At 56.3% G+C, this 133,543-nt stretch overlaps 5 protein-coding genes across 8 annotated transcripts; 4 read left to right on the top strand and 1 right to left on the bottom strand.

The window, feature by feature from the left end:
* The first annotated feature begins 32,123 nt into the window (after positions 1-32,123).
* On the top strand, positions 32,124-67,937 carry POGZ (pogo transposable element derived with ZNF domain). 3 transcript variants are annotated; one of them, XM_054179209.1, is made up of 18 exons: positions 32,124-32,377; positions 44,206-44,330; positions 49,194-49,369; positions 50,756-50,864; positions 51,988-52,281; positions 53,644-53,733; positions 54,570-54,679; positions 55,605-55,939; positions 56,890-57,044; positions 57,968-58,068; positions 58,873-59,019; positions 59,232-59,366; positions 61,027-61,199; positions 62,449-62,589; positions 63,710-63,769; positions 64,461-64,573; positions 65,987-66,011; positions 66,149-67,937. In XM_054179209.1, the coding sequence occupies exons 2-18, from the start codon at positions 44,207-44,209 to the stop codon at positions 67,773-67,775; spliced, it is 3,915 nt and encodes a 1,304-aa protein (XP_054035184.1). In that variant the 5' UTR covers positions 32,124-32,377; position 44,206; the 3' UTR covers positions 67,776-67,937. The 3 variants fall into 3 exon arrangements, with proteins under 3 accessions (XP_054035184.1, XP_054035182.1, XP_054035181.1); XM_054179207.1 differs by lacking the exons at positions 32,124-32,377; positions 44,206-44,330; positions 49,194-49,369 and having other exon boundaries at positions 50,759-50,864; positions 51,988-52,167; XM_054179206.1 differs by lacking the exons at positions 32,124-32,377; positions 44,206-44,330; positions 49,194-49,369 and having other exon boundaries at positions 50,759-50,864; positions 59,235-59,366.
* Positions 67,938-70,210: 2,273 nt separating this feature from the next.
* Positions 70,211-74,018, bottom strand: PSMB4 (proteasome 20S subunit beta 4). The gene is made up of 7 exons (XM_054179215.1): positions 73,859-74,018; positions 73,261-73,467; positions 71,999-72,145; positions 71,788-71,869; positions 71,574-71,690; positions 70,648-70,736; positions 70,211-70,340 (listed from the first exon to the last, which is right to left on the bottom strand). Exons 1-7 carry the CDS (start codon positions 73,978-73,980, stop codon positions 70,328-70,330), a joined length of 777 nt encoding a protein of 258 aa, XP_054035190.1. The 5' UTR covers positions 73,981-74,018; the 3' UTR covers positions 70,211-70,327.
* A 4,273-nt stretch (positions 74,019-78,291) lies between these two features.
* CGN (cingulin) lies at positions 78,292-92,768 on the top strand. The gene is made up of 21 exons (XM_054179205.1): positions 78,292-78,392; positions 79,934-80,910; positions 81,045-81,145; positions 81,398-81,467; positions 81,713-81,808; positions 82,062-82,186; positions 82,437-82,578; positions 82,666-82,878; positions 83,662-83,810; positions 84,611-84,752; positions 84,841-85,041; positions 85,255-85,461; positions 86,421-86,678; positions 87,299-87,469; positions 87,729-87,890; positions 88,169-88,258; positions 89,151-89,234; positions 90,595-90,713; positions 90,794-90,902; positions 91,162-91,325; positions 92,348-92,768. Exons 2-21 carry the CDS (start codon positions 79,945-79,947, stop codon positions 92,490-92,492), a joined length of 3,714 nt encoding a protein of 1,237 aa, XP_054035180.1. The 5' UTR covers positions 78,292-78,392; positions 79,934-79,944; the 3' UTR covers positions 92,493-92,768.
* A 2,012-nt stretch (positions 92,769-94,780) lies between these two features.
* On the top strand, positions 94,781-114,241 carry TUFT1 (tuftelin 1). Of its 2 annotated transcripts, XM_054179213.1 has the most exons (13): positions 94,781-94,856; positions 101,094-101,168; positions 101,397-101,501; positions 101,910-101,996; positions 104,349-104,429; positions 105,381-105,452; positions 105,979-106,095; positions 108,214-108,342; positions 109,473-109,567; positions 110,551-110,656; positions 111,112-111,195; positions 113,068-113,168; positions 113,922-114,241. In XM_054179213.1, exons 1-13 carry the CDS (start codon positions 94,797-94,799, stop codon positions 113,974-113,976), a joined length of 1,167 nt encoding a protein of 388 aa, XP_054035188.1. In that variant the 5' UTR covers positions 94,781-94,796; the 3' UTR covers positions 113,977-114,241. The 2 variants fall into 2 exon arrangements, with proteins under 2 accessions (XP_054035188.1, XP_054035189.1); XM_054179214.1 differs by lacking the exon at positions 101,094-101,168 and having other exon boundaries at positions 94,794-94,856.
* Positions 114,242-116,146: 1,905 nt separating this feature from the next.
* Positions 116,147-131,702, top strand: SNX27 (sorting nexin 27). The gene is made up of 12 exons (XM_054179227.1): positions 116,147-116,493; positions 121,507-121,738; positions 123,091-123,283; positions 124,004-124,068; positions 125,244-125,348; positions 126,125-126,203; positions 127,208-127,371; positions 128,188-128,277; positions 129,263-129,412; positions 129,776-129,904; positions 130,076-130,135; positions 131,533-131,702. Exons 1-12 carry the CDS (start codon positions 116,189-116,191, stop codon positions 131,578-131,580), a joined length of 1,620 nt encoding a protein of 539 aa, XP_054035202.1. The 5' UTR covers positions 116,147-116,188; the 3' UTR covers positions 131,581-131,702.
* The last annotated feature ends 1,841 nt before the right edge of the window (positions 131,703-133,543 follow it).

The raw sequence follows: 133,543 nt of genomic DNA, 5'->3' as shown, positions 1-133,543 counted from the left end.
AGGCTTCCAGCTCCTCTTGTTTGTTAACCAAGCTTCGTGCATTACTGTACATGCACTTCAGCCAGGCTGCCGGTTTCACCTCTGGCTCTAGCTTATCACCCCCAGACTCCTGCCTGGGGGGACTGGTTTCAGCCCCTTCCCCCTTCGAATCTAGTTTAAAGCCCTATCTATGAGACCTGTCAATTGCCTTCCTAGATGTTCTTCTCCCACTCTACTCTTCCATAATGAGGCCACATCTAGAGTACTGTGTCCAGTTCTGGGTTCCTCAGTTCAGGAGAGACAAGGAACTGTTGGAGAAAATCCATCAGAGACTACAAAGATGATGAGGAGACTGCAGCACCTCTGTAAAGAGGAAAGGCTGAAAGACCTGGGGCTCTTTAGCCTGGAAAAGAGAAGACTAAAAGGGGATATTATCAATGCTCATCAATGTATGAAGGGTGGGGATCAAGAGGATGGGCTCAATCTCTTTTCCCTCAAGTCCAGTTATAAGACAAAGGTCAATGGGCACAAACTGGAACCCAGGAGGTTCTAGCTGAACATAATGATTTTTCTTGTGAAGATGACAGAGCACTGGCTGCCCAGAGAGGCTGTGGAGTCTTAGTGCCATGATTTAATTGATTAGATGGTGTAGGTGATAGGTTGGACCCGACGTTCTCGAAGGTCTTTTCCAACGTGGCTGGTTCTGTGATTCTGTCTGCTTCTCTGGAGAGATTCCAAACCCACCTGGACACAATCCTGGGCAACTCGCTCTGGGTGACCCTGCTTCAGAAGAGGGGTTGGTCAGACTAGATGATCTCCAGGGGTCTCTTCCAACTGCCACCATTCTGTGGTTCTGTGATTCTGTGATCAAGACTGTGCTTACATCGCTTGCTCTGATACCCAAAACAGCATTAAACTCCTACTCTGACTCTCAGTTTGAGATCAATGACATGTCAAGCTGCCTGTTAGCCAGGGCAGACAAATAAAGTTATTGTGATACCTCCACCAATACAAAACCTCAATGTCCTTACCAGCCTGTATTCCCAGGCAGGCTCCAAAGCTGTCTGAAAGAAGCTGGAAGATGATGATACCCTAAAGAACAAATATCATGTTTGTCCAACACTACCCAAGGTGCAATAGATGAAGGAGGAACCCTGCAACCACATAATATTGGCACAGGCTCTCTGCCAATGATCTTGGGCTGGGAAAGCTCCAGAGCAGGCTGTTACAGCCACTCTCCAGCCCTGACCCTGTCAGGGATATCACAACCGATACCAGCAGGGTTGGACTCTGCACTTGCCCCCTCCCTGAGCAGCCAGGGAGTTGGACCTAAACCACCCCAATTCCTGACCTCCAGGAGCAGGCAGCACAGCAGGAGCAGAATGTAGGATGACAAGTCACCAAACATCATATGGACTTCCACTGCTTGTTTTATTCCTGCTTTAATGAAAGCCAGACTTGTCCGGATAAATCAGCTATCGTGTTCCCTTGCTTTGTCTGCTTCGAGTGGTCTGCTTGAGGCTTTCAGCAGTAACTCATGAACTGAGGAATCTCTTTCATTGCTCCATTGATCACAGATCCACAGCCATTCTCAAGAACTATCTGTCTCATTTTCCTACAATACTCCAGGGCGGGTCACTGGCCATGAGAGCACTACAGGCACTGATTTTTGGATGAGATGAACTCACCCATGAGATAAACTCTTTAATTGTATTAAGCAATGGGGAGGCTGCACCTCGAGTACTGGGTTCAGTTTTGGGCCCCTCGCTACAAGGACATTGAGGTGCTGGAGCATGTCCAAAGGACAATGAAGCTGGTGGAGGGTCTAGAGCACAAGACTTTTGAGAAGGAGCTGAGGGAAGTAGGATTTAGCCTGGAGAAAAGAAGACTGAGGGGAGACTTTCTCGCTTTCTACAACTCCCTGAAAGGAGGTTGTAGTGAGGTGGGTGTTGGTCTCTTCTCCCAAGGAACAAGTGATAGGACAAGGGGAAACAACCACAAGTTGCACCAGAGAAGGTTTAGGTTGGACATTAGGAAAAACTTCCCTGAAAGAGTTGTCAAGCCCTGGAACAGACTGCCCAGGGAAGTTGTGGAGTCACCATACCTGGAGATGTTTGGAGGAGATGTTTGGAAGAGATGTGGATGTGGCACACTGGGGCATAGTTTAGTGGTAGGCTTGGCAATGTAGGCTAAATGGGTTGCCTTGATTATCCTAAAGGTCCCTCTTCCAGCCCAAACAATTCTTTGGTTCTGTGATTCTGTGAACTGTGTCCTAGAGATGCCATTTATCCACAGGCTAAAGATAGCCCAGGGTGGAAGTGTTCATCTTTAGTCAGATGCCTGGCTGGACACTAGCACTGGAGGGTAACATACCTCATTATGCACTCAACACCATGAGGCTGTGAACTTGAGGAAGTCTTGAAAATACTGTAAGAAAGGCAGTTTGGAGAGTGGAGGAATTGCTGACATCTCCCTTGAATCTTATTCTTCCTGGCTGTTTTGGACAGAAGGCTGGTTTGGGGCAGGGAAAGGAGAGCGGAGCATGAGTGGGACTCCTGAACTGAGCACTCCATTAACAGATGAAAACAAATCTATGAGATTTATTGGAATTCCTCATCAGGTAATGCTTTAGGAGAAGTTAGAGGATTAATGAGGTGTTGAGATTTTCTTCTTGTTCTTCCTTTAGCTTTTTTTCTGACTTGGGCAGGCCTCCTGTTTATTATTCCTAACTTGCATTCCTCTCCAGATCCAGTGTTCAAAAGACCCCCCCTTCCACTTCTCCTCCCTGCTCCCCCTCATTCGGGAGTGTGTGTAAATATTTACAAACCTTTCAAAGCCTCTCCCCAAGCCGAAGTCTGCAGCCACACTCAGCCTGTTTGCCTAACGCTGAACCAGGGAGGTGGCCGAGGCCCCATGCCTGGAAGTATTCGAGACCAGGCTGGACGAGGCTCTAGCCTGCCTGACCCAGTGTGAGGAGTCCCTGCCCATGGCAGTGTGGTTGGAACTAAATGATCCTTGTGGATTGGTTGATGGGTTGGACGCGATGATCTTGAAGGTCTCTTCCAACCTGGTTTATTCTATGTATTCCTATGTATTCTATGTCTCTTCCAACCCTGACTCATTCTACGAGTCTACGATTCTACATATTTTGTAGCTAATTATTTGTTTGTTTTTAATGTGAGCTATTGTCAAATTTTTGAATTAATTTTCTGGTTTTGTTTGGTGTTTTTTTTTAATATATTTTAAAATCTATTTTTAATAAACCTGATTAATTTTGTTTTGATTTCATTATGTATAGTATTTTTGTTTTCTAAGTTTAATTTGAATATGTCTTTTCCACTATTTTTACATAGTTTTCATTATTTTGCTCAATTTTCAGCTTCTTTTTATTCCAATTTATTTTTTGTAAATTATTTTTATCTGTTGTCTGTTTAATTCTAATCTGGTTCATTTTATTTTCTATTGTATTTTTAATGTATTTCTTTTATCATGTATTATTTTTTCTTGTTATTTGTCATTTGTAGTTACCATTTTGTTTTTTGCTTTTCATTATTCTTATAGCTAATTTTGTATTTATTTTTTATTATTTGTATAGTTAATTTTGTAATTTTTAATTTTTTTTATTTTTTGTATTTTGCTTGTTTTATTATTTTTATATCATTTTGATGTATTTTTGTTTTTTTCCTTTGTATTTCATTTTTCATCTATACTGTTTAATTATTCTTTGTTAATTTGTGTTGTTAATTGTAACCTAATTTTGACATATTCATTTTTTATTCTATTTTTTTTTCTTTTTTTTTTAACTCTAATCCAACTTTTATACAGTTTTTCTAATTTTTGTTATTTTATATTTTACTCTAATTTTTGTTGTTGTTGTTATTCTTTAAATATTTATTATTTCTAATTATTTTGTGTTTTGTATTTTAGGCTAAATTTTTGTTGTTCTTTAAATTTTATTTCTTGTTTACTTTATTATTGTTTGTATTTTGTTGTTGTGATTTTTAATCTGTATTCTAATTTGTTATTCTAATCAATTTTTATTTTTTAATTTTTTAATGTATTTTTTTAATCTAGTATTTGATCTTTTATTTTGCTTGATCTTATATTCTTTATTGTAATTATTTGTTATTTTGCATGTTTAGTTCATTTAACCTATTTTCTATTTTAATTTGTATTGTTGCCTTTTATTATATTTTGTAACCTTCTGCTTTTCTATTAATACTTTTTATTATTATTGTGCATTTTAACTGCCTTGATGTCTTCTTTTTATAGAGTTTTTGTTTTAATCTAATAGTCTTGATAATCCTTATTTTATTTATTTATTGCTAACAATTCTTATGTTTTTGTTAACAGCTATTTTTGTCAGTAATCCTTATGATTTTTTCATTTGTCATATTTTGGTTTTAATATTTTTTACTTTTATTGTTGCTCTTCTTGTTTATTATTCTGTTATTTAGTACTCTATTCTTTTTTGGTATTTAGTACTCTATTCTGTTTTCAGTACTCTATTTTTTATATCCAGAGTTTTTGGACTTTTGTTATATTTTGGTTTGTTTAAACTTTTCCTTTGCACTTGTCACCTTTTTGTTTACCATTTTAAAATTTCTTGTTCTTTGCACTTGTTACCTTTTTTGTTCACCATTTTTTTGTATTTTTTGTATTTTTTATAGCCTATGTCTAAGAAGGAAATCTAAAGACGTTACATTAGCTAAAGAATACCTTAGAGAATGAATACCTATTCACTACAAACCTTAACATTATTACAATATTACATGGAGCTCCTTTGAAATGCCTAGGCACACAACTAAGAAGATTCGAACCAAAAGAAAATCTTACAAGGTGAACTCATCACTAAGTCCTTACACCTTAGTACAATTACCATGTATTAACTACCTATAAGTACCAAATGCGTACCATTCATTATGCTTACCAGGAAAAATTAGCAAAACTCTAAATAACAAATGTCTTGAGGACATTGCAATCAGAAATGAAGAAATGAAGAAATTAGTACTGGAACTTTAAATCAGAGCAGAGCTGTTGTCGACAAGAGTCGTACCAGAAAATTGTCCTTTGTCCAGGGGTGGAGGTAGGGGTGGGGGTGGCTAGCAAGGTGTACCCTAGTTACTATTGTTTTTCTGTATTAGGGTCTTAACGACTTGCAGCCTATTTTGTCTGAGCAAACATTGTCCCACCCAAACTGAATTATCTGTTTTCCATTTTCATTTGCTGACCAGTAGCTGCTCCAGAAAAGGAAGAAAAATAAATTTGTACTCTGATTTAAGTCAGAGGCTGACTTAAGGCATGTCAGCCCATTAGAGCAACTGGAAGGGTTAACACAGATGGTCTTACAGTGACTGATTTGCAGTTGTTAAAGCTAATTGCTCTAGATCTTTGCTAACCCAGGTCGTGTGGATACCTTTTAATCCCATAACTTCAGCATTTGCCATAAGCAATGGCTAGTGACCATTCCATTTATGACAGGACATAATGATAATATTGTTTCCAGTATCCACAATCATTGAAATTTGTATAATTTGTCCACAAGGGTGTCTGACAGATACAATCTGTTCCGGTTTTCCCTTCTGGGTTTTTAGGGCCAATGAGACATCAGGCATATCGGTGGAACCCGAGCCTTCTTTGCTCTAGGAATCCTGTTAGAAGTTTTAGGCACTCGGGACTCAAATGATATTAGCTGAACAATTTCTGTCCCAACAAGAGTGCTGCCAGGAGAGGTAATGGTATAGAGCATAATTTTCATAGCCCAGTCATAATCAGAATGTATTGAACCAGGAATTGTAAGGATGCCCTGTCTAGAGGTAGACAACCTGCCAGGTAACAGAGCACAGGGTCTGTGACCCAAAGGACCGTATGAATTGAACTTGACAACGCTTTGTGGAATCAAAAGTGGTATGCGGGTGTTGGTAGTTCCGCTAGACGCTGTCAGAGGATGGCTGCGAGGGGGAGGTGCGGTCCAAGCATCCTGGTTTGGGGTCATCGCGGGGTATCTTCGCGCTGCGGGAGCAATCTCCCTATCTATGACAATCTAGAGTAAAATGATTAGATCTGTGACAGTGGACACTTTCGAGACTGTCCAGCAGTCAGGCAATTTTGATTTAAAGTACCTAAGTTTCCAGAAACACGTTGATTTCCACTCAGGTTGTTTCCCTTCTGCAGTGGTCGTGCTGGTGGTTTCAGGGCTGCTTCTATGGCCGTGGTGAGATACATTGCTGTTTGTCGGTGTTTCCTTCGTTGCTGCGTCCTTCGTTGTTATCCAGCAATCACGAGACAGTAGCACCTGTTGATACAATGCTGAAAACCTGTTCAGTTTTTTCACTGGCATTGTCAGATGCCGAAATATCCAGCATTTTTGCCTTCATATCATGAGTCAGATCTGAGTGACTTATGTAAGGTATCAACAAAGGAACCAAATGGCCATTAGACCCTGCTGAGCAGTGAAAAGCACAAGGGTCAGAGTTATTGTCCTGAATTCTTGACCACTCTTTTTTGATCGCTAAGTCCTGACTTTATTACAAAGCCTTATCAGGAAGCTGCAGTTGCTGATATGGTCTAACAAAAGGGCTTGCCCCATCGAGGTAGGTAGCAGTGACACCTTGTAAAAGGTCTGCTGGCTGCCGGGGCGTGGCTTCCCAGGCATTTGCAAGTGAATTGCCACTTAATTGAGAAGTTGCAAGGCATAGTGGTGTTTGTGACCCACTTGCGTGCTGACATGAGTTGGAAGTCAGAGGGCACTGTCTTAGGATGTAGCTTTTGTGCAATCAGGATATCATCCATAGACTTACAGGTGAGAAAGTCACAATAAGGCTATCTGAATGAGAGCGAAGGCCAAACCAGAGAATTCTGGCATGCCTGGGGCCATGCATTGGTACCGGTGGGTGGAGTCTGCCTTAATCGATGACTCAGTAGGCTCTGTCGAGACCTCCGGATGTAAGTGAATTGTAAAGAAAACAATCCTTCAGATGAATAATAATCAGGTCCCAATTCGAGGGGACTGGGAGTTGTGGGGCCAGGTTGCAAGGCACCCATCTCCTCTATGATCGAGTCGATCGGTCTCAGAGCATGTAATAAACACCATTCGCTAACAGAAGTGACAAAAGGGGTTAACAAATGTGTTGAAAACAGCTGATTGATTACAGCAGTTGTGTATCCTGACTGTAACCCATAGGGAGCTATGGCTTGTCTAGCTTCCATTAGCATTTGTCAGTTCAGAGAGTGTTAGATTCGTTGTTGACCACAGGAAACGCATATACAGACTGTGACTACGTTTCCCATAATACCTTTCCACCAATGCAATGGGACAGTTCCCGTCCCTCCCCCCTCCCCCCCGATGGTCCCATCGGGAGTCGATTGGAACCGCCGTCGAAGTGCGATACTTCGTTGAGAATGCCTGGAATGTAGGAGGCGGGGGGGGGGTGTAGCGCGGCTGAAACCGCTGGGGGGAAGGGACCGCTGGCACGGGCCATTCCTGCCAGGGCCACCGGAGCAGGCGCTGGTGTCGGTGGGAACCAGTCTGGGTCGCGTCGGTCGGTGCCGCCTTGTTCGGAGTGTCCGGTGGTGGCGGGGGCCGCGGGGGCTTGCAGGAGTCATCGCCAAGAGGACTGCCGGGCCGGGGAGAGGGTAGGCCCTGCCGGGCCGGGCCCCGCCGGGCCAGGGGCCGCAAGGCCGGGCGCCGCCGGAATGGGCGCCGCCGCTGCTGGTAGGAGCCACCGCAGGGGTGGCCGGGGCGGCCGGGGCGGCCAGGGAGAATGGTGCAGTCACGAGCCTGCAAGCGCTGCTTTTTTTTTTCCTTTTAAGAGGAGTTGTAAACTCAACAGTATCCGGCCTCCCAGTACTGGTCCTCCCATCGGTAGTGGCATCAGAGGAAGATGCTGATGAAGGGGATCGAAAATGCTGAATCACAAGCTTCGCTGCCTTTTCACGGCTTTCTCTGTGCTCGGGGCGGCAGCGGTGGCGGCTAATAAAGACGGTGTGCTCGCCAAGATGGCGGGCGTGGCGTGCCGTGCGATTTCTGCTGCGGAGCGACCTCCATTTTGACTTCGTGCGCCTTCTCAGCTTGATCAGGATTCGCTTCTGCCGCTATTGACGTGGCAGGAGCAGATTTCTCCGCACAAAAGAAACGGTAATAGGAGAGCCGCGATTCGTGTAGAGGAAGGAGCGGGCGATTGAAATGGTGCGGATGCTGGCAGACAGTATGCAGGGAGAGAGGAGGGGGCGGAGGGCAGGGGATGCCTTCCGAATCTCCCGTGTCCGTCTCGGTTAGAAATGAATGCCGCAGCCGAGTCAAAGTAAACTGCTCTGCTGTTATCGAGTGCAATGTACGTGACAGTCCGTCACACGGGGCTAGTGCGAAGAGCTTCTGTTTAAGTATTTAAGCACCTCATCCCACAGCTGGGCTGCAATCTCGTCCCGCGCTTCGGAAGTAAAAGCGCAGTTGCCGCGGGGTTGATTCCGGGCGCAGGCTAATAGCCCGTTTAAGATCCCAGAATTGCCAGGAATGTCTCTCACAGAGAGAATAAGTTGGAGGGCGTTTTTGCACAGCCTCTTCTGTTTCGCGGCGTGCTTGCCCTTGCCCCCCCCGGCCGCTCGCCGGATCCAAGGCGAGATTCACTTCCTTTGTGAGCGCGGGGCAGTGCTGTGTGCGGCCGGCTCTCCGTAATCACTCGGACGTTCCTCTTTATGCTGAGTCGTGCAGCATCGTCAGGGCCGAGGACCCCAATCCACGTTGGGCGCCAGATATAGCCAGATATGGCGACGACGGAGGTTCTTGGAATCAATACGGCTGACCAATATGATCGGGTATTGATCCTTTATTGTTCCAGTATTGCAGGCCTATGGCTCAGGCCTATGGTGAAAGCATGGAAGGAGAGGAGACAGGACAGGCAGGAAAAGAAAGAAGAAGTGCGTAGCAAGGAAACTGCTACAATTTATAGAACCTTGGTGTGCCTTGTTGGCATGGACTCATTGGTCCTCTATGAGTGACCACACATCAACATTATTATTGGTCCAACTATGGATGACACGCGAGGTTTGTTGATGCAGGTGCATGTCCTGTTGTCCCGAGATAACTCACTATGTTTCTAGCTACCAGCGTCTTGTTTTAGTTACAGTGCTGCAGGCACAGCACTGTTTTGGCATACTGGTAGCTGGCTCTGCACTTCTGCTGAGCATGGCCTACCACCATGTCAGGCTCTTAGGCCTGAACTGCCAGATTGCTCACACCACTCATAACTGGTGTTCCCACATATCTGTGAGGCTAATAAAACCCTGGAAGGGGTTGTTCAGGGAAACTGTTGTTAAGACCAGAGTACACAAACAACCTCAGTAACAGCCTTGGTGGTCTCAGTTCAGTCTTGCTCCCAAAAAGATCCAGCTCCATGGAAAATCATTCTCAGTGCTGTTATTCACAGAACCACAAAATGTTAGGGGTTGGAAGGGACCTTGAAAAAGCATTGAGTCCAACCCCCCTGCTGGAGCAGGATCACCTAGAGTAGGTCACTCCTGTGCTGTCTTGATGTTTGGGAGAGCTGGCTGCAAGCTTTGTCTCCTGAATTCACTATTCACTGCAATTTTCACTGTGTGAACTCACGATAAATATATTGGAATCGTGGAACAGAATCATAGAATTGTTTTGATTGGAAGAGACCTTTGAGATCATCAAGCCCAGCTGTTATCCCAACACGGACAAGTCCACCACTAAACCACGTCCCTCAGCACCACAGCTACACAACTTTTAAATAGCTTCAGGAATGGTGACTCCACCACCTCCTCATGAAGCCTGTTCCAGGGCTTGACAACCCTCTCAGGGAAAAAAAGTCTTCCATAACAGCCAACATCAGACTCCCCTGGAACAACTGAGGCCAAATATTATTCACAAATCTGTTCAGGAAACTTTGTGGTCAAATCCACATCTCTCAAAGGGTAAAGGATTCAAATTTCCCAGGGAATGAACTGAGGGGAAAAACCCCCAAAAAACTAAACCAACAAAAACCCACAGGTGGCCCAGCTGCCAAAATGGGCACCAGCTACAAGCACGTTGCTGTGGGCAAGTAAGAGCGGTATTGCAGGTTGGAGGAACAGGAAGGTACTGAGAGTGTTGGGGCTGTTCAGTCTGGAGAAGAGAAGGCTCCAAGGAGACCTTATTGTGGCCTTTCATTATCTGAAGGGGGCTACAAGAAAGCTGGGGAGGGGCTTTTTAGGGTGTCAGGGAGTGATAGGACTAGGGGGAAATGGAACAAAACTAGAAATGGATAGATTCAGATTTGGTATCAGGAAGACGTTTTTCCCCATGAGGGTGGGGAGACACTGGAAGAAGTTGGCCAGGGAGGTGGTGGAAGCCTCATCCCTGGAGGTTTTTAAGGCCAGGCTGGATGTGGCTCTGAGCAACCTGATGTAGTGTGAGGTGTCCCTGGCCATGGCAGGGGGGTTGGAACTGGATGATCCTTATTATTTGCTATCTGCATCAGGAACAGTGTGGCCAGCAGGAGCAGGGAGGTCATTCTGCCCCTGTACACTGCACTGGTTAGGCCACACCTTGAGTCCTGTGTCCAGTTCTGGGCCCCTCAGTTTAGGAAGGATGTCGAGTTGCTGGAATGTGTCCAGAGAAGGGCAATGAAGTTGGTGAGGGGTTTGGAACACAAGCCCAATGAGGAGAGACTGAGGGAGCTGGGGTTGCTCAGCCTGGAGGAGACTCAAGGGTGACCTTATTGCTCTCTACAACTACCTGAAGGGAGGTTGCAGACAGGCGGAGGTTGGTCTCTTCTCCCAGGCAACCAGCACCAGAACAAGAGGACACAGTCTCAGGCTGCACCAGGGGAGGTTTAGGCTGGAGGTTAGGAAGAGGTTCTACACAGAGAGAGTGATTGCCCATTGGAATGGGCTGCCTGGGGAGGTGGTGGAGTCACCATCATTGGAGGTGTTCAGGAGGAGACTTGATGGGGCGCTTGGTGCCATGGTTTAGTTGATTAGGTGGTGTTGGATGATAGGTTGGACACAATGATCTTGAAGGTCTCTTCCAACCTGGTCTATTCTATCTCTATTCTATTCTATTCTATTCGTAATTCATCATTTGTTGGATCCCATGAGAAAAAAAAAAAAAAGGTGAATAAAAAGGGTGTTACAAATTATAATGGTTCCAAAAATTGCTGCATCATCTTACACTTCATAACCTACTCAATGCCAAAGCTTTTTGTGCCCCCACTGTTGTGATCATGAAGATGCCAGAGAGGTAACCACCAACCACTAACTCTTTGCAGTCACCACATAGAAGCAGATTCAGCTAACTTTGTGCATGTTCCTATCAAGGAAAGCACAGCAGTCCAAGCACAGCAGAGCAGTCTAAGCCACCTTGGGAGACACTTAAGACTGATTTAATAGTGCAGAAAAGGTTGTAGAGACCTTATTACCCTCTACAACTACCTGAAGGGAGGTTGCAGACAGGCGGAGGTTGGTCTCTTCTCCCAGGCAACCAGCACCAGAACAAGAGGACACAGTCTCAGGCTGCACCAGGGGAGGTTTAGGCTGGAGATTTGGAAGAGGTTCTACACAGAGAGAGTGATTGCCCATTGGAATGGGCTGCCTGGGGAGGTGGTGGAGTCACCATCATTGGAGGTGTTCAGGAGGAGACTTGATGGGGTGCTTGGTGCCATGGTTTAGTTGATTAGGTGGTGTTGGATGATAGGTTGGAGGCGATGATCTTGAAGGTCTCTTCCAACCTGGTCTTTTCTATTTCTACTTCTATTTCTACTTCTATTTCTATTTCTATTTCTATTTCTATTTCTATTTCTATTTCTATTTCTATTTCTATTTCTATTTCTATTTCTATTTCTATATTATTATTTTGTAAATAAAAAGCTGAAGGTGACCCAGAAATGGGCACTCACAGCCTAGAAGCCAACCATGTCTTGGGCTTCATCCCCAACAGCCTGGACAGCAGGTGGAAGGAGGGGATTTTGACTCTTTTTTTCCACTCTGCTGACACTCCAGCTGCAGTGCTGGGTCCAGCTCTGGAGTCCTCAGCACAGGAGAGACATGGACCTGCTGGTCCAGAGGAGGCCATAGCAATGGTGGGAGGGATGGAACCCCTCTGCTGTGAGGCCAGGCTGAGAGTTGGGATTGTTCATCCTGGAGAAGAGAAGGCTCCAGGGAGACCTTTCAGGCCCCTTTCAGAACTCAAAAGAAAGATGGGGACAATCCTCTTAGCAGAGCCTGTTGTGACAGGAGAAGGGGTGATGGAGAGATTGAGACTAAATAGAAAGAAGAAGTATTTAACACTGAGGGTGGTGAGACCCTGTTCCAGTTTGCCCAGGGAGGTGGTAGATGCTCCATCCATGGAAACATTCCAGATCAGGTTGTCTGGAGCTCTGAACAACCTGATGTAGTTGAAGGTGTCCCTGTTGACTGCAGGGAGGTTGGACTAGATGGCTTAAAGCTCTCTTCCACCCCAAACCATCTGTGAGTCTATGAATACATGGAAAAGGAGCAACCATCACAGAGTGGCCACATCCATTGCCAAACTGAGGCAGCTAAGGAGTGGTGAGTGACCAGCCCAGCTCATCTGCAGGGCAGCATTGCAGCCCAGTTTCTGCAGCACAAGTGAGCTCCTTCTCCCCGTCTTCAGCAGGGAGGGAGCAGCATTCGCTTGGCTCCAAAGCTGCTCTGGGAAAGATCAGTAATAAACAGCTCAGTTATCTCTGAAGGCTTCAGGGGCTGGAGGCTTTGGCATGCATGGCAGAATTCCCTGTTCCTTGGATTCCTTAAGGGACCTTCAACAGCCTTTGAAATATGATACATTTGCATCCTACTGGTAAAGAAGGTTAATACTTTTGCTGCTTTTCTCACAAAAGTGATCCCAATTTTATAATCTGCTACTATTTATCATTGAGTGGGAGCTGATCATCAACTTTTCAAGCAGGAGAAATTTAACTACCTTATTAAAAGATGATCTATAGGGTGCTTTAGTCCAAGAAAGCTCTGAAATGGGAACACAGACCTTTTTTTTCTGTCCCCAGTGGTTAATTTATTGTAATGAAAGTTATACAAGTCATTTCTCCACAGAGCAGCTTCTCCAGATTTGCGCCCCCCCCACCCCCACCCCACCCCCCACTTTTTCTTGGCTCTGAAAGTGTGGATGGTGGCAGTTTATCCCATGAAGTTTGGCTGGAATGGATGAGGGCTATGTTTGCAGCAGCCTTGGCACAGTGGTTGCAAAACTCAGTTCCTTAGTCAGATTTTGAGCACTTCAAAGAGGCTTCACATCTCAGGTTCAGCTGCCTGACTTTGAAACCTGGATACACCCCAAGTGCTTGGAAGCCTGCAGATTTCCAAGCCATTCCTAACTCCAACAAACTGTGAAAGGCCAAGATGTCTTAGAAAACATTTCAGGTTTGTTCCAAATAAAGCTTTGAAATCCTTTCAGCAATGAGCACTGAAAAGGCCTCCCATTCTATGACTCTGTTACCTGAGGAGGTCCCTCCCAGCCCCTCCCATTCTTGGACTCTGTGACCTCAGCAGGTCCCTTCCAGCCCCTCCCTTTCTGTGTCTCTGTGACCTCAGCAGGTCCCTTCCAGCCCCTCCCTTTCTGTGTCTCTGTGACCTCAGCAGGTCCCTTCCAGCCCCTCCCTTTCCATGGCTCTGTGACCTCAGGAGGTGGAACAGTGGTCGCTCAGACAAGAGAGGCTGCAAATTGTTAAGACCCTACGGCAGAAACAATTGCAATTAGGGCACACCTTGCTAGCCAGCCTCTCCTCCCTGCCCCCTTCCCTGTTCTGCTATGACTCTGGGCTGCCAAAGCTCTGTTCTGATTTAAAGCAACAGGGCTAATTTCATCATTTCTGATTGTCATGGCTTTCAGAGAGTTGCTATTTAGAGCATATATAATGAATGGTAAGCATTTGGTGTTTGCAGGTGCTTGGTAGATAGTCACTGCAGTGAGGTATAGCTGCTTAGTGGTGAGGGCACACTGTAAGATTTGCTTTTGCTTCCAACCTTCTTAGCTGTGGCATTTCAAAGCCATTTCAACCTCACTGCTGATTCAGCACTGAAACTGCCTTAGTTACAGTCTCACAGTATCACTAAGGTTGGAAGAGACCCCAAGGATCATCAAGTCCAACCTGTCTCCACAGACCTCACGACTAGACCATGGCACCAAGTGCCACATCCAATCTCCTCTTGAGCACCTCCAGGGATAGGGACTCCACCACCTCCCTGGGCAGCACATCCCAATGACGAACGACTCGCTCGGTGAAGAACCTCACCTCGAGTCTAAACCTCCCCTGGCACAGCTTGAGACTGTGTCCCCTTGTTCTGGTGCTGGTTGCCTGGGAGAAGAGACCAACCCCTTCCGGTCTACAGCCACCTTTCAGGTAGTTGTAGAGGGCAATGAGGTCACCCCTGAGCCTCCTCTTCTCCAGGCTAAAAATTCATTTCATTCATGGCATTTCAAGGCAGCTCCATGAAATATAGTTGAGGTTTGTAGGAAGTAGGCATTCATTTTTAAAAGCATTCCTTAGCTAATGTCTTTCTATTTCCTTCTCAGCCATTGCCTAGACAACAATACAAATACAAAAAAATAGTCAAAGAGAAAACAAGTACAAAAAAAATGTAAAAAGTACAAATATATATAACAAAAGCAAACCAAAATATTGCCACCCAGATACAAAAATACAATAAACAGCAAACAACAAACTACTGACAAGAAATAATGATAGAGAACTAATTTAAAACACAGAAAAATTTTCAATAAAAGCAATGTAACAAGAGCATGACAAAAAACCCAACAACAATAAAAAATAATAGCAAAGACAAGTCATAAGGATTACTAACACAAAATAGCTATTCACAAAAAGCATAAGGATCATTACCAACCAACAAATAAGGATTATCAAGACTACTAGATTAAAACAAACAAAAAATGTATAAAAAACAAAATTCAAGAAAATTATAAAGAAAAATAATTAAAAAGAATTAACACAAAAGGTTAAAATAAAAAACAAAAAATAAAAATAAAAAGAGAAACTAGATTAAACAAAAATGAAATAAAAGAATTAAAATAAAAGCTAGAAGGTCAAAAGATAAAAGATTAAAAGCTAGATTAAAAAATAAATTTTAAAAAATTAAAATTTAAAAAAATGAAAATAAAAAATAAAATGAATATTAAAAATTACAATAATAGAAGAAAAATGATAAAATGTAACCAAAAAAGTTTAAAACCAAATGAATTTTAAAAATGAGGAATGAATGAGGAAGAGAGATGGATGGAGGCCTACCCATCCTGGGTTCTGATGCTGAACCCACTCCCAAGTCCAGCTCCCAAGTCCCTTCTCTTACCCAGCTTCCTCTTGGCATCCTCAAAGGCTTGCTCAGAGCTGAGCCGGGCATCGGCTTGGGGAATTCGAAGGGGAAGGACTGGGTGCCATCGGCTTGGGGGGTGCTGAGCTCCACCTTGTAGGGGGAAGGCCATGCTGAAGGACAGGGAATGCTTCTGGGGCTGGTTACCTGGGACAAGACACCAACACCCACCTGGTTAAAATCTCCCTTCGGGTAGTTCTAGACAGCAATAAGGCTCTCCTCTGAGCCTGCTCTTCTCTAGGCTAAGAAACCCCAGCTCCCGCAGCCTCTCCTCAAGGGCCTATGCTCTGAAGCCCTCACCAGCTTTCTTGCCCTTCTCTGGACAGGGTGACTTCATGATCTCAGAGGTCTCTTCCAACCCTGTTAGCTCTACTCTAGTCTAGCCTAAACCATTCTTATCTCTTCTAGTATATTCTAGTTGGCGTGCGTTCAAGCAATGTACGATCACGGGGCATATTCTGCCCCATTAGATGCCCCAATTAACCCAGTGCGACTCAAAATTCTAATCCGTGGTCTGCCGCTGGGTCTAAAAAATGTATGTGATGCCAAAAAGGAGGAAACTGAACGAGTAATCGAAAGGAATAATGCCTCTGCTAATTCCCCGGAACACCACTTAACTTGGGAAGAGCTTCTAATGGCATTATCCCACAAGGGCCGAGACCTGGGCTGTTCTGACCATACGCTCACGGCCAAAACTCCCAGCGACATACGCCATGCTGGCTTCAAAAGCAACCACGCGGCGACACCGCGGGGGAAGAAGCAGGAAGTGCGCCACACTAAGGCATCCCCTACTGCAACTTCTGCGAGTTCACGCAGCAGCACGGAGTCAGATCGCAGTCACTCGGGAAGTCCCAGAGGGAGAAATTCCCACCGCCGGAGAGATAAACAGCGTACTTCTAAGAGATCCTTCTCACCCAGAGAGAAATGACATCGACTAGCACAGTCTCCGAATGTACCTGAGTTTGTGATAGCGCCATTATCAACGGGACAGTTAAGAGGAATAGTGTTGGCCCTACAAAATAAATCCGGCAGCTGGAAAGAGGACAACTACCGAAGTGATCACCGTGGCAAGGGAAAGGATGGAGCTGGAAGCAGCAATCCTAAAACTGTTTCCCCCAGCAAGGATGCTAACCCCTTCATACCTTGCCGTCAGAGCCCTGATAAAAAGCCAAAAAACTAGACACAGCGGTGACTGGTCCAGGCCTCACTCATCGCTTTGTTAACACTTGTCAATGGTCTGAGGATCCAGAGCCTTTCATTTTGATTCCCACTGGACCTGATCGAACTGCTGTAAAATTCCTTATTGACACTGGGGCGCAGATCAGTGTTTTGAATGTGCAACAAGCCAAACGCTTGAGGATCTTACCATCCCGCAAGAAGATAAAGATACAGGGTGTTACAGGAATGCCTCATACATGCCATTTAGCCAAAACAAGGTTGTGGCTTCCTGGCGACAAGCGGAGTACCCTGGTAGAAGTTGCCCTGAGTCCGTACCCAGAGAACATCCTTGGATTTGATGTTTTAGCTGTCAAACAGTGGCATCTCCCTAACGGTACCCTGTGGTGCTTTGGCTCCTATGGAGTAGGAGCAAAAGGGACCAAAGCTGCTCGGGTAGGCACTCTCCAAATTGCTCCACCCTTACCCAAATCGAGCATCACATGTGTTGCACAATATTCCCTACCAGCAGCAGCCAGACAAGGTATCACTGAGGTGATTGCAGACCTGGAAAAGAGACAAATCATCACCAGGACACACTCACCCTATAACTCACCAGTGTGGCCAGTGCGTAAACCTGACGGACAATGGAGACTCACCATTGACTACAGAAGACTCAATAGCAACACACCTCCTCTCACTGCTGCAGTCCCAAGCCTGACATCCATCGTGACAGCAATCCAAGCTGCATCACATACTTGGATGGCTTCACTGGACATTAAGGACATGTACTTTATGATCCCTCTATGTGAGGAAGACAAACCACAGTTCGCTTTCACATGGCAAGGTTCCCAATTCACCTTCAATCGTCTTCCCCAGGGGTACAAGCACTCAGGAACTATTGCACACAATTCCCTAGCAGCACTGTTAGACACCATTAAAGTCCCAAAAGATGTAAGTGTGTACCAGTACATAGATGACATCTTTGTCGGGGGAAAAAGGTAAGGTGGGTTCAGTAGGTGCAGTGATCTGGGACATTTTAACCAAAAATGGGTTACAAGTTCCATGAGACAAATGTCAAGGCATGTCAAATTGCATGTTCCAAATGATTTGCCTTCTGGAATGAGTGAAAATGAGCTTTTGAATTCTGGCCTACCTCTTTCCTGTGCTGAGATACATGCTGGACACAGTACTGAAGGTGTGGCCTAACCAATGCAGAGTACAGGGGCACAATGACCTCCCTGCTCCTGCTGGCCACACTATTCCTAATGCAGGCCAGGATGCCATTGGCCTTCTTGGCCACCTGGCCACATTGCTGGCTCATCTTTAGGCAGCTGTCAATCAGCACCCCATTTTAGAGTACAGCTGGACAGAGGATGCAATACAACACACCCAGCACATCTTTCTCTGCAGTAACAAGCACCAACCTCTCAGCCATACTCAAGATATTTACACAAGTTGCTCTAAAATGTGCTCTAAAATGGGGGTGTCAGGGTGTCAGGGGAGGGTCCTGGGGGGTCCTGAAGTGGATCATAGCTTGCCTAAAAGGACGAGCTGGGAACTGGGCAGGAGGCGGGGCATGGATTGGTGGTGCTGTTGGGTGGGATTGGGGGGTCCACGCAGTGTCAATAGGGTTTGAGGGTGTACAGAAGGGTCCTTACAATTTCTTAGGGGTTCGTATGGGGGTGTCAGGGTTTTGGGGGTGTCTCTAGGGGGGTCTGAATGAGATCGTAGTGGAATAAAAAGGACCAGCTGGGAACTGGGCTGGGGGGGGGGTGCAAAATTTTGGGGGGCACTGTGGGGTGATTTGAGGGTCCATGCAGGGTGAAAAGGGTTTGAGGGTGTGCATAAGGGTCCTTACAATTCCGTAGGGGTTTGTATGGGGGTGTCTGGGTTTTGGGGACATTCCTGGGGGGTCCTGAAGTGGATCAGAGCTGGCCTAAAAGAACGAGCTGGGAACTGGGCTGGGATGGGTTGCATAGATTTGGGGGCTCTGGGGGACTGTGGGGGGTCCAGGCAGGCTCTAAAGGGATTAGGGTGTGAAGAAAGGTCCCTACAATTCTGTAGGGGTTTGTATGGGGGTGTCAGGATTTTGGGGGGATTCTGTGGAGGCCTGAAACTGACTGAAGCGAGGAAAAAAGAATAGGCTGAGAAATGGGCGGGGGGCTGGGTATGGCCTTGGGGGCCTCTGGGGTGTGATTTGGGGGTCCACTCAGTGCCAACAGGGTTTGAGGGTGTGCAGAAGGGTCTCTAGCATTTTAGAGGACTTTGTATGGGGGTGTCAGGGTTTTGGGGGGTATCTCATAGCAGATTAAAAGAGATGGGATTGGAATGGGGCTGGGGTGGGGCATGAATTTGGGGGCATCTGGGGGGGTTCTTGGCGGGTTCTTGCAGGGTCACAGGGCTTTGAAGGCATGCAGAAGGGCCCTTACAATTCCTTAGGGGTTTGTATGTGGGTGTCAGGCTTTTTCAGGGGGTGGTGGGGGGTGCTGAAGTGGATCATAGCTGGCCTGAAAGGATGAGGTGGGAACTGGGCAGGAGGGGGATGGGCATAGATCTGGGGGGCTTCGGGGGCTCTGGGGGGGGTTCAGGCAGAGTCAAAAGGGTTTGAGAGTGTCCAGAAGGGTCCTTACAATTCCTTCGGGGTTTGTCTGGGGGTGTCAGGGTTTTGGGGGGAGCCTGGGGGGGCCTGAATGTGATCATAGTGGATTAAAAGAGACGGGATTGGAATTGGGCTGGGGTAGGTGTGCACGAATTTGGGGGGTTCTGGGAGGCTGTGGGGGGTCCTGGCAGGTTTAAATGGGTTTGAAGTTGTCAGGAAGGGTCCCTATGATTTCAGAAAGGGTCATATGGGGGTGTCAGGGTTTTGGGGGAGGTATGGGGAGGCCTGAATGTGATGGTGGCGGGGTAAACAGGATGGGCTGGGAACTGGGCTATGTGGGGGGTGGAAGATTTGGGGGGCTCTGGGTGGGGATTGTTGGATCTAGGCAGAGTCAAAAGGGTTTGAGGGGGTCTGGAAGTGTCCTTAGTAGTCCGTAGGGGTTCATCTGGGGGTGTCAGGGTTTTGGGGGGAGTCTGCGGGGGCCTGAATCAGACTGAAGCGAGGAAAAAAGAATAGGCTGGGAACTGGCCTGGCGGGGGCGTGATGAATTTGGGGGCATCTGGGGTGCGCTGGGGAGGTCTAGGCAGGGTGAAAATGGTTTGAGAGTGTGCAGAAGGGTCCTTCGTATTCCCTAGGGGTTCGTATGGGGGTGTCAGGGTTTTGGAGGGGCTACTGCGGGGGCCCTGAAACAGATTGAAGCGAGGAAAAAATAATAGGCTGGGAACTGGGCTGGGGGGGGCAGGGATGGCTTGGGGGGGCTTTGGGGTGCGATGTGGGGGTCCAGGTACAGTCAAAAGGGTTTGAGGGTGTCCGGAAGCGGCTCTACCATTTTGGAGGGCTTCGTATGGGGGTGTCAGGGTTTTGGGGGGGCAAGGGGGAGGTCATAGAAGCGGATCATAGTGTGCCAAAAGGGATGAGCTGGGAACTGGGTATGAGGGGGGGTCATGGATTTGGGGGGCTCTGGGGGCTGACTGGGGGTTGCAGGAAGGCTAAAAAAGGGTTTGACAGTGTGCAGAAGGGTCCTTAGAATTCCTTAGGGGTTCGTATGGGGGTGTCAGGGTTTGGGGAGGGCTCTGGGGGGGTCCTGAAGTGGATCATAGCTGGCCTGAAAGGATGAGCTGGGAACTGGGCAGGAGGTGGGGGCATGGATTTGAGACAGAAGTGTCAAGCAGTCATCCAAGCAGGAAAAGCAAATAACTACCAGACTGTAATCTTAATTCTAATGTGGTTTGCTTGATCAAATCTTAATCCAGTTCCTACTGAAGTCAAAGAGTCTTCCTAGATGGTGAGGAGTTAGGTAGCCAATAAAGATTGCTGCTTACTATCAGTCTGCAATCTCGTTGCATTTAATACTTTTATCTGAAATAAATTATAATCAATGACAATGGTTTTATCTGTGCCTAAAAATACGGGAGTACACCCTCAGACCCTTTTTAGCCTGCCTGGAACCCCCAGTAACCCCTCAGAGCCCCCCAAATCCATGCCCTCCCCTCCTACCCAGTTCCCAGGTTGTCCTTTTAGGCCAGCTTTGATCCATTTCAGGATCCCCCAGGACCGCCCCCCCCCCACCCCCCAAAACCCCATACAAAGCCCTCTGAAATGGTAGAGCCCCTTCTGCACACCCTCAAACCCTTTTGGCCCTGAGTTGCCACCCAGATCACACCCCAGAGCCCCCAAAATCCATGCCACTCCCTCCTACCCAGTACCCTGCTCGTCCCTTTTGGCACACTACGATTCACATCATGACCCCCATGGCCCCCCCCAAAACCCCTGACACCCCCATATGAACCCCTAAGGAATGGTAAGGACCCTTCTGGACACCCTCGAACCCTTTTTAGCCTGCGTGGAACCCCCAGAGCCCCCCAGAGCCCCTCAAATCCATGCCACGCCCCCCCCCCCCCCAGTTCCAACCTCATCCCAGTTGGCACACTATGATCCAAATTAGTCCTCCCCATCACCCCCCCCAAAACCCTGACACCCCCATATGAACCCTACAGAATACTAAGGATCCTTCTGCACACCCTCAAAACCTTTTGATGCTTCCAGGACCCCCCCAGGAGAAGGGGGAAGGGGCTGAAACCAGTCCCCCCAAGCAGGAGTCTGGGGGCGATGAGCTAGAGCCAGAGGTGAAACCAGCCCAGCTGCAGTGCATGTACACTAATGCACGAAGCATGGGCAACAAACAAGAGGAGCTGGAAGCCTTGTTGCAGCAGGAAAGTTATGACGTAGTTGCCATCACAGAGACGTGGTGGGACGACTCACATGACTGGAGTGCTGCAATTGATGGCTACAGGTTCTTCAGGAGAGACAGGCAAGGAAGAAGGGGTGGAGGGGTGGCCCTGTACATCAGGGAGGCACTAGATGCCATTGAGCTGGAGATCAGGGATCATCAGGTTGAGTGCCTCTGGGTGAGAATTAGAGGGAAGGCTAACAGGGCTGACATCCTGGTTGGAGTCTGTTATAGACCACCCAACCCGGAAGAAGATGTTGATGAAGCATTCTATAGGCAGCTTAAGGCTGTCTCAAGGTCTCCTGACCTTGTTCTCATGGGCGACTTCAACCTGCCTGACATCTGATGGGATCTCAACACAGCAGAGAGGAGACAGCCTAGGAGGTTCTTAGAGTGCATGGAGGACAGCAGGTGCTGTGTGAGCCTACCAGAGGTAAGGTTATGCTTGACCTCCTCTTCACCAATAGGAAAGGGCTGGTGTTGGGACGAAATCCCACGGCGAGGCATGGCGAGGGAAGGACTCGCACAATCAATATGATTGATAGGCGAGCTTCAACTTTATTGCTCAAAAGCACGGCTTATCACAGTATCACAGTATAATTAAGGTTGGAAGAGACCCCAAGGATCATTGAGTCCAACCTGTCTCCACAGACCTCACGACTAGACCACGGCACCAAGTGCCACATCCAATCTCCCCTTGAACACCTCCAGGGACGGCGACTCCACCACCTCCCTGGGCAAATTATGTAGGAATAAAATTAGAGAGGCAAAGGCCCAGTTGGAACTAAAGCTGGCCATCTCTGTTAAAGACAATAAAAAGCATTTTTACAAATATATCAACGCTAAAAAGAAGGGCAAGAAGAACCTCCACTCCTTACTGGACCTGGAGGGGAACACGGTGACCGAAGACAAGGAAAAGGCTGAGGTCCTGAGCACCTTCTTTGCCTCGATGTTTAACAGCAAGGTAGGAGTCCAGGATGAGTGGCCTCCTGAGCTGGGTAATAGGGTTGGGGAGCGGTGTGATGCCCTGGAAATCCATGAGGAATTAGTTCAGGACCTGCTGAGCCACTTGGACACTCACAAGTCCATGGGACCGGATGGGATCCATCCCAGGGTGCTGAGAGAGCTGGCAGATGAGCTGCCAAGCTGCTCTCCATCATTTTCCTCCAGTCCTGGCTCACTGGAGAGGTCCCAGATGACTGGAAACTGGCCACAAGAAGGGACGGATGGAGAAACCCGGAAACTCCAGGCCAGTCAGCCTGACCTCAGTGCCAGGGAAAGTGATGGAACAGATTATCCTGGCGGCAATAACTGCGCACCTGAAGGATGGCCAAGGGCTCAGGTCCAGCCAACATGGATTTAGGAAGGGCAGGTCCTGCCTCTCCAACCTGATCTCCTTCTATGATCAGGTGACCCGTCTGGTGGATGTGGGGAGGCCTGTGGATGTAGTCTATCTGGACTTCAGCAAGGCCTTTGACACCGTCCCCCACAGTAAACTGCTGGCTAAGCTGTCAGCTCGTGGCTTGGACAGCAGCACTCTGTGCTGGGTTAGGAACTGGCTGGAGGGCCAAGCCCAGAGAGTGGTGGTGAATGGTGCCACAGCCAGCTGGCAGCCAGGCACCAGTGGAGTCCCCCAGGGATCAGTGCTGGGCCCCATCCTCTTTAACATCTTCATTGATGAGGGATGAGGGGGTTGAGTCAGTCATCAGCAAGTTTGCAGATGACACCAAGTTGGGAACAGATGTTAGTCAGTTAGAGGGTAGAAAGGCTCTGCAGAGGGACCTTGACCGACTGGACAGATGGGCAGAGTCCAATGGGATGGCATTTAATAAGTCCAAGTGCCAGGTGCTGCACTTTGGCCACGGCAACCCCATGCAGAGCTACAGGCTGGGGTCAGAGTGGCTGAGAGCTGCCAAACAGAGAGGGACCTGGGGGTGCTGATTGACACCCGCCTAAACATGAGCCAGCAGTGTGCCCAGGTGGCCAAGAGGGCCAATGGCATCCTGGCCTGTATTAGGAATAGTGTGGCCAGCAGGAGCAGGGAGGTCATTGTGCCCTGTACTCTGCAGTGGTTAGGCCACACCTTGAGTACTGTGTCCAGTTCTGGGCCCCTCAGTTTAAGAAGGACATCGAGACACTTGAACGTGTCCCAAGAAGGGCAACAAGGCTGGGGAGAGGCCTTGAGCACAGCCCTGTGAGGAGAGGCTGAGGGAGCTGGGGTTGTTTAGCCTGGAAAAGAGGAGGCTCAGGGCTGACCTCATTGCCCTCTACAACTACCTGAAAGGTGGTTGTAGCCAGGAGGGGGTTGGTCTCTTCTCCCAGGCAACCAGCACCAGAGCAAGGGGACACAGTCTCAAGCTGCATCAGGGGAGGTTTAGACTCGAAGTGAGGAGAAAGTTCTTCACTGAGAGAGTCGTTTGTCATTGGAATGTACTGCCCAGGGAGGTGGTGGAGTCACCGTCCCTGGAGGTGTTCAAGAGGAGATTGGATGTGGCACTTGCACTTGGTGCCATGGTCTAGTCGTGAGGTCTGTGGAGACAGGTTGGACTCAATGATCCTTGGGGTCTCTTCCAACCTTAGTTTGATACTGTGATACTGTGATGATTGAATTTTCAGTATTCAGCCAAGCTAAGAGGGGCAGCAAGAAGACCTCCACTCTGGACTGCCAGAGGGCAGACTTCAGGTTACTCAAGGAACTAACTCAGAAGGTTCCTTGGGAAACAGCCCTTAAAAACAAAGGGGTCCAGGAGAGCTGAGCCTGCTTCAAGGAAGAACTCTTGAAGGCTCAGAACAGGCTGTGCCAATGTGCTGGAGATGAGCCTTGGGGCAGACAGCCTGGATGGGCAATGAACTTCTAAAAGATCTAAGGGAAAAAAAGAGGGTGTATCATCTTTGGAAGAAAGGTGAGGCAATCCACGGAATGTTTAAGGATGTTGCTAGGTCCTGTAGGAAGAAAATTAGGGAAGCAAAAGCGCATTTAGAGCTTAGCCTGGCCTCTGCTGTGAAGGACAACAAAAAATCCTTCTATAAATATATTAATAGCAAAAGGAAGAGCAAGGACAACCTCCACTGCTTGGTGGACACGGAGGGGAACGTTGTAACAAAAGATGAGGAAAAGGCAGAGGTACTTAACACCTTCTTTGCCTCAATTTTTACTAGCAGGACAGAATGTCTTCCAGACTGCTGGCCTGCAGAGCTGGCAGAAGGAGCCAGGAAGTTGCATAGTTTCCCTGTGTTCCAGGAGGTCTCCTCAGCCGCTTGGATCCACACAAGTCCATGGGACCAGACGGGATCCATCCCAGGGTGCTGAGAGAGCTGGCAGATGAGCTGCCAAGCCACTCTCCATCATTTTTCAGCAGTCCTGGCTCACTGGAGAGCTCCCAGAAGACTGGAAACTGGCCAACGTGGTGCCCATCCACAAGAAGGGCCAGTTGGATGAGCCAGGGAATTATAGGCCTGTCAGCCTGACCTCCTGCCTGACCAACCTGATCTCCTTCTATGATCAGGTGACCCACCTGGTGGATGTGGGGCAGGCTGTGGATGTAGTCTGCCTGGACTTCAGCAAGGCCTTTGACACTGTCCCCCACAGCAAACTCCTGGCCAAGCTGTCAGCCCATGGCTTGGATGGGAGCACACTGCGATGGGTTAGGAACTGGCTGGAGGCTGAGCCCAGAGAGTGGTGCTGAATGGTGCCACATCCAGCTGGCAGCCAGGCACCAGTGGTGTGCCCCAGGGATCAGTACTGGGCCCTGTGCTCTTTGAAATCTTTATTGATGATCTGGACGAGGACATTGAGTCCATCAGCAGTAAATCTGCAGATGACACCAAGCTGGGGGCAGGAGTTGATCTGCTGGAGGGTGGAGAGGCTCTGCAGAGGGACCTGGACAGGCTGGGCAGATGGGCAGAGGCCAAGGGCAGGAGACTGAACACATCCAAGTGCCAGGGGCAGCACATTGGCCACAACAACCCCATGCAGAGCTACAGGCTGGGGTCAGAGTGGCTGGAGAGCAGTCAGGCTGAGAGGGACCTGGGGGTGCTGGTCGACGGTAGACTGAACATGAGCCTGCAGTGTGCCCAGGCAGCTAAGAGGGCCAATGGCATCCTGGCCTGCATCAGGAACAGTGTGGCCAGCAGGAGCAGGGAGGTCATTCTGCCCCTGTACACTGCACTGGTTAGGCCGCACCTCGAGTACTGTGTCCAGTTCTGGGCCCCTCAGTTTAGGAAGGAGGTTGACTTGCTGGAACGAGTCCAGAGAAGAGCAACAAAGTTGGTGAGGGGTTTGGAACACAAGCCCTACGAGGAGAGGCTGAGGGAGCTGGGGTTGCTTAGCCTGGAGAAGAGGAGACTCAGGGGTGACCTTATTACTCTCTACAACTACCTGAAGGGAGGTTGTAGACAGACGGATGTTGGTCTCTTCTCCCAGGCAAGCAGTACCAGAACAAGAGGACACAGTCTCAGGCTGCGCCAGGGGAGATTCAGGCTGGATGTTAGAAAAAAGTTCTATACAGAAAGAGTGATTGCCCATTGGAATGGGCTGCCTGGGGAGGTGGTGGAGTCGCCATCACTGGAGGTTTTTAGGAGAAGACTTGATGGGGTACTTGGTGCCATGGGTTAGTTGCTTGGGCGGTGTTGGATTGGTTGATGGGTTGGACGCGATGATCTTGAAGGTCTCTTCCAACCTGGTTTATTCTATGTATTCTATGTATTCTATGTCCAGTTCTGGGCCCCTCGGTTTAGGAAGGAGGTTGACTTGCTGGAACAAGTCCAGAGAAGGGCAACAAAGTTGGTGAGGGGCTTGGAACACAGCCCTGTGAGGAGAGGCTGAGGGAGCTGGGGTTGCTTAGCCTGGAGAAGAGGAGACTCAGGGGTGACCTTATTGCTCTCTACAACTACCTGAAGGGAGGTTGTAGACAGACAGATGTTGGCCTCTTCTCCCAGGCAGCCAGCACCAGAACAAGAGGACACAATCTCAGGCTGCACCAGGGGAGGTTTAGGCTGGAGGTTAGGAAGAAGTTCTATACAGAGAGAGTGATTGCACATTGGAATGGGCTGCCAGGGGAGGTGGTGGAGTCGCCATCATTGGAGGTGTTCAGGAGGAGGCTTGATGGGGTGCTTGGTGCCATGGGTTAGTTGATTAGGTGGTATTGGATTGGTTGATAGGTTGGACGCGATGATCTTGAAGGTCTCTTCCAACCTGGTTTATTCTATTCTATTCTAATCACCCCCCAGAGCACCTCAAATCCATCACACACCCCCAGCCCACTTCCAAGCCCATCCCTTTTACCCTGCTACAATCCCATTCACAACCTCCCATCGCCCCCCCAAAACCCTGACACCCCCATACAAACTCCTAGGGAATTGGAAAGATCCTTCTGAACACCCTCAAATGCTTTTGACCCTGGCTGGACCCCCCCATTGCACCCCAGAGCCCACCAAATCTATGACACCCCCCCAGCCCAGCTCCCAGCCTATTCTTTTTTCCTCACTTCAATCCGTTTCAGTCCCCTCCAGTAGCCCCCCCCCAAGACCCTGACACCCCCATATGAACCCCTAAGGAATGATAAGGACCCTTCTGCACACCCTAAATTCCTTTTTAGCCTGCCTGGACCCCCACAGAGCCCTCCAGAGCCCCCCAAATCCATGCCACCCCCTCCTGCCCAGTTCCCAGCTTGTCCCTTTTGGCACACTACAATTCCATTCACGACCCCCCTTCCCCCTCAAAAAACCCTGACACCCCCATACGAACCCCCACAGAATTGGAAGGACCCTTCTGCACACTCCCAAACCCTTTTGACCCGGCCTGGACCCCCAAATCATCCCCCAGAGCCCTCCAAATCTTTGCCACCCCCCCAGCCCAGTTCCCAGCTCGTCCTTTTTACCCTGTAACGATCCCATTCAGGCCCCCCAGAGATCCCCCAAAACCTTGACACCCCCAAAGCCCTCCCAAATGGTAGAGCCCCCTCTGCACACCCTCAAACCCTTTTGACCCAGAATGGAACCCCAAATCACACCCCAGAGCCCCCCAAATCCATACCTTCCTCTCCTGCCCAGTTCCCACCTCGTCCCTCTGGGCACACTATGATCCCAATTACTCCTCCCCATCGTCCCCCCCAAAACCCTGACACCCCCAGACAAACCCTGAAGGAATTGTAAGGACCCTTCCAGACACCCTCAAACCCTTCTGACCCTGCCTGGACCTCCCCATGGCACCCCAGAGCCCCCCAAATTCATGCCCCCCCACCACCAGCCCAGTTTCAATCCCATCTCTTTTAATCCGCTACCATCACATTCAGGCCCCCCCAGGCTCCCCCCAAAACCCTGACACCCCCATAAGAATCCCTCCAAAATCATAAGGACCTTTCTGCACTCCCTCAAACCCTTTTTAGCCTGCCTGGATCCCCCAAATCATCCCCCAGAGCCCCCCAAATCATTGCCACCCCCCCCAACTCAGTTCCCAGCTTGTCTTTTTTACCCTGCAACGATCCCACTCAGGCCCCCCCAGAGACCCCCCCCAAAACCCTGACACCCCCAAAGCCCTCCCAAATGGTAGAGCCCCTTCCAGATACCCTCAAACCCTTTTGACCCTGCCTAGACCCCATAATCCCCCACAGAGCCCCCAAATCCATGACACACACCCACCCCCCCCCCCCCAGGCAAGTTCCCAGCCTGTTCTTTTTTCCTCGCTTTTGTCCCATTCAGGTCTCCCCAGAGCCCCCCCAAAACCCTGACACCCCCACACAAACCCCCTCAGAATTGGAAGGACCCTTCTGCACACCCTCAAACCATTTTCACCCTGCCTGTACCCCAGCAAAGCTCCCCAGAGTCCCCCAAATCCATGCCCACCCCCCCAATCCAGTTCCCGGCTCCTCCATTTTCGCACACTACAATCCCATTTAGTCGTCCCCAGAGCCCCCCCAAAACCCTGACACCCCCACACAAACCCCCTCAGAATTGGAAGGACCCTTCAGCACACCCTCAAACCCTTCTGACCCTGAGTGGATCCCCTTCTCTGGTGTGAGGTTGCGGCCTGAACTTTCTGGAGAGCTTCTGGACACACCCACATTTGGTTGTTTTTAAGGTAACTTTATCAGGTTTACAGCAATTGGACAAGCCTGGGGAGCCCAAACCTGTACCTCATGGAATGGGTTGGGTTGGAAGAGATCTCAAAGCTCAGCCAGTTCCAACCCCCTGACATGGGCAGGGACCCCTCCCACCAGCCCAGGCTGCTCAAGGTCTCATCCAGCCTGGCCTTGAACACTGCCAGGGAGGGGGCAGCCACAACCTCCCTGGGCACCCTGTGCCAGAGTCTCCTCATGCTTAAGAATATCTTCCTCATCTCCAGTCTCCATCTCCCCCCTCCCAGCTGAAAGCCCTTCCCTTCCCCTCCACTCCACTCCTAGCTCTACAACCCCTTCTCAGAAGGGCTGGTAGCAACCAAATGCCAACAACCAGATGTTGGGAAGGCAAACCTCAGCTGGGACTTGACAAGACAAAGACAGTGATTAAAAGAGAGACGTTTTTATAGCCACAACAGCTTCCTGCAGAGCAGCATCTTGATCCTGGGCCAAATCTCAGTGTCCTGGAGGCCTCCAGTGCTATTTTTAGCAAGGCCTCCCCCTGGGGAGCTTTCCTCGGCAGCAGCCTCACAGTAACAAGCTCACGTGCTGCTGATCATCTCTGTCACCCTTCAGGACTTGTGTCAGCAGACATCAGGACAAATTTGCTGGGGTTTAGTGGTTTTGTGTTTTTGTTCTGGGGTTTTTCTTAAGGTCAGAACAAAGAAAACGCCTGCAGGAGCTGATGAGATAGACCAGGAGGAGCTTCAGTGTCCTCTCAAATGTTGGTGTCCTCCAAAAGGAAATGTTTAAGATTGCTTTACCTAAACATGACCCTGTGACCCCAACCAGCATTCAGAGAGGAGTTTGTAGTGAGCATGGAATGACAGAATTGGTTGAGAAGGAGGCCTCCAACCAGCAACCCAACACCACCATGGCCACCAAACCATGGCCCCATGTGCCATTGCCACAGGTTTCTTCAACACCTCCAGGGATGGGAATTCTACCACCTCCCTGGGCAGCCTCTGCCACTCCCTGACCACTCTTGCAGGACATGAATTGTTCCTTATGGACAACCTGAACCTCCCCAGGGGCAACTCGAGGTCATCTCTTGTCCTATGCCTACCACACCCCCACTTGGCTCCAGCCTCCTCTCAGGGAGCTGAAGAAAGCAATGAGGTCCCCCTCAGCCTCTTCTCCAGACCAGCTCCCTCAGCCGCTCTTCCCCAGCCCTCTTCTCCAGACCCTTCCCCAGATTTGTTGCCCTCCTCTGGCCCTGCTCAAGCCCTCAAAGTCCTTTTGGCAGTGAGGAGCCCAACACTGACCCCAGGATTCCAGCTGTGGCCTCCCCAGCCCAGGGGCACAATCCCTGCCCTGCTCCTGCTGGCCACACTGTGGCTGCTCCAGGCCAGGCTGCTGGTGGTCATCTTGGCCACCTGGGCACCCCCTGGCTCATCTCCAGCTGTTCTCATCTCCACCCCCAGGTCTTTTCCCATCAGATAGTTTCCAGACATTGCTCCAGCCAGAAGCCTCCATGGGATGGTTGTGACCCAAGGGCAGCACCCAGCCCTTGGCCTTGTTAAACCTCATCCCATAGACTTCAGTCATGGATCCAGCCTGGCAGAACCCCCTGCAGCAGCTCCACATCCCACCCAGCTTGGTGTCATCTGCAAACTGCCTGAGGGTGCCCCAGTGCCCATGGTAAGGGAGTTACAAATGGATGATCTTCAAGGTCCCTTCCAATCCAACCCATTCTATGAATCTATGAATTGTCCAGCTCCAACCTGGCATGGGCAGGGACACCTCCTACCAGCCCAGGTTGCTCAAGGCCTCATCCAGCCTGGCCTTTATTCTCCCTCCAGGGAGAGGGAAGCCACAACCTCCCTGGGCAACCTGTTCCAGAGTCTCCTCACCCTCACTCTCAGGAATTTCTTCCTCATGTCCAGGCTGTCTCCCCTCTCCCAGCTCAAAGCCATTGTCCCTCAGCCTGGCACTCCTAGCCCTTGTCAAAAGCCCTCCCCAGCTCTCCTGGAGCCTTCTCTTCAGGTACTGGAAGGCTGCTCTAAGGTCTCCCTAGAGCCTTCTCTTCTCCAGCTGAACAGCCCAAACTTCCTCAGGCTGTCCCCAAAAGGGAGGTTCTCCAGCCTCTGATTATCTTGGTGGCCTACTCTGGACCCCCTCCAGCAGCTCCAGGTCCTTCTGTTGCTGAAGGCCCCAGAACTAGATGCAGTGCTGCAGGCAGGGTCTGAGCAGAGAAGAGAAGAGCAGAGGGAAAAATCCCCTCCCTCATCCTGCTGGTCACACTTTGATTGTTGAAATCCCTCAAGTTGCATCCAGGCTCAAGTGTCCCCTCAAAGCCCTCACACTTTAGGAGACACCTCCTAATCTGGCCATGTCCACTGACCTCTGTCCTGGCTGCCAGGAAACCTCCAGGGATACTGGGAGGGGGAATTTTAGAGCAGTTTTAATTCTTCACCTCTCTCCCTTTGGAGCCATCCCTGAGGGGTGAAACCTGTAGCAGCTTTTAAGATGAGCCTCACAGAAGGGACATAAACCAGAGAGATAAGGAATCAAAAACGCTTCTAAAAGTATTTGGACCTCCAAAGTATCTTTCCTCACTGAAATCATCTTCTGATTGAGACATAACCAGCAAGATGCATTTGAGCATCCCTGGCTCTCAGACTCGTTGTTTCATGGCTGACGGGATTCAGGTTCTAACCACAGCAGCTTTCTCTTCACCTTCCCCCAAAACTGAAGGCTACAGGGCAAAGGCTGCAGGCTTGACTCTTGTCAACATTGCTAACCCCCTAAACTACCTCGCACTGAAGACACCAAGACCCAATGACAACAACGAGGTTAATTATCACACCACCTATAGATGGTAGCATTGAGCCCTCACCACGCTGCCAACCTATGGTGCCTGGGGAGTGCAAGATGCAATCAACGCTGCCAAAAATGGCAAATGCCCAAGATACAACTAAAGCCAAATGGAACACAGGCTGGAGGTGGGTGATTTTTGGCTGGCAACGCTCGGGCCAGCCACCTCCTCTCTTGGCCACGGTGAGGAAGGCTCCATTCCCCTCCAGCAGCCATAAAGGCAGCTGTGACAGCCCTGAGAAGAGATGGCACAACCTTGCCTGGAGGTCTGCTGCACCCCCAGACCCCACCTGAGGTGATGGCGCCCGGGCCTGCAGGCGCTGGCAGGGCCTCCAAGCAGCGCTAGGCCCCGAGCAGGCCACGCCACAGGTCCCCCCCACCCCTTCCAAGCTCCCACCGCTTCCCCTAGAGGCTGAGAGCAGCCCAGAGGCCCCGCATCTCCTCCGGGGGGTGCGCAACCACCGCTGGACAGGCGAGGATCCGCGGAGCTGCCACCGACCGAGCCCCGGAGCCGTTTGTATCGGGGCCGAACTCGGGCAGCGCCTGGGCCACGGCAGCGCCGGCCTGCGGGTGACGTCACCGCGCCACGCACCTATCACCGCGCTTCCCTGCGGCCCAGGAGGAAATGACGTCACCGTATTCCTCCGCCGGCCCCAGGTCGCGTTTGTGTGTGTGTGTGTGTGTGTGTGTGTGTGTGTGTGTATATGTATGTGCGGTGTGCCTGCGCCGGCGGGCGCCGAGAGTGTATCAGCGCGCCGGGCGCGCTCTTTTTCCTCCCCTCTCTGCTGTGAGGGGGACGTCGAGGGGAGGGAGGGAAAAGGGGGGTGGGAGGGGGGGGGGGAAGGAGAAGAAGCGGGGGGGGGGTGAAAAAAAGACACACGGCAAGCACGGAGCCGCCCCCCGTGAGAACGTGCGGAGAGCTCGCAGAAACAGAGACCATTCCTCCTCCTCCTCCTCCTCACAGCATCACTCTCGGGGGTCCCGGGGGGGCTCATGCCACCTGCCCTTCTCCTCCCCTGCCTGTCGCCTCGCCCGGAGAGCGGCGGAGCGTGAGGGCCCCTTTAAGGACGAGCAGCCGCGGCTGAGGCAGCGGGAGAAGCGGCGGCGGTGAGGAAGGTGAGGCGCTGCGAACCCGTTATGTGGGGATGGGGATCGGGATTGAGGGGGGGTAGGGGAAACCAGCGGTGGGATGTGGGGGAGTCTCCGCCGTGTGCGGGTGGCGGTAGGTGACCGCTGGAACCGGTTCGAACCGCCGGGGTCTAGGGGAGAAGAAGAAGAAAAGAGGAGGAGGGGAGGTGGTGGTTGTGGAAAGGGGGGTGGGAGGGTGGCCAGGCCGGAGCGCTCCGTACACAAAGCGGTGGCGGCGGCGACGGCGGGGGGAACAGGAGGAGGAGGAGGAGGAGGAGGAGGGAGAGAGTGAGAAGGAGGGAGGGCTCGGGGCTGCCGAGGCGGGGGCCGGGGAGGAGCCGCGGCGGCGGGTCCCGCTGGGCGGCCGAATGCTGGCCCCGCTGCGCTGCGAGGGGAGCGGAGGGATCCGCGGCCACCGTCTGTGTGTGTGGGGAGGGGACGGTAGAGGGGGTGGTGAAGCGGCACCGGCGGCTCCCTGCGCTTCTCGCCACCTCCCCCCCATCTCGCTCTGTAGAACCCCCCCGCCGCCGCCATCATCCCCGGGGAGGGGGCGGCCGCAGCCTCGCCGTCTCTACCTCCCCCTCCTCAATCTAGCCGTGGCTGGTGCTGGGTGGGCGGCCATGTTGGGCTCGGGGATTATTTTTCTCTCCCTTTCTTAGCCGCCACAATGCAGCGCGGGCTGCGTTCTGCTGGGCTGTGCCGTGGGAGCAGCCTCGCTGCCGCTGGTTAACGCAGGGGGGGGATCTCGACCCAGCCTTTCGGAGGGATGCGACACACCACACACCCTTCCCCCCCCCATAGCCCGTGGTTCCCCCACCGCCTCCATTGCCTTGCCTGCGGCCGAGGGGAACCGGGCTCGGCAGCCTCCCCCCACTCTGCTCAGGGGCTGGGGGCTGCTGCCTGCTTCTCCCTTCCGTGGCATCCCCTGTGACAGGAGCGGCCGCACCGCCAGCTCCCAGCGCAGGGCTCTTTCCCGGCACCTCGGAGCAGAGGCGTAGAGAAGGACATCCTTGGATCCATCCGGGCCCACAGACCCCGGCCCGGTGCCTACCCTGGCCCCTCACAGAGACAGGACATAATCTGGGGTGCCTTTGGCAGTCCCTTCACACGGACAGGACATCATCTGGGACCCCTTGGTTGGTCTCCTGTCCCATCAGTGGGTTAGGAGCTGGCTTTGAGAGCTTTTCCTAGCCTAGGAGTACTGAAAGCCTCCCTGCAGAGTACCCTCAAGGCTGATTTTTCTGCCTGCAGATCTTAAACTGGAGATGTTTGCTGTCCCCAAGATGTAGCTGTCACTGGGACACCAGATGGGACAGGAGCTGGGGTTAGAGGATTTGGGGGGAGGATCTGTTGCTTTATTTTAGGCACTATTTTACATCGTCCTCACCCTGCTGCTCTCTGCTGCCTCAGAGCCTCAGCTTGCTGCAGTTGTCCATTTTTGTCTTGCAGGCTTCCAGCAGGCACATCCCACACTGGGGTAGTGTCCCCAAGGCTACCCCATGGGGCTGTCTGCCCTGGGATCCTTGCTCTCTGTTGCTGCTTTAGGCTCTGTCTGGCTGTGGGAGTCTTGGTGGGGGTTTGGTATTGTGGATGTTCAGAGAAGCAGAGAATGCTGGGGTTGAAAGGGACCTCCAGAGATCATCCAGTCCAACCCACCCCCCAGCCAAAGCAGAACCACCCAGTGCAGGTCACACAAGAGCACATCCAGGTGGGTTTTGGTCTCCAGACAAGGAGACTCCATAACCTCTCTGGGCAGCCTGCTCCAGGCCTCCAGCACCCTCACACCAAACACCTTTCTCCTCCTGCTCAGCTGGAACCTCCCAAGTTCCAGTTTGTGTCCCTTGCTCCTTGTCTCATGTTGGGGGCTGTGTCAGAGAACCTCCATCTGTCTGTCTTGATGTCAGTGGACCAGAGCTTGCATCAGGTTAGAAGGGACCCTCAGGTCAACTTGTCCAACCAGGACACTTCGGACTAGATCACAGAATCACAGTATGGCTCAGGTTGGAAGCACCTCAGAGATCCAACCCCCTGCCATGGGCAGGGACACCTCCCACCAGCCCAGGTGGCTCAAGGCCTCATCCAGCCTGGCCTGGAACACCTCCAGGGAGGAGGCAGCCCTGCTCAACCTGTTCCAGAGTTTCCCTATCCTGGTACCGAAGAACTTCTTCCTCAGCTCCAGTCTAACCCTGCTCTGCTTCAGCTCCAAACCATTCATCCTTGTCCTGTCTCCAGACCCCCTGATGAAAAGTCCTTCTGCAGCCTTCCTGCAGGATCCCTTCAGGTACTGGCAGGCAACTCTAAAGGCCCCCTGGAGTCTTCTCTTCTCCGGGCTGAACACCCCCAGCTCCCTCAGCCTGTCCTTCCTCACAGCAGAGGTCTTCCAGCCCTTGGATCATCTTCGTGGCATCTGGCCTCACTCCACCAGCTCCGTGTCCTCCTCCTGCTGGGGACACCAGAACTGGCCATTAAGATCAGACTACCCAGGGCCACATCAAGTCTAATTTTGCCCATCTGCAGGGTTAGAGTCCCAGCCACGTCCCTGGGCCTCCTGTCCCAGTATCCCACTATTCATACTGGCGCGAGCTGAGCTCCCTGTGCTGCTTCCTCACTGAAGACCCTGAGGCAGAACCTGAGCTCCAGACAAACTCTTGGCCTCTGGAAGCTTCAAGGTAGTCCAGAATCTGCCCAAAAAGTCAAGCTGGAGTAGTTTGTTTTCATCACTCAGACTTCTGAGGGAGATAAGAATCACTCTACTTAAGTGTTTAATGATAACATTTTAATTAGGGAGCCTCACACACATCAAAGCCTTGAAGAAAACAGCCAGGACTTTGGCTGGTGGTGGCCCTCCCAGAAAACCTTGGAAAAGTGCCTTTGGAAGGGCTTTCAAGGCAACCAAATCAAGGCAACCGCATCAGTCAGCACCCAGGAGGATTTCCCTTGGCCTGCAGGATGGAGCTGCTCTCCTCCTGCCTTCCACCTCCCTGCTGCTCCTGGAGGTGGTGGTGATGAAGACATCACCCAGCATTGGATGACTTCCTTGCTGTGATGCTGGGTATGAAAAACTGTTAAGAAGCCTTCCCCTGCCTCAGGGCAGTTCTGCATCCTGGAGGGAGTAAGGACACTGCAACAGGAGCCTGCAACAAGGTTCCATCTCTGGAGATACTCAAGGCTCTGGGCAACTTGATCTAGTTGAGTCCCTGCTAACTGCAGGGGGCTTGGACTGGATCTGGATGACCTTTGGAGGTCCCTTCCAACCCACACCATTCTATGATTGCAGCATGTCCCTGCATCAGAAACCTTTGTGGTGGGAATCATTGGCATGGAGTGGAACCTCCTTGGGTTTCAGTGATGTCCAGGATAGGACAAGGGGCCATGGGTGCAGGCTGGAGCAGAGGAGGTTCCACAGGAGCATGAGGGATAGCTTCTTCACTGTGAGGGTGCTGGAGGCCTGAAGCAGGCTGCCCAGAGAGGTTGTGGAGTCTCCTTGTGTGGAGAGCTTCCAGCCTCCCCTGGCCATTGTGCTGGTGGGCAAGCTGCTTGGGGTGCCCTGCTGGAGCAAGGAAGTTGCAGGAGATGATCTCCAGAGGTCACTTCCCACCCTACTATTCTGTGGTTCTGGGCTCTCACAGAGTTTGGTTTCTTGCTGTTCAGGCATGGGAAGAAAGGGAGAAAACAAGAAAACAGCTCTGAGGAGGCTGTGTGGTCCCTGGAGGGGACATGGTGGAGGGAAGTGGCCATGCAGGGGAGCAGCTTGGGCAGGAGTTGGTTGCTCCATTAACCTCTGTCCTGAGGGGTGCACTGGACATCAGCAATATATTCTTGGGGAGACACTGGAACAGGTTGCCCAGGGAGACTGTGGCTGCCTCCTCCTTGGAGGTGTTCCAGGCTGAACTGGATGAGGGCTTGAGCAGCCTGGGATGGTGGGAGGTGTCCCTGCCCATGGCAGGGGGTTGGAGTTGCATGATCTTGAAGGTCCCTTCCAACCCAACCCATTCCAGGATTCTATGTCCTCAGCTTTCATTCTGTCCTTCAGCACTGATGGTCAGCATGGCCATGAGGGCTTCACAGGAGATCCATGGGACCTGCTGACACCTGGGTGGGTCCTCAGTGCACTTTCACTTGGGTTCTTGGGTTGGGAAATCAGGTGAAGATGCGAATTGTTTTTGGAAGATGTGAATAAAGCTTTAACTTGGGCTTTGTGAAGGCTTGGTGGCATCTCTCAGGCTTAGGGAGCCTGCATTCACAGTGACCTGACTGTCCTGTGGTGCCCACACTGTAGATGTTACTTTCATCTGGAGGCCTCCAGAGAAAGGAGCTCAGGTCTACATTGGGAGTGAGAGGTAGGAATGGAGGGTCCTGGGTCCTCTGCTCTAAGAGCTCCCCACACTTGACCCAAGCAAGGCTGAGGATTTCCTCCTGCACTACTTCTGCCATGGCAGGGGGGTTGGAACTGGTCCCTTCCACCCAAACCATCCTACAAACCTATGTAAGGAGCAGGTTGCCCAGGGAGGTGGTGGAGTCACATCCCTGGAGATGTTCAAAGCCCAAGTTGATGTGGCACATTGGAGCATGATCTGGTGATTCTGGAGGTGGGCTAGGTGACCTCAGAGGCAGGCTGGATGACCTCAGAGGTCTTTCCCAGCCTTCATGATTCTCTGATTTTTTCTGGGCTCTTCTTCTGAGGGTCTTCTCCCATTTTCCAGCTGAAGGGCAGCAGGTTCAGGGAATGGTTTAGGTTGCAAGGGACCATCAAGATCATCCAGCTCCAGTTTGTGGCCCTCTTCTGTGTTCCACCTCCATACAACCCAAACTCAACAGTTCACCACATCACCTGGGGTCTTCAGCCCTGCCCTACCAGTGTGGCCTCCAGGCTGAGGAGTCCACCTGGCAGGCAGAAGTTGGGCCACCAGCAGTGGCCTGTCAAACACCAATCTATTGATACTCATTAATTAATGAAAAGCCCTTAAGGAGGGAAGCTCCTGGAGCTGCAGAGAGGCACAAGCCATCAAGTGGGGTTTGTGGGAGACTCTGAAGGAGCTGTTTATTTCAAGTCCTTTCTAGAGTCAAGAGGGTGTGGAGGCACCATCTGTGGTGTCTGCTGGATGCTGAACATCAGGCTGGGAGGAGAGCTGGGAATGTCCAAGCAGAGGTCTCTGAAAGATGCCTTCAGATCCTGCAGCTGCTGTGAGCCTGCAGCTGTCGCCTCAGACCCTGCTGTCCACAACTGCTGGGGGAGGAGAAAAGTCTCAGGACCTGCTTTGCAGAGAGTTGTGGAATGTGTTGGGTTGGAAGGGACCTTCCAAGACACAGAGGCCTGGCTTTGGTTAGTCTGGAGAATAGAAGGTTGAGACTTGATCAGTGTCTACAAAACTTTGAGGGTGGCTGTCGGGAGGATGGAGCCAGGCTCTGTTCAGTGATAGCCAGGGACAGGACAAGTGGCAAGGGGAACAAACTGGAACCCAGGAGCTTCCGCCTCAACATGAGGAGAAACGTGTTTAGTGTGAGGGTGCTGGAGGCCTGAAACAGGTTGCCCAGAGAGGTTGTGGAGTCTCCTTCTTTGGAGACTCTGGCCCCACCTGGATGTGACCTGCTCTGGCAGGGGGGTTGGACTGAATGACCTCTGGAGGTCCCTTCCAACCCCTGCTATTGTGTGATTCAAGACCACCCAGTTCCAACCCCCTGCCATGGGCAGGGACACCTCCCACCAGCCCAGGTTGCTCAAGGCCTCATCCAGCCTGGCCTTGAACACCTCCAGGGAAGGGGCAGCCACAGCCTCCCTGGGCAGCCTGTGCCAGTATCTCCCCAGCCTCACTGTACAGAATTTCTTCCTCATCTCCAGTCTCAATCTGCCCTCTCCCAGCTCAAAGCCATTGTCCTTCAGCCTGGCACTCTCAGCCCTGGTCTAAATCCCTCCCGACCTCTCCTGGAGCCCTTTCAGACACTACCAGGCTGCTTCTCCTTGGATCATGAAAATCCAGACTCAGAACCCTGCACTGTGGCAGCTGAGATCTTGTTTGCACCTCAGATGGGTGGGAGGCACTGGACTGAGTGCTGATTGTGTTTGTTGAGGTGTGCCAGGGATCTTCAGAAGGGCAACCAAGCTGCTATAGCCATAACCAAATTCCTGCTTGACAACAGCTGGAGATGAGCCAGGGGGTGCCCAGGTGGCCAAGATGACCACCAGCAGCCTGGCCTGGAGCAGCCACAGCATGGCCAGCAGGAGCAGGGCAGGGATTGTCCTCCTCTGCTGGGGAGGCCACAGCTGGAATCCAGGACTCAGGGTTGGGCTCCTCACTGCCAGAAGGACCTTGAGGGCTGGAGCAAGGCCAGAGAAGGGCAAGAGAGCTGGGGAAGGGTCTGGAGAAGAGGGCTGGGGAGGAGCAGCTGAGGGAGCTGGGGTTGTTGAGGCTGGAGAAGAGAAGGCTGAGGGAGGCCTCATTGCTCTCTGCAGCTCCCTGAAAGGAGGCTGGAGCCAAGTGGGGGTTGGGCTCTTCTTCCAAGGAACAAGGGACAGGGCAAGAGGAGATGACCTCAGGCTGCCCCAGGGGAGGTTCAGGTTGGCCATGAGGAACAGTTTGTGCCCTGCAGGAATGATCAGGGCCTGGCACAGGCTGCCCAGGGAGGTGGTGGAGTTCCCATTCCTGGAGCTGTTGAAGAACCCTGTGGCCATGGCACAGGGGCCAGGGTTTGGTGGCCATGGTGGGGTTGGGTTGATGTTAGGCTGGATGACCTTGGAGGTCATCTCCAATGCAAACAATTCTATCATTCTGATCTGTTTGGTCACCCCTAAGGACACAGCAGCAGCCTGCAGGGTTTGGATTGACCTCTTCCTAAGGAGTTCTCAGTAGGTCATTGCTAAAGAAACCCCTTGGGCCTGGGGGGTCAAAGCTTTGGTCAAAATCCCAAAGGATTTTGAGGTTCTTTTGGAAAAGAGAAAGGTTTCTTCTCTTCTCCTGCCAGGAAAGCCTCTCCCCTTGCATTCAGATCAAACCTCTGCAGGGTGGGATGTCCCCTGGTTGTGGTGGTCACCTCTGTCAGAGGTGTGATCTGCAGCAGTCATCAGCAGGCTGGTTGCTGTGGCAGTAAAGAGTGAACCACATCATCTGGTGAGCAGGGAAGGGGCTGGAGCTGGGGATGTGCCAGATTTGATGTGAGGTGAATCTCCAAGGAGCATGGAGGTGTGGAGTCACCATCCCTGGAGGTGTTGAGGAAACAAGGAGATGTGGAACTCTGGGGACATGGTCTCGTGGCCATGGAAGTGGACTTGGTGGTTTCCAGTGAGGGTGGTGAGGCACTGGAGCAGGCTGCCCAGGGAGGCTGCCTGGAGGTGTTCAAGGCCAGGCTTCCCTTCTCCCCTCTGCCTCCCCTTCTCCCCTCTCTGTGGCTCGTTTAGCAGCAGAGTTTAATCACTTTATTGAGCAAAGAGGCTGCTCAGATACCCAAATATTGCAGATCAAAGCCTGGCAGAACAAAGCTGGGAGATGAGAGCAGAGCAGACATTTTCTGCGCTGGCTGCCAGCAGCTGAGCTCTGCCGGTGCCGCCGGCTGGTGTCAGGAGCAGGCTGGAGCTGCAGGCTGGAGCTGCAGCCTCGGCAGCAAAGGGCCTGGGCAGCTTTGGAATAATTAGCAACTGATGAATAATTGATTGGGGAGGGTTTGTGTCATTGTCCCTCATCACCTGCTGATGTGTTCGAGACTCCCTGCGCAGACATCTCCAAGCCCTGTTGTTATTTAGAACACCTTCCCCCCCTGCCCCATTAGTGTCACCCCCCTTTGTGTACCCCCACCTTTCTATTTAGGTACCCCCCCTCTATTATCCTCCACCTCTCTCTTTATTCCCCTGCCTCCTTCGTGATCCCCCCACCTCTCTCTTTGCCCCACAGGGTTTGGTTGCCCAGGGCAGGTAACAAGGGTCCAGGCAACACTGCCTAGGAGGAGAAGCTTTGTCCTGCCACCTTCCCAGGCTTGGGTTTGGGGCTTTATTGTTGATTTTTATTCTTTATTATTATTTCTGGATGTTTCTGTGGAGGGTGAGTGCTGGGACATCATAAATCAGCTAGAAATCACCCAGACCAACTCCCTGCCAGAGCAGGGGCACCCTGGCCAGGCCACACAGGAGCACATCCAGATGGGTCTTGAAAGCCTCCAGAGAAGGAATAGAATAGAATAGAATAGAATAGAATAGAATAGAATAGAATAGAATAGAATAGAATAGACCAGACCAGGTGGGATCATTAAGTCCAACCTATCACCCACCACCATCAAAGCAACTAAGCCATGGCACCACGTGCCTCATCCAGGCTCCTCTTCAGGAGGTGTGACCGCCTGAGGCTGTGCCTTTAAGAAAGGGAAGTGCTGGAGCTCCCTGGCTGAATGTTTGAAAGCAAAGATAGGTCTAAAGGAATTTCATTGGTAGATTGGTAAAATGCAACTTTAAGTTTGAGTTCAGTTGGAACTGAACCAGCAGCCCGATTGCACACACCAAATACATCACCTGTGGGTCCCAGCCATCACTGAGGATTGCTCTCTCACCTACTGGCATCTTAAATTCCCCTCCCTGGATGGGCAGGGCGCTCGATGGGCTACCAACGAATCTGCTGGGCCGAAAGAGGAGGAGTCACTGTCATTGGGGACTCCACCGCCTCCCTGGGCAGCACATCCCAATGGCCAATCTCTCTTTCTATGAAGAACTTCTTCCTAATATCCAGCCTAAACCTCCCCTGGTGCAGCTTGAGACTGTGTCCTCTTGTTCTGGTGCTGGTTGCCTGGGAGAAGAGGCCAACCCCCACCTGGCTACAACCTGCTCTCAGGTAGACAGCAATAAGGAGACTGCACAACCTCTCTGAGCAGGCTGCTCCAGCACCCTCACACCAAACAAGTTTCTCTTCATGTTGAGGTGGAAGCTCCTGGGTTCCAGTTTGTGCTCACTGCCCCTCATCCTGTCACCAAGAACCACCAATGAGAGCCTGGCCCCTGCTGCTTGCCCTCCACCTCTCAGATATTTGCAGCCATTGATCAGGTTCCCTCTCAGCCTTCTCCTCTCCAGACCAAACAGCCCAAGGGCTCTCAGCTTTTCCCCATCACATGTTCCAATGCCCTTAGCATCCTCACAGCCTCTGTTAGACTCTCTCCAGCAGTTCCCTGTCCTTCTTGAAGTGGGGAGCTCAGAACTGGCCCCAGTTACTCCAACTGTGGTCTCACCAGGGCAGAGTAGAGAAGGAGAAGACCCTCGCTTGCCCCTTTGGCCACACTTCTTGATGCTCCCCATCATGCCATTGGCCCTCTTGGAAGAAGTCCCTGGTAGGATGTGTTTAGTTCATCTATTATGAGCTACCATGGGAAGATGGAGCCTCAAATGTCCCTAGGAGGACTTGGAATCCACCTCACCTCCCTCCTAGTTTATTCACATCTCGCCTTGCAGATCTGCTCACTTTCAGGGCTGTCCACACCTGGACATGTCATGGGTGCCCTGGGCAGCCTGGCACACTGCTCCTTGATCTCCAGAGGGTCCCTTTCAGCCCCACCACTCTGGGATTCTCTTTTATTGTCTCTGAGTTTGAATATTTTGCTCTTCAAGCTCAGCCTTTCATTCAAAGGTTGAACTGGATGCTCTTGAAGGTCTCTTCCATACAAAGATTCCTGGTGCCCATTACAGCTTTCTTCCCAGCAGCCTTTGACCCATCTGAAGATTCCCAGATTCATAAATTCAAGGAATGGTTTGGGTTGGATGAAGTCTTCCTCTCTCCTGCCCTTCTCTCAGGTCTCATTTCCCAGCTGGCTCTAACCTCTCCAGCTTCTTCAGACTGTCTCTCGGTTTTTCTCCCCCACGCAGCCTCCTTGTTGTGTGAGGAACCTTGAGATAGCCCTTTGCTGATAACTTGCAGTGGATCCAGCCTGAGCCCATCCTGGGCTGCTCTTATCACTGGAGAGTGAGCAGAAAACAGCTGTGAAAATGTGCTTGTGTTTAAACAGCAGAGAGAAGAGTGCCCAGGGGACAGCTGTAGGAGACAAGGTCACTTGGAGTTCCTGCAAGAGTGCTTTGCAGGGTCAAAGTCTGCTGAGCAGGACTTGAAGCAGTGAGAAAAGGCAGTCTCCAGTACAGAGGGACAGGATTCCTTCTGCTTCCCTTGGCAGTTCCCAGGGGTGCTGACTCCACCACCTCCCAGGGCTGGAGTTTGCTGCTCTACCCAGATTATATGATCCTGCTCTGGCAGGAGGGTTGGACTCAAAGATCTCCAGAGGTCCCTTCCAACCCCTAAGATCCTGTGAATCCAGGAGCTATGCTGCTTTGTTTCCCATAATAACCCTGATTGCCCTAAGAAATGGAGGTGAGCTTGTAGAATGGATCAGGTTGGGGAAGACTCAGAGAATCCTGGAATCCTGAAATGGGTTGGGGTGGAAGGGACCTTAAAGCTCATCCAGTTCCAACCCCCTGCCATGGGCAGGGACACCTCCCACCAGCCCAGGTTGCTCAAAGCCTCATCCAACCTGGCCCTGAATACCTCCAGGGAAGGGGCAGCCACAGCCTCCCTGGGCAGCCTGTGCCAGGGTCTCCTCACCCTCACTCTAAAGAATTTCTTCATCTCCAGTCTCAGTTTCCCTTCTTCCAGCTCAAAGCCATTGTCCCTCGTCCTGGCACTCCCAGCCCTTGTCCAAAGTCCCTCCCCAGCTTTCCTGGAGCCCCTTCAGGCACTGCAAGGCTGCTCTAAGGTCTCCCTGGAGCCTTCTCCAGCCTCACCACCCCCAGGTCCCTCAGCTGCTCTTCCCCAGCCCTGTTCTCCAGACACCTCCTTCCCTTCATTGCCCTTCTCTGGTCCTGCTCCAGCCCTCAAGGTCCTTCTGGCAGTGAGGAGCCCAACCCTGAGCCCTGGATTCCAGCTATGGCCTTCCCAGTGCCCAGTCCAGGGGCACAATCCCTGCCCCGCTCCTGCTGGCCATGCTGTGGCTGCTCCAGGCCAGGCTGCTGGTGGTCATCTTGGCCACCTGGGCACCCCCTACGTTCTCTCAAGCTGCTGCCAAGCAGTGAATTTGGTCATGGCTATGCCAGTAATGGGTTGTGTGGGAAGGGAGCTCTGGGATGCTGTGCTCTGGAGACCCTGGGAACATTGGGTTGAGTTGAAAGACAAGAAGTAGAGATCCAGCTGCAGGAATTTCCTTCCCTCAGCTCCTCTTGGAGCTAGCTCAGAACTGCCTGGTGGTTCCCTGCTGTGAGGGGGAGCAGCAGGAGCTCTGGGCACACATGGGGCTGCTTGCAGGGGTTGTCTGAGGCTGGCCCACGGCTGCTGGCACCTTGGTGGCCCTTTTTTCCCCCCCTGCTCTTCCATATCTGTTGTGTGTTGGCAGCAAGCCTGGAATGGTCACAACCCCCAGCAGAGCCAACCCAGGGCTCCTCCTTCCCTCAGTCCCAGCCTTGCTTGGAGTTTGGGCTGGTGACTTCTGGTTGTGAGCTGGGAGCTGAGCACTTTGATGCAGGAGAAACAAAAAACACTGCAATTTTGAGCCCAAAACAAAGGTTTTTCAGCACCAGCTTCCCAGATTTATCTGCCAGGGAAGCAGAGCTTGATAAAGGAGGGGAAATAAAAGCCATGGATTATCCAACTCCATTCTTTTTGGCTTTGGAATACTGGGAAATAAAAGCAGCTGCTGGGGTTTCTGGCTGGAGAAACTGACTTCCATGGAATTAATTTTCTTCTAGGGAGTTAATTTTCTTCTAGGGAATAAATTTTTCCTGCCTGATGCAAAAAACTAAACAAAGAACCCCAGGTTTGTAGGTGGTTTTTTCCCTACTGAAGGATTCTCCTCTCTTCTCACTGCAGGATGGCAGACACAGACCTCTTCATGGAATGTGAGGAGGAGGAGCTGGAACCATGGCAGAAGATCAGTGATGTGATTGAGGATTCTGTGGTGGAGGATTACAACTCAGTGGATAAAACTGCTCCAGGTAATTCCCTTAGAGGGGGTGTGGGTTGGGTTTGTGGTTTTCTTATCTGCTGGGATTGGAAAATGACCTCAGCCCTGGGTGTGAGGAGCAGACTCTGTGTGCTCTGGTCACCGGCATGTGGCCTTTCTTCTTGGTTGAGGGGTCCAACTCTTCATGCTTTGTGCTGGAAGGGGAAAAAATTCGTGGATGCCAGGACCCCCAAAGAGCATCCATCAGGAAAACTGGCCTCAAACTAAGGCAGAGGATGGAGGGGTTGAGGTGTGATGAAGGTTGGCAGCCCACCTTGGATGTGTTACTTCTGGAGGATCATAGAAGCATAGAATGGTGGGGTTGGAAGGAACCTTTGGAGATCAGTCCAACCCCTATGCCAGAGCAAGGTCACCCAGGACAGGACACACAGAAATGCATCCAGATGGGTTTTGGAGCTCTCCAGGCAGGGAGGTCTCCAGAGAAGGAGACTCCATAGCTTCTCTGGGCAGCCTGCTCCAGGGCTCCAGCACCCTCACACCAAAGAATGTTCTCCTCATGTTGAGGTGGAACCTCCTGACTTCCAGCTTGTGCCCCTTGTTCCTAGTTCTGTGACTCTCTCTCTTCCTCCCGTCTCCCAGTAGCTTGTTGGAAGTGGCTCCATCAGCTCCTTGGGGGTTTAGACCCGAGAGATGAAGACTTGATGGAGCCAGGTCTCCCAAGCAGCCCATTCAGTGCTGCACACAGCGACCTTTGTGAGCCCCAGGTCGCTTCCTACACCTTCTTGAAGTCCTTCTGGAGTTTAAGTGTGCTACCAACCAGCTCTGCAGGTGGATCATGGAATCCTAGAATGGGTTGGGTGGGAAGGGACCTTCAAGATCACCCCAGTTCCCACCCTCCTGTCATGGGCAGGGACACCTCCAACCAGCCCAGGCTGCTCAAGGCCTCCTCCCTTCCGCTCCCAGCAGCTTGAGACATTTGAAAACCAAACCTGCAGGGAACAAAGTTCTGGACCCAGCAGAAGGATGGGGGGGAAGAGGAACCAGGAAGTGTTTAGCATTGGAAATGGAAACATTGGCAGGTTTGCACAGTTCTGGAGCACTTTGGGGTGTCTGGTGGAGTCAGTTCTCCTCTTGGTGGCGTTGCTGCAGCAGAGGATTTGTTTGGGACCAACCCAACAGCCCCCAGCATGGCCCTGAGCGCTCAGCAGGTCCCTGCCAGCTCTTGCGACACAACTTTGACTAGCAGGGCAATCCTTCTTGGCTTGATGCCAGTAAGGGTTTGGAGTGGCAGAGTGCCACCAGGACATCTGTCACCTCCTGCAGTCCCTGCTGGCCCAGTAACTGAGGTCCCAGTTGAAGCTGTGGCGTTCTGAGGAGGTGAGGCATGGCTGGAGGCAGCCCAGCTCCCAGCAGGCTGGGGCTGGCAGCTTGCTTTGTGCTTTACATTAATTAACAAAAACCCTAAGGAGCGAGGGCTGGAAGAGGCCCATCAGAGCCCCCCCCCCCTTCTCCTGGGGAACCTTTGGTGGCTCTGTGGTTTGGGGGTTGTTTCCCCTCTCTGGGAAGTTTTGGGTGCTCTTCCCATTTATTGATTGGGATTGGAAAGGACCTCCAGAGATTATCCAGTCCAAGCCCCATGCCGAGCAGGGGCACCCATGGGAGGTCACCCAGGAGCACATCCAGATGGATTTTGAAAGTCTCCAGAGAAGAAGACTCCACAACCTCTCTGGGTAGCCTGTTCCAGGCCTCCAGCACCCTCACAGTGAAAAAAATTCTCCTCATGTTCCTGTGGAACCTCCTGGACTTCAGCTTGTGCCCATTACCCCTTGGCCTGGCACTGGGTACCACTGAACACAACCTGGTCCCTGGAAGCCAGAAGGTTCCACATCAACCTGAGGAGAAACTTGCTTGGTATAAGGGTGCTGGAGGCCTGGAGCAGGCTGCCCAGAGAGGTTGTGGAGTCTCCTTCTCTGGAGACTTTCAAAACCCATCTGGATGTGCTCCTGTGAGACCTTTCCTGGGTGACCCTGCTCTGGCAGGGTGTTGGTTTGATGATCTCTGGAGCATCATAGAATGAGAAGAAATGGATGGGACCTCCAGAAGTAACACATCCAAGGTGGGCTGCCAACCTTCATACCTCAGCCCCTCCATCCTCTGCCTCAGTTTGAGGCCAGCTCTATGATTGATGGTCTTTGGGAGCTGGTGTCTTTTTTTCCAGCAGTTGTGGCTTGGATCTGAATCTTCCAAGGGCTTCTGCCTGGTGTCATCCTCAGGAGAGCACTCGGATGTTGTCCCCTGAGGAGTGCCAGGCAGGCAGCAGCCAACCTGGCAGCAGCTTCCACAAGAAGAAGTTGTGCTGGCAGTGGGTCAGAAGGGTTTGGCACCCACAGCTCTGTTCCTGGATGTTCTCAGTTCCAGAGGAAACATCTGCTGTTGGGTACAACAACCAAACGCTCCAGCACCAGGAGCTTCAGGTTGGACCATTTGGTAACCCTGAAATCACCTGAATGTTCTCTCAGTCTCCTGTGGTTGTTCTGGGCTGCATTCAGCAGAGTGTGGCCAGCAGGACAAGGGAGGTTCTGCTGCCCCTCTGCTCTGCCCTGCTGAGGGCACCTCTGGAGTGCAGAGGGCCTGGGAGCTACTGGAGAGAGTCCAGGGGAGGCTGGGAAGCTGTTGAGGGGCCTGGAGCAGCTCTGTGAGGAGCAAAGGCTGAGAGGCCTGGGGCTGAGAGGCTGGAGGAGAGCAGCCCCAGAGGGCATCTGCTGAATGCTCAGCAAGAGCTGCAGGGGCTGTAAGGGGCAAGAGGCTGGGGCTGGCATCTGCTCAGTAGTGCAAAGGGGTGCAAGGGGCAGAGAGTGGAAAGCAGGAGGTTGGAGCTGAGCAGGAGGAGAAAGTTGTTTGGTGTGAGGCTGCTGGAGGCCTGGAGCAGGCTGCCCAGAGAGGCTGTGGAGTCTCCTGGTGTGGAGAGCTTCCAATCCCCCCAGGCACTGTGCTGCTGGGCACAGCTGTGGGTGCCCTGCTGGAGCAGGGAAGTTGCAGGAGATGATCTCCAGAGCTCCCTTCCCACCCTACCATGCTGGGCTGGGGGTTCTGTGTCACACCTCCCTCTGCCAGTGTGGAAGCCCTCGAGACAGGAGCTGCAGGAGCAGTGGGGTTCAGCAGTGCACAAAGTCAGGCAGGGATGAGCTGAGCTTGGTGTGGAGGAATGGGCCAGGGGAGGAAGCAGCTGAAGCCCAACTGCAGTTAACCCCCCCAGTGGCCCCCCCAGTGCTGCCTGGAGATACCTAGAAGGTGTTGATCTCAGCCCATGTTTTGCTGCTGCTGAGCAGAGCTCCCCAGCACCAAGGCTTCCAAACCGCCCCCTCCCCCCCCCCCACCCCCCCCCCCGCCTCAGAGGCAGCTGTGAGTGGGAGGGTCCTGAGATAGGACCGGGCCTGGAGGCAGCCCCAGCTGTCCAGAGGGAGAATCCCAAATCACCTCAGAGACATGGGGGGGGATGTTTGTTATTGGGACCTTGTCTTCTGGACCAACCACTGCCTGTACTGAAGCTCTGCTTCCTAGGAATCCTCATCAGAGAAGCATGGAATGGGTGGGGTTGGAGGGGAGGCTTTCAAGGTCATCCAGTTGCACCACCCTGCCATGGGCAGGGGCAGCTCCCACTAGCCCAGGTTCCCCAAGGCCTCATCCAGCCTGGCCTTGGCCTCCTCCCGTGTATGAAACTGTCTTGAGCTTCACCTCTCGTGGGGTTTTGCCCATCTTATGTCCTCCCCACTGCCCTGCTGAGGGCCTCCAGCCATTGTCAACTCCCCACATCACAGGCAGCTGTGGTGGGCACTGGGGAGATGAAGGTGTGGTGGTCACCAGAGGAAGAAGTCCTTTTTTGGACCCCTTCATGGCCTCAGGGGGTTGCTAGGTGCTAGGCAGTAACCTCAAGTGCCAGACCACCCCTCTCTTGGGTGCTTAGTCCCATCATGTTTCCACCACCCAGAGTGGAAGAGTCAGGGGTGTGCAGGTATTGCCTTGACTCCTGACAAGGGGTTTTTGGTATCCTGCCTTCTTCCCTGACCATCTGAGGGCAAGGAGACAACACCTGGCTGTTGATGTTCTCATGGAGTGAGGGCAAACTGCAGCAGCCAGCCTTGGTGGATCCTTCTTCGCTTTAGTCGTCCACATGTCAGGATTCTGGTGTGGTCTGGGTGCTCTCAGTCTCCTTTTGTCTTTCTTCTGTTGAAGTTTGTCTGGCACCTTGTGAAGGTTTGGTCCCCATAGTCCTCTTTCTATCCCAGGATGTTGAAGGTACCTTGAGGTTACCTCCAAATCCTTCTCATCTCCTACTCCTGGTCTTTCAAAGCCCTCAGCAGACTCTGATGTTCCTGATGCTCTGTGGGTGCTGTTGGGGTGCTATCAATGTTGCTCTGCTTCTGGTAATCTCCTTGTGCCAGGAGTGGTGGTGGTCCAAGCTTCTGGTCACCTCCTTGCATCAGGGCGGGTGGTGGTGGTGGTCCAGTGTAAGTTCTTCCAGCAGGTGAATGGACTGGGTTGGAAGGGAACTCCTGAGCTCATCCAGTCCAACCCCTCTGCAGTCAGCAGGCAACCAGATCAGGCTGCTCAGAGCCCTGTTGAGCCTCACCTTGAATGCTTGGCTTTGTTCAGAGAGCAGGAGGAGCTCTCTGTGAGGTGGCTCAAGGCTGAGGGATTTGAGTGCCTGCTTTCTGGGCAGCTTGGAAAATCCTGGCCAGGACATGCAGAAGGCCTCAAGGTCTCCACAAGTTCACTGTGGAGAAGTCCTTCAGCTCCTGAAGCCTGGATCTGCCAGCTGAGGGTGCTGTGAGGAGCAGCAGCTCTTTTCACCCCACCAGTGTGACTCTCGGCTGTGTTTCTCTTTCCCTTCCAGCTGGCAACCCCCTGGTTCAGCAGAGTGGGCAGCCTCTGATCCTGGCCCAGAGCCCCAGCTCGGGGCTGGGCACCATGGTGACCCAGCCAGTGCTGCGCCCCGTGCAGATCATGCAGAACGCCAACCACGTCACCAGCTCGCCAGTGGCCAGCCAGCCCATCTTCATCACCACCCAGGTGAGCCCAGGGCAGAGCTCAGAGAGTGCTCCAGTTCCCCTCCTCTGCTTTAGTGAGTCCTGTGGTGGAGTGAATTCAATCATGAAGGTTGGAAAAGATCTCTGAGACCACCAAGTCTACAGCAAGGGTGGGGAGAGCCTGGCACAGGTTGCCCAGGGAGGCTGTGGCTGCCCCCTCCCTGGAGGTGTTCAGGGCCAGGCTGAATGAGACCTTGAGCAACTTACGCTAGTGGGAGGTGTCCCTGCCCATAGCAGGGGCTTGGAACTGGATGATCATTATGATCCCTTCCAGCCCAACCCATTCCATGAATCCATGAATAAATCCAACCTTCTTCCCAATACCTGCATCACCACCAGAACGTCCCAGAGCTCCACATCTCCTCCTGTTTGGAATACCTCCAGGGCTGTTAAGACTTGAGCTGGACCCTGTTTGGGTTGGAGTTTGGATGTGTGTGGCTTCAGCAGAAGTTTATTTGGCAGCAAAGGCTGTTCCCAGTCCCCCAGCCGTGGAATTTTCCTTGGGAAGGTTGGCAGCATTCCACACCCCTGCAGCTCCTGTGGAGCCAGCACAGGTCTGGTGAGACTTCATGCTGGGTCTCACTGGAGGCCTCACCAGTGGAGCTTCACTCCCAGCTTAGCTGGATCCAGCTCCCTGTGGGAATTCCACCTGCTGGATGATCCACTGCTTTGCTCTGCCTTCCTGGGATGGATGTTTTTAGTGCCTTTTGGCTTTGAGCATTTGCAGAGCCCTGGGAGAAGATTTCTGTGGGCAGCAGGAGCAGGGCAGGGATTGTGCCCCTGGCCTGGGAACTGGGGAGGCCACAGCTGCAATCCTGGGCTCAGGGTTGGGCTCCTCAGGGCCTGGAGCTCCTCAGGACTTTGAGGCCTGGAGCAGGGCAAGAGAAGGGCAAAGAAGCTGGGGAAGGGTCTGGGGGAGAGGGCTGGGGAAGAGCAGCTGAGGGAGCTGGGGGTGTTTGGTCTGGAGAAGAGGAGGCCAAGAGGAGACCTCATTGCTCTCTGCAGCTCCCTGAGAGGAGGCTGGAGCCAGATGTGGGGTTGGGCTCTTCTTCCAAGGAACAAGGGACAGGAGCAGAGGAGATGACCTCAGGCTGCCCTAGGGGAGGTTCAGGTTGGCCACGAGGAACAGTTTGTGCCCTGCAGGAGTGATCAGGGCCTGGCACAGGCTGCCCAGGGAGGTGGCGGAGTTCCCATCCCTGGAAGTGTTGAAGAACCCTGTGGCCATGGTTTGGTGGCCATGGTGATGTTGGGTTGATGTTGGACTGGATGCTCTTGGAGGTCTTTTCCAACCTCAGGGATCCTCTGGCAGTGTGGGGTGTCCATGGGGGAGTTGCTCAGCCTGTCACCAGTGGTGGGACTTTGCTTGCAGGGCTTTCCTGTGAGGAACGTGCGGCCAGTGCAGAACACCATGAACCAAGTTGGGATTGTCCTCAACGTGCAGCAGGGGCAAACTGTCAGACCCATCACCCTCGTCCCAGGTAAGGCCTGAAACAGGGAAAAAGTGCTCCTGAGTCCCTGTGTAGAGCACAGCAGCTCTGCAGGGCGGGGTAGTACTGTAGGAGGTGACTTCTGTCCATGGTTGTGGCTGTAGTTCCTCCACCTGGCAGCAGTCACTGAACTCTGTGTCCATGATCAGTCTTAGTCTGCCTGGGACATGAAATGAAGGTGGTGGAACCTTACCCCCACATAAGAGGGGCATGGAGCTCTTGGAGAGGGTCCAAAGGATGCCACCAAGATGATCAGAGGCTGGAGAAGCTCCCCTGTGGGGATAGAGTTGGGGCTGTGCAGGCTGGAGAAGAGAAGGCTTGAGGCAGACCTTAGAGCAGGCCCCCAGTAGCTGAAGGAGCTCCAGGAGGTGCCTAGTGTGAGGTGTCCCTGCCCATGGCAGGTGGTTGGAACTGGATGGTCATTGAGGTCCCTTCCAACCCAACCCATTCTATGAATCTAAGAGTCATCCAGTTTCAACCCCCCTGCCATGGGCAGGATTGATGAAGGAGCTGTGGAAGCTCCTCGGGAATCATCTTGGTGTGTGCCCTAGGACCTTTGGAAGGTGCAAGTCTCATCTTTAACGTTCATCAACTATTTGTGAATAGTTAGTTAGTCCCAGGCTTGGCAGAGAGAGAATGGGTGGACTGGATGATCCTCAAGGGCTTCTCCAACCAAAAGGATTCCATTTCCTTCCAGTGCCCAAAGGGGCTCCAGGAGAGCTGGGGAGGGACTTTGGACAAGGACTGGGAGCACCAGGCTGAGGGACAATGGCTTTGAGATGGGGGAGAGGAGATTGAGGCTGGAGATGAGGACGAAACTCTTTAGAGTGAGGAAAGCCTGGCACAGGTTGCCTAGGGAGGCTGTGGCTGCCCCTTCCCTGGAGGTGTTCAAGGCCAGGCTGGATGAGGCCTTGAGCAACCTGGGCTGGTGGGAGGTGTCCCTGCCCATGGCAGGGGGTTGGAACTGGGTGGTCTTCAGGGTCCCTTCCATCCCAAGCCGTTCTCTGAAGCTGCTGGCAACTTGGGGAGCTCAGCAGCAGGCTGCTCTCGGTCCTTGCTGTTTCCTAGGGAGACTCCAGGCTCCTCACCTCTGTGTCCCTTTGTGTCTTTGAAGCCCCAGGTACCCAGTTTGTGAAGCCGGCCGTCGGCGTCCCCCAGGTCTTCTCTCCCATGGCGCAGGTGAGAGCAGGCAGCGCTGTGCCTGTCCGCCCTGCCACCAACACTTTCACCACGGTCATTCCGGCCACGCTCACCATCAGGAGCACTGTGCCACAGTCCCAGGCTCCACAGCAGAGTAAGTCCACTCCCAGCACCTCCACAACTCCTACTGCAACGCAGCCACCAGCGCTGGGACACTTAACTGGGCAGCAGCCAGGGCAGTCCACTCAAGCTACTAACCCCAAATTAGGTAAGACCTGAGACCTGCCATGGAGAAGTGAAGGGGATCGAGGGTGTCAGTGGTTGGATCTGAGCTGCTGACAGGCAGAGAGGTTGAGTCACAGCTCCTGGGCTCTTGGTTTTTGCTGCTTCTCACTGACTTGCTTTTCATCTCTCTTCTCAACCTGGAAAAATCAAGATGATTCTGGCACCCCCTCCAGGGTGATCCTGGCATCCTCTCCAGGTGGCTTTGGGAAGCAGTTCGGATGTGGGGCTCTGCCATCAATTAGATCAATGAGAAGCCTTCCCCACCTCCAAACTTGCAAAGATGACTTTTCCTTAACCCTTTGTGTTCTGTTCTCTTTGCAAGACGAGCAGCTGGGGAAGCCAAGCAGAAACTAACCCTGGTGCTTCCCTTTGGTTGGGTTGAGTGGTGGCTGAATTCAGGAGGGAAAATAAATTCCTCCTGAACACAAAAAAGGGAAACAAACCCTCCAAATCTCTTCATACACAGCAAGGAGCCAGGTTACTTCTATCTTGAAGTGGTCATGAGCATAGAGGAGAAACACAAACACTTGTTGTGACCATCAGTGTCCTGCTGAGCTCACCCTGGGCTCAGCTCCTCCCTTGGAAGGTTTGGGGAATTCATTTTCCCAGTCTGCCAGCCCTTGTGTGACTGGGTGAGATAGAATCACACAATGGTGGGGTTGGAAGGGACCTCCTCCAGAGGTCATTCAGTCCAACCCCCCTGCCGGAGTAGGATCGCCCAGGGTAAGTCACACAGGAACACATCCAGGTGGGGTTTTGAAGCTCTCCAGAGAAAGAGACTCCACAACCTCTCTGGGCAGCGTGCTCCAGGACTCCAGCACCCTCACACCAAAGAAGTTTCTTCTCATGTTGAGGTAGAAGCTCCTGGGTTACAGTCTGTGTCCATTGCCCTTTGTCCTATCACTGAACAGAGCCTGGCTCCATCCTCCTGACAGCCAACCTCAGATCTTTGTAAAGATTCCCTCTCAACTTTCTCTTCTCCAGGCCAAACAGCCTCAGGTCTCTCAGCCTTTCATCATCAGAGACTTGCTCAACCTATGGCTGAGCCACCTTTGGTGAAGCCTTAAGGTCAGAAGAGCAGGAGATGAGGCCCATCTGGCTGGGGGTGGACTTCAGGCAGCAGATCAGCTCTTGAGTGGCTCCTTCTCAGTCTTGTTGTGTCAACCCTGCCCTTGGCAGTGGGTGTTGAGACCTTGGGGACTGGAAAGAGGCCTGGAGGGACTGAGAGAGCAGAAGGGAGGTTCCTAAGCTGCTGAGTGCCCTCAGCACTATTCCTTGGTGAGGACAGAGCCTGGCAAGGAGGTTTCTAGGCTGGTGAATGCCCTCAACACCTTTCCTTCGTTAGGACAGAGCCCTGGCCCGCTGGTGGTCTCCAACAACAGCCCTGTGCATGGTGCCCAGAGGTCCAGTGTCTCCGAGTCATCATCGTTGAAAGGTGAGGACAGCAGAGCCCCTCCTGCATTGGTACTGAGGAGGATCCAAGTTGAGTTTCTGGAGTAAAACTTTCCAGAATGGAACTACTGGGATCATGGAATGGATTGGGTTGGAAGGGACCTGAAAGCTCATCTACCTCCAATCCCCTGCCATGGGCAGGGACACCTCCTACCAGCCCAGGTTGCTCAAGGCCTCATCCAGCTTGGCCTTGAACACCTGCAGGGAGGAGGCATCCACAGCCTCCCTGGGTAACCTGTTCCCCCTCACTGTACAGAATGTCTTCCTCATCTCCAGTCTCAATCTGCCCTCTCCCAGCTCAAAGCCATTGTCCCTCAGCCTGGTGCTCCCAGTCCTTGTCCAAAGTCCCTCCCCAGCTCTCCTGGAGCCCCTTTGGGCACTGGAAGGAAATGGAATCCTTTTGGTTGGAGAAGCCCTTGAGGATCATCCATCCAATCATTCTCTCTCTCTACCAAGCCTGGGACTAACTCTTTTACTTATTTCCCTCTCTTATTTCCTTTTCTTTCTCTTATTTCCTTCTCTATTTCTTATTTCCTTTCCCAATTCTTACTTCCTGTTCCATCTCTTGTTTCCTTTCCTATGTCTTGCTTCCCTTCCATTCCTTGCTTCCTTTTCTTATTAATTATGAGACACTCCCATTCTTCTGCTAGCTCCTGAGGTGTTTATTTGGCCAGACAGCCTGGCAACCCTTGGCATCCTTCTACCTCTCCCAGTCTAGTTAGCAGCTAAATTCCCTGCTGAATCTAAAGCATGTCAGGGTGCCCAGAAGGCTTGCAGCTGAGGTGGAAGCTTCTCCTGTTGCTCTTCTCTCCTTTGCAGTCAGCTCCTCTCCCATCCCCACCTTCGACCTGCAGGATGGTGGCAGGAAGGTCTGCCCCAGGTGTGATGCTCAGTTCCGAGTCACTGAAGCTTTAAGAGGACACATGTGTGTAAGTAACCTACTGGAGTGTGCAAGGAACCCTCTAGGTGTAGCAGTAGTCTGCTAGGGTGTGCAGGTAACCTTCTGAGATTCACAGATGGCATTGGGTTAGAAGGGAGCCCCCAAGCTCATCTTGTCCAAACCCCCTGCAGGCAGCAGGGACACCTGCAGCCAGAGCAGGCTGCCCAGGGACACTGCAGGTCTGGCCTTGGATGTCTGCAGGGGCAAGGCCTCCACCACAGCCCTGGGCAATCTGTTCCAGTGTCTCCCCTGCCTCATGGTGCAGAACTTCTCCTGAGGACCAACCTAAATCTGCCCTGCTCCGGTTCCAAACCATTGTCCCTTGTCCATCACCCTAAGCCCTTCTGAACAGTCCCTCCCCAGCTCTCCTGGAGCTCCTTCAGCTACTGGAGGGCTGCCCTAAGGTCAGCCTGGAGCCTTCTCTTCTCCAGCCTGAACAGCCCCAACTCTCTCAGCCTGTCCCCACAGCAGAGGTTCTCCAGGCCTCTGCTCATCTTGATGGCCTCTTCTGGACCCCCTTGAGCAGTTCCATGTCCTCCTTGTGCTGGGAGCCCCAGAGCAGGACACAGTGCTACATGCGACATCTCAGCAGAGCAGATGATCAGAAGACAATATCTCCTGATTGTGGAGTGCAGAGAAGAGTGGAAGGGAAGACCATGACCAGGAAAGGCCACAACAAGGAAGGTGGCAGGGCCTCAGCTTTACAACCTGTTGGTGCCAGGGGATGAATTCATTTCCCAGTCTTAGATAGCAGGAAGTAATCCAACCCAAGGGACATTGACTGGGTTCTTCCTTGCTCAAGGCCTCCTAGAGTCCCTCAGCTTTAGTGGTGGTGGCTCTTGGTGTGTTGAAGAGCAGAAGCTGCTGGCTGCTCTTTGATGTGTGGGGTGGGTCCTGTTTTGCTTCCCTTGCAGTACTGCTGCCCCGAAATGGTGAAATTCCTCAGGAAAAGAAAATCTCCTGAATCTGAAACAAATCTTCAAGCTGCAAAGCCTCCATCTCCAGAAAAAACTCCATCTGTGGCTTCTCCACCTTCTTCCACCCCTATGCCTGCCCTGTCCCCACCTGCTAAAGCTCCAGAGCCAAATGAGAATGTGGTTGACTCAACCCAAAGCAAGCTCATCATGTTGGTGGATGACTTCTACTACGGCAGAGATGGTGGCAAAGTCAACCAGCTCCTCAACTTCCCCAAGGTCCCAACATCCTTCAGGTGTCCACACTGCACCAAGAGGCTAAAGAACAACATCAGGTAAGGGAATGGATGCTCTGAGTCATGGGAGTGGTCAGCAAGGGCTGGGAGTGCCAGAACAAGGGACAGTGCCTTTGAGCTGGAAGAGGGGAGGTTGAGGCTGGAGAGGAGGAAGAAATTCTTGAGAGTGAGGGTGGCGAGACTCTGGAACGTGGAAGAAGGACACAGAGCTGGTGGAGTGAGGCCAGATGCCACGAAGATGATCCAAGGGCTGGAAGACCTCTGCTGTGAGGAAGGACAGGCTGAGGGAGCTGGGGGTGTTCAGCCCGGAGAAGAGAAGACTCCAGGGGGCCTTTAGAGTTGCCTGCCAGTACCTGAAGGGATCCTGCAGGAAGGCTGCAGAAGGACTTTTCATCAGGGGGTCTGGAGACAGGGCAAGGATGAATGGTTTGGAGCTGAAGCAGAGCAGGGTTAGACTGGAGCTGAGGAAGAAGTTCTTCGGTACCAGGATAGGGAAACTCTGGAACAGGTTGAGCAGGGAGGCTGTGGCTGCCTCCTCCCTGGAGGTGTTCCAGGCCAGGCTGGATGAGGCCTTGAGCCACCTGGGCTGGTGGGAGGTGTCCCTGCCCATAGCAGGGGGTTGGAGGAGATGATCTCTGAGGTGCTTCCAACCTGAGCCATGCTGTGAGTCTATGAAATGTTGTCATCTGCAGAAGGAAAAATGAGCTGTAGCCAGCATCCTTGGTCCTGAAGCTTTCCCATGGTGTAGCTGAGGACCAGAAGTGAAGCAGAAAAGGAGGGTATTTGGCCCTTGGCAGGCAGTTGAGGAGTGTGGTGTTGGTGGATTGATTGAATGTCCCTGGGCCTTGAGCAGCCTGGGCTGGTGGGAAGTGTTCCTGGCCATGACAGGGAGGTTGGAGCTGAATGATCTTGAAGGTCTCTTCCAACCCAACCCATCTCTGACAATGTTTGGATTTCTTCTTGTACCCTTTCTCCTCACCCCCCCCAAGATTCATGAACCACATGAAGCACCACGTTGAGCTGGACCAGCAGAATGGAGAGGTGGATGTCCACACCATCTGTCAGCACTGCTACAGACAGTTCTCCACTCCCTTCCAGCTCCAGTGCCACCTGGAGAACGTCCACAGTCCCTACGAGTCCACCAGTGAGTTGGGTTTGCTCCTCTAGGAGTTCATCTGGGGTTGGACTGGACCTTAGAAGCAGCTCTTCAGAATGAGGGTGCTGAGACATTGGAACAGGCTGCCCAGGGAGATTGTGGCTGCACCCTCTTCTCTGGAGGTGTTCAAGGCCAGGTGGGATAAGGCCTAGAGCAACCTGGGCTGGTGGGAGGGGTCCCTGTCCATGGCAGGGGGTTGGAACTGATCTTGAAAATCCCTTCCAACCCAACCCATTCTGTGAAGAGCATCCTGATAGAGTTTCTCAGCAGTCAGTTGACATCTGATAGAGACCCGGTTGAAGTTTCCTCCTTGGGACATCTTGTAGCCACTGAGAAGATATTTTGCTGTCTGCCCAGTACAGAGCAGGCTATTTTAGGGAGGTTTGTGTGGTTTGGTTGGTTTTGAGGGGCAGTTTTAAGGGCAGGGACTTGCTGGAGAGGGCACAGCAAAGGGCTGGGAAGTTGCTGAAGGACCTGGAGCTTCTCTGAGATGAGGCCAGGCTGAGGGGCCTGGGGCTTTGGAGCCTGGAGAGGAGCAGCCTGAGTGGGATCTGATCAATGCTGATCAATACTGCAAGGGTGGGGGGCAGGAGAGATGAGACCAGTGGTGCCCAGTGCCAGGCCATGGGCACAACCTGGACTGTCAGAAGCTCCACCTGAAGGTGAGGAGGAACTTCTGGAAGTGCAGGGTAGTGGAGGCCTGGAGCAGGCTGCCCAGAGAGGTGGTGGAGTCATTCCAAACCCACCTGGATGTGTTCCTGTGTGACCCTGCTAGGGCTTGGAATGGATGACCTCAGAAGGTCTCTTCCAACATCTCCCATTCTGTGACTCTGTGACAGACGTTAGCAAAGGAAGTTGTCTCGGAGGGCTTTGGTCCCCCAGCTGTCACCTGCTCTCCTTCTCTCCTGCAGCAAAGTGCAAGATCTGTGAGTGGGCCTTTGAGAGCGAGCCCATGTTCCTGCAGCACATGAAGGACACCCACAAGCCTGGGGAGATGCCCTACGTGTGTCAGGTACCCAGAATGATCAACAAGTTCTGGAGAAGAGGAGGAGCTCTGGAACTTGCCACCAAAGCCTCTGACTTGTAGTGATCCAAACCACACCTGGCCCAGGCAGTGGGGCTGTGGAGCCCATGCCAGTTCTGTTCCAGGTGTAGACCTGGAGAATTACAGCAGCTCTTGGATGTTTGCTATGGCTTCTCAGCACTCTGAAGCTGGCTCAGGACATTGATTTGGTCCCAGTGGCCTTCAGAGCCTAGCTTTTAATGTCCTCACAGGGCCTGTGGACAACTGAGGAAGGGTCTGGAGAACAGGGCTGGAGAGGAGCAGCTGAGGGAGCTGGGGGTGGTGAGGCTGGAGAAGAGGAGGCTGAGGGGAGACCTCATTGGCCTCTACAACTCCCTGAGAGGAGGCTGGAGCCAGGTGGGGGTTGGGCTCTTCTGCCAAGGAACAAGGGACAGGACAAGAGGAGATGACCTCAAGTTGCCCCACGGGAGGTTCAGGTTTGCCATGAGGAACAATTTGCATCCTGCAAGAGTGATCAGGGCCTGGCACAGGCTGTCCAGGGAGGTGGTGGAGTTCCCATCCCTGGAGGTGTTGAAGAACCCTGTGGCCATGGCACCTGGGGCCATGGTGGTGTTGGGCTGATGCTGGACTGGATGACCTTGGAGGTTTTCTCTCATCCAACCAATTCCATGATTCTGAGGTTCCTCAACTGCACTGAGAAGTAATTCGGACACCTGGGTGTTGCTGTTGAGACCTCAGGGTTGCAGTGAAGTGGCCTTGTGTCATTCTCCTGCCTGCTGTTGCCTGCTGCAGGTCTGCCAGTACCGCTCCTCGCTCTACGCCGAGGTGGACAACCACTTCCGGCTGATCCACGAGGACACGCGGCACCTGCTCTGCCCCTACTGCCTCAAGGTCTTCAAGAATGGCAACGCCTTCCAGCAGCACTTCATGAGGCACCAGGTACTGGGGGGTGGAGCTGCAGGGACTTGGAGCTCCCTGCCAGCCCAAACCATTCTGGGATTCTTGGTGAGGGGCTCAAGGAGGAAGGGAAGTGGAGCTGCCCTTTGGTCAGAGAGGGCAGAAGTGAGGTTTTTACTTTTATTTGGGTTTTTTTACCTCCAAGCCGTGTTGTGACTTTTGTTCCTCTCCCATGCCATCTGCCCTTGCTTTAGAAGAAGAGTGTCTACCACTGCAACAAGTGCAGGCTGCAGTTCCTCTTTGCCAAGGACAAAATCGAGCACAAGCTGCAGCACCACAAAACTTTCCGCAAGCCCAAACAGCTGGAAGGGTTGAAACCTGGCACCAAGGTGAGGAGCCCCAGGGACACGGCAGTCCCACCACCCTCCATCTCCTCAGCAGGTGGCCTGTGCCTGTCAAGTGATGTGTGAGGATTGAGGGGCAGTGATTTGAAGCTGGAGCAGGGTGGACATCAGGACAAGCTCTGCACAGTGAGGGTGGGGAGACACTGGGAGAGGTTGCTCAGGGATATAGTTGAGGCCCCATCCCTGGAGACTTTCACGGTCAGACCTGATATAGCCCTGGCAAGCTTGATCTAGTTGGAGATGTCCCTGCTGAGTGCAGGGGGTGTTGCACAAGATGCCCTTCTAACCTGATGCAGTCTGTGGAACTGCAGATCCGGACTTTCCATCCCAAACCAGCACCTGGCTGCATCTCATCTGCTCCAGACATGGCCCCCCTGCCTTGCAGCTTCTGCTTTGTTGCCCACAAGTTAGCAGCTCCCCAAGCCTGGTTGCAGGCTCATTTAAGGAAGCACATCCAAAGCCTGCCTGCTCCTAGCCATGGAGCTGCTTGACCACCTTCTCGTGGGAGAGTTCTTAAAATTCCAATATTAGCCTGAAAAAGATACAAAACCCACAGGGGTTGGCCTGGATGACCTTTGTGGTGGTGAGAGAACGTTCAGTTCTCACACACACACAAAGAAACCACAGCTAACTCAGTGGAGAAGCAGAGATGAAATAAGCTGCATTTACCCAGCAGGATGAGGTGCAGTGAATATACAGAGTACACAGGATTTACAATATGTACAGAAATACACAGCAAAGAAGGTAATACAGAACAAAACCCTCCTCCAGCCAGAGGAGGGTCCCTCCCCTATACCCCCTCTCTCCCCCTACCTCCCTTAATGACAAAAGGTCATTATCAAGGAGGAGATTCTGCTAGCTCAAAGCATGTGCAAGGATTCGGTTTCTTACCTGTTACTCAAGGTTACCTCCTGCAGCTGTTGCTCAGAAGCAGACAGGCAGAACAGAACTGAACTGAACTGAGATTCAAACTGAACTAAAACTTAAAGTTGCATTTTACCAACCTCCCAATGAAATTCGTTTAGAATATCTGAATGTTTGCAAACCATTCAGCCAGAGCATCCCAGCAGCTGTCCCTTTCTTAAAGGCACAGCCTGAAACGGTCACAACCTTGAAAGGTCCCTTCTGACCCAAACCATGCTGTGATCCATCTGCATCACAGGAGCCAGGCTGGGTTCTGTCCATGGGGTGCTTGGTTGTCACCTCAGAGAGATCACAGGAGGAGGTGAAAGGGGCCAGGCTCTTCTCAGTGGTCCCCAGGGACAGGACAAGGGGTGATGGGCATCAGCTTGAACGTTGAAAGTTCCATCTGAACATGAAGAGGAACATCAGGACTTTAAGGGTGGCAGGGCCCTGGAGCAGGCTGCCCAGAGAGGTTGTGGAGTCTTCATCTCTGGAGGCTTCCAAGGCCCACCTGGATGTGTCCCTGTGTGACCTGCTTTAGGTGATCTTGCTTTGGCAGAGGGGATGGACTTGATCTTCAGAGGTCCCAAACAGGCACCTCTGGGGCTCAGCTCAGGTGTCCTCTATGTTGCTGCTGCCCTGGGTGGGACAAATTGTGTCCTGTTGGTTCTCCTCTCAGAGTCTGAGAGAAGCCCAAGTGTGGCTGGATCCCTTCTGCCCTCTGTGTGTCTGTTCCCTGCAGGTTACAATCAGAGCATCCAGAGGACAACCCAGGACAGTGCCAATATCTTCAAATGACATGCCACAGGGTGCTGGGCATGACTCCAACCTGCTGGCATCTTCTGCTGACCCTCAGCCCATCTTCATGTACCCTCCTATGCAGAGGAACATCCAGAAGAGAGCTGTCAAGAAAATGTCAGAACCTTTGGCTGAATCTCACATTTTGGGGGGGTGGCACAGGGTTGGGGAACCCATCCTGGGCACTGGGCACCTCCTGTCTACCAGATGCCAAGTAAACTTTATGCCAGGAGAGCCTTGTTCCAGTAAATCCCAGATTAAGGCATTCTGGGAAAGCCCTGTGAGATACAGACTGACAGAGGAGCTTTGCTAGCAGCAGAACAGCAGCAGCCCAAGAGCTTTCTGCCCACCCCTTGTCTGCTCCCTGGGCCCCAAACTTGGGGGGTTTGTGTTTTATTTGATTGATTCTTCCACTTTTCAACTGCATCTTCCTGAGTGCACAGCTGGGGAGTGCTGAGCCTGGCATGGAGACACCAAAGGGAGCCAAGGTGCAAGATAAGAGGCAGCCTCAGGCTGCCCCAGGGGAGGTTCAGATTGTCCATGAGGAACAATTTGTGTCCTGCAAGAGTGGTCAGGGCCTGGCACAGGCTGCCCAGGGAGATGGTGGAGTTCCCATCCCTGGAGGTGTTCCAGAAACCTGGGGCCATGGTTTGGTGGCCATGGTGGACTCGATGACCCTGGAAGTCTTCTCCAACCAAACCAATTCTATGAGACTGGTTTGACCACAGCAGCCTGGCCTGGAGCAGCCACAGTGTGGGCAGCAGGAGCAGGGCAGGGATTGTGCCCCTGAGCTGGGCAGTGGGGAGGCCACAGCTGCAATCCTGGGCTCAGGGTTGGGCCCCCTAGGGCCAGAAGGACTTTGAAAGCTGGAACAGGGCAACAGAGGTGGGGAAGGGTCTGGAGAAGAGGGCTGGGGAGGAGTCAGCTGAGGGAGCTGGGGGTGTTTGGTCTGGAGAAGAGGAGGCTGAGGAAGACCTCATTGATCTCTGCAGCTCCCTGAGAGGAGGCTGGAGCCAGGTGGGGGTTGGGCTCTTCTCTCTAGGCTCAGGTGATAAAAGGAGAGGAAATAGCCTGAAATTGCCCCAGAGGAGGTTCAGGTTGGCCATGAGGAACAATTTGTGTCCTGCAAGAGTGATCAGGCACTGGACCAGGCTGCTCAGGGAGGTGGTGGAGGTGTTGAGGAGTCCAGCAGACATGGTGCTGAGGGCCATGGGTTAGTCAAGGCCTTGGCAGCATTGGGCTGCTGCTAGGACCTGATGGCCTTCAGCATCTTTTCCAACCTGGCCAACTTTCCATCCCATCCCATCCTCCCGTGTCCTGCTGTTTGCCCCTCAGCCCCTAACCAGAGCCTGTCCCCTGCCTGCAGGAGCGCCTTGGGCAGACAGACCTGCCTGGAGTGCAGCTTCGAGATCCCAGACTTCCCCAACCACTTCCCCACCTATGTGCACTGCTCGCTGTGCCGCTACAGCACCTGCTGCTCCCGGGCCTACGCCAACCACATGATCAAGTAGGTGTCCTCTCCACGCTCCACCAGTGGGCCTTCAATGCTCTGAAAAGGGGTGCCAGGGAGGCCCAGCTCACCCCAGTGGGTCTTGGAGGTGCTGGATGTCTTCTTCAGCCATGGAGAATCATGGGACAGCAGGGTGACCTCATGGTCAAGAGGAACAATGTTGTCCCAGGGGGCATCAGGAAAAGTGTGGTCAGCAGGGCAAGGGAGGTTCTTCTTCCTCTCTCCTCTGCCCTAGTGAGGCCACAGCTGGAGTGCTGGGGTCAGTGTTGGGGTCCCCAGCTCCAGAGGGACGAGGAACTGCTGGAAAGAGTCCAGTAGAGGCTACCAGGGTGACGAAGGGACTGGAACATGGCTGGAGAGGAGAGAGCTGAGAGGGGACCTGATCAATGTCTGTAAATATCTGAGGGGTGGGGAGGCAAGAGGAAGGGGCCAGGCTCTGTTCAGTGGTGCCCAGTGGTAGGACAAGGAACAACAGAACAACAGGTACAAGCTGAAGCCCAGGAGGTTCCACCTCAGCTTGAGGAGAAAGTTGTTTGGGGTGAGGCTGTTGGAGGCCTGGAGCAGGCTGCCCAGAGAGGTTGTGGAGTCTCCTTTTCTGGAGACCTTCAAATTCCATCTGGCTGTGTTCCTGTATGACCTCCCCTGGGTGATCCTGTAGGTTGGACTGGATGATCTCCAGAGGCTCTTTCCAACCTGAGCAGTTCTGTGATCACCACAGATAGGGTGGTGGCCTTCAAAAGATGAGGAAACGAAGCAGGATTCCTTCCAGTGTCCCCTGCCCTGCCAGCTGCCGCAGCCAGCTCTGATTTTTGTTTTCACTGCTCCAAGCATTTAGTCCAAAAATCTGAAGGTTTAATAACTTAAAAACCATTAAAAGGAAGGAAAAAAAAGATGATTGTGGTGTGTGGAGCTCCATGGAGAGCCACAGCCCAGGGGGCAGAAGAGTCACAGGGGTTGGGGGAGTTGTTTAGAGACAGATTTCATGCCCTAGCAGAGAAAATACCCAGCTGGGGCCTGTCTGGGTTGGTGGGCTGGGCTTTCTGAGTTGTATTCCTCTTGAAATGGGCAAATTGGTGATTTTGGTTGGTTGGTTTAACCAACTTCTTTTGCCTTGCAGCAACCACGTCCCTCGGAAGAGTCCCAAGTACTTGGCTCTGTTTAAAAACTACACTGCCTGGTAATGGAAAACTTCTCAGCTCCTTGCAGTCCCCAGGGAACCCAAAGAGCAGCCACTCTCTGGTCTTCCAGCTCTGCTCCTTCAGGAGCTGCTGAAGATCTCTGTTGATTTGGAACTTTTAATCACTTGTAGTGATAGGAGCTCTGCTGGGAGGCTGAGGGAGATAAGATTGGTCAGGCTGGAGGAGAGAAGGCTCCAGGGAGACCTTAGAGCAGCCTGAAGGGGCTTCAAGAGACCTGGGGAGGGACTTGAGACAAGGGCTTGGAGTGATGGGACAAGGGATATAGCTTTGAGCTGGGAGAGGGGAGATTGAGTGTGAGGGTGAGGAGATACTAGAACAGGTTGCCCAGGGAGGTGTGTTCATGGCCAGGCTGGATGAGGCCTTGAGGAACCTGGGCTAGTGGGAGCTGTCCCTGCTCATGGCTGGGGGTTGGAACTGAATGATCTTCAAGGTCCTCTCCAGCCCAACCCATTCCAGGATTCTATGATTTTGAATGTGGGAAATGGGTTGGATTAAGGGCAGTTTGTCAAATTAAGGGCAATGTGTTGAGCCTCCCTTTGCCTCCCAGTGGGAGAGAACCTTAGGCGCTGGGGACACTGCCCATAAGCACTGGAGGGGTCGGTTTTTATCTCTTGTGGATCTTCTCATACTTGCCACTGCTCCTCAATTCACCTCTTCTCCACCTTGCAGTGGTGTGAAGCTGTCCTGTTCCTCTTGTCTCTTTGTCACGTCTGAGGGTGACTCCATGGCTGAACATTTGGTCTTCAACCCATCCCACGAGTTCAGCAACATCATTTTCCGAGGTGAGAGCTGGAGGTGGAGCAGCAGCGCTGCACAGACCTCTTTTACGACATCACAGAGCAGTTCCTAGGCTGCAGGGGCAAGCAGGGCTTTGTTCAGCTTGGGGCTGAGGTCTGAGTTGTAGCCTCAGGGACCTTCTGAAAGGCCTTGAACGAGTCTCCATTGTTATGGAGATTGAGAGCTAAGCTCTGAGCTCAGCTGTGTGGCTGGAAACCCTCGGGAGATCTTCCCGCACAGAGACAAAGCTGAGGGCTTCAGCCAGCTCCTGTGTTCCCAGGAGACATCTTTGTGCCTTGGTGACACCGGGAGGCCCCCAGCAGCTGCTGCTGGGCTTTGATTAGAGCCTGAAAGGAGCTGAATTAGCACAGTAGTGAGAGCTTGGGGACACCAGGTTCACCAAGAGCCAGCAAGGCCCCACGGCTCTGCTGAGGGCAGTCAGCAGTGTGGGCAGCAGGGCAAGGGAGGTTCTGCTGCCCCTCTCCTCTGCCCTGCTGAGGACACCTCTGGAGTGCTGGGGCCAGTGCTGGGCTCCCCAGTTGCAGAAGGCCTGGAAATTACTGGAGGGAGTCCAGTGCAGGCTGGGAAGCTGCTGAGAGGCCTGGAGCAGCTCTGTGAGGAGCAAAGGCTGAGAGGCCTGGGGCTGAGAGGCTGGAGGAGAGCAGCCCCAGAGGGCATCTGCTGAATGCTCAGCAAGAGCTGCAGGGGCTGTAAGGGGCAAGAGGCTGGGGCTGGCATCTACTGAGTGATGCCCAGGGCCAGGGCAAGGGGTACAAAGTAGAGCCCAGGAGGTTCCATCTGAGCAAGAGGAGAAAGTTGTTTGGTGTGAGGCTGCTGGAGGCCTGGAGCAGGCTGCCCAGAGAGGCTGTGGAGTCTCCTGGTGTGGAGAGCTTCCAATCCCCCCAGGCACTGTGCTGCTGGGCACAGCTGTGGGTGCCCTGCTGGAGCAGGGAAGTTGCAGGAGATGATCTCCAGAGGTCTCTTCTCATCTCCCCATGCTGGGATGCTTTGAGCTCTCCTCCTTGAAGTCCTTGTGCTCTTCCAAGTGGAGCTCTGCCATGGTCTTGTAAGGATGGCTGATGAGCCTGGCTCTGCCCTGTGCAGGAGTCTGCACCTGGCAGTGGTGGTGCTTGGTGCTGGGAGGAGCCTGGGGCTGGAGTGTTTTAATGGAATGGGTGGGATTGGAAGGGATCTTGAAGACATCCAGTTCCAACGCCCTGCCATGGACAGGGACACCTCCCACCAGCCCAGGTTGTTCAAAGCCTCATCCAGCCTGGTCTCTGCTGCTCCTGCAGCATGTGGAGATGCTGTGGCATGGCAGAGGGCCACTTCTGCTCCTCTCCATGATGAGGAGCTGTGTTTGTTTGCCCTCAGTCTTTGCTTGCTGAGCCTCAGATGTGTTTTGTTTTCCTCACCAGGGCCTTCTTGGATGTCACATTCCAGGTAAACCTTCGCTAAACTCCTACCTGCCATCGCCTGTCCCTTTGGGTGGGGCTGAGCTTGTCTCGGTCTCCTTTGCCCTCTCTCAGCAAGTTAGATGTCTCTGGGATTAAAGCATTGCTGTCTTCTCTCCCATCCAGACACCTTCAGCCCCAGGACAAAAGCTTGAGGACCCCTTGTCCCACCTACTCCCCAAGTAAAGCTGCTACTGTGAAATGCAAGCCTGTGCCACCCACACAAGAGGAGCTGGAGCCCCAGCTGGCACCAGAAGCCTACAGCAGACCCCTGGTCTGCCAGGAAGAGGAGGAAGAAGAAGAGGAGGAGGAAGAGGAGGAGGAAGAAGAAGAAGAGGAGTGCTTGAACATCGAGGCTCAAGAGGAGGAGCAGCCCAGCAAGGAGCTGCCAGAGGCTGGCAGCAGGAAGGAGCAGCTGTCCGTCAAGAAGCTACGAGTTGTCCTCTTTGCCCTCTGCTGCAGCACGGAGCAGGCTGCAGAGCACTTCAGGAACCCTCAGCGGAGGATCAGGCGTTGGCTGCGACGCTTCCAGGCCTTCCAAGAGGACAACTTGGCCTCCCTGTCAGAGGGCAAGTACCTGAGCTTGGAGGCTGAGGAGAAGCTGGCAGAGTGGGTCCTGACTCAGAGGGAGCAGCAGCTGCCGGTCAACGAGGAGACTCTCTTCCAGAAGGCCACCAAGCTGGGGAGGTCCCTGGAAGGTGGCTTCAAGATCTCCTATGAGTGGGCAGTGAGGTTCATGCTGCGGCACCACCTGAGCACGCACACGCGGCGGGCAGTGGCTCATCCCCTGCCCAAGGAGATGGAGGACAGTGCCAGCTGCTTCCTGGAGTTTGTCCAGCGCCAGATCCACACCCAGGACCTCCCCCTGGCCATGGTTGCCGCCATGGATGAGGTCTCCTTCTTCCTGGACATGGAGGTGCTGAGCAGCGACGACCGCAAGGAGAACGCCCTGCAGACGGTAGGCACTGGGGAGCCCTGGTGCGAAGTGCTCCTCACCATCCTGGCTGATGGCAGCGTCCTGCCAGCCCTGGTGGTCTACAGGGGGCAGCTCCAGCAGCTCTCCAACGTGCCTGAGTCCATCATCTTGGAAGCCAAGGAGGGCAGCTACGGCGACGACGACGTGATGGAGATGTGGGCGTCGAGGGTGTGGAGGAAGCACACTCGGTGCCACAACAGCAAGGCCATGCTGGTGCTGGACTGCCACAGGTCCCACCTCTCTGAGGAGGTCCTGGCCCTGCTGAGCTCCTCCAGCACCTTGCCAGCCGTGGTGCCCGCTGGCTGCAGCTCCAAGATCCAGCCCCTGGATGTCTGCATCAAAAGGACTGTGAAGAACTTCCTGCACAAAAAGTGGAAGGAGCAAGCCAAGGAGATGATGGTGGACTCCGCCTATGACTCAGACATCCTCCTCCAGCTGGTTTTGTGCTGGTTGGCAGAGGTTCTGGAGATCATCAGGGACTCTCCTGAACTGGTCCAGCAATCCTTCTTGGTAGCCAGCGTGCTGCCTGGCCCGGATGGCACTGCCAACTCCCCCACCCGCAACGCTGACATGCAGGAGGAGCTCATCTCCTCCTTGGAGGAACAGCTCAAACTTAACAAGGAACCACCACAAGAGCTGCTGGAAGGCCAGGAGAGGAGGACCCAAGCTGAAGAATCTACAGACCCTGAGGTCCTCCAACAGCTCTTCGAGGGGGAGAGCGAAACCGAATCCTTCTACGGCTTCGAAGACGCCGACTTGGATCTGATGGAAATGTGACCAAACCCAAGATCCAACCCAAAAACAAAAGGTTCATTTGTTTTTAAACAACCCATCCTGGGCCCCCTCCCCCTGCCAAACCCGTCCTGAGCTCCCTGTGGATTTTTGTGGGTTTTAGGCAAAACCTGTAGACAAAAAAAGTCAACTCAAAACCAACCAACCTTTCCCCCCTCCCTCCTCGTTTATTGTGCTTTTCATTTGGGGTTTAAAAGGAGGGGAAAAAAAGACAAAAGCTCCTCCCTGTGGTTGGTATTTTTCTGAAGCTATTTCGTGGGTGAAAGATTTTTTTGAGTTTTGGGTTGTTTTGGTTTTCTTTCCCTCCCTTGTATCATAGCCAGGGGGGAGGCTCCAGGGGGGGCCTGGTTTTATCGTGCGGAACCGTCGGGAATTCTCCGTTTGTCCAGGTGAGGGCTGGGGGAGAGAGGCAAAAAGGAAAAGGCAGGAAAGTAGAGAATGAACCAATCTGGAACCTCCTGGGGGGCTGAAGGTGGAGTGGTTGCGGGGTGGGGGGGGGGGGGAAGTTGTTTTGGCAGGGGTTGGGTTTTTTTTGGTGTTTGCAGATAGAGGTTGGGGGTCCAGGGGGTGTTAGATGTGGGTTTGGTACTTGGAGGGCTGTGGCTGAGCCAGGTGGTTGGGGGTTTGGGTTTTGTTTTGGTCAGGGTTGGTTTGATTTGGGGTTGGGTTGGGGTTTCTGGTTTGTTTTTTGTTTGGTGTTTCTTTGGCTTAGGGTTTTTTAGGTTTGGAGATTTTGGGGTTGGGGCCTGTGGGGTGGGGTGGGGGTTTTGTTTGTTGTGTTTGGGGTCTTTTTCATTTTTTGTTGTTTTTTTTTCGTGGGGAGGTTGTGGTTTTGGGGGGAGGGTGGGGTTTTGGTTGGGTTTGATGGGGGTCATGTTTGGGGACTTTTCCCCTGCTTTTTTTTTGGGAGGGGTTGTTTGGGGTTTGGTTTTGTTTGGGGTTTGGCTTGGGCTTTGGGGGGCTTTTTTTGTTTTAGGTTTTTGTTTTGTTCTTTGAGAGCAGAATTACTGTTTTGCTTGTGAATTTGGGGTGAAAACAAGCAGAAAACATAAAAACCTTTTGCCTGTTCCATGCCAGCATCGTTTTTTTGGGAGCCACAACCCTGAACTTGGGAGTTGGATCTGAGTTCCGTGGTCAGGGAGTTGGGGGTGGTGGTGACCTGAACCTTTTGGTGTCACCAAGGTACAGTGGTAACCCGAACCTCTTGGTGTCACCACAGTTGGGTGGTTCCTCCTCTGTTGGGCACCCACCTTGCTCCAAAGAGTTACTGTGAGTGGAAGAGGGAGGTTCAGGCCTGGCTCGATCTTCCCACAGGTAGCTAGGGTGCAGTGGTGACCTCAACCTCTTGGTGGGACCCTGAGGCTCTCAGTGTCACCACAGCAGGGTGGTTACCTCAGCCTTGGTGGCAACCTGAACCTCTTGGTGTCACCATCGTTGGTGGTGCCTCCCTGCTGGGCACCTACCTTGCCCCAAAGAGTTCCTGAGAGAGAGGGGCTGTAGTGGAAGAGGGAGGTCAAGCCTGGCTTGATCTTCCTGCAGGCAGCTGGGAGTACTAACCAGGAACCCCTGGCCTCTACCCCTGCCGGGGGTATCAGCCACTGCTTTGCTTAGAGTCAGCCACCAGCTGGAAGGAGACAAAACTGTGACATGCACCAAACCCAAGACCTTTGGGGTTTTCTTTTTCACTGCCAGCTTGGATTTGTTTTCTGATTTTCCTACCGATTTGCATGTTTTGAGGGCTTGCTTTAATTGTAGCTCTGCTGGGAATGGCCCCAGAGGCACCTGCACCTTTCTGGTGGCCATCAAAAGGTTCTTGTGGTCCAACCTTCTCCTGGTGGGTGAGCCGAGGAGAGCAGGAGGCAGCCTGTGCAGCCCTGTAAATGGTTCATTTGCAAATGTACAGATGTGAAAAGTTGAATAAAGCCAGGGAAATGGATTTGTACAACCTGGGCTCTTTCTTCTGCAGCTCCAGCTCCCCATGGGGCCTCCCTGCTGCTGCCTGCAGGGGGCGCTGTGGCCACCAGGGGCCTTATGGTGCTTCAGCTTGGCCTGGGAACCCCATGGATCTCCTCCTGAGGTCAGCCCTACACCTTCCTTCTTGGGGTGCCTCAGCATGGTCTGAGAACTCCATAGGTGCCCACTTCTGGAGTCCTTTACCCTGTCCGGAGAACATCCCATGTCCCCTCTTGGGGTCAACCCTACACAGATGTCTTCTTGGAGGCCTTCAGCTTGGCCTGAGAACCCCACAGGTTTCCTCTTGGGGTCCTTCAGTGTGGCCTCAGACCCCCAGTGGATCTCTTCCTGGGGGTATTTTTGCTGCTTTTCCTGCTGCCAAAACCTGGGGGTCCTGGCTGGTGGTGACCTCCAGCAGAAGACCTGAAGTGAGGGCTCCCAGAGCATGCCCCAGACCCCACCCCAAGCACAGGACAAAGACAGAGCTGGGGAAACAGCTTTAATGTGTTCCCCAAAAGAAGGTGGGGAGCATCAGGAGGAGCAAAAGGGACATGGACACAGCAGCCTGGAGCAGCTCTTGGAGGTCACTCAAAGCCACTGCAAGAAGGGATGGGACACAGTCAGGAGGACCACAACCAAGACATGGTCAACACCAAACCCTGCCCCCTTCTTTGGGACCCCTCCCCAAACGCTGTGCCCTTCTTGGAGGACCTTGCACCACCACCTCCAGACCTGTGAAGGTGGAGCAGGTCCTGGAGCAGGGACAGTATGAGGTCAAGGAGGCTCCTGCTGAAGCAGGTGGCAGGGACACCACCCAGCCTTGGTCACCCCTTCACTGTGTGCCTTGGAGACATCTCCAGGGTACCAGCTCCCAGCCCAAAGCCTGAGGACCCTGTGGTGGTACCTGACAAGGTGAGCAATGTCCCAGTTGGCTTCCAAGGTCAGGGGTCCTTCCACCTCCACGCCCTTCTCTGTGGCGATGGCAACTTCATACTGAGGGGAGAAGGTTGGAAGAGCTCCAGTAAGGGACAGGGCTGGGAGTCATGGAATGGGCTGGGTTGGAAGAGACCTTCAAGATCACCCAGTTCTGACCCGTGCCATGGGCAGGGACACCTCCCACCAGCCCAGGTTGCTCAAGGTCTCCAAGAAGATGTTCAGCACCTTCATACATACCCAGAGGTGAGCTAAGCCCTCTGGAAGCTCCAGGAAGGACAAATGTCCTCGAAGCAGGTTTTGGCCTTCAGCACCACCTCATTTTGTCCTTGGTGGGCAAGTTGAGAGGTCCCTCAGCTGCTCCTTTCCATCCCTGTTCAGACCCTTCCCCAGCTCTGTTGCTCTTCTCTGGCCCTGCTCCAGCCCTCAAGATCCTTCTGGCACTGAGAAGCCCAACCCTGACCCCAGGCTTGCAGCTGTGATCTCCCCAGTGCCCAGCCCAGGGGCACAATCCCTGCCCTGCTCCTGCTGCCCACACCATTGCTGCTCCAGGCCAGGCTGCTGGTGGCCTCCTTGGCCCCTGCTGGCTCAGCTCTGGCTGCTGGCACCCAGCATCCCCAGGTCTTTTCCTACTGAGGAGTTTCCAGCCACTGCCCACAGCCTGGAGCCTCCCCGGGGTTGTTGTGACCCAAGGGCAGGACCCAGCCCTCTGCCATGGTTTCAGCCTGGCCAGGGCCCTCTGCAGAGCCTCCAGCAGCTCCACATCCCACCCAGCTTGGTGCCACCTGCAACCTGCCTAAGGGTGCCTCAATGCCCTCACCCAGAACATTGAGGAGAATGTTAAGCAGAAGTGGCCCCACCACTGAGCCCTGGTGCCAGCCCTGGTGCCCCTCTCACCCTGTTGAAGGAGCGAGCATCTCTGTAGTACAAGATCCTCATGCAGCGCTCTATCAAGTCCCGAGCCTCCTCCTTGCTCAGGTTGGGTTTCTTTTCCAAGACTTCTCTCATCATTGGCTGGTGAGGGGGAGAAGAAAAGCCACACAATGAAGTCCAAGAGCTCCACAGCCCAGTGCCCACCCCTGGACCTCTTGCAGCTGCTGAAAGTGCCCACCTGAGCCAGGTAGGCGCCGTAGCCTGTCGCCAGTGTGGGGGCTTCATAGGCCACTCCGAGCATGTCCACGTAGCCTAGGAAGCTGATGGGACACGGCTGTGAGTGTGGTGGCTGCATGGCCAAGAGGGACATGGCTTGGAGAAGCCCCCTGCCAGCCCTCCGAAGCCCACCAGGCCATGTCAGAAGCACCAGGCGGCTGCTCCTGCCTCACCTCTCGCCGCCGTAGCAGCCGGCGATGACCACAGTGTTCCACAGAGGGTTGATCTTGGACCTCCTGTTGTACATGACCCTGGTCAACCAGGAGTGGATGGCTTTGGGGCTGTAGCTGTGGCCATCACCCAGCAGCTCCTCATCAATCCTGACAGAGGAAGAAATTTCACCCAAGACCAAGTTGGGAAGCAGCTGGAGCAAGGAGCAGGAGCTGCCCCTGCCCCCCCCCAGCAAGTCCCCAGGGGCTGCTCTCCCAAGAGGGGCCCAGGAGAGGATGTCCTGAGGGGAAGCCACAAAGAGGAACCGGAACTGAGATGGTGGAAAGGACACTGGGAGCAGACTGCAAACTGGCTTCCATCAGGCAGGTTGCAGATGACACCAAGCTGGGTGGGATGGTGATCTGCTGGAGGCTCTGCAGAAGGACCTGGCCCACCTGGATCCCTGGCTGAGGTCAATGGGACAAGCTTCAACAAGGCCAGGGGCTGGGTCCTGCCTTTGGGTCACAACAACCCCAGGGAGGCTCCAGGCTGGGGGCAGTGGCTGGAAAGGGAAAAGACCTGGGGGTGCTGGGTGCCAGCAGCCAGAGCTGAGCCAGGGGGTGCCCAGGTGGCCAAGAAGGCACAGTGTGGGCAGCAGGAGCAGGGCAGGGATTGTCCCACTGGCCTGGGCACTGAGGAAGCCACAGCTTGATTCTTGGAATCAGGATTAGGCTCCTCACTGCCAGAAGGACTTTTGAGAGCTGGAGCAGGGGCAGAGAAGGGCAATGAAGCTGGGGAAGGGTCTGGAGAAGAGGGCTGGGGGACCTGGGAGTGTTTAGTCTGGCGAAGGCTGAGGGAGACCTCATTGTTCTCTACAGCTCCCTGAGAGGAGGCTAAAGCCAAGTGGGGGTTGGGTAGGTACAAGACAAGAGGAGATGACCTCAAGTTGTCCCAGTGAGGTTCAGGTTGGCCATAAGGAACAATTTCTTTCCTGCAGGAGTGGTCAAGGCCTGACACAAGCTGCCCAGGGAGGTGGTAGCCACAGTGGTGCTGGGTTGACGTTGGACTTGATGCCCTTGAAAGTCTTCTCCACCCCAACCAATTCCCTGACTCTCTAAAGGGCCTGCCAGAGGCCAAGGGGGCACTCCAGCCCCACCCTGCCTTGCTCAACAGCCCTGGTTCACCACACTTCAGTTCTTCGAGGACTGGCACCAGTGCACGAGCAGGGCTTGCCCAAGCTGCTTCTGGCTGTGGCCCTGGCAGCCCAGGGGCCAACAGAACTTACACCATCTGATCAATGATCTGCTTCAGGTACTGGAAGTCAGCATAGTCCCCAGAGGCCCCCAGCATGGTGGTGTCATTGACCTTCAGCAGCCTGGAGATGCCTCGGAAGCGGGCGAGGGAGCCATAGGAGCCCATCATGTCCGCGGCGATCATCACCCCCCCGCTGAACTTCACCCCCAGCACCGAGGTGCCAGTCACCATCGGGCTCCTGCAGACCCAAACATCAGCCTTCCGCAGCTCCTTAGTCCCCAAACGCCCCCAGCCCCATCTCCACACATTCATCTTCCACTGATGCCCATCCCAGGACCCCTCTGCTCTCTTCTACCTCAAGCCATCCCCTTCCAGTCTCCCACCCCAGTGCCACCATCCCCAGCCCTTCTTCCTCCCAGTGCCACCAACCCCCGTGCCCCATCCCCAACGTTACCATCCCGAGCGCCCCTCACTCCCAGTGCTCCATCCCCTTCCTAATCCCAGTAGGAAGCAGCCCGCCCCCTCCCCCTACTCCCAGTCTCCCATCGCCAGCGACCCCCCACTCCCAGGGTTTACCACCATCCCCAGCCCCCCCCCCATCCGCTCCCCTCAGCCCCTGACGCACTCACAGCGTTCGGGTGAAGGGCAGGCGGCCGGCGGCAGGGCCAGGCCCTCTAGGGATGTACGTTTGCCCCGGTGCCGGGCCCCCGGCCCAGAACGGCGGCGGCGCCCGCGTTCCTTCAACCTCCATCTTAGTCACGGTGTGGCCCGCGCTGCGCAGGCGCAAAGGAAGCACGGTCGCTCTCGGCCACCGTAGGCGACGGTGCTCTCTTGGGCGTGCCCAGCGCAGAGTAGGAGAGGGAGATGGGGTCGGACGCCATCTTGTGTGTGGCGAAATTCTCCTGAGTGAGCTGCAGATCGGCCCCCAGGGCCAGGGTCCTCGCCCTCGCCGTCCCTGAAGGATCGAGGGCCGCAGCGGCCCACCGTGTGGATGGCAGAGCCTGAGCGGTGGAGGTTCCGGAGAGGCGAACGCATCTCCCTCCCCAACATGGCGGCGCGCTGCGGGCGGCACCAAGTGCGTCACGTGATTAGCAGAGCCGTTAGGCCGGGGCGCGGCGAGGGGGCGTGGAAGAGCTGATCTGTCTCCGCCTTTAGGCGGGGCTTGGTGCGGCGATGCCCAATGGGCAGCACCGGGGGCCGGTGCCTGAGCGAAGGTAACAGGTTGCGGTGGGCAGCGGCGGGAGCGGAGCCGTCGGCGGCGGCGAGGGTGAGTGCCTACAGGGACCGGGAAAAAGGGGGCTGCTGTCTCAGGGGGGCGTCTTGCCCTATAGCAATGCCTATAAGGACAGGGAGCAAGGGGGCTGCTGTCCCATGGGGGTGTCCTGCCCTGTAGTAGTGTCTATATGGACTGGGAACAAGGGGGCTGCTGTACCATAGGGGTGTCCTGCCCTATAGCAGCACCTATAGGGGCTGGTGCCATGGTGCTGTCCTTGGTACGTGTCCTTCCCCAAGGCCAAGCCCACAGGGGCAGGGTCTATAGGTGGTGTCCTTCCTGGAGCATGCCCTGCCCTGTGGCAGAGCCTATAGGAGCTGAGGCCATAGGGTCTGTCCTTCCTGGCCTGTGCCCCTGTCCTGTGGTGCAACCTATAGGTGCTGGGCCTGCAGGGTCTCTCATTTCATTACCCTGTAGAAGATCCTATAGGGGCTGACTCCATGGGGATTGTTGTTCTTGGCCAGCCCTCACAGGGAGTCTTCTCCCCATATATGACCTGATCAAGGGGACCTCCAGGCTGCTTTTCCAGTGAGGGACCTGGATTGTCCCTGTTCTACCAGCTCTCCTCCAACAAGGACCTGCCATCCCCTGTAGCCCCTACAGGAGCTGCCTTTACCCACCCTGTGTGGGAACTGTCCCTTCTATAGGGGATCTGCTGTTCCCTAGGGTAGTTGTCTTTGCTGGTGCTTTTGTCCTGTGAGGAACGTTCCCATACAAGGACCACCCAGCATGCCTCTGTAGGGTCTCCTGTAGGCACAGCTCCACTTCTCCTCGTTAGTGTGGAACTAATCAACCCCTGCCCACATCCCTGGAGCCAGGAGCTGCAGCAGGGCAAGTTCCAGCCTCAAGAGAGAGAAAGAATGCCTTTTGGACCTGCCGGCTTTAGGGTTGGACTTGAGGATCTCCTGAAGGTCTGTTTTGCACCCTGGGTGATCCCGTGAGTCTCAGGCCGTGCTGGGCCAGGCCAGGCTGCTCTGTAACGCAGCACCTCCTGAAACTTTAATGTGAGGAGCTGCCCTACTTTGCTGGGCTCCAGGGCTGTATTTTTAGCTGCCTGTTTAAATAAGAAAGAAAAAAATCTAGAGCTTGGGTGTCAGCCCCACCAGCCCCTGCCCTGAGTCTTGGTGGCCTCCTCCAGCACAGCCAGCACCGGCTCCAGTTGCCCTGTGCTGTCCTGTCCTCTCCCCACTGCTGGCAGCTTTTCTTTCACTTGCTTCGGGCTGGCTTTCCTCTCTACCACCCTGACCAGTTGAGCTGGTTTGGAGTCGAGTTGGGTTTCCATGCTGGTCCTCGGAGCCCCTCGTGTGCCAAGGGAGCCCCTTGGTTGTTGGCAGAGCCCCTCATTTGCCACCAAAACCCCTCGCCCTCCAGGTCGTGGCCATGGCACTTTCAGCATTCCCTTCTCAGCATCTTTTCTGGGGGGTGAGAGCTATTGTGGCATCACCTCCCTGCCCCAGGGGCAGAGGTTTTGTGGCCCTCAGGGGGTTAATGTGATGATTCCTGTGTTGGTGCTGCCCAAGCTGCCCTGGGGATGGCAATGATGGTGAGGGGCAGACAGGGCCCCCAGTTTGGAGTGAAACCATCCCAACCCTGTGGCACTGGAGACCTGTTGGCTCCCCCAGATGCACGTTATGCCCCTGGGGTTTCTTCTCACTCCCTGCTGGTGTCCCCCAGAAAAAATCCATCCCTGGGGGCATGTGCATTCAAACCCTTCTGGTTCGAGGGATGTGACATGGCTGGAAACCAGTAACTGATCTGGTTGGTGCTGTGGTAAATAGCTCAGAGCATGGCTTGTGCCATGCTGCTGGTTTCAGGGCACCGTGGTGGTGGTTTGGTGGCAGGTCTGACCCCCTGTTGGGGCACAGGGACACGCAGGAGAGGACAATGAGGTTTTGGTTTCCGAACCCAGCCCTGGGCAAGGCAGAGAACGAGATTTTCCAGTCCCTAGTTGATGATTAACTGGAGGGCTCTGGGCTGCGATGTGGAATTTGGTCCTTATCTGCTGCCAGAGGAGCCCTAGGGAGCATCACCTGTGGGGGCGGGTGACCCTCATCCCCGACCAGGAAATCCCAGAATGGTCGGGGTGGGGAGGCCGCTCTGAAGATCATCGACTCCATCCCCGCCGCCAGAGCGGGGCACGGACATGCCCCTAGCGGCCCCTGGCGCGGTGCCGGTGCCCGTTCCCGGTGCGTGAAGCAGGTGCCCCGGTTTCGGATTGCTCCGACGGGGCGGGCAGAGGGCGGCTCACGTTTTCGGCCGCCGATCCATCCTGGTTTCAGGTTCCGGTGTTTGCGGGAGAGCCGGAATAGCCGGTCCGCGGTGGTGCCGGGGCACGGGCACGGCGTGTGCTGCCTGTGCCCAGAATCAGCCCGGCACCGTGCCCCCGAGCGGGGTTGAGCAAGCAGGTGGGGCAGAACTTTGGGGAAACCTGTGGTGGGAAGAGCCCAAAACCCCTGCCAGGAGCCTGAAAAATGGATAAATTCGGGGTCTATGCATCCCTGCTGGCCATGAAGAGTTTGGGGATAATCTGGCAGCTTTTGGTCCCTGTGATCTGGTTAGGGCCGCGGTGGCTCAGAGATGGGCTCTGGGTTTGGCAGAAAGGTGCCAACTCCTCGGTGGGGGTCCCAGCGTGTGGCTGCCTGTGGTCGAATGACCCAAGCTGACCACAATGGAGCAGAGCCAGCCCACCCTGGTGGGAGCAGGATGCCAGGGCAAGCTGGGGCACTCCGAGCCCTGCGTGGCATCAGAGCCTCTCCCAGCACCACCCGCACGTTGCAAAACAGCTTTCTGGGTTACGGTCGGCAGCACAAAGGTCTCATTGTGCCGCGGTGCGGCCGAGCGGAGCTGGCTGCCTGCCACAGCCCATGGCCGGCAGCGTGGTGCCGGCGGTCTGTGGGCACCAGCAAGAGCCTTCTCCTGCTACTCTGCCACCTGCCAGCTCCTGCCCGCTCTGCCCTCACCTTGGCAGTGTGCAGGACCCCTGCTGCTCGGTGCCTGTGGCACTGCCAGCCCAGCCCGGGGCAGGGTGAAGGTGTGCTGGAGGCTGAGGCACACCCTGGGCACAGGATCCAGCCTATTTTTAGCCTAGCTCCTCTGTCCCTCCTGCTTCTAGCCTCCTTCCCTGTGGTTCCCAGTGAAATCCCCTCCCGGGGCTGTGTTTCCAGCCTGGGGCTGGGTGTTGCTCCCACGCACAGGAATGTGACCCGGCTCCAGGCTGGAGCCTTTCCAGGAGCAGGGAGCATTCCTGGGACATGACCAGCAGACCTGGCTCACCTGCCTCCTCCCAGCTCTCCAAACACCCAGCTCAGGCCACTGGAGTTAAGGTGACAGAAGGAACAAATCCTCCTCTTCCAGTCGCTTCCTGTGCCATCTGAGCTTGAACTCAGAGACATTCCCAACTCCTGCAGTTTACCACCACCCCCTTCCTCCCAGATCCCCAAAGACCCAGCTCAGGCCACCAGAACCCCCCAAATCCAGGAGTGAAGGCAGTGGAAGGGGCAAATCCTCTTCTTCCCAGTCCATTCCTGTGCCAACTGAGCTTGAACCCAGTGACATTCCCAACCCCATCCAATCCCTGTGGTTTTCCACCACCTGTTTCCTGCTCGTGCCAGGGTGGGTGGCAAGGCAGAGCTGAGTCTTTTGCTGGTGTTCCACTCTGCAAGCCTCAGCCCCTCTGGTAGTACCATGAGAGGATGCTTGTGGCACCTCTGTTACTCTAAAGGTGCTGCCAAGGCAGGTGCCGCACCCAGGGCTCATGGTTCCCACCCTGATAGCAGCAGCAGGGACCAAACCCTCTCCCCACCCAGTTGCCATTTCCTCACCGGCTGCACTTTGGACGCCCTGGCACACTCTGGTGGAGCTGGTGGCCTCTCCTCGGGTGGTCACTGCAGGTTGGTGGCCATCCTGCTCCTCCCAGATCCCTTGTCCCCCTGGCTCAGGGCGGGGCGGGGGGGAGGGGAGGCATTGGGGTACCTGGGGGAACAGAACTGATGGGATTTGCTCTGGGGGCTGCTATGGAAGCTGCTGTCTGTTGCTGATCTCGTTAGTGGGACGCGCCGTGGGGAGAAGGAGCTTAGGGGATGTGGACTCTTCTCCTGGGCTCCTCTGGTGAAATAATTGGTCCCCTGCCTGTAGCTTCTGGCTCTGGGATGGGGGACACAGGGGACCCAAAGGGTTCATGGTGACTCTGACAAAGCGGAGGAGTCTCAAGAGCCGTCCCTGCTGATTTGGCCAGGGAACAGGAGCAGGTGGTGGTGGTGGTGGTGAGCTGGCAAAGCCAGGGCAAGCCAATTGCTCGTCCTTCCGGGCAATGCCTGGTGGCGTCTGTGTGGCACCTGCTCCCACCTCCTGACCTGGCATCTTCCTTCTCCCTGGGTCCCATGGCAGTGGGAGTTCTGCTCTGGCTTCTTCCACAGGGTGGGCATGGGAGGAGATGGGAGCTTGGGGTTGATAGGAGGACATGGGGGAACCCCCTGCTCTGGACACCCCTTACTCTGGGCATCCTTCTGCTCCATGCCCCATCCCTGCCCACTCCCTACTCCATGCTGGGGCAGCTTTTGGGGGTGGGCAATGTCTGGACCCGAGCTGAAAAACTGGGTTTGGGGGTTGCTTTTGATTTCCTTTATGAGCAGTCATCCCAACCCCCACCCCCCTGCATCCCAGGGACCCTCTGGGGCTCCCTCCCAGGGACGTGGGTGGGTCACTCCGGGTATCCCTTTTATTTCCAGCAGAGGAGCTGCTGCAGCTCCTGGTACTCAGGGTGGGGGACACACGCGATGTTCTGGGACTCAGGGGGTGCTTGGGGATTGGGGGGTGTTCATCGCTGAACCCTCCCAGGTGCCAATAGAGGAGCTCTCCCTCCCCTCCCTTCTTGCATCCTACCGATCTCCGCCGGCCGGCATCGCCCTGGTTGCCCCCGGGACCGAGGTGGGAGGGCTCCATCACGCTGTTCCCAATATGTCACTGCTCATTTCTGTCCCCTCCCCACGGGACCCGGGTGGCTGCCCCTGGCCGCGGGGACAGCGGGCGCTGGGGTTGCTGCTGAGGGGACAGCGGGAGCTGGGGCTGCAGCGAGGCTGCGGCGTTCCGCAGGCAGCGGGAGCGGTGCCCAGCAGGGATCTCTGCATCCCCCCCACCCCTGGCATCACCGGGGTCCTGCCACCAAGGGCGAGTGACTGGAGACACGGTGAGAGTCAGGGCGTCAGTGCATCGTGGCGGTGGGGGGATAGGGGTGGGGGGGGTTCCCTCTCCCTGCCCTCCCCAGTGTCCCTTTAGGAGCAGCCGGTGCCGGCACAGCCGTTTGTCCCCATCCTGTCCTGGGGACGCTGCAGCACTGGCACCGAGCGTCCTCTGGCACCGTCCTGGCTGACGGACCCTCGCTGAGCTCTGCCTCTGCTCTCAGCATGACTCTGTCCCCTCTGTGTTCGCTCAGGAGCCCCGGGGATGGAGTGGCCAGCGATGGCGGAGAAGCAGAACCCGGTGGACTACGGCGTCCAGATCCGCTTCATCAACGACCTGCAGGAGCCCCGCAAACCCCCCAAGGCGCGCACCAAACCCGGCTCCTACGGGGTGGCCGTGAGGGTGCAGGGCATCGCTGGGCAGCCATTCGTAGTCCTCAACAGCGGCGAGAAGGGTGGGGACTCCTTCGGGGTGCAGATCAAGAGCGAGGGTTCCTACCAGACCCCCATCGCCGGATCCCGGCCCTCCGGCTCTGTCAGCTCTGACTCGGACCTGCCGGAGAACCCCTACGCGGGCCGGCAGCCGCGGCATGGCTCGGCCCACAGCACCTCGGACGAGGAGGCCGGGGGTGCCTTGCCCGCATCCCACCATGAACCCAAAGTCCTGGTGGGCGAGGAGCTGCGGAGGACGCAGTCCTACGGGGACTTGCTCGGCGGCGCCGCAGACCTGCCCTTTGCCAGCGGCGCTCACCGGGTCGGCGGCGGCCGGCAGCAGCGGTCCCTGGCCGGCAGCAAGAGCAGCAGCATGGTGAACATCGCCTCGCAGCCAGGCCTGAGGACCACGGCCAAGGACCCCTCCTCGGACACTGAGACCATGGTGGGTGCTGGCGGTGGCGGCAGCGATGTGGACACCAAACCTCTGTCCTCGGTGGATTCACTCATCAGCAAGTTCGACGGCAGGGTCCAGCAGCGGGGGCGGGCGGCCAGGAGGGGCCGGATCCCCTTGGAGGAGAGGAAACGCTCGCAGAGCCTGGACGGCCGCGTCTCCCACCACGACTTGCCCACTGCCCAGCACCAGCCTGGCACTGTTTGCCCCCAGCCCCTGGTGCCCACCAGTGTTGGCACAAAGCCCTCGCTGCCTACTGGCAGCCTGAGCCAGCCGAGCAGGACTGGAGGGATGGTTGAGGTGGGGGCGAGGAGTCAGCATGTGGAGGAGCCTGTGGCCAAGCAGGTGCAGAGCAAAGCCAGGGCAGAGCTGCAGGATCTGTTCCTGCTGGGGTCACCATGGTGGGCACTGATGTCCCCTGGAGCCGAGGGGAGGGCTCCATGTCCTGCTGGAGCTGAGCTTTTTGGTTCCTCACACAGCTCAAATCCACCCCGGACCTGCTGCGGGACCAGCGGGAGGTCACGCAGCCCGGCAGCACGGAGCACCCCAAGGAGCTCATCTACAGCATCCTGAAGGAAGGGTGAGCCCTCCCAACTGCCCCAGAATGCCCTCCAAAGCCCTGTGACTGCCCCCAAGGCTTTCTGCCCTCTTCCCAAAGCCCCAGCGGCTGTGGCTGGAATGCTGTGGGGTGTCTTGGGACTGGGGCCACCCTCATAGGCAGCTGGTGCTTGGGATTTGGGGAGCAGTGAAGTGCTGGGGGTGTGCCTGCTGCTTAGGTTTGGCCGTCACCTTGTCCCCAAATGTGCCCCACCACCACCTCTAACACCCACAGGAGCAGTGAGAGTGAAATCTCCCTGCGGAGGAAGGCTGCCAGGCTGCTGGAGAAGCTGCAGGAGCTGGCGGTGAGTTGGGAGCTGCTGCTCCCTGCCTGCATGAGGGAAGCCCCCTCCCCAGCCTCCCCCCCACCCAGGGCCTCCTTCCCAGAGGCTCTTTCCCAGCACCACATTCCCATGTGCCAAAGGTGGCACTCCGGTGACATGTGGCTGCTGGGTGGTGTATGGGGGCCAAGCTGTGGCACTGGAGGGGGTGGGGGTTGCACCTCCCCAGACTCATCAAGTGAACCCTGATGGGGGGAGTGTCTCTCCAGGCACCTGCCAAGGACACGGCCTGTTCCCAGCCCCAGCACAGGGACCTGGCCCAGAAGGTGGAGGAGCTGCAGGAGAAGCTCGATGAGGAGAATAAGGTGAAGCCAAGCATAAGGTTGGGGGACTTGGGGGCACAGGAGGTCACAGTTTACATCCTGGGGTGGGGAGGAAGCATGATGGGTCCCTGCTCTGAGCCCCTTTGGTGCCCCGGAGGGACCAAATCTTCTGGTCCTATTGACACCCTGTCAGGGTGTCCAGGGATGCTGGGGATGTGGGTGTCCTTCCTGGTGAGATGCTGGAGGTGGGATGGGACCCCAGGAGGGGATATAACTGGTGTCCCCTGTCCCACAGCTCCGCCAGAAGCTGGAGCTACCCAGGGAGTCGGTGAGGAAGCTGAGGGTGGCTGAAGAGGAGAGCCAGAGACTGCGGGGGGCCCTGGAGAAGAAAACCCAGGAGCTGCAGAGAAGCCTGCAGGAGTAAGAGCTGATCAGAGGGAACATGTCCCTGCCAGGCCTGGGGACATCTGCCTGTCCTGCTGTGGGCATGCTTCTGGAGGGTGGTGGGAGGCATTTGGAGATGCAAACAGGGCTGGGGAAGCTGTCACACACACACACCCTCCCCACTATCCCCATTCCCTTTGCCATGCGGGGATAAGCCATCCACCAGTGCTGATGCTCATGAGTGGGTGCTGCAGAGGTGTCCAGGGTCTTGGGTGTTCCCCACCAGGCTGAGTGAGGTGAGAACATCCAAGGAGAAGGTGGAGATCAGGCTGAGTGACTGCGAGGAGCAGCTGCTGGCCACCCACCAGGAGCTCAACCGCCTGCGCCGTGGCTCCAGCACAGCCCTGGACAATGAAGCTCTCTACAAGGTCTGGTGATGGTCACACCAAGGGTGTGAGCACTCACGCTGTGTCACTTCACCACCACCACCAAACCAGGCTGTGCCCTTCACCTAGGAGCTTCTGGAGACCAGGGAGGAGCTGGAGGAGACCCTGAGCTCCAAACAGCGTCAGGAGGAGCAGCTGCGGCTGCGGGAGCGGGAGCTGACAGCGCTGAAGGGAGCCCTCAAGGAGGAGGTGGCCAACCATGACAAGGAGCTGGACCGTGTCAGGCAGCAGTACCAGAGTGACGTGGAGCAGCTGCGGCGCAGCATGGAGGACATCTCACAGGTCTGGCCAAGGACAGGGCTGCTGGAGGGTGGGAAGGATCTTGGCTTGCAGCTGGTGTCCTTGAGTTCCTCCAAGAAATGGTCCAGAGCTGGGAATGGAATTTGTGTCCTGCCCCAAACTTGGCACACAGAATGGGAGGGGTTGGAAGGGACCTTCTGAGGTCATTCAGCCCAACTCTTCTGCCAAGGCAGGCTCACCTAGAGCAGGTCACACAGGAACACGTCCAGGTGTGTTTGAAATGACCCCAGAGACTCCACCCCCTCTCTGGCCAGCCTGCTCCAGGCCTCCACCACCCTTCAGTTCCAGAAGTTCCTTATCATGTTCAGGTGGAACTTCTGATAATCCTATTTGTGCCCACTGCCCCTTGTCCTGTCACTGGGCACCACTGAACACAGCTTGGTCCTATCCTCCTGGCACCCACCCATGAATTACTGATCAGCATTGACAAGGTGCCCCTCACTCTTCTCATAAGACTTCTTAGTATCCTTATAGTTCTTTTCTTCTCAGGCTAAAGAGACCCAAGTCCCTCAATCTTGACTCATAAGAGAGATGTTCCAGGGCCCTACCAGGGACAGGATGCCCCACTGGAGCATCCCTCTGCCCAAGGTGGGGATTCTGGGGTGGGAGTGGAGCTGGTTCACATAGGTTTAGGGGCTCCCCAGATCCCTGCATGGGTTCCCTGGGGTTGGTTCAGGGTGAGGCATTAAGCAAGGCAGGAGCTCAACATGATGAGAACATCCCAGAAAGATGCTCGGTGGCTGAACACTCAACACTTTGACCTAGGATCAGGCCAACCTGGAGTCAGAGAAGCAGAAGATCAGCAGCGTGGTGAGGAACCTGCAGCGAGAGCTGGAGGAGAGCACGGAGGAGACCGGGCACTGGAGGGACATGTTCCAGAAGAACAAGGATGAGCTCCGCAGCACCAAGCAGGAGTAAGAGCTGGGGCCATGGCTGAGGACAGGCTGCCCAGGGAGGTTGTGACTGCCCCTCCCTGGAGGTGTTCAAGGCCAGGCTGGATGAGGCTTTGAGCAACCTGGGCTGGTGGGAGGTGTCCCTGTCCATGGCAGGGGGTTGGAGGTAGATGAGCTTTCAGGTCACTTCCAACCCAACCCATTCTGTGAAGAGCATCCTGATAGAGTTTCTCAGCAGTCAGTTGACATCTGATAGAGACCCAGTTGAAGTTTCCTCCTTGGGACATCTTCTCTTGGCACTCAGAAGAGCTGTCTGCCCAATACAGAGCAGGGTATTTTAGGGAGGTTTGTGTGGTTTGGTTGGTTTTGAGGGACAGTTTTTAAGGACAGGGACTTGCTGGAGAGGGCATAGCAAAGGGCTGGGAAAGTGCTGAAAGGCCTGGAGCTGCTCTGAGACGAGGCCAGGCTTGAGGGACTTGGGGCTTTGGAACCTGGAGAGGAGCAGCCTGAGGGGGATCTGATCAATGCTGATCAATACTGCAAGGCTGGGGGCAGGAGGACGGGACCAGTGGTGCCCAGTGCCAGGAGAAGCTATGAATAAGTCCAGCCTTTTACCCAGTACCTCCATGACCACGTCCCAAAGCTCCACATCTACTCATAGGATGGGGCTGGTCCTCCTCCTCCTGTCCTGACCACAAGGAGGAGAGGAAGGTGATGGTGAAGGGGGTTCTGCTCTCCTGCTGTGCTGGGAATGGGGATGCAGAACCCAAGGACACCAGGGATGGGCTTGGGTGGCCTCATCCTTCCTGCTCCATCTCCAGGTTGCTGCAGGTGAAGCTGGAGCGGGAGGAGTTTGAGGAGGAGCTGCAGGAGCTGCGGGAACGTTTTGCAGCCGCCCGAGAGGAGGTGGAGCAGGCCCGGAACAGCACCGTGGACCCTGGCGAGCTGGAGGCCCTCAGGAAGGTGTGGTGACAAGGGACAAGGTGCACACAGTGATGCAGACCACGTCCCACACCGAGGATCCCAGGCAACCCCATTTCCTCCACCCCAGGAGCTGCAGCAGGCACGGGAGGCACAGGGGGAGCTGGCAGCGCAGAAGCAGAGGCAGGAGGAGCTGCTGCAGCGGCGGGAGCAGGAGCTGGTGGCACTGAAGGGCTCCATGGAGGAGGAGACCTCCAGCAGGCACGGGGAGCTGGAGCGGTACTGCAGGGACCTGGAGCAGCTCCAGAAGGAGCGTGATGAGGCCACCAAGGTGGGTGCCCCAGGGTGGGTTTGTGCCCAGCCAGCCCTGAGCCGAGGAGCAATGGCTGTGGTGGGCTCCACCTTCCCAATCACCCCCAGCTCTCACAGCCACGGGGCAATGTGGCAAAGCCACATCCTGGATCCACTTCCCGTGGGGTCATCCCAAGGGATGCAAGCCCAAGTTGTCCCCATGGGTCCACTCCATGCTGTGGCTGCATTGCAGGCAAAGGCCTCCCTGGAGAGTGCGCAGGAGGCGGCAGAGCAGGCAAGGAGGACGCTGGAGGCCAGCCTGAGGGAGCTGCAAGAGCACAATGATGACCTGAGGAGGAAGGTCCTGGGCATGGAGAGCCACCTGAAAGAGTATGAGCGCCTGGGCGAGAACTGGGAGGGCTCCCAGGCACGGCTCAAGGAGAAGGTCACCAAACTGGAGGTACTGGGGCTGTGCTTGGTCCTGAGCTGTTCCCCTTCCCTGGATGGAGCCTGAAGAGGCCCAGCTCAGTGGTATCTTCAATGTCTTCAGCAATGGGCTGGGTGAGGGCATTGAGGCACCCTCAGGCAGTTTGCAGGTGACACTAAACTGGGTGGGATGTGGAGCTGCTGCAGGGGGCTCTGACTGGGCTGGATCCATGTCTGACGTCAATGGGATGAGCTTCAACAAGGCCAGGGGCTGGGTCCTGCTCTTAAGTCACAACAACCCCAGGGAGGCTCCAGGCTGGGGGCAATGGCTGGGAACTGCCCTGTGACAAAGGCCCTGGGGGTACTGGGTGCCATCAGCCAGAGCTGAGCCAGAGGGTGCCCAGGTGGCCAAGAAGGCACAGTGTGGGCAGCAGGAGCAGGGCAGGGGTTGTCCCACTGGGCTGGGCACTGGGGAGGCCACAGCTGGATTCCTGGGCTCAGGATTGGGCTCCTCACTGCCAGAAGGACCTTGAGAGATGGAGTAGGGGCAGAGAAGGGCAATGAAGCTGGGGAAGGGTCTAGACAAGAGGGCTGGGGAGGAGGAGCTGAGGGAGCTGGGGATGTTGAGGCTGCAGAAGAGAAGGCTGAGGGAGACCTCATTGTTCTCTACAGCTCCCTGAGAGGAGGCTGGAGCCAGGTGAGGGTTGGGCTCTTCTGCCAAGGAACAAGGGCCAGGACAGGAAGAGGTGGCCTCAAGTTCCCCTAGGGGAGGTTTTAGGTTGTCCATAAGGAACAATTTATGTCCTGCAAGAGTGGTTGGGGCCTGCCCCAGGCTGCCTAGGGAGGTGGTGGAGTCCCCATCCCTGGAAGTGTTGAAGAAACCTGTGGCCATGGCACATGGGGCCATGGTTTGGTGGCCATGGTGGGGTTGGGTTGAGGATCTTGGAGGTCTTCTCCAACCCAAACAAGTCTATGCCTCTATGACCTCTGCAGACAGAGCGCAGGCAGATGGAGGAGTCCCTGAGTGAAGCCTCAGAGCGGGAGCAGGAGCTGCTGATGGCCAAGAGGTCCCTGGAGACTCGTCTGGAGGATGCCCAGCGGGGCCTGGCACGGCTGACCCAGGCCCACCAGGAGCTGAGTGAAGCCTTCCACGAGGAGCAGCGGCAGAAGGAGCAGCTGAGGCGCACCAAGGGCGAGCTGGAGGAGCAGAAGCGGCTGCTGGACCGCACCACCGAGAAGCTGAGCAAAGAGGTTGGGCTCCTTGGCTGCCTCCAGGCTCAGCTTGGGGTGCCCCCACATTGCCCAGGGGTGTGATCAAGGTCCCATCCCTGGAGATGTTTCAGTTCAGACTCCATGGGGCCCTGGGCAGCCCTGATGTTGTTGGAGGTGAAGATGGCCTTGGAGGGTCCTCTCCAGCCCAATCTGTGAAGCTGTGGCTGCACTTCCATGGGCACCAGGTGCCGTGGCAACTGCTCTCCATGCCATGTGATGGGGGACTTTGAGATGTCCTCACTGTGTTTGTGGTGGTATCCAGGGCTTTGGTCATGGATCTGGTTTCCCTGAGGGGCTGTTTGGGATCAATCCTTCCTGATGTCCTAGGAGGCTCCACACCATGTCTCCAGGGGATGTCCCCCAGTGTCCCAGGCCATGTTGTGCTCTACTCTTCCCTAAGCAGCTCCTGGAGGATGCTCCTGGGATCACCCAGGGAGCTCTGGCAGGGCTCTCACCCCTCACTGTGGTGCTCCTGAACCCACAGAGCAGAAATGTCCCCTCTGTGGGCACCTTCTCCCACTTCCAGTCCCATCAGGGGTGCTCAGGACAGGGTGTGCAGGTGGGTGCCTAGCTCCTGAGCTGTGCCCTTGGTGCTGTAGTTGGAGCAGATGACAGAGGAGTCCCACAGCTCGCTGGCGGAGCTGAAGGCACAGCTGGAGGAGTTCAAGGAGAAGTCCCGGAAGGAGATAACAGACTCCCAGAAGCAAGCCAAGGACCGAGGGGCAGAGGTGGAGAAGATGCAGTTCAGCATGGTCCGGCTGCAGGACGAGGTGGGGACAAAGGTTTGGTCCTGAGGGTTGAGTCCCAATGCCATCCCCTCTGTGCTTCCATGGGGAGGCTGGAGACAAGTCTCGAGGGGACACGTGAAGGGACACTTCTCGTCGGGGGGACACATCTTGGTGGGGATGCATCTCACAAGGGCTCATATCTCCAGTGTGGGCACATCTCACCAGGGGACACATCTGGGGTGGGGACACCTCTGATGATGAGGCACAGCTGACATGGGGACACCTTCCCTGGTGGCCTCAGGTGACAAGGCTGAAGCAGGCGCTGCAGGAGAGCCAGGAGGAGCAGGAGAGCATGCGGCTGGACAAGGAGCTGCTGCTGCAGCGCCTGCAAAACCTGCAGCAGGAGATGGACACCAAGAAGCGCTCCCAGGACGATCGCTCACGGCACCTCAAGGCCATGGAGGTGAGGAGCACAACAGCCTCTCCTTCTATCCCTGCAGTGCTGGGTGCTGACAGCAAGGGGCAGAGCTGGCCCAGCCGCTGCCTGCTCCCGGCCGCTGCCTCCTGGGCCATGCTGGAGCCCCCTGGGCTGGTTGGGCTTTGCTAGCCTGGAAGCCCTGCTGAAGCTCAACCTCCCCTTTCTCCCAGTACCCATCTCACTGGTCTCAGCTGGCTGGTGACCTCCTGCCCACAGTGAGCCCTAGGCTCCATGCTGAGCCTTCTGCTCCTACCTCCTCACAGGAGAAGTCCAAGCGCCTGGAGGTGGAACTGGATGAGGAGAGGACCACAGTGGAGCTGCTGACAGAGAGGGTCAACAGGAGCAGAGATCAGGTAGGGTGAGTGGTTGGTGGTGGAGAGCTGAAGTTCTCAGGTCATGGGGTTGAAGCCCCTGACACTGAAGGTGACCAAGCTGGTTGGGGCACCAGCCGTGGTTGAAGAAGCTGGGCACGAACCCAAGGATCCAACAAATGAGAGGGTGAGGTTGGCTTTGGGCACCACCTTGGGCTTCCATGGCACCCACCTGCTTATTACCTGCGGAGCCGGAGCGTGGCACGCGGGCGGGACTGGCACTGCTGCGGCTCGCTGGGCAGAGCCCCTGGGGAAAGGTGTCCCAAGGTGAGGTGTGGCCCCACCTGAGATGTGTCCTCACCTGTGATATGTTCCCATGTGAGACACTCCCACCTGAGATGTGTCTGCTCATGAGACATATCCCCACGTGAGACACGCTCCCTTGTGCCCCATCCTGAGATGTGACCCCATGTGGGATGTGTCCCTGCCTGATATGTCCCCTCATGAGATGTCTCCATGAGAGACATCCCCACCTCAGCTGTGCCCCTTCATGGGACACATCCCCCCCTGACCTCTTGTGGGATGTGCCCACACTGGAGGTGTGGCCCCTTGTGACACAGCTATCTTGGCCAACCCAATCTTTGCTCCCTTGGTGGTCAAACCCATTCCTGGCTCCACAGCTCCCAGTCCAGTTTGAACCCTCCAGTGGAAAATGGCAGCCCCTGGTTTCCAGGCTGCTCACCAGAGCAGCAGGAATTGGTTTGGGGAGGAACCAAAATCCTCTCGGGGCAGGGGGGGGTTGGTGGCACCACTGTGTGTGGCTGGGGGAGTGCACCACATCCCACCTGTCACAGGAGGAAATTTGGTCCACTGGCACAGTGGTGGCCTTGGTCTCTGAGCAGTAAACCAAGATGGACCACGTCCTTCTCCCCAGATTGACCAGCTGCGGGCAGAGCTGCTGCAGGAACGCTCCAGCAGGCAGGACCTGGAGTGTGACAAAGCCTCCTTGGAGCGCCAGGTGAGGCTCAGCTGTGGTGGGGCTGGGTCCAGCTGCAGCCCTCATCCTGTGTGGGTATGGGGCTATGTGCCCCCAGGGTGGCTCTGCTCCTCTCTAGGCCATTCCTGGGAGAGAGGGACCAGGTCCTTCAGGAGTTTCTGAGGAACAGGTTGCCTAGGGAGGCTGTGGCTGTCCCCTCCCTGGAGGTGTTGAAGGCCAGGCTGGATGAGGCCTTGAGCAACCTGGGCTGGTGGGAGGTGTCCCTGCCCATGGCAGGGGGTTGGAACTGGATGGTCTTGAAGGTCCCTTCCAACCCAACCCATTCCTCCTCCTCCCAGCTCTGGATGTGGTCCAGCCCATCCTCCCAAAGCCGCACCCCTGCTCCCATGGAGCCAGCAGGCATCTCCCTGGGGCAGAATTCCAGGGGAATGCCCCCTTTCCCCACAGCTCCCTGTCCAGGCCTGTGCTCCAAATCCTTGTTAGCCAAGTCCCAGATGGATCAATGGGAACTGAGCTCCTGGAGCTGTTCTTGTTCCCTGGGTGGAAGTGCTGCTGCCAAGAACAACACAGAGCTCCCACTGCTGACGTGGTGGCCACCATGGCTCCTGCTGCCTGGTGGTGATGCCAGGGCTTGGGGTGGGGAAGGGAGCTGGCTTTGGTGGTGCTTTGGAGAGACACTGGAACAGGTCTCAGGGTGCTGGGTGTTCTGTAGCTGGTGGAAGTTCCTGCACCCAGTGATCTCTGCCACATCCTGGACTCTCAAGTGCCAGGACGGTTAATTGCCGTTACATAACGAAGCTGCTTGTTAGGTCTTCTCCTTGGGAAAGGCCTCCTGGGCCCTGACTCACCACTGCCATTTACATAAGCCAGGCTTGGAGCCTTCCCCATTCCGGTGACAGTCCCAGTTGAAGTGGGACAGTGACATGCTGGAGAGTGTCCAGCTGAGGCCATGAGGATGCTGGAGGGACTGGAACATCTGATGGGGAAACACCTTGGGGGGCTTTGGCTGGGAGAGAAGCAGCCCCAGAGGGGACCTGATCAATGTCTGCAAATAGCTGAAGGGTGGGGGGCAAGAAGGAAGTGGCCAGGCTCTGCTCAGTGGTGTCCCCTGTGATAGGACAGGGGGCAAGGAGCACAAACTGCACCCCAGGAGGTTCCATCCGAGCAGGAGGAGACAATTCTGTGCTGTGAGGGTGCTGGAGCAAGCTGCCCGGAGAGGTTGTGGAGTCTTCTGGTGTGGAGAGCTTCCAACTCCTCCGGATGTGTTCCTGTGTTCCTGGGTGCCCCTGCTCTGGAGGGTTGGACTGGAACATCTCCTGATGTTCCTTCTAACCCCTGACCTTCTCCGGTCCCATGATTTTGGGCTATCCTCTCCCTGTAGAATAAGGAGTTGAAGAACCGCCTGGCCAGCTCTGAGGGGCTGCACAAACCCAGCAGCAACATCCCCCAGCTGGAGGCACGGCTGGAGGAGCTGCAGGACAAGCTGCAGGCAGAGGAGAGGTACCAGCCATGGAGACCCTCACCTCAGGGGGGACCTTTGCCTCACTGGATGCCAGCCCTACCCTGTTGCTTAACCCTAGGGAGAAGAGTGTCCTGCTGTCCTCCAACCGCAAGCTGGAGAGGAAGGTGAAAGAGTTGACCATCCAGATTGATGATGAGAGACAGCATGTCAGTGACCAGAAGGACCAGGTAGGTGGTGGATGGCAGCCCTTGGAGACACCAAGCAGCATTGGGACACACCTCAGGGTGCTTGGCTGAACTAATCCCATGGGCACTGGCACAGGCTGCCCAGGGAGCTGGTGGAGTCTCCATGCCTGGAGGTGTTGAAGAAACCTGTGGCCATAGCACGTCGGGCCATGGTTGGGTGGCTGTGGTGGTACTGGGTTGCTGGTTGGACTGGGTGACCTTGGAGGTCTTCTGCAGCCAAAGCAGCTCCATGTCCCTGCAGCTGAGCCTGCGGGTGAAGGCCCTCAAGCGCCAAGTGGATGAGGCAGAGGAGGAGATTGAGCGGCTGGAAGGTGCCCGCAAGAAGGCACAGAGGGAGCTGGAGGAGCAGCACGAACTCAACGAGCAGCTGCAGAACCGCATCAAGGCACTGGAGAAGGAGGCTTGGTAGGGGTCACAGGGCTGCAGGGGAGGTTCTCAGTCCCTCAGGGAGTCCGTGCTGGTTCAACATCTTCAGCAATGACATAGCAAGACTAAGGCACTCTCAGCAGGTTCGCAGGTGGCACCAAGCTGCATGGTGAGGCTGAGAACAGTGAGGGGCGGGATCCACCCAGAGGGACCTGGACAGGCTGAGGAGAACCTCAGGAGGTACAAGGCCCAGGGCAACTAGGCTGGGGGTGATGAGATTGAGAGCAGCCCTGCAGAGAAGGACTTGGAGGTGCTGGGGGGTGAGAAGCTGACAGGAGCCAGCATTGGACACTGGCAGCACAGGAGGCCAAGGGCAGCCTGGGCTGCATCCAAAGCAGTGTGGACAGAGATGGAGAGGGGAAGCCTGTCCCTCTGCTCTGCTCCGGGGAGACCTCACCTGCAGGGCTGGGTCCAGCTGTTGGGTCACCAACACAAGAGAGACCTGGACCTGATGGAGAGGGTCCAGAGGAGGCCACCAACATGAGCAGAGGCCTGAAGAACCTCTGCTGTGGGGACAGGCTGAGAGAGTTGGGGCTGTTCAGGCTGGAGAAGAGAAGGCTTCAGGCTGACCTTAGGGCAGCCCTCCAGTAGCTGAAGGAGCTCCAGGAGAGCTGGGGAGGGACTGTTCAGAAGGGCTTAGGGTGATGGACAAGGGACAATGGTTTGGAACTGGAGCAGGGCAGATTTAGGTTGGTCCTCAGGAGAAGTTCTGCACCATGAGGCAGGGGAGACACTGGAACAGATTGCCCAGGGCTGTGATGGAGGCCTTGCCCCTGCAGACATCCAAGGCCAGACCTGCAGTGTCCCTGGGCAGCCTGCTCTGGCTGCAGGTGTCCCTGCTGCCTGCAGGGGGTTTGGACAAGATGAGCTTGGGGGCTCCCTTCCAGCCTGCTGCGTTCTGTGATTCTCTGATCTCCAAGCTGGATGTGGAGGTGGTGTTTCAGCCCCTCCCCAGGCTGCATGAGGAGAGTCTCAGCCCTGTCCCTTGTGCCCCCCACCAGGCGCAAAGCTACACGCTCGGCCACTGATTCCTCGCTGCAGGATGACCCCCTCAGCTCGGATGATGAAGAGTTCGACAGTGCCTACGGCCCTTCCTCCATCACCTCGCTGCTCAACGAGGCCAACCTGCAGACCAGTTCCTGCTGACCCCTGCCCACCCCACCCTGGAGCCCAGCTGCATTCCCGGAACCGGCCGAGAGGGGACCGGCGGCAGCCACCACAGCGGCTGAAGGCAAAAACTCTTCTCCCAGCACCGAGCTGCGGGAAACTGCTGCAGGAGCAGCGGGACGAGGACCTCCAGCTGGGCACCATCTCAGCTCTTCTCCTCCTTACGGGTCTCAGGCTGCCTTGGCACCGTGGCTGTTTGCTGGGGGTAGCCACTGGCCGCAGCTAGTGCCCCTATCGGTGACTGGGTCCCAACCCGGGGCTCTGAGATCCTGCAATCCCTGGAGGACCAGGTTCTCGTGGAGACATCTGGGCCTGGTTTATTTTTCTATGCCCCCCACCCCCTGCCCTCCCCCATCCCCAAGTGGTGTTTTCAATAAACCCCAGCATTTTAACACCAGTGCCTCACCATGTGGCCCTGGGCACAGCCTGGCACAGACTGTGGTATGTTTGGCTTGGTGACACCACTCACGGGGAAACACAGCTCCTGCCGTGCTCCGCTGCATCTGGCCTGCAGATAAATCCTCGTTATCGCTAATTAACGAGGGTGGGAGCCTTGCCAAGTGCTAATTAGTGCTGGTGTGGTGATTGGCAGCTGGTGATGGCAGTTCCCCTCTGGCCTCCAGCAGGGCCTAGTTGGTTCCAGTGCCAAGCCAGAGCTGGGCTGGCATGGTGCCCAGTGACCCTGCCAGCCCAAGTCCTGCTGCCCAGTGAGGTTTAACCAGGTGGAGCCAGTGGGGATGGACACAGTGGCCCCCCTCTGGTCACTACGAGGGGATGGACATGGTGATGACACCAGGGGCACTGCTGTCCCCTCTCTGGTCAGTACTGGCCACATCTTTGTGTCACCCCCACCCAGGGCTCTGCCAGGCTCGGCATGCCCAGCTCCTGGCCCTGCACCCAGTGTCTGCGCTGCAGCTCAGCCAGGCTGGTGGAACCGGTTCTGCCCTCACCCTCCTGGCCACGCGTGTCGGAGCTGAGGTCAACCACAGTCTCCACCCTCTGCCTCAGTGTCCCCAGTGAGGTGACAGCAACACCCTGCAGGGTGTTGGGGGGCTCAGTGGCCATAGGTTGCCCAAGGTGGTGGTTGAGCATGACCAAAATTTGCCAGTCCCTGAGGGAGCAGCATTCCTGCCAAAGCTCCCCAAGCCCCCCCCCCCCCCCCCCCCTTGCCCCCAGGACAGGAACATCCCCTGGCTGTCCCCACCCTGGGGCTGGAGTGTGGCTCTGGTGACCGCACAGGGCTGGAGTGTGGCCCCACCGGCAGGGCTGGGGCTGGTGGTGGAGCTAAGGCCAGCTGAGCTCATCACACAGGTATGTGGCAATTAGCACCCGCCCAGCAGCAAGGAGGCTGTTGGCACACCCAAGCCACCCAGTGTGGCAAAGGGATACTCACCCTGGCAATGTTCCCATGCCGTGGCACAGGGTGAAGGGGTTGTGGCACCTGCCACAGCTGTACCTGCCACAGCTAGTGACCCCATGGCTTTGGGAGAGGGCAGCCCTGTCACCCTGGTGCCAAATATTCTCCAGACATGGGGGAAGATAGGACCAGGCACGGCTTGTGGCATCATGGCCCAGTCTGGAGCACCATGGCATAGTTTAGGGGCACTGCAGCCCAATTAGGGGCACTATGGTCTGGTTTGGGGCACTGTGACATGGTTTGGGATACCACAGCATGGTTTAGGGCACCAGGGCAGAGTTTGGAGCACCACAGCCAAGTTTGGGACACCATGTCACAGTTTGGCACAGCTTGGCAGAGCTCAGCACTACCGGGCAGGCCCTGGCTTGGTTTGGGGTACCATGGCCTAGTTTGGGAAATCATGTTCCAGTTTGGGACACCACGACACAGCTTGGCACAGCTTGACACAGCTTGGCAGCACTCAGCACTGCTGGGCAGGCCCTGGCTTGGTTTGGCAGAGGTAGGGGTGAGGCTCGGCAGGGCTTGTTGTGGCTTGGCACGGCCCTGGCACAGCTCACACTGCCCGGGCACGGAGCGCCGAGGGCCACAGAGTCGGGGTGTGGTTAAAGCATGGGGGCGTGGTTTTAAATGTAGGGGCGTGGCTGTGTGGATGGGGGTGTGGTTAGTCGGGCGGGGCCTATCCGGGAGCGAGAGGCGTGTCTGGGGGCGTAACCGGACCGTCTTGGGGCGTGGCTTGATGAGCTGGCCGCGGGCGGGGGGCACGGTGCGATCCAGGGGCGCGGCTCACATGTCGGAGGCGTGGCTGGGGGCGGGGCTCCATAAAGTCGGCGGCGCCGCCGGAGAGCCCCGTAAATCGCGGCGGGGCAATGAACGGTGTGCAGGGTTGGTGCGCGGTTCTGGATGTGCGGCCCCACAGCGAGAGCCCGGTGAGTCCCCGAACCCCCTGGGCACCCTAGGCCCTCGGGGCCGCCCCTTCCCTGCTTCCGGTACTGCTGGTGTTGTCCCCCGTGGGGCTTGGTGCGGGGGGTCCTGTGGGTGGAGCGAGGCTGTGCCTGTCCGGGATCACTGCCATAAATTTTCCCCACTGGGTCCAGGCTTGCCCGCAGCCATGAGTGGTTCAGGGGAATGTGGAGGGGCTGCTGGTTCTGTGGCTTGCGACTCTTGCTGGGTCGATGCGTGGGGACTTGGTGAACCCCCCTGACGTGGGCAAGCATGGTGGAGCACAGCAAGGGACGCCGCAGCATCGGCACTGGGGTCCCACCATCACCCATCGTGCTTACGGGGGGCACAGGGTCACACACAGGTGTGGAGCCACCCAAAACAGGCTGATTTTTGGGGGTCTGCCGCCCTTGAGTGGCGTCCCCGGGCTACGGCGGCAGGAGCCGCTGGCACGAATCTCTTTTGGCGCTTCCCTCCCTTGGCTCCGGCAGAGCCTCGCGTCCTTCCCTTCCTTCTCCTTGGGTTTTCCCCACCGCCGACAGCAGCCAGGCCACCGCCGGCAGGACAGGCCCTGGGTGGGGCTGGCAGCAGCCCAGACCCTGCCCTGCCGGCAGGGCGCCCTGCGCGCCGCCGAGGGGGAACAGCCGCCGGCGGCGCTGCCGCCGATTCAACTCTTTGCTCAGCACTTGGTGACCAAAGCGATCCCCCAAAGGCACCAACGGCGGCAGGAGAACCGCGCCGGTGCCCGGCTGCTTTCCCCTCTGTGCCCGGCCGGTGCCGTACTGGGTGACTCAGCTCTGAGTCTCCTCTGAGAGACTCCTAATTCCCTGTGGCTTTCCCGGCCTTATAAGGAGCGCTGGCAGAGCTGGGCTGGTTTGGCTAATGGCTTCTTAGGGCGATAAGGCGCCTCGGCGAGCCCCAGACACTAGAGCTGTTTGCTGATGATCCTCGCTGATACCCTCTGGGTCAGGTCAGGGCCTGTCTTGATGGGACAGACGGACGGATGGACAGACAGGACACCCTCCCCGTGCTTGCCCAACCCCGATGTTGGCATCGCCGCCTGTGGGTCCTTGGTGCCACCTCTCCTCCTCCCAGGATGTGGTTGGGATTTTCACGGTTCCCCAGGAGCGGGGTCAGTATCTTCCCTTCCAGCCAAGCTCTTCCCAAATGGAGATTTTGGGCTTGAAAGATGCAAAACAGAATAAAAGATTTCAAACCAACCTTGGTGTCCCTAAAGGCTCATCCTGGGCAGCACCTGAGGATTTGGCTCTTGCTGAATGGTTGGACCAAAGGGGCTGTTGGGATTTTGGGAGCTCTTTTTCACAGGGCACTGGATGGGAGCATGGCTGCCCTGCCAAAAAGCCTCCAGCTGCCAGTGTCACACTGCAGCCAGCGCAAAACCCGGCTGAGCCTGCCCGATGCAGCTAATTGCCGAGGAAAACCAGGCTGGAGCAGCCCTTGGGATGCAGGGTTGGGGCCTTAAGAAAGCAGTGTCTCCCCCAGGTGGGTTTTTCCAAGCAGGAGACAGATTTCAGGTGTTTCATCATCTTCAGAGCACTGCCCACAGTGCCAAACCCTTCTGTTTGCTCTGGAAAACTATGGATGGGGCCCCAAACCCACTGTCCCCTCTGCTTTGGTGCTGCCAACTGCAGCTGAGCATCAGCAGAATGGATTTAATACCAGCCAGGGGGGAAAGGAGAAGGGTTGGGGGGTCCTCATGGGTTCACTCCTGCCCCAGCCCAGTTTGGCACCATGGAGAAAGAGGTTGGCATGTGCCAGCCTTGGGATCGCTCCAGCTTTATGTTTGGGGAGCTGCTTCAGCTGGAAACCAGACGGTGATGAAACTTTGGCAACAGCAGAGCTCCCATGGCTTGGGAGCTGAGCTGAAGGTGTCCTCTCCTCTGCTCCAGCCACTGGCTGCAGAGGCTGCTGCAGACAATCTGGGCAGGGAGGGGTTCACTGTCACCCACCCCGGCTTCTGCCATGGGCCAGGAAGGATTTACCGCACCCAAAACTGTGGTTCTCAGCCATGGTGGTCCAGGGAACCTCACTCCAGCATCCACTTCGTGTCTCACCATCCTTCTGTCCCACCCAGCACAGAGGATGGTGATGGTGGAGCCTTCCCATTGGCATGGGTGGTTTCCTGGTAGTTTGACCTGAGGTTTGGTAGTGCTGATGCCGGCTGGGGGAGGCACAGGCTGCTGCCTGCTTCCTGCCACAGCTGGTTGGCACTGGTGGCTCTGCAGCAGCTTGAGCCAGGAGCTGCTTTGAGTGGGCTCTGCTGGGGTTTGAAGATTAAGGAATGGATTGGGTTGCAAGGGACCTCAAAACTCAGCCAGCCCTAATGCCCTGCCATGGGCAGACACCTCCCCCCAGCCCAGGTTGCTCAAGGCCTCATCCAGCCTGGCCTTCAACACCTACAGGGAGATGGCAGCCACAACCTCCCTGGGCAACCTGTGCCAGGCTCTCCCCATCCTCGTTGGAAAGAATTTCTTCCTCATCTCCCCTCTTCCAGCTTCAGTCCCTGGAGTGAAAGCTCCTGCATGCCAGCTGCAGCTGGTTTTGGTGGCAGGGATGGGAAGGAGCTGGCTCTTGGCTCTCCCCACTGTGGAGCTAACCTAGGTGAGAGCTTTCCTTGGCTGCCTCCCACCCTCACCCAGGCTTGATGGGACAGGGATGGCCATGGTGAGATCCTGGGATCCTTAGACTGGAGATGAGGAAGAAATCCTTCACAGTGATGGTGAGGAGACCCTGGCACAGGTTGCCCAGGGAGGTTGTGGCTGCCCCCTCCCTGGAGCTGTTGAAGGCCAAGCTGGATGAGGCCTTGAGCAGCCTGTGCTGGTGGGAGGTGTCCCTGCCCATGGCAGGGGGTTGGGGCTGGATGAGCTTTAGGCTGCCTTCCAACCCATTTCATGATTCTCTGATCCTGGTGCTTGTAAACAAAGCTGCAAGTATGGACCCGTGGAGGGACCCAGCTGGTGCCAAGGCTTCTGCCCTGCTGCTGCAATGCTGTCTCCCTGCTTCCAGCTCTGGCCTTGCTCTGTGGCCCCTTTGGGTTGGGCAGCAGGATGGTGCTGAGCCATGCTTCCTGTGGACACCTTCCTGTGGCTGAGAGCCCTGGGGCTGTTTGGCCTGGACAGGAGCAGCCCCAGAGGGGATCTGGTCAATGTTTGCAAATATGCGAGGGGTAGGGGGCAAGAAGGCCTCTACCCCCTGGCCAGGCTGTGCTTAGTGGTGCCCAGGGCCAGGCTAAGGGGGGCAAGGAGCACAAACTGGACCCCAGGAAGTTCCACCTCAGCAGGAGGAGAAACTTGTTTGGTGTGAGGGTGCTGGAGGCCTGGAGCAGGCAGGAGGTTGTGGAGTCTCCTGGTGTGGAGAGCTTCTAGCCGCCCCCCAAGATGTGTTCCTGGGTGCCCTGCCCCGGGTGCCTCTGCTTGGCAGCAGGCTTGGCCTGGCTGATCTCCAGGGGTCCCTTCCAACCCCAACCACCCTCTGAGTGGTTTTTGTGCCCCACGCTGCTCCTTCTCCCATTTTTCTCCCTGAACTTCCTAACTTCTTGGGTCTGGCCAAGCAAAGCTTTCCCTGGAGGAGAAGCTGCAGGCAAAGATCTGGCACTGCTGAGCGCCAGCCATGCCCAGACCAGGTTTCTTTTGGCACGGAGTGGGGGAGAGAAGGGCCAGGGCCATGCGTCGCGGGTCTGGGGGAGGGCTCCCGCTTTCCCCAGCAGCTGGAGTCGGCGGAGCAGCACACAGCCAATGTTTTGGAAACAAGCAGATGGCTTGTTGGGGCTTGGCTGGCAAGGAGGGCACCTGGAAGTGCCAAGGGAGCCAAAAACGCCTTGGCAGTGCTTTGGGAAGCTGACGTGGCTGGGGTGTGGTGAAAGGCAGGCATCCGGCGCTGCACAGGCACCCAGCCTGGCTTCGCGGCGCTGCCAGCTGAGGGCTGCTGCCCTGAGCCTGGCCCTGGCACACCCAGCAGCTCCTGTGGCACATGGAGCAGCTCCTATGGCCCTGGCACGCTGAGCAGTTCCCATGGCATGCCAAACAATTCCTGTGGCATGCTGAGCAGTTCCTGTGCCTGTGGCACGCCGAGCAGCTCCCATGGCACGCCGAGCAGCACCCCTGTCCGTGGCATGCCAAGCAGCTCCCATGGCACGCTGAGCAGCAGCCCTGTCCGTGGCACGCCAAGCAGCTCCCATGGCACGCTGAGCAGCACCCCTGTCCATGGCACGCCAAGCAGCTCCCATGGCACGCCGAGCAGCACCCCTGTCCATGGCACGCCAAGCAGCTCCCATGGCACGCTGAGCAGCACCCCTGTCCATGGCACGCCAAGCAGCTCCCATGGCACGCTGAGCAGCACCCCTGTCCGTGGCATGCCAAGCAGCTCCCATGGCACGCCGAGCAGCACCCCTGTCCATGGCACGCCGAGCAGCTGCCATGGCACGCCGAGCAGCACCCCTGTCCGTAGCACGCCGAGCAGCTCCCATGGCACGCCGAGCAGCACCCCTGTCCGTGGCATGCCAAGCAGCTCCCATGGCACGCTGAGCAGCACCCCTGTCCATGGCACGCCAAGCAGCTCCCATGGCACGCCGAGCAGCACCCCTGTCCATGGCATGCCAAGCAGCTCCCATGGCACGCTGAGCAGCACCCCTGTCCGTGGCATGCCAAGCAGCTCCCATGGCACGCCGAGCAGCACCCCTGTCCATGGCATGCCGAGCAGCACCCCTGTCCGTGGCATGCCAAGCAGCACCCCTGTCCGTGGCATGCCAAGCAGCTCCCATGGCACGCTGAGCAGCACCCCTGTCCGTGGCATGCCAAGCAGCACCCCTGTCCATGGCACGCCGAGCAGCACCCCTGTCCATGGCACGCCGAGCAGCACCCCTGTCCATGGCATGCCGAGCAGCACCCCTGTCCGTGGCACGCCGAGCAGCACCCCTGTCCGTGGCATGCCGAGCAGCACCCCTGTCCGTGGCACGCCAAGCAGCACCCCTGTCCATGGCATGCCAAGCAGCACCCCTGTCCGTGGCACGCCGAGCAGCACCCCTGTCCGTGGCATGCCAAGCAGCACCCCTGTCCGTGGCATGCCAAGCAGCACCCCTGTCCATGGCATGCCAAGCAGCTCCTGTGGCACAGTGAACAGCTCCCATGGCATGCTGAGCAGCTCCTATGGCATGCCCAGCAGTCCCTGTGGCCGTGGCACACCCAGCAGGTCCTATGGCACGCTGAGCAGCCCTGTGGCTGTGGCATGCCAAGCAGCCCCTGTGGCATACTATGCATCCACCCTTCAGGCTCACCTTTAAGAACAGCTATGAGTGCCAGCTGCCTGGGCATCAGTGAGGTCTGTCTGGAGGGGGGGGGGGGAGTTATGCTGTGCCATGGGTACACGTGGTGCCATTGTGGAGCTGTAGGTGGAGAGTGCCAACCCCACAGAGTGTTCTGGGTGCCCACATGCTGCTTTGGGGGTCTCGATACCTTTTGGGCAGCTCCAAAGCTTGTTGAATTCTGCAGGGTGGTGGATGTGGCTGAAATGGTTCTTTGGTGGGTGGCACTGGGGCTGTGCCCACAGAGGGTGGGCAGAGCTGGGGTGGGGTGTGGATGTCACAGTAGGGCATGAAGGCTAAATCTGGTACCTCTTTGGTGGGTGGCTCTGGCAGGGAGGCTTTGGATGAAGAGTTAAGTGGTGAGGAGCTCCATGAATGGTTGTGGCTGTGAGCTCTAGTGCCAGTCATGCTGGTAGCTGCCCAAATGGGCAAGGCTTGGCCAGGGCTGTGCCCACTGAGGATGGGCAGAATAGGGTCAGGTGTGTGGATGTCACAGCAGGGCATGAAGAAGGCTGAATCCAGCCAGGCCCTGGTGGGTGAGCTGTGGATGGCTGCTTTCACCCTTCTCTAGGGCTGCTACCAAGTCTGTGCCCAGCCCTGCCACAGCCAGTGAGGGCTGTGAGGCCTGGCAGAAGTTGGCATGTATGGAATCCAGCCTGGTCTGCCCCAGCCCTGGCTCAGCCACAGCTCCTGCAGGCCCTGGTGGGGCTGAGGAAGGCTCTTTGCTACCCCCTGGTAACCGCAGCCCCACTTTATCAGCAGCAGCTCCAACCCATGGGGGCAGGGTGGCTTGTCCCAGGCCTGTCCCTGGTGCCAACCTGGCTCTGGGTTCATGCCAGGGCTAGAGGTAAAGAGACTTCTCCTGGAGCCCAAACTTGCAGCTCAAAGCCATCTCCTATTGTAGGACAACGTGAAGGTGCTGAGGCTGACTCTGCCCAACCAGCTGCCTGGGGAGCAGTGCCAGCAGGCCAAGCAGAAGGTGAGGTCCCCACTCTGGGCTGAAAACAGAAGAGTTTGGGTTAACAGGGAGCAGGGTTGGGCACTTTGTGCTCCATGAAGGGAGTCTCAGCTGCTGCTCAGTGCCGCTCACAGGCCGCACTCGGTGCCACCTTGCCCTGACAAAGTTGCCTGGTGCCAGGCAAACCATTCTGGCCAGTGCCACCCATTGCCACCTCTCTGAGGGCTCTGCTGTCTCTGTCTCCTGCAGCCAGTGGGAAAAGCCTTTGCCATGGTGGCCAACAGGTCCAGCAATGGTCACTCCCTGGCCTCTGAGTGCATCAAGTCCAACGATGGTGACGAGGAGATCATCAAGGTTGGGTTCCTGGCTCTGTGGTGCTGGGGATGGCAAAAGGGGTGGGGGGAGGTGGCACCACCATGGAGCTCCTGGTTGTAGTGGCTGCCCTGGTGCTGGAGGGATGCAGCAAGAAGCCACCCCTGTGGTAGCTCTGTGGGGTGGGGATCGCACAAGAGGGAAGCAACCCCAAAGGGGAAATTTGTGTCTTGGGAACCAGTTAGGATCCAGCTGGGTGCTGGGCTCTGGGGCTGCCCTGGGGGCTGGGCTCTGGGGCTGCCCTGGGCAGGTTAAGCACAAAGGGAACTTGTGCCATGGGAAGACTTGGGCTTGGTGTCCTGATCCCTGTGGGGCTGGTTCGCTCCTGGTGTTCCTGGGCTGGGGGGAGCAGGGGGGTCCTAATGAGCTGCCACCATCCCTCCTGGGCAGGTTTACCTGAAGGCTCGAGCTGAGGGCAGCATCAGCCACGAGGAGCACATCAACCAGCTGAAGAGTGAAGTTCGCTACATCCAGGAGGTAGCTCAGCCTGCGGGGGGCGTTGTGGGTCCTGGGGGCACAGAGTGGACCCCAGGAGGTTTCAGCTGAGCAGGAGAAGGAAGTTGTTTGGTGTGAGGTTGCTGGAGGCAGCTGCCCAGAGAGGTTGTGGAGTCTCCTGGTATGGAGAGCTTCCAATCCCCCCCAGGCATTGTGCCCCTGGGCAGGCTGCTGGGGGAGCCCTGCTGGAGCAGGGGTTGGACTGGGTGGGCTCCAGAGCTCCCTTCCCACCCAACCATGCTGGGATTGGGGAATTCTGGGATTCTGCTCTGGCACAGCCTCAGCAGAGCCAAACTCTCCAGTTTGTTGACTTGGCCTTCCAGGGCAGTTGTCTAATCAAGAGCCATCAATTAATTCAGCCTGACTAATTGCTCTGCTCTCTGGGCTGAATTTGAAGGGAGGTGCAGAGGACCTTTTCCCCCAGGGCTGTCCCCTGCCTGCTTGGGTGAGGCCCTGCCACAGCCTCACCTCCAGAGGCAGCTCCCTGGGCATGGCTCATCTCCCAAACTCGACTGGATTAACCCTTCCCCCTGCTCCTGGGGAGCATGATCCCCTGGAGAGCTGGCTGCATGGTGTGGAACTGGGTGGATGTTGGGGTCTTGGGCAGCCTGGCCTTGGAAAATGAGAGGTAAAAGTGGAAAACTGAAAGAGTTCCATCAGGGTCTAGGCTGGAAGGGACCTTAAAGGTCATCTGCTGCCTGCCATGGGCAGGGAAACCTCTCGGCTAGACTTGGTTGCTCAAGGCCTCACCCAGCCTGGGGTTTGGGTTTGCTCCCATGGAGGAGTTTCCATGCTGAGCGCTGGCCCAGGGAGGAGTAAGGGCAGATGTGGTAGGGCAGGTCCAGATCTTTGACCTCATCCTTTGGGTTGTGCCAAACTGAGTGGTTTTCACCCCAAAACAGGCAGCCTGTCCCCACAGCCTCCCGCTGCACCCAGCATGGCCGTGGCTGCAGCTCCAGGGGTGTTGCTCAACCAGAGCTGGAGAAAGTACTGCAGGTCTTGTGTGAGGTCCTTCCCCATCCTGGGGCTTCAGCTCTTCTGCTCTGAGCTTTCCCAGAGCTTCCCCCAGCCCAGAAGGGAGCAGGAGCCTGGTTCCAAAGGGGCTTTTGTGGCCAGAGCTGAGCACAGCTTGGCCCTGGATTGGCCCTGCCAGAGGAGCTGAAGCAGCACCCAGCCAGGCAGCTCAATTTAATCCTGCATGTGGAAGCCATGGTGGTGGTACCAGACTGTCCTCATCCTGGTGTGAAAGCCCTGAGGAAGGACTGGATCCAGCTGGATCCCACTCAGGGATCACTCCAGGTTCTTGGCTTTTGGGGTTTGTTTATTTTTCACTCCTGGTTTTTTCCCTCCCATGGTGTGGGAGAAGCTGCCTGGTGAGGATGGAGCTGCTGGCAGGCAGACCTGTGGTAGAGCCTCTCCCCTATCTTGAACCATCCCTGGAGGTGTTTGAGGCCAGGTTGCCCTCTCCACCTCATTGTCCACCACTCCAAGGGTGGTGGAGGCCTGGAGCAGGCTGCCCAGAGAGGTGGTAGAGCCTCCATCTCTGGAGTCATTCCAAACCCACCTGGATGCCATCCTGGGCAACCTGCCCTGGGTGCCCTGCTGGAGCAGGGGGCTTGGGCATGGTGACCTCAGAAGGTGCCTTCCAACCACACCCTGCTGGCATGTGGGGACTGTGACAACTGCACTGCCCCACAGTCACCACCACATCCCAGGGGCCCTCACTTCATTGTCCTCCAGCCCCTGGCTCTGGGCAAACGGAGCCAGCACAGGGAGCAGAAGACAATCCTGGGCTGGCCATGGGCAGGACCTGCAGCTAACAATGAGCAGCTGTCTGAGGGGCTCAGAATGGTGCCCTTCTGGCATCTGCTGTCTCTGCCAGTCACTGCTTTAAACTGGGAACCAGCTGGGGCTTGGCTGCAGGCTCTGGTGAGACACCAGGAGGGTGCAGTGGGCAGGGGCAGGATGCAGGGTGCTGGAGGATGGGGTAGCTGAGATGGTTTGGAAATCAAAGATCTGTGAACATCTTCACTATGAGGGAGAGGAGACCCTGGAATGGTTGTCTGGAGAAGCTGAGGACATTTTGTCCCTGGAGGTGTTCCAGGGCAGGCTGGATGAGGCCCTGAGCAGCCTGGGCTGGTGGGTGGTGTCCCTGCCCATGGCAGGGGGTTGGAGCTGGATGATCTTTGAAGCCCCTTCTAACCCATGGGTTCTATGACCCCAAAGGCTCAGGCTGGCAGGGCACCAGAGTTGGCACCCCAGCAGCATTTGGTTTCTGGTGAGGTTGAGGGGCAGTGCCCATGGGGATGAAGCTCTATTGCCTCCCTTTGCCAGGCCAGAAGTTCTCTGAAGAAGCTGAGAGAAGACCTAAGTGGTGAACTTGAAAACAGACAAGGAGCTGAAGAGCAGCCACAGGTAACAGGAGCCTTGCTGGGGCCTTTGGTGTCATCAGTTCAGGAGGTGCCACCTTTCAGGGTCAGCCACTGCTAGAAGAGGCCTTAGGTTGAGCTGGGCAGGAGCCAGCAATGGGCACTGGCAGCCCAGAAGGCAAATCCTGGGCTGCATCCACAGCAGTGTGGCCAGGAGGTGACAGAGTGGACTCTGCCCCTGTGCCCTGGTGAGACCTCACCTGCAGTGCTGTGACCCCTGGCAGAAGGAGGACCTGGAGCTGCTGGAACAGGTCCAGAGGAGGCCACCAAGATGGTCAGAGGCTGAAGAACCTCCCCTGTGGAGACAGGCTGGGAGAGTTGGGGCTGTTGAGGCTGCAGACACCTTGGAGCAGCCTTCCAGTACCTGAAGGGGGCTACAGAAAGCCTACAAGGACCTGAAAGGGCCTTCAAGAGATCTGGACAGGGGCTGTTCAGAAGGGCTTGGGGTGATGGACAAAGGCAATGGTTTGGAACTGGACCAGGGCAGAGTTAGGTTGGACATCAGGAGAAGTTCTGCACCATGAGGCTGGGGAGACACTGGAACAGATTGCCCAGGGCTGTGGTGGAGGCCTCACCCCTGGAGGCATCCAAGGCCAGACTGGATGTGGCCTCCAACCTGCTCTAGTTGGAGGTGTCCTTAGGGGAAAAGATGACCTTGGAGGGTCCCTTCCAACCTGATGCATTCTATGATCCTGGAGGTGTTTGTGGGGACCAAAAGCCACCTCAGCTCCCCTGGCAGGTGGAACCCCCAAACCCCACATCCCAAGGAGGTAGGGAGGGAAGGCTCTGGCTGCCCAAACATGCTGCTGTTTGCCGCTTCCAGTGGGGGTTGAGTTGCTGTGGGACCCCAGAGCCAGCTCTCTACATGGGGCCACAATGGTGAATGTGGCTGGGCTGGCTGGTGTCACATCCCTGTCCCTCTGTCCTCCTGATGCAGGGCACACTGGAGAGGCAGAATGGGACCTGGCTGCAGCACGAGAGGCAGCCTGAGGACTGCTGGGAGGAGCAGGTAGGGAACTGAAGAGAAGGGTTGGTGCCATGAGAGAAAAACAACCAGCTCCAGCTGGACATCTTCATCCCAGCTGCTGACATCCAACCTGCTGGGCACCCACTGGCTGCTCCAGCTCAGCCTCCAGGCTCTGGGGCAGGGTGGGGGCAGTGCAAATGGGAATGTTGGGATTTACACCACAGCACATGGCAGGCTTGGAGCAGGAAACTTCCACTGGGAGCTCTTTGGTTTTTGTCCTTGCTGGGGCAGAGTCTCAGGGATGGCCTTTTGGGCTGGGGGCCTGGCTGAGGTTGCAGGGTCTCAGGCTGTCCAAGCAGGCACCCTGCAAACAGAGCCCCAGAGGGCTGCTGGCTGCGGAGCCTGGAGGGCAGCCAGGTGTGGGGGTGGGGACAGCAGCTGTGGCTCCGGACAGCTGAGCAGTGGTTACCAAGGCTGTTGTCAGCAGAGGTTCCCAGGTTGGGGTTGGAAGGCTCCTTTGATGCCTCCTGACTGCTCACCCTGCCCTCTTGCCGTGGTGTCTGGGCAGGAGGAGGCAGAGTGCTCGGGGGAGGATGTGGAGAAGATTCGCCAGACGGCCAGGAGGCTCTTCAGCAGGCTGCAGGAGGCTGAGCAGAGGCACCAGCTGGAGAAGAAAGCCTTTGAGGTGACCCCACTGCACCTAGTGCTGCAGGGAGAGCCTTGGGGTTGGTGCATTTGGGTGGGTTTTAGATGGTTTTTTGGAAGCCTGAGAAGCTGCAAGGGTTGGTGACAAACTGAGCAGGAGGCAGCAACAGCAACCAGCAGCCCAGAGCCAGCCCTGTGCTGGGCTGCAGAGAGAGCAGGGAGGGGATTCTGCCCCTCTGCTCTGCTCACACCTCACCTGCAGCACTGCAGCCACTTCTGGAGCCCTCAGCACAGCAGCGACCTGGAGCTGCTGGGCAGGGGCCAGAGGAGGCCACCGAGATAAGCTGCAGAGCCTCCCCTGTGGAGACAGGCTGGGAGGGTTGGGGCTGTTCAGCCTGGAGAGAAGGCTCCAGGGAGACCTCAGAGCAGTTCCAGTGCCTGAAGGAGCTCCAGGAGAGCTGGGAAAGGACTTTGGACAAGGGCTGGGAGTGCCAGGCTGAGGCACAATGGTTTTGAGCTGGGAGAGGGGAGACTGAGCCTGGAGATGAGGAAGAAATTCTTGAGAGTGAGAGTGAGGAGAGCCTGGCACAGGCTGCCCAGGGAGGCTGTGGCTGCCTCCTCCCTGGAGGAGTTCAGGGCCAGGCTGGATGAGGCCCTGAGCAACCTGAGCTGGTGGGAGGTGTCCCTGCCCATGGCAGGGGGTTGGAACTGGCTGAGCTTCCAACCCTACCCATCCCATGACTCTCTCAATCCATGGTTTGTGTTCCCAGGGCTGTTTGGCCTCTCCTGGCAGAGCAGCCAGCTTGGTGTGACCATCAAAATGCTCTGAGGGATTCCAGAGCTACCCAGCCCCCTGCCAGCTGGTGCCCAGCTGAGTCTGAAGACACCCAGGCTTCCCCAGCTTAAACCCCCGTGAACCACCTGGGCTGGAAGGCAGTGACCCCAGACCCTGCTAGGCCTCTCTGACCTCAGGGGTGTTTGGGAGGGGGAACAGAGACACCCCCAGGATCATAGATTCATGGAATGGGTTGGGTTAGAAGGGACCTTCAAACTCATCCAGTCCCAACCCCCTGCCGTGGGCAGGGACACCTCCCATCAAGGAGGTTGCTCAAGGCCTCATCCAGTCTGGTCTTAAAGGGTTGAGGTGGCCACAAATTCTCTGGGCAACCCCTTCCAGTGTCTCCCCACCTTCACAGTGGTCCTCAAGACATCACAGACCACCCCAAGATTTCCCAGCAAGTCAAGCAGGGACCAAGGCTATGGTCCCAGGCCCAGTGCTGGCTGCTGTGGCCATGGTTGGTGGCTGAGGTGTCCCTCAGAGCTCCTCTGTGGGGCTGTTTGCTAGGGACAGGGAGGCCCCAGGACCCACTGTGTGGTCTCCTGAGCTGTCAAATGGTGCTGCTGGAGCCACAACCACCTTCAGTCCCCTCCCTTCCTGGGCCCTGCTGATTCATTGTCCCCTTTGGTGTGTCTGGAGTGACTGCTCACCTCCTGGATGGGCTGAGCCTGCCTGTGTCACCCACAGCTGGTGGCACTGGTGACATCCTGCTCACATCCTGCCCCACAGACCAAACAGGTCCTTGCCAGCCCAAGGGCTTCCCCGGGGTGGGGCATGGGGGGGGACAGCCACTGGGGAAGTGGGTTTGAGCTTCCTCCAGCATGGAGATGTCTGCCTGCCCTGAGGACAGCTCTCCTGCTGGGGAGGGTCAGTGTGGCTTGGAAGCACACTGGGGTCTCTGGTCAGCCCTGGTGCCAAGTGTGGGCTTGAAGCCTGGATGGAGAGGACAGGGATGGGTGCTGGGCAACTGTTGGTCTGCTGGCACTGCCCAGATGTTCTCAATGCCTGAGCCTGTTCCCAGCTGCCTTGGGCACCCACATGGGCACCTTGTCTTCTCTCAGCTCCCACAGCTCCTTGGGCAAGGGGCCTGAGAGAAGCCCCACGGCAAAGGCGTCTGGAGGAGCTTTGATGGCTGCTGGCTCCTTTGAAGTGCTTTGAAGCTGGGAAGCTTCCTCAGGCAGCTCCTGTCTGAAGTGCATTGGGCTGAGACCCCCCTGGCCTGCAGCAGAGGGCTTGGAGCCTGCTGAGGCTTCCAGCACCACTATGGCTTGGGGGTCCTGGTGAGGGCCAGGGGTTGCAGCATCCCCATCTCGTTGGCAGAGGACGGTGGCCCAGTACCAGGAGGAAGCAGAGCAGAGGAACTGTGCCCTGAGGAGAGCAGAGAAGAGCATCCTGGAGAAGGAGGTGCAGGTGGAAGAGCTGCAGAGGCTCCTGGCAGGGATGGAGAAGGTACCAGCCCTAAAGTCATGTTGGGGCTGACCCCAGCAGCGTGGTGCCAGCTCTGCTGTGGGGGGTGAATGGAGGGTGATGAGGTGGGGGGGGGCTCAGCATGGACCCCACAGTGAGTCTTGGACCAGCTGCTGGGTACCCAGCACAGGGAGGGGTTGAGCTCTTGACCAGGTTTAACCTGCAGCTGCTGGGGCCTTTGCTGGTTTCAGGCTTGCATCGCTCAGGTCTAGCAGAGCTGGTTGGGCCATGCTTGATCTTCCAGGTCTCCTGGAGACCAACAGACAGTCTAGACAGGCAGCTGGCTCTGCCCGTGGGGGCATGTACACAACCTCCAGCCTGCAGCACATTTCCTCTGGAGCTGTGGGGCTGTCCTCCTGCAGCAGGGAAGGAGATGGGGGTTGGTGCCTTCCCCATGTCAGATAATCAGAGAACCCCTCTGAGGTGGGACCCAAACTTCCCCTGGAGTGGGACCCAAGCCCTCTCTGAGGTGAGACTGAAATTACCCCTGAGGTGGGACCCAAACACCCCTGAGGTGGAACTCAAACCTCTCTGAGATGGGACCCAATCCCCATCCAGGTGGGACCCAAATTTCCCCTGAGGTGGGACTCAAAGCCTCCAAAGGGAGCCCCAACCTCCCTTGAGCAGGGCCTGGCCTTGCACTTGTCAGTGTCTGCCTGGGTCCATTGGAGTGGAATCAGAGAATTGTTTGGGTTGGAGATCTGAGTCCAACATCAACCCAACACCACCCTGGCCCCAAGCACCATGGCCACAGGTTCCTTGAACACCTCCAGGGCTGGTGACTCCACCACCTCCCTGGGCAGCCTGTCCCAGTCTCTGACCACTCTTGCAGGACACAAATTGTTGCTCATGGCCAACCTGAACCTCCCCTGGGGCAGCCTGAGGCCATTTCCTCTCATCCCATCACCTGATCCTAGGGATATATCCTGAGGGTGAGGGAGTGGGTCGCCACTACTGTGTGTGTCAGGAGCTGCCCTCCTCCATCCACCTCTCCCATGTCCATCCTGCTGCTGGGGAGGCTGCTGAGGTGTTGGTTGGGCTGTGGAGGCCACAGTCCAGGGGTGGTGACTTGTCCTGCTGGTGGTAACTCAGCCTCTTCACCCCACGCCAAGGAGCACAGGAGCCTGCTGCTGAAGATGAAAGAAGGAGAGGCAGAGCTGGTGAGGCTGAGGAGTGTGGAAGGTGACAAGCTGGCCCAACAGGACAGGTGAGGCTCTTGGGCCACTACAGCTGAGGTTGCCAAGTCCTGGAGCAAGCCCACGCCGCTGGCAGCTGGCTGGGGCAGGAACATTCCTGCCATGGGTGTGCTCCAGCTCTGCCTTGCAAAACAGCTCCCAGCAGCTGACTCATCCCCAGGCAGCTCCTGCAGTGCTGCTCTGCTCCCAGAGAGCCACAGCTGGGCTGCCCTGCATCAGACAATCATGGAAGAGACCTCCAAGGTCATCCAGTCCAACATCAACCCAGCAGCACCATGGCCCCAGGTTTCTGGAACAGCTCCAGGAATGGGAACTGCACCACCCTCCTGGGCAGTGTGTGGCAGTCCCAGACCACTCCCCAGCCCTCTTCTCCAGACACTTCCCCAGTTTCATTGCCCTCCTCTGGCTCTGCTCCAGCCCTCAAAGTCCTTCTGGCACTGAGGAGCCCAACCCTGGCTCCAGGCTCGCAGCTGTGGCCTCCCCAGTGCCCAGCCCAGGGGCACCATCCCTGCCCTGTTCCTGCTGCCCACACCACTGCTGCTCCAGGCCAGGCTGCTGGTGACCTTCTTGGCCACCTGAGCACCCCCTGGCTCATCTTCAGCTGCTGGCACCCAGCATCCCCAGGTCCTTTTCTGCTGAGCAGCGCTCTCAGCTCCACTGCTGGCTGGGAGCTGGGAGCAGCTCCTGGGCAGGCTCCACTTCTCGGCTGGTTCCACCCAGCAGGTTTCCTTCTGCTCCAGGGGCTAACTGGCTTAGCCTCATTTCTGGAAGGCCTTGTTTGTGGCCTGACTCTTCCTGATGTTCCTGTGGCCCTGGAGTCTGTGGTTGCCAGTCTCTGAGTAGGTTTTGTCTCTGCCTCTCCTTACCTTCTCTAGTCAAAACATCTCAGGAGACCTCCTGCAGAGGAGACCTTGACTGATGGAGCTCTGGGCAGAGCTGGCTGGGTGCTACCTTTCTGAGACACTCCTGGGTTCTTCTCCTGTCCTTTTGCCAGGTCAGCCCAGCTGGAGAAGGAGGTGACAATGCTGAGAGAGAAGATCCACCACCTGGATGACATGCTGAAGAGCCAGCAGCGCAAGGTCCGCCAGATGATCGAGCAGGTGAGCAGGGCAGGGCTGGGAAGAGGATGCTGAGAGCAGGGACAAGACAAAGGCCACAAAGAAGCCATCTCAGCTGCATGGCACTGAGGAATGGTTGAGTTTGGGGGTTAGGTTTGGGGATTGAGTTGTTGAGGGCAGCCCCAGGCCCTGTCCTGCAGCCAGCAGTGACCCTGAGGTGACAGCCTGAGGGGCTCTGCTGTGAGCGGCCCTTGGGCTAAGCAGGAGAAGAGAAGGAAGCAGCAGGGGAGGAGTGGGCTGAAAGGGTTCAGTCTCCAGCTTTGGCAGCTGAGGCTCCTTCTCCTAGGGCTTAATGAGCAGACTTCATCTGATTGGGGTTTTGGAGGTCATGCTCTGGGTGTTCCAGGCAGAAGATGCTGTCCTCCTTCCTGGACACTTGGCCAGTCCAGGAGGAGCCAAAAAGGAGCTTCTCAACTTCTCTGAATTTTCTCTTCCAGCTCCAGAACTCCAAAGCTGTGATTCAGGCCAAGGATGCCATGATCCAGGAGCTCAAGGAGCGAGTGGCCTACCTGGAGGCTGAGGTGGGGTCCTCTCAGGATGGCCACAGGGTCTTCTCCAAGCTCTGAGCCTCTCATCAAAACCTCCTGGTGTGGGTGGCTTGGTGTGGGACTGAAGGTCATGGCTGATCCCCTCACAGCAATGAGCTTTGCTCTAACTGCCACCAGCAGAGCCCTCCCCTGGCAGTGCCACCCCCTCAGTAGAGGGGAAGGTGCCCTGGGCAGCCCCAAGGACTCTGTTGGGTCCCTGATCTGCTGTGGTGGCTTTTTGGTGGGGTTGGGATCTCCAGTTGAGTCCCAAATCACCTCAGCAAGAGCAGTCTTCTGGCAGCAACCCCCTGTGGCCTACAAAGGCAGAGCTGAGCATGTGGGTGGCAGAGAGCAGCAGAGCCCTGGGGGAGCCACGGAAGTGCTTTGGCTGAAGAAGACCTTGGGGATCATCCAGCCCATCCTCAACCAAGGCTGGGGCTAAGCCATGGCCCTCAGCATCACATCTCTGCATCCCTGAAACACCTCCAGGGATGAGGATTCCACCACCTCCCTGGGCAGCCTGGGTCAGGCTTTGAGAACCTTTCCAATGAAGTTTCTTCTGTGCCCAACCTGAACCTCCCCTGGGGCAGCTTGAGGTCATCTCCTGTCTTGTTCCTTGGCACAAGACCCCAGCCCCCACCTGGCTCCAGCTTCCTCTCAGAGAGTTGCAGAGGCCAATGAGGGTCTCCTCCAGCCTTACCACCCCCAGCTCCCTCAGCTGCTCCTCCCCAGCCCTCTTCTCCAGACTCTTCCCCAGCTTCATTGCCCTCCTCTGGCTCTGCTCCAGCCCTCAAAGTCCTTCTGGCAGTGAGGAGCCCAACCCTGGCCCTAGGATTGCAGCTGTGGCCTCCCCGGTGCCCAGCCCAGGGGCACAATCCCTGCCCTGCTCCTGCTGCCCACACTGTGGCTGCTCCAGGCCAGGCTGCTGGTGGCCACCTGGGCACCCCCTGGCTCCTCTCCAGCTGTTGTTGAACAAGACCCCCCAGGTCTTTTTCTGCATTCCAGCTTCTGGGATGAGAACCAGTCTCAAACCTTCTTTCTGAGAGAACAACTGAGCCTGCAGCTGCCTTTGGAGTGGTGTCTGCCTTCCTCAGTGACCTCTTTTGCTCTTGACTCTGTGGGGATGGGGTCTATCAGCACAGCTCCCCCTGAGCCCAGGCACAGAATCACCTGGTTGGAGAAGTCCTTAAGATCATCAAGTCCAAGCAGAAGCCAACATCTCCCTGGACACAGCTGTTAGACCACAGCCCACAGCTCCTCATCCAAATGACTCTGAAACACCTCCAGGGATGGGGACTCGACTACCTGCCTGGGCCAGTCCTGACCACTCTTGCAGGGCAGAAATTGTTCCTCATGGCCAACCTGAACCTCCCCATGGGCAATTTAAGAACATCCAGTGGGACATGCTGGTGGGTTTCTATGGTGGGCATCCCATGGGTCTTACCCCACCATCCCAGCTCTCCTTTGGTGAGCAGTCTCCAAACACCTTGTCTCTATGATCAGATGATAGGAGGAGAAGAAATGGCCTCAGGCTGCCCCAGGGGAGTTTCAGGCTGAGCCATGAGGCACAATTTGTGTCCTGCAAGAGTGGTCAGGCACTGGCCCAGGCTGCCCAGGGAGGTGGTAGAGTGTCCCCATCCCTGGAGGTGTTGAAGAGCCCTGTGGCCATGGTGGGGTTGGGTTAATGTTGGACTGGATGCTCTTAAAGGTCTTCTCCAACCCAAGCAATTCCATGAGTCTCTGTGGGGCTGGATTTCATTTCCCTCAGGAAACAGCAGCCCCATGAAAGAGTTCCCCCTAGAGGGCTCCTTGGGCCCAGCTCCTGCTGCTATCCCTGGCTGCTAACCCTGGCTGCCTCTCTTGCAGAACCTGGAGATGCATGACCGCATCGAGCACCTGATCGAGCAGCAGGTCAGCCGCGGGGCCCTCAGCTCCCGGCCGCGCTCCAAGTCGGAATACGTCAGCAGGTAGGTGGGGAGCACAACCCCCAGTCTGCCTCTCTACCCCAAGGCTGCTTCTGCAGGTCCACAGCTCAGCAGGGACACTGTGAGGTGCAGGCCAGCAACCAGAGAGTGATAGAATTGGTTGGATTGGAGAAGACCTCCAAGGTCATCCAGTCCAACATCAACCTGACCATGGCCACAGCTTTCTGGAGCACCTCCAGGGCTGGGGACTTCACCACCTCCCAGGGCAGCCTGGGCCAGGCCCTGATCACTTGCAGGACACAAATTGTTCCTCATGGCCAACCCGAACCTTTCCTGGGGCAGCTTGAGGTCATCTCTTGTCCTGTCCCTTTTTCCCTGGCAGAAGAGCCCAACCCCCCGCTGGCTGCAGCCTCTCAGGAGCTGCAGAGAGCAAGGAGGTCTTCCTCAGCCCTTTTCTTCTCCAGCCTCACTAACCCCAGCTCCCTCAGCTGCTTCTCCCCAGCCCTCTTCTCCAGACCCTTCCCCAGCTCTCTTGCCCTTCTCTGGCCCTGCTCCAGCCCTCAATGTTCTTCTGGCACTGAGGAGCCCAACCCTGGCCCCAGGATTCCAGCTGTGGCCCCCCCCAGTGCCTAGGGGCACAATCCCTGCCCTGCTCCTGCAGTGGGGAGCAAGGACCCTCCTGGGGGTGCTTTTGGGGAAGATCCATCACTGCTGGGGGGCTGGAGCAGGACTTCCCCCACGTTTTCCCCCCAGAACCCCTCCAGTTTGGCTGAACAAAGCCTTTGTCTCCCGCAGCAAGCGGCTTCTGGGACCCAAGCCACTGCCTCTCATCCGAGTGGTGGAAACCTGAGCTGTGAGGGCTGGTCCCAGCTGAAGACTCTTCCCCTTGTTCTCCTCGCCTGGATTTCCCTGCTTGGCTGCCATCCTCTGGCCTCTCTGCTCCCCGGAGCCATCAGCAGAGGCTGTGCCCTGAAGAACCTCAGCAGCCGAGGACCAGGCGTAGCCGGGGCTGTCCTGGCAGAGGAAGGAGGTTTGCAGAGCATCAACCTTGCTGTCCCCCAAATGGATCCTCCCAGGGATGCCAGTTTGGAGGTGGGCACCAGCTGGCAGCAGCAGAGTGGGCACCGTGGTCGGCTGGCTGGCTGCGGGGCCAGGCTGGCTTTTGCCGGCTCGGTCCTGGTTTTGTCAGGGCTGCTCTGCAGGAGCAGCTTTTGCTTCTTGAAGGGCCTTGGCCAAACAGAGCCCCACACCACCCCCACCCCTTCACCTTGCACTTTGCCAACGTGGACTTGGGGTTTAACCTTGGGTTTGGGTCCAAAAAAACCCTGAAAAAAACAAGTGAAGATTCCACTCTTTGGCTCCAATGCAAGAAATCCTCCTGCAGGCAGCTCCCTTCCTGCCACAAAACCCCAAACTGACAGGTTGGGAGCCTCCACCTCCAACCTCCATCCCGTACCTGGCTGCTCCAGACTTGGCCAAGACTCAAGGTGGCCCCAAAACCTCAACGTTCTCAGCGTGTTTGTCCCAAGAGAAGCCGAACCCAAGGTACTTGCAGCCTGTAGACCCTGAGGCTGTTTGGTTTTGTTACCCCCTATTTATTGCAATAAATTATTGGTGTCTTCCAAGCAGGTGGTGACAAGGCATGAGTGCTGCTGGCCACCTCCACAGGTGAGCAGCTGAAGGACTGCCTGTCCCACCTTTGGACTGGAAAATACCAACCAGCTTGCTCTGGGCTCACTGGTTCTTGCCTGTCCTGTGCCTGGGTGAAGTCCTCACTGTTTGTATCAGCCAGAGAAAGGCAGCACAGAATGGTGGAGGTGGAAGGGACCCCTGGAGATCATCTTCTCCACACACCACACCCCCCTCCCGCTATATCAGGGTCACCCAGGGCAGGTCCCACAGGAACACATCCAGGTGGGTCTTGGAAGTCCCTAGAGAAGGAGACTACAACCTCTCTGGGCAGCCGGCCCCAGGGCTTCAGCAGCCTCACACCAAAGGCGTTTTCCCTCCTCTTGAGGTGGAACCTCCTGGGTTCCAGTTTCTGACTGTTGTGGATGCCCCTGGCATGGCTGTGAAGCCTGAAGACCCCCTGGGCCTGATGTGTGTTAGGCCTGTGGCCCCTGTGAGCCCTAGGATGAGGCCTGTGAACCCCCTGAGCCTGGCACTGAGGGCAACAAGGCTGGGGAGAGGCCTTGAGCACAGCCCTATGAGGAAAGGCTGAGGGAGCTGGGCTTGCTTAGCCTGGAGAAGAGGAGGCTCAGGGCTGACCTCATTGCCCTCTACAACTACCTGAAAGGAGGTTGTAGCCAGGTGGGGGTTGGTCTCTTCTCCCAGGCAACCAGCACCAGAACAAGAGGACACAGTCTCAAGCTGTGCCAGGGGAAGTTCAGGCTGGAGGTGAGGAGAAAGTTCTTCACCGAGCGAGTCGTTCGTCATTGGGATGTGCTGCCCAGGGAGGTGGTGGAGTCACCATCCCTGGCAGTGTTCAAGAGGGGATTGGATGTGGCACTTGGTGCCATGGTCTAGTCATGAGGTCTGTGGTGCCAGGTTGGACTCAATGATCCTTGGGGTCTCTTCCAACCTTTGTGATACTGTGTGGCTGCAGCCTCAGGGAGAGGCCTTGTGGACGCTTTAGCCTGGCTGGGAGGGCTCTGGAGCCTGTGGGGCCCCAGGCAGGGCTGGGAGGCCTGCACACCACCTGGGCCTGAGTGCTGTGAGGCCTAGGGACCGCCTGACCCACGCACCCCCCCGCCACAGCTGTAACGGTGCCAGCCCCCAACCCCCTGCTGCTTTGCAGTGCCTGATGACGTCTCCGCAGTGACGTCACCGCGCGGCACCGCCAAGCACAGCTCTGTGTCCCCCCCGTTCGCGTTGCCGTGGCAGCAGCAGCAGCGCCTCCCAGCATGCCTAGCGCGGGACTCCGTTGCCCGGCATGGCCCACGAGGCAGAGGCGGCCGCGGGGTCGGGACTCCATTTCCCGTCGTTCCCCGCGCGCGGGGAGGCCGTACGGTGGCCTGGAAGGCGGCGGTCGCGTGACGGGCGGCCGGGCGCTGCTCGCCAAGATGGCGGACGAGGAGGGCGAAGCGCTGCCGCGCTCGCTGGTGGCGGGGCCGCAGCGGAACGGCGGCGGGAGCGGTGGCGGAGGGAGCGAGGGGGCCCCGGCTGGACCGGGCGGGCCCCGCGTCGTTCGTATCGTCAAGTCGGAGTCCGGTTACGGCTTCAACGTCCGCGGTCAAGTGAGCGAAGGTGGCCAGCTCCGGAGCATCAACGGCGAGCTGTACGCCCCGCTGCAGCATGTCAGCGCCGTGCTGGGCGGCGGGGCCGCCGACCGCGCCGGGGTGCGCAAAGGGGATCGCATCTTGGAGGTGTGAGTACGGGGGGGCCGCCGCCCCGCCCCGCCCTGCCCTGCCCGCTCTTGGGGGGCTGCCTGCAGCCCGCCCCCAGGCTGCCTTCCTCTCAGCCCCGGGAGGACCGAACCCCGGGAAGGGGTTTTGAGGGAGCTGTGAGGGGGTCGAGCCGCCGGGAAGGAGATTTTGGAGAGATTTTTGAGGGGATTGAGCTCCGAGAAGGGGGAGGGGGGGAGGGCTGCCTTTTGCTGAGGGGTCTGGGAGAGCTTTGAGTGGGCTGTGGAGGGGATTGGAGGAGATCTGAGCGAGCTGAGCCCCCGGGTAGAAGATCTGGAGGTGATGTGGGGAAGTCTTGTCGGGGGGCATGCCCTGGGGTGGGGATGTGCATTTGCTACCTCTTGCTGAGGATTTGGGGAGCCCTGGGCGGGCTGTGGTGGGGTTTGGAGGAGAGCTGAGGGGGCTGAAGAGGGAGCTGAGGGAGATCTGTGGGCTCTGAGCCCCCAAGAGGATTTTAGGGGTCTTGAGGGGGCTCCCGGCGAGGGGATTTGGGTTTGCTGCCCCCTGCTAGGGATTTGGGGGAGCCCTGGGGGGAGTGTGGAGGGATTTAGGAGAGCCCTGAGGGGCCTGAGCTCCCGGGTGGGGATGTGGGGGGACTCTGTGGGAGTCCTGAGCGAGCAGAGCCCTGAGGGGGTGACGCGGGGGGAGCTGCCTCTTGGTGGGGATCTGGGGGAGCCCTGATGGGGCTGAGCCCCAGAGGGGTTTGTGGTGTCCTTACATAGGGGAGTCCTGAGCCTCTCTGGGGGCTGAGGGGCCAGATGGGGTCTTACCTGAAGCCTCTAATGAGGGCCTTGGCCAGTATCCCCTAGCTGGTGTCTGGGGGGGTTGTATGGGGGTGGCTGGACCCCAGCAGGCAGGTTGCCCTTGAGGAGCTGCTTAGGTGTTTTGGGGACCCTCAATGAGGGGGCCTGGCCTGGCCTTCCTCTCACTGGGGGCTTGGGGCAGCCCTTACTGGGCTGGAATGGGTCAGGCTGCTCTCCCTGGGAGTCCTTTAGGGGCCTCATGGGGGGGGGGGGGTTGGGACCACTTCTGAAGGGCCTCTTATCCCTGGGGACTTCTGTGCAGGGAGGGGTGTGGGCTGCCTTCATTCTCCCCTTGAAGGTCCCTTTTTGGGCCATCATCTTCTGGGCTCTGGGCTGGGGAGGAGGTTGTGTGTGCAGGGATGGAGTCTGTAAGCAGCAGATCTGTAGGAGCCAAATCCATGGGTCTGGAATGGGACTGGTGGAAGGGGATGGCCACAGTGAAGAGGCCTTGCAAGGAGGCCCCTGGAGAACCCCCTGGTGAGGAGGAGAAGGAGGCTTGGAAATGTGGAGACTGACTCTTGAGTGGGCCAGGGCCAGATGTGAGGGTTGGGACCTTTGGTCTTCAATGTGGATACCTTCCTGAGGAGGCCAAGGGGATGCTGGTGGAGGGAGGAGAGCTGGCCTGGCATTGCCTTGTTGGGTGGGGAGAGGGCACTCTGGAGCTGGTGGCCTGGTGCAGGAGGCAGCAGAGCTGGGAATGGCACTGGGGACTTGGATTTCTCCCTTGGGTTGTCCAGGGCTATGCTGTAGCTGTTTCTTGCCTTCAGGAATTGTGATGGGAGCCTGAAAACATCTTCCCAGGTGGACACTTCGGCTGTGGTGAAGCTCTTCTGCCCCCCAAAACTCCTTTAAACCTATATGGGCTGGCATCAGGGGAACTTCTTTGAGGGCTTCCTGGGCCTCAGCCTAGGAGGGATTCTTTTAGCATGTTCCACCTTTCCTGATGGATCCTGGGGACATCAGCTGAATCTTTGAGGGCTTTCTGGAGCTTCCTCCTCCTCCTGATGGATTTTGGGCACAGCAGTTGAATCTCTTTGAGGGCTCTCTGGAGCCTCAGCTTGTCCAGCTGGGATTTTTGTAGTCTGTTCCCCTTCTCCTCATGGACCTTGGGGACAGCTCTTGAAACTCTGAGGGCTTCCTAGAGCCTCAGCCCATCCAGCTCTGATTTCCTTAGCATATTCCTCTTCTGATGGACCTTGGGGACATCAGTTCAGTCTTTGAAGGCTTTCTGGGAGCCTCCTTTTCCTGATGCATCTTGGGGTTGGCTCCTTAGGGATTTGCTCTTCATGCTGAGTTGGTTCAGTTCAGTTCCTCCTTAATACCAGCTGCCAGCAGCAGAAGTGCTTTGTTGGAGGCCTTCTGAAGGACATCATCCATGTGTCTGGACCCACCAGAGAAGATCTGTCCTGGCCCAGCAGAGAAGATCTTTGCTGCTTAGCCCATGGCTGGAGCTCCAGCTGTGTCCCTGCAGAAGAAACTGCTCTGGGCTTTGTTTCTACCTGACCCAAATTCTTGATGCTTTGATTTTCCCTTCTGTGCAGAAGAGCCATTTCTGGGTGGTGGAGGTGAGTTCTGCACCTGGAGGATCTCTGGAGGGGAGCAGCCCATGGTGACCCAGGGCAAGGTGCCTGCTGTGGGGCTGGTTTGGAAGGGACCTTGGAGATCATCCAGTTCCAATCCATCTGCCATGGGCTGGGACATCTCTGCCAGCCCAGGCTGTTCCAGGTCTCATCCACCCTGTCCTTGAACACCTCCAGGGAGGGAACATCTGTTAAATGCTGTGCTTGAGCTCAGAGGTAGGGCTCAGTCTTTTGTCCAGTGGTGAGGCCACAGCTGGAGTGCTGGGGCCAGTGCTGGGCTCCCCAGTTCAGCAGGGGCAGGGAACTGCTGGAGAGGGCACAGCAAAGGGCTGGGAAGGTGCTGAAGGGCCTGGAGCTGCTCTGACATGAGGCCAGGCTGAGGGGCCTGGGGCTTTGGAGCCTGGAGAGGAGCAGCCTGAGTGGGATCTGATCAATGCTGATCAATACTGCAAGGGTGGGGGGCAGGAGAGATGAGACCAGTGGTGCCCAGTGCCAGGCCATGGGCACAACCTGGACTGTCAGAAGCTCCACCTGAAGGTGAGGAGGAACTTCTGGAAGTGCAGGGTGGTGGAGGCCTGGAGCAGGCTGCCCAGAGAGGTGGTGGAGCCTCCATCTCTGGAGTCATTCCAAACCCACCTGGATGCCATCCTGGGCAACCTGCCCTGGGTGCCCTGCTGGAGCAGGGGGCTTGGGCATGGTGACCTCAGAAGGTGCCTTCCAACCTTACCCCATTGTGTGATTCCAAGGCTGGCTCCAGGGTCAGGATTCAGCCCCTGGTGTTTGAAACAGCCTGACCTTTACTCTGTTACCAAACAACCTTAGGGAGGACCTGCAGATAACACTTGGAGGCTCTCTGGACCCTCAGCTTCCTCCTCTCTGGGTGGAAGGATGAGGACTTCCTCCTGCTCTGGCTGGCACCTCTCATCTCCTGGGAGAGGCTGCTTTTAGTTTGCCCAGCTCTCCTTTGTCCTGCTGCCAACTTGGCTCTCACCCTGCTTCCACCATCAGCTTTTTGTGGCTTTTCTTCACCTCCCTGCAGAAATCAGGCCCCAGAAATGCTCTGGACTTGATATCTCCACAGGAGGACACTGGGTAGCCCCAAGGCTTCTAAACCCCACCAGCTCCTACAATAGTTCTGGTTTCTCTTCCACCACCCAGAGCACAGTGCTGGTGGGGGGGTCCTCCAGGAGCACTGGGGGCCCTGCTGCCACCCTCCCAGCCCTGCTGCCCACTTCCTCTGCCCCTGGAGGCTCTGGAGCTGTGATGAGCTCCCTGAAGGCTGGGTCTGAGCTTGAGGAGCATCTGTGGCTGCTCAGGGGCTTTGCAGAGCTTGGGTGGTGTCTTGAGTGCCCATGGCTGGTTCTCCCAAGGTGGTGTCCACTTCCAAGCTGGAATTTGCATCCCAAGTCCCAGCAAACTGGTCTGGGGCAGAGGAGCTTGGAGCAGGAGCCTGGGAGATGAGTTTTGTCCACTCTGGGACCTCAGGGGGTTGCTGAGGCTGTCACTTGGAGCCACCTGATAGCTGGTCCTTGGGGTCTCCATCAGCTGGCTCTGGATGTGCTGGAAGACCAAAAAACCTCTTGTCCCTGCATGACCTAAACATGAGCCAGGGGATGCCCAGGTGGCCAAGGAGGCCACCAGCAGCCTGGGCTGGAGCAGCAATGGTGTGGGCAGCAGGAGCAGGGCAGGGATGGTGCCCCTGGGCTGGGCACTGGGGAGGCCACAGCTGCAAGCCTGGGCTCAGGGTTGGGCTTCTCAGGGCCAGAAGGACTTTGAGGGCTGGAGCAGGGCCAGGGAAGGGCAAGGAAGCTGGGGGAGAGGGCTGGGGAGGAGCAGCTGAGGGAGCTGGGGGTGGTGAGGCTGGAGGAGGGGAGGTTGAGGAAGACCTCCTTGTTCTCTACAGCTCCTGAGAGGAGGCTGCAGCCAGGGCGGGGTTGGGTAGGGCCAGGAGCAGAGGAGATGACCTCAGGCTGCCCCAGGGGAGGCTCAAGTTGGCAATGAGGAACAATTTGTGTCCTGCAGGAGTGGTCAAGGCCTGGCACAGGCTGCCCAGAGGTGGTAGAGTCACCATCTCTGGAGGTATTGTAGAACCCTGTGGCCATGGCACCTGGGGCCAGGGTTTGGTGGCCATGGTGGGGTTGGGTTGGTGTTGGACTGGATGATCCTGGAGATCTTCTCCACCCCACCCAATTCCATGAGTCTGTGACCTCATCAGTGGGAGCCTGGTTTTCTATGTGAGGTGCTTCCCACCCTCCCCCAAACCAGGGGCGTGTTGGGTGTTATCTGTAGGGTTATTGAGAGCCCTGTGCCCACCACCAAGCCCTTTCCCACCACCCTTCATAGCATCCTAGACTGGTTTGGGTTAGAAGGGGCCTCAAAGATCTTTCAGCTCCAACCCCCTGCCACGGGCAGGGACCCCTCCCACCAGCCCAGGCTGCTCAAGGCCTCATCCAGCCTGGCCTTGAACACCTCCAGGGAGCAGGGTGAAGCTGGAGGAGGGGCTCCTGGTGGCTCTCTGGGCTGGTTCCTGGCATGAAGGTTCTGTGGAGTCATCTCCACCTTGCTGATGGCTCCTGTCCTCTGTGTCCCACAGGAATGGGGTGAATGTTGAAGGAGCAACACACAAGCAGGTGGTGGATCTGATCCGCGCTGGGGAGAAGGAGCTGATCCTGACAGTGCTGTCGGTGCCTCCTCACGAGGCTGACAACCTGGACCCCAGTGACGACTCCCTGGGCCAGTCCTTCTATGACTACACAGAGAAGCAGGCAGTGCCCATCTCCATCCCCACCTACAAGCACGTGGAGCAGAATGGAGAGAAGTTTGTGGTTGGTATCAAGCTGGGAGGGTGGCTTCTGGATGTCCCAGGGTGCGCTGGTGGTTTGAACAGACCCCTGAGGGCCACCACTTGTCCCCCATCTCCATCTGGGCATCAAGCTGTTGACCACTACCCTTTGGATGCTGCCATCCAACCAATTCTCTCTCCACCCACCCATCCCATCCACATCTCTCCACCTTAGAGAGAAGGATGTTGTGTGGGACCGGGTCAAAGTCCACCTGGACACAAGTCCAGGTAGATGAGAGGTTGGCTTGGTTTGTCCTCAGCATGGAGCCACCTTGGTTGTGGACATGCTTTGATGCTGTCCACCTTTACTCTTGCTGGGCCTGGTTATTCCTCTGCACCCCCCTTGCCCTTCTGACACGCCCCCTGGTGCACCCCAAGAGAGCTTTGGCCTCACCTTTTGGAGCAGAAAGCTGCCTTCAGCTGGTGCTGACCCTGCTGCTGTCGGCCCCAGCCCCAGGGGTGAGCCACGGTGGCTTTCTGGTGGCTCAGCAGGGCTCTGTCGCTCAGATCTCTGATACCATCAGCTCCAGGACTCGGTGCTGGCCTGGCTGAGTGGGACAGGTGTTCAGAACCCCCGGAGGTGGCTCTGTGGGCCACGGTTTGGGGCTGCTGGGTTGGTGTTTGGCCTCCGTTGCTTCAGAGGTCTTCTCAGCCCCGTCATGGGGCGCAGGGCTGGGGAGGCCGCGGCAGGGCTGGGGAGGCCGCGGCAGGGCTGGGGAGGCCGAGGCAGGGCTGGGGAGGCCGCGGCAGGGCTGGGGAGGCCACGCAGGGCTGGGGAGGCCACGCAGGGCTGGGGAGGCCGAGGCAGGGCTGGGGAGGCCGCGGCAGGGCTGGGGAGGCCGCGGCAGGGCTGGGGAGGCCGAGGCAGGGCTGGGGAGGCCGAGGCAGGGCTGGGGAGGCCGCGGCAGGGCTGGGGAGGCCGCGGCAGGGCTGGGGAGGCCGTGGCAGGGCTGGGGAGGCCGCGGCAGGGCTGGGGAGGCCGAGGCAGGGCTGGGGAGGCCGAGGCAGGGCTGGGGAGGCCGCGGCAGGGCTGGGGAGGCCACGCAGGGCTGGGGAGGCCGAGGCAGGGCTGGGGAGGCCACGCAGGGCTGGGGAGGCCGAGGCAGGGCTGGGGAGGCCGCGGCAGGGCTGGGGAGGCCGCGGCAGGGCTGGGGAGGCCGCGGCAGGGCTGGGGAGGCCGCGGCAGGGCTGGGGAGGCCGAGGCAGGGCTGGGGAGGCCACGCAGGGCTGGGGAGGCCGAGGCAGGGCTGGGGAGGCCGCGGCAGGGCTGGGGAGGCCGCGGCAGGGCTGGGGAGGCCGCGGCAGGCAGGCAGTGAGGCCCTGGGCTGCCCGCAGGTGTACAACGTGTACATGGCCGGGCGGCAGCTGTGCGCCAAGCGGTACCGCGAGTTCTCCATCCTGCACCAGAACCTCAAGAGGGAGTTCTCCAACTTCACCTTCCCGCGGCTGCCTGGCAAGTGGCCCTTCTCCCTCTCCGAGCAGCAGCTGGACTCGCGGCGCCGCGGCCTGGAGGAGTACCTGGAGAAAGGTAGGGACAGGGCACAGGGGGGCCCGGAGCTGGGGCGGGGCCCGGAGCCGCATGGAGGCCCAGAGCTGCAGGGTCGGGGGCCAGAGCTGCAGGGGTGGCCCAGAGCTCCACCACTGGTCCAGAGCTCCAAGGGTAGATCAGAGCTTTGCAGATGACTCAGGGTTCTGGTGGTGGCTCAGAACTTCATAGGTGGCCTGGAGCTCCAGTGGTCGCCCAGAGCTGTGTGGGTGGCCTGGAGGTCCAAGGGCAGCCTGGAACTCCAAAGGTGGCCCAGAAGCTTGCAGGTGGCCCAGAACCTGAGAGGCAACCTGAGGCAGTTTAGGCCCAAATGATTTGCTGAGCTTGTCCTAAACTCCCAGGCAGTTTCAGGTCCTCTGGGATGATTCTTTGGAGGAGGAGGTGCTGCTTGGGAAGTTCTTGACCACTTACAGCCTAGCATGAGCCTGCTGTTGGGGCCTGAATCAGTCCCCCAGGGAATATCTTGGTGGGACGCTGAGGAGAGGACTCAGACGATTCAGGCTGGACCAGTCCTCATGCCAGGACATAGCCTAGACAGCTCTTGGTGCAGGAGGTGTCTCCAGGCTGGAGATCCCACTCTTTGTCTCCCACCTCTCCAGAAGAGCCACTTCATTGTTTCCACGTCTCCTGTGGGTCCCACCTGAGCATGGAAGGTCTTCTCCTTGCCCTGTACCCGCTAACCTGCTGTCCCTGTGCCCACAGTGTGCTCCATCCGTGTCATTGGGGAGAGTGACATCATGCAGGAGTTTCTGTCAGAGTCAGATGAGGTAGGTGGTGATGAGACTGATGTTCTGCTGGGACCTGCATTGGTGGAGGCCTCATGGATGAGAGGAAATGACATCAAGTTGCACCAGGAGAGGTTTAGGTTGAGTGGACACTGGAAGAGTGGTCAGGCATTGGAACAGGGAGGTGGTGGAGGTGTTTAAACAACGTGTGGCCATGGTTTGGTGGTGGGTTGCTAGGACCATAGAGCTGGTTCAGTTGGAAAAGCCCTCTAAGACCATTGAGTCCAACCACCAACCCTATACCACCATGGCCACCAAACCATGTCCCAAAGTGCCTCCTGTCCTGCTTCCCAAGTCCACCACAGCACCACCAAGTCATGAACTTGATGATCTCAGAGGTCTTCTCCAACCCTAATAAATTTATGGTGTGCCCAAGCCAAGAAAGACCAAACAACCAACCCCTCTCATCTGCTTCCTTTCCTGATGGTCAGAAAGGTTCTCATCTGTGTGACCTGCACCTCCCAGGGTCTTGCTTGGCCTCCAAGTGCTGCCTCTTCTCCAGTGATGCTTGAAGTTGTCATGTCCTGGAGCTTTCACTCCTTGCTGGAAAATCCAGCCCCATCCTGGTCTGAGATTGGAGTTCATCAAGACCTTTGAGGTCCTCAAGACCTTGGCAGCAGTGGTGGGATTGTGATTGCCTGGAGCTCACAATCCTACTGCTGCTGCTAAGCCACCACTACTAAACCCTCAGCACCAGATCCACACCTCCAGGGATGGTGACTCCACCACCTCCATGGACAGCCTGTTCCAGGGCCTGGAGAGCCCTTTCTCTGATCCCATTGTTCCTCATGTCCAGCCTGAAGCTCTCTCAGTGTAACTTGAGGCTGTTTCCTCTTGGCCTCTTCTTGCATGTGAGAAGAGACCAACCCCAACTTGCTCCAACCTCCTGTGATGGAGTTGTAGAGAACCAGAAGGTCTCACCTTAACCTCCTCTTCTAAAGAGGTTCCTCCTAAGTGTTGTGGTTGAGGTCCTTCACCAGCTTGGTTGCTCTTCTAAGTCCTCCTCTCTGGTGGAGACCAGAATGGGATCCTTGAAGCCTACAGAGCCAACTGGTCCCTCAAAGTGACCCCCTGGACCACTGGTGTGAGACAGTGAAGGCCCTCAGAGCTTAGAGGTGAGCTGGACACCGTGCTGACCTCTGTCTCCTGTCCTCCAGAACTACAACGGGGTCTCGGACGTGGAGCTCCGAGTAGCGCTGCCGGACATCAGCACCGTGACCGTCAGGGTCAAGAAGAACAGCACCACAGACCAGGTCTACCAGGTGAGCTGCTGGGTTCCTTGGCCTTGCCTGGAGGAGAAGCACAACTCAAGATGTCAACCAAGACCCTGTGGCCACCAGCTTGCTCCTCTGAAGTGCAGGCAAGGACTGGCCGCAGCACTGTAGCTAGGAGATGAGGTTCATGGAGATCTCTGCCCTCACCACCTGCCATGGGTCCTCTGGCAGGTTTGGCTGCAGGCTGTCATGGGTTCAGAGATCTCCATATCCTTGTGTCATGGATTCATAGAATGGGTTGGGTTGGAAGGGACCTTGAAGCTCATCCAGTTCCAGCCCATTTCAACCAGCCGTGCAGGAGGAAGGTGGAGAAATGAGTCAGGAGATGTGGGGGAACACCACTGGAAGGGGAACTCCAGTGGCTGCTGCAAGCAGAAGGTTGGAAAGAGCTGGCTCCCAGGAGGTCCCAATCCTCAGACCAGGATCCTCTGGGTCCCTGGGATCCATGGTGGGGACACAGTCCATTGAGTGTCCCTCACCCCTGCTGAGGTGGGCTGGAGAAAGCTGCTGGGGAGGTGTGCTCCCCTCATCTGCTAGGACTGGAGGCCTCCCAAGCAGAGGTGACCCAAGTGCCAACTATGGTGGCACCTAAAATCCAGAGCTTAAGACAGCACCTGGAGAGTAAACCCCAAGCTGTCCATGGTGACCATCCCCTGGGCTCAGGGAATACTTGGGAATGCCAGGTCTGAAGCCAACCCCACCTCAGGATGGGATGGATGCTGCTGGCTTCTGGTTCCTCAGCAGGCTTTCCTGTTGTCCTTCAGGCTGTGGCTGCCAAGGTGGGGATGGACAGCATCACTGCCAACTACTTTGCCTTGTTTGAGGTGATCAACCACTCCTTTGGTGAGTTCTGGGGCCACCTGGGCTGAGGGGGCTTCAGTAGTGGTCTGGATGAGGGCAACCTCAGGCACTTTGCAGATAACACCAAATTGGGTGGGATCTTGGTCTGCTGGAGGGCAGGAGGCTCTGCAGAGGGATCTGGTCAAGCTGAATGCATGGACCAAGGTCACTGAGATGAGGATCAACCAGGCCAAGGGCTGGGTCCTGCACTTGTGTCCCAACAGCCCCAAGGAGGCTCCGGGCTTGGGGTAGGGACTGGACACTGCTTCATGGGAAAAGACCTGGAGGGGTTGGTGACAAGTTGGAGATGAGCCAGGGAGTGCCCAGGTGGCCAAGTAGGCCACCAGCAGCCTGGGGGCATTCAGAAGAGTATGGCCAGCAAGGCAGGGGAGGCTCTGCTGCCCCTCTGCTCAGCACCGGTGAGGCCACAGCTGGAGTGCTGGGGCCAGTGCTGGGCTCCCCAGTTCAGCAGGGGCAGGGAACTGCTGGAGAGGGCACAGCAAAGGGCTGGGAAGGTGCTGAAGGGCCTGGAGATGAGGCCAGGCTGAGGGGCTTGGGGCTTTGGAGCCTGAAGAGGAGCAGCCTGAGTGGGATCTGATCAATGCTGATCAATACTGCAAGGCTGGGGGGCAGGAGGATGAGACCAGTGGTGCCCAGTGCCAGGCCAAGGGCCATGGGCACAACCTGGACTATCAGAAGCTCCACCTGAAGGTGAGGAGGAACTTCGGGAAGTGCAGGGTGGTGGAGGCCTGGAGCAGGCTGCCCAGAGAGGTGGTGGAGCCTCCATCTCTGGAGTCATTCCATTGGCACCACAGAGCCACCTCTGCTTTGTGGTCACCTTTGGAGGGGTCCCAGGTGACAGCACAGGACATGGACACAGGGAGGGAAGCCCCAGGGCTAGAGGCAGCCTCGGAGCAGAGCTTGGTGGATGTCACCAATGAGTTATGCCCAGGTTGTGCCCACGGCCAGGTGCCACTGGCTCAGCCCCACCCCTGTGCCCTGCCCAGTCCGCAAGCTGGCTCCCAACGAGTTCCCCCACAAGCTCTACGTCCAGAACTACACCTCGGCCGTGCCGGGCACCTGCCTGACGCTGCGCAAGTGGCTCTTCACCACCGAGGAGGAGGTGCTGCTCAACGACAACGACCTGGCCGTCGCCTACTTCTTCCACCAGGTGTGTTCCAGCTCTCCCTGCCCCTAAAGCAGCACAGCTGCCCCGAGCCAGGCCTGCCCCGAGCTCTGCTGGCCTCCAGCCTGCCGGCAGCAGGCTGGGAAAGCAAGAGGCGGACCTGCTCGGGTGGCTTCTGGGAGTACAAGTCGCTGGTGGATACCTTGGTGGTGGTGTGGTGGGGTTGGGAAGCAGGAGAGGTGTTCAAGAGATATGGACACTTTGGGACATGGTTTAGTGGCCATGGTGGTTTGGGGTTGAAGGTTGGACTCGGTGATCCTAGAGGTCTTCTCCAACCCAACCAGCTCTCTGATTCCATGACTGCTGTGGGAAGTTCCCTTCATGGGAGGCTGTACCCTTGGCTTGGGTTTGCTTCCCTCGGCTGTCAGTGGAGATGGGGAATGGATTTCTCCTGCCCCACCCTGAGGTGGGGGCCCTGCCTGTGTCTCTGGAGTGAGGCTTCTGCCACCCTGTCCTTGTCTGTCCCCAGAGGCAAAAGCAGGACTCCAGGGACCAGATCTGTCCTCTTCTGCCAGAGGGCATTCAGCCAAAGTCCAGTGTGGATGCTCCAAGCATCTGGGTGCTCCCCAGGGCAGTCAGGGGCTGGTGGCAGGAGGTGATGACTTTGAAGAGCCATCAATTTGAGCCTCTCCATCCTTCTGCCCCTCTGGGGACCTTGGCCAGCATTTGGGGCTGTGGGTTTGGACCTCGGCCAGCTTCTGGGTGGTTGTTCAGAGCAACCTCAAGGCCAACAAAGCATTTGGACTTGGGGAGGACTTCTCCAGTCCGACCTTCTGGGGTTCCTTTCCCTTCCTTCTTCAGGCTGTTGATGATGTCAAGAAAGGCTACATCAAAGCAGAGGAGAAGTCCTACCAGCTACAGAAGCTGTGTGAGCAGAGGAAGATGGTCATGGTGAGTTGTCCACTCTGTCCTCTTTGCTCAGTGGTCTTAGAGGTCTTCTCCAACCCAACCAATTCTACTATTCTATGATCCTGGAAGGTCCTTTCCAACCCTATGGGCTATAAAGAATCAGAATAGGGCTCTGAGCAACCTCATCTAGTTGAAGATGCCCCTGCTGATGGCAGTGGGGTTGGACTTAGATGGTCTTCAGCAGTCCCTTTTCAAAGGCCTCTCCATTGTCTCGGGCATGTTGGAACCAGTGTGACCTTGGCTTGACACCCCTTGACTTGGCCAACCATAAGATCTTTCAGGGTATTGCTGGTGTTGAAAAGTTGAGGTTCTGTGGCCATCTGCAGCCCTTTGGGTACCTTCTCATGTCCCCATCACCTTTGGTCATGGAGAGCCAAAGGTCTTCTCCAACCTCCAAGATGGTGGTGCTGGGTTAGCCAAGGGAGGGAGGTCCTGGCCTGCTTTTTATGGGAGCTTCTGCCCCTTGAGCTCTTAGTTCTTGGGGTTGTCTCCCCAGCAGAGGACTTCCAGGGATGCAGGTCTCCTCTCAGAGCTTGCTGTTGGGTCAGGGACCTTCATCCTGGAGAGAAGAGTAGCAGCCTGGGGTCCTCCTCTCCCTCTTGGCTGCCCTTGAAGAGCAGCAGCCTTGGGGTCTTCTCTTCTGTGTTGGTTGCTTCTGAAGAACAATCTTCAGATCTTCTCTACCTCAACTGCTCTTGAAGATCAGCAACTTAAGGCCTCCTTGCTTCACCTTGATATCTCTTGGGGGGTGTTGTCCTCCAAGCTGCTTTCCCTGCCTTGAGCTGAACCCCACAGGGGTCACCTGAAAGCCCTCTGGGAGGCTGCTGAGCACCAGAAGGTGTGGGCACGGGACATGGGCAGCAGGAAGCCGTGGGGACTCCCTTTGCTGTGGGAAGGAGGAGGGGATGTGCTGGGGGTGGTCTTCTCTTTGGCCTAACCCCCTCCCCCCCCCTTTTTGCTGTGGTAGTACCTGAACATGCTCCGGACGTGTGAGGGCTACAATGAGATCATCTTCCCCCACTGCTCCTGCGACTCGCGGCGCAAGGGCCACGTCATCACCGCCATCAGCATCAAGCACTTTAAACTCCACGCCTGCACCGAGGAGGGGCAGCTGGAGGTGAGGGCCTGGGGGGGCCTGGGGACAGCTGGAGGTGATGGAGGTCTGCTGGGGATAGCTGAAGGTTGAGGGGATTTGCTGGGGGCCCTGGAGGCAGCTGGAGGTTGTATGCCTCATTCCAGAGCCATCCACCTTAGGGGCATCCCGATCCCGAGGCGTCTCGGTGACATCCCCGTCCCAGTACCTCCCCGTTCCAGGGCCATCTCCACTCCAATGCACTCCCATCCCAGTGCCATCCCCATTCCAAGGCACACCCATCCCTGTCTCAAGCCCCATTCCCCTTTTCTGTGGCTTCTCCTTTCCCTCCTTCCCACCTTTCCCAGGCTTCTCCTGGGCCCATCCCTGACTTCTCCTGTCCTCCAGAACCAGGTGATCGCCTTCGAGTGGGAGGAGATGCAGCGGTGGGACACAGATGAGGAGGGCATGGCCTTCTGCTTCGAGTACACCCGGGGGGAAAAGAAACCAAGATGGGTCAAAATCTTCACCCCCTACGTAAGTGTCCCACCAGGAGCTTCCCAGGTTGCTTCCCCTCGGGAGCCTTGACGGAGCTCTGACGCTCCGTGTTGTTGCGCCTGGTGGCCGCCAGGTGGAGCTCGCAGCGCGGGGAAGCTGCGGGGTGGTGGTGGCGGTGACCGCAGGGAGGTTGTGACCTTCTCGTTGCAGTTCAACTACATGCACGAGTGCTTCGAACGGGTCTTCTGCGAGCTCAAGTGGAGGAAGGAGGTAAGAGCTGGAGCCTTGCAGGAGGCACCTCTGTGGGTCTGGACTGGAGCCTTCTGGCAGCCAGGATGGCTGCTGGAGCTCAGCAGCAGCTTGGCTGAGGAATACTTGGGTGCTGAGAGCAGGGGGCCAAGCTCTGGACTCTAGGAGCTGGGCTGTAGGTGGTGGTTGTGAGTGGCCAGCATAAAGCAGATCCAGGCTCTGTGGCTGGTCCCCCTCTTGCTGCTGCTGCTTTCCCCTTTGCTGGGGAGCTGCTGAGCAGCTCCCAAAGCAGGGCTGCTGGTGCTAGATGTACACGGGAAGAGCAGCTCTGAGGTTCTGCTGATCTCCTGTCCACCATGAAATCAAAGCCCAGGTCTTTGTGGGGACCCTTGGGATCCTGACACTGGCATCAAGGGAACATGGTGGCCCTGTTGTGTGCCCTCTCAGGAGAGCCTGAGCTATGTGTGGCTCTTCAGAGGGTGAGGCTGACTTGCTGTAGCTCCCTTCAGGCACATCAGGGTGGCTTGAACCTTGTAGGTGAAGTGGGAGATGGAGGAGTCCCAGAGTGGGGGAACAGTCACCAGAGCTGGGGGGACAGGAGGAGGTGGCTTTGTCCTCCTTTGCTGCTCAGCCTAGCCTGGCTCTTGGCAGCCTAATTTGGGTCACCTGCAGTCTCTGGGCCTTTCCTGGAGGGAGGGGAAGGTGCTGGTGGAGCTGGCAGAGGTTGGGGCCTCCTGAGGGACCCAGGCAGCTGCCAGGGCTGCTCCTGGCCTCCTTCGTGCCCTGCTTTCAGCTCCAGCTCCAGTCCCTGGGCTCAGCCTGCAGAGCACCTTTGGCCTCTTCAGCCAAGTTGGGTGAAGGTGGCACTGGGAATCCTTGGAGCTCGGCTGGGAGATCCTCCCTGGTTCTCCTGCTCATTCCAGTGAGCTGGGACACACCAGAGCTGGGATATGACATGGATCAGTGCCAGAAGGCCCTGGGTGGGGATCTCCAGGAGGTACAGGATGTGGTTTGGATGCCACCTTCTTGGCTTCTCACCCTGCCGCCCCGCCAAGGCCACCCTGGTGTTGGTCACTGGTGGGCTCAGGAGTGGTTTGCTGGGAGGTTGGTGAGGTCCAGACTGGGGCCAGGAACCATCCCTGGGACTGGGGGCCAGGCAGGACCCCCAAATCCCAAGGCCCCTTCTTAGGCCCTGTCAGGGCTGCTGGTGCAGTTTGGGAGCAGGGTGGACCCCAACTCATCCCTGGTGCCACCATGAACCCCAATTGCTGCAACCATAAACCTCAGCTGGTTCTGCCATGAACCTCAACTGGTGCCACCACAAACCTCAGGTGATACCACCTTTGAGCCCCTGCTGGTGCCACCATGAACCCCAGCTGGTACCACCACCACTCTCTAACTCCCTTCTTCTCTTCCAGAACATCTTCCAGATGGTCAGGTCACAGCAGAGGGATGCAGCCACTTAGCCTTTGGTCATCTCCTGCCATCACCTCCCCTCCCCACCTCCTCACCCCCTTAATTAACACTTTAAATTCTGTTGTAATTAAAGCCCTTAACTAAAGGTTATTAATTAACAACTCCAGCTGCTAGCCCCCTGGCTTTGCTGTGCTGACCACCCATGGGTGTCTTCTCACAGCCACTTGGCCCCTGGGCCAGTTGGATCTGGGCTCATCACCAGTTTGCACCAGCACAGTCATGGAATGGGGCTGAGTTGAGTTGGGTTGGATTGGTTGAGTTGGCTTGGCTTGGGTAGGCTGGAAGGTTCCTTCAAGATCAGGCAGTTCCACCTGGAAGGGACAGCTCCAGCTTGCTCCAGGTCCCATCCAAGCTGGCCTTGAGCACCTCCTGGCTTGGAGCTTCCATGGTGTCTCCAGACCTGTTCCAGAGCCTCCTCAACCTCCTGGAGAGGATCTTCTCCTCATCTCTCATCTCAGTCCAGCTGCTCCCAGGCAGGAGCCATCAGCCCTTGTCCTGTCACTCCAGACTTTGTCCCAAGTCCCTGCTCAGCTCTCATGGAACCACCTTCAGATCCTGGAAGGTTGCTCTGAGGACTCCCTGGAGGCTTCTCCATCCCCTGGCCATGGTGTCCCTGACCCACGGTGTCACTGACTGAGGTGTTCCCATGCCCTGCTCATGGTGGCATTGACCATGGTGTCATCCTCTAGCCATGGTGTCACTGGCCAGGATGTCCTCATCCCCTGGCCACGATAGCCTTGCCCATGGTGTCCCTAACTGAAGTGTCCCCAGCTGAGGTGTCCCCCACAGTGGCCTTGACCCTGCTGTCCTCATCCTCTGCCTATGGCATCCCTTGCCCAGGCTGTCACCGGTGCTGACATCCCCCTGCCTGGCCATGGTGGCCTTGACTATGGTGTCCTAACCCTCTGTCCATGGTGTCCCTGGCCACAGCAGGGTCCCTGGCCATGATGCCCTTACCCATGGTGTCCCTTGACCATGGTGTCCTCGCCCCTGGCCCTGGTGGCCTTTGGGTTGTTTCGGGGTTTGATTTTTTTTTCACCTTCTTTTATTGAGAGAGAAAAAAAAAAACAAAATAACAAAAAAACCCAAAACCAAAGGAAAGCCCCAAAAAAGCCCCAAACTGCCCCAAAAAGAACTGCAATAAATAGCAAATAAATAAAGCGTCGGCGCCTCGGCCGGCGCCTCCGGGGGCGGCCTCCGTGTCCCCCAATGCTAACGGCCCTGTGCCCCCCACCCCATCCCACCCCCTTAAATCAACTCAGCAGGTACCAAACCCCCCCCTCCCCCCCCACCAAAGGGGGAGAAAAGAAAGAGGGACAACCCCCCCCCCCCCCCAGCCCCCCAACTTCCTTTATTTACAGCGGGGAGCGGTGGTGTAAACGTGGGGCTGGGGGGAGGGCACCTGGGGGGGAGGCACTGGGCCCATTTAGGGGTTGCTGGAGGAGCAGAGGGGACTGGCCCTGTTTGGAGGGATCCCAGGGGGCACTGGGCCCATTTACGGGGTGCTAAGGGGCACAGTCCCCATTTACAGGGTGCTGGGGGGCATGGTCCCGGGGGGGGGAGGGGGTGAGGGGGCAGTCCCAGTTTGGGGGTGGCTGAGGGGCTGGATGGCAGTGGACTGGGCACCGTTTTGGCTGGTGGGTGCCTGGCACACCCCAGGTTTGGCAGCTGTGGGTCTCTTCCCATCTCCATCCCTGTGTCCATCCTGGCAGCTCCTGGTGCCAGCTGTGCCCAGCTCCCAGGTTTGGCTGGTTTGGTGCCTGCTGGATCCTGGGTTTGGCCACTGTGCGTCCACCTGGCACCCAGCGTCACCATGGCCAGGGCATCCCAGTGCCAGGGCATCCCAGCATTGGGGCATCCTGGAGCCAGAAGATCCCAGTGCCAGAGCAGCCTGGTGCTGGAGCATCCCAGTATTGATGCCTGCCAGTGCTGGATCATCCTGAAACCAGAAGA

Source organism: Dryobates pubescens (genome assembly GCF_014839835.1).
Source record: "Dryobates pubescens isolate bDryPub1 chromosome 41 unlocalized genomic scaffold, bDryPub1.pri SUPER_41_unloc_2, whole genome shotgun sequence".
Classification (NCBI taxonomy): domain Eukaryota; kingdom Metazoa; phylum Chordata; class Aves; order Piciformes; family Picidae; genus Dryobates; species Dryobates pubescens.
The sequence above is the reverse complement of the archived record's forward strand: the minus strand, read 5'-3'. Positions and strand labels throughout refer to the sequence as shown.

What these genes read in the sequence shown, in the direction of transcription:
- POGZ (XM_054179209.1), top strand. Translation starts at nt 44,207, where the DNA reads ATGGCAGACACAGACCTCTTCATGGAATGTGAGGAGGAGGAGCTGGAA. An exon ending in AGGCTAAAGAACAACATCAG is followed by an intron (nt 55,940 to 56,889) that starts GTAAGGGAATGG and finishes ACCCCCCCCAAG; the next exon opens with ATTCATGAACCACATGAAGC. An exon ending in GGTTGAAACCTGGCACCAAG is followed by an intron (nt 59,367 to 61,026) that starts GTGAGGAGCCCC and finishes TGTTCCCTGCAG; the next exon opens with GTTACAATCAGAGCATCCAG.
- PSMB4 (XM_054179215.1), bottom strand. Translation starts at nt 73,980, where the DNA reads ATGGAGGTTGAAGGAACGCGGGCGCCGCCGCCGTTCTGGGCCGGGGGC. An exon ending in CTGCCCTTCACCCGAACGCT is followed by an intron (nt 73,468 to 73,858) that starts GTGAGTGCGTCA and finishes TTGGGTCTGCAG; the next exon opens with GAGCCCGATGGTGACTGGCA. An exon ending in ACGGCGCCTACCTGGCTCAG is followed by an intron (nt 71,691 to 71,787) that starts GTGGGCACTTTC and finishes CCCCCTCACCAG; the next exon opens with CCAATGATGAGAGAAGTCTT.
- CGN (XM_054179205.1), top strand. Translation starts at nt 79,945, where the DNA reads ATGGAGTGGCCAGCGATGGCGGAGAAGCAGAACCCGGTGGACTACGGC. An exon ending in TACAGCATCCTGAAGGAAGG is followed by an intron (nt 81,146 to 81,397) that starts GTGAGCCCTCCC and finishes TAACACCCACAG; the next exon opens with GAGCAGTGAGAGTGAAATCT. An exon ending in AGAAGGTCACCAAACTGGAG is followed by an intron (nt 85,462 to 86,420) that starts GTACTGGGGCTG and finishes TGACCTCTGCAG; the next exon opens with ACAGAGCGCAGGCAGATGGA.
- TUFT1 (XM_054179213.1), top strand. Translation starts at nt 94,797, where the DNA reads ATGAACGGTGTGCAGGGTTGGTGCGCGGTTCTGGATGTGCGGCCCCAC. An exon ending in GGCCCCACAGCGAGAGCCCG is followed by an intron (nt 94,857 to 101,093) that starts GTGAGTCCCCGA and finishes CTCCTATTGTAG; the next exon opens with GACAACGTGAAGGTGCTGAG. An exon ending in AGGACTGCTGGGAGGAGCAG is followed by an intron (nt 105,453 to 105,978) that starts GTAGGGAACTGA and finishes GTGTCTGGGCAG; the next exon opens with GAGGAGGCAGAGTGCTCGGG.
- SNX27 (XM_054179227.1), top strand. Translation starts at nt 116,189, where the DNA reads ATGGCGGACGAGGAGGGCGAAGCGCTGCCGCGCTCGCTGGTGGCGGGG. An exon ending in CCACAGACCAGGTCTACCAG is followed by an intron (nt 125,349 to 126,124) that starts GTGAGCTGCTGG and finishes GTTGTCCTTCAG; the next exon opens with GCTGTGGCTGCCAAGGTGGG. An exon ending in TCGCCTACTTCTTCCACCAG is followed by an intron (nt 127,372 to 128,187) that starts GTGTGTTCCAGC and finishes TTCCTTCTTCAG; the next exon opens with GCTGTTGATGATGTCAAGAA.